At 40.4% G+C, this 144,179-nt stretch overlaps 1 protein-coding gene across 1 annotated transcript; it reads right to left on the bottom strand.

Moving 5' to 3' along the window:
• Nucleotides 1-25,924: 25,924 nt before the first annotated feature.
• Nucleotides 25,925-142,221, bottom strand: TAFA3 (TAFA chemokine like family member 3). The gene is made up of 6 exons (XM_081947488.1): nt 142,201-142,221; nt 88,759-88,847; nt 87,402-87,517; nt 44,267-44,416; nt 33,536-33,660; nt 25,925-27,839 (listed from the first exon to the last, which is right to left on the bottom strand). The coding sequence occupies exons 3-6, from the start codon at nt 87,514-87,516 to the stop codon at nt 27,828-27,830; spliced, it is 402 nt and encodes a 133-aa protein (XP_081803614.1). The 5' UTR covers nt 87,517; nt 88,759-88,847; nt 142,201-142,221; the 3' UTR covers nt 25,925-27,827.
• Between the last annotated feature and the right edge of the window lie 1,958 nt (nt 142,222-144,179).

Here is a 144,179-nt window from a genome sequence, read left to right as displayed (position 1 = left end):
AGGAAAAAATTACTACAGTTAAAGAATTGATCAATGGAATGGGTTGCCTTCAGATGTGGTCCTCCATCACTAAAGTATTTTAAAAATTAATTGGACAGTTATTTGTCTCACATGGCATGGGGTCTCCTGCTTGAGCCAGGGATTGGACTAGAAGACATCCAAGGTTTCTTCCAACTTGTTATTCTGCTAAACATGCATTGATGCAAGGAAAAACCTATATAAAACAGTTTATAAGTTCCCATAACGTGAAGCTAATAACAACAACAACAACAATAAAAACAACAACAATATGCTGTGGCAGTAATAATAACAATAAATGCAACACCAATGTACTATTGCATATTCTTTTTTAAATGCAGGAATAGACTAAGAAACTGAACTGATCATTATAACCGCATGTAAGAGGTTTTTCATGATCATCACTACTACTACTACTACTTCTACTACTACTACTACTACTACTACTACTACTACTACTATGGCTTTATTCTACTGCAACAGAGAGAGTTGGAAGTCAACATTTTTTAAAAATTCTCTTCCTCTCCTCCTCAATTGTTTTCCCCCTTTTCCTCCCCACTGTATCTTACTATTTGCTTTTGTATTTTTGTATTTTATTCTATAATCTAATAAAATGTTTAAATTGCAAAGCATTACTGATGCTACTGATAGCCCTGATGATATTAATGAAATATCAATGAAACATCTTCAAGAAAAGAACAATGTTCAGAGAACACCAAGGACCTTACAACAACAACATAATGTAAGCCACTCCATTTCAATGACTGGGTAATTCATTACAACCAAGCAAAGAAATTACAATGAAATCAATAAAAGATGGCAAACATGACTGACCAGAAGGAATGGGGCCAAATATCTTGCTCACCCTCATCAAAGATTTGAGTGAAGAACCAGAAATAGTCTTCAAATACAGTAACTTTCTATAAAGTAAACCTATGGTTCCATTGATTGAAATGAACAGAAAATATTGGAGATACAGGACTATCTATTTCTGTAACATAGCGTCTACGTCCTCTATGGTATCAGATATCTAATGGTTGCCAAGATGACCAACAAATTCAAGATTCTACTTCTGTAACAACCAAATGCTCATTTCTGTTAAATCTGCATTAGCGCAAGGCAAGTGTGGCTGTTTGTCAAATTACCAAATCAAGACATCCTGTGAGTTCTCGTCCCACCTGAGCTATGAAAGCTGGATGGGTAACTTTGGTCTCTCTCAGCCCAAGTCATCTCACAGGGTTGTGAGGAAAATAGGAGAAGGAAGGACTATTAGGCATGCTTGTCACCTTAAATTGAATATGAAAAAAGCTTGGATAAAAATCTAATAAATAAATATTTCACCTAATTTTGTCTCCTAAGGCTGAGTAGCACTCTATAATTTCCTCCTTATTTCTTGCTTAATGCTCTTTTTGATATTCATCTCATAGCTTTTTTTTACATTTGATAATTATTTATTTTTCATTTCTATTTCTAAAGAAGGCTTAAATTTAGTTAGTAGATAATGTGTGGATGAATTCAAGTGAAGTTTTATTATTCTGAAATAAAACAATATCCTCACCTTTCAATTTGCTTATGAATAATTATTCAAGGCCAAAAAGTTTTCCTCGCCATGATCTCCCACTGGAACTGTTTGAAGCAGATATAATTATAACTATGAAATGATAATACATCTTAACTATGGCAATCCTATGTCTAAAAGTGCTTTAATCCATTTATCTGTTAATGTACAACACCAAGAGCCTGACTTTCTGCACTTATACATCAAATCAGACTTATGTTATTGGTTTAGTTTAATCCAGTTTGCTGCTATTATGTTAATTCATAGCCCTTAATGAGTCACAAATAGTTTGTAAAGAGTCTGACAGAAGTCTGCTAAAGTCTTTCAGAATAAGGCTGATAAGCATCCACTTTTATCTCCCTTGAAACGCTGCCAAAACCTAATTGCCAATTAGCTTTGCAAGGCCACATGGAGCACAGAGTCAAAACAGAGCTTCAGAATTTAAATTGACCATAACGAACAAAGTTGCTTCCTACAAAGACTCACATGCCTGTGCTCCTTCTTTATGTCTTATGGGTGAGGCCAATCATCTCCAAGCCTTACTGCTGAGTCGCCCCTTTTGTTTTAACTGTTCTTGTCTTCTGGCATCTCTGCGCATGCACGCACTTGGGAACAGGCTCCCCTGTTCCTCTTCACCGCTAATGTCTGACTCCAGAGGCAACACATAACTCCCAGATGGCCCTGTCCCCCCCCTTCTGTCTCCAATGCAGAGCTCTCATCCAGGATTGTCCCATGTTCCGCCCCAACCTCCTCACTGTCTGATTCTGCTGCCAGCTCTGCAGGCCGGCAGCAGACCACAACACAGTCACTGACTAGATCCCAAAATACTTAGCATTGGCAAGTTGGTTGCATCTCATGTACCTTCAGAGTGACTTGCCTGCAATGTTATCTGTTACCTATGTGATCACAACCATTTTAAATAGCAGATGTAATTGTTACCAATCTATATGTCTCACCAATCACTATCCACTCAGCTCAGGAGCAATTTTAAACACCAACATTCAAAAATGGGACCTATTTTCTTTTTCTTTCTCTCTCTGAATCATGTAGAAACTAGTTTTCATGACATCTGCCTGTTAATTTTAAAATAAAAATCAGAAATGAGCACATCTCATTTCACAGTAATGAAATCTCAGTCACCAGGATACTACTGCCAAGTTTGCTTTCTTTTAAAATAATTACATTTTAAATATAGGACAACTAAGAATAAAAGTAATTCTAGAGAGAATGATTTGTCCCAGAAGGGCATTTCCAAATGATACATTCTCAAAAGAAAATTCATATTTGCTCCAAATATTCAAAGCTATTCCAAAAATAAAAAGTATCTGGCATTTTTCAGTAGCATTTTTTTGTGTCTCTGTGAGATGGAATGGGATACGGTAATAGGAAATAGTCATTGGCTTTCTTTTTCCTAGTTACAATAGCAGCTAATCTTTCCTTATACAGCTTTGAAATTAGTTACATTCCAGCACAAGAGCTGCTGGGTTTCAGTATTTATACCTATTACCTAGTAGCACAGTGGAGAAGATGCAAGGTCAGCACTTAGTGCTGATACAAAGGGGCCATTGTAGTGCTGAATAACTGTAGGAAGTAAAAGGGGGAAAAGCATTACTAGCTGTTATGAGAACAATAAAATGATTTTATAACATTAAAGTCCAGTCTGTTGAAGAAGTTTCCAGAATTATAAAGAGGTTAAGTTTCTTGCATGGCTAACCTGAAACAGTTTGGACAGTAAAAGAGGAAAAAAAGATGCTATGTATCGGCCTTTTCTAACTAACTAACTAACTAACTAACTAACTAACTTCTTCGTGAAGTCTTGGAATCCAATTCTAATCACCCATCACACAGTGTACCCATTGGTGAGACAGATTTAGACCACAGATGTCAAACTCACTGTGTCACATTGCTATCACATGATGTTTTGCGACATCTCCCCTCTTCACAGAGCAGGGGTGGGCGTGGCATGCACGTGACACATCTGGCCTAAAGACCACCAGTTTGACACCCCTGATAGACTCTGCCTTTGTGTCAGGTACATATGTTCTGTATTTTCTTAGTTATGTCATAATTCACATTGTTTGCTCCTCAGCAGATGCCTGTATTTGAACTTTTATATATTTCAAGTGACCTCCTGTTTCTCAAGTGAGTGAACTCCCATTACTTGTCCCAGCTTCTGCCAGCCTAGCAGTTCGAAAGCACATAAAAATGCAAGTAGAAAAATAGGAACCACCTTTGGTGGGAAGGTAACAGTGTTCCGTGCGCCTTTGGCATTTAGTCATGCCGGCCACATGATTACAGAGACATCTTCAAACAGCACTGGCTCTTTGGCTTTGAAACAGAGATGAGTACTGCCCCCTAGAATCAGGAACTAGCACATATGTGCAAGGGGAACCTTTACTTTTATATTTCAAGCACACAGGAATAAAGGGGGCTTCTCCACAGATGTTCAGATTGATATTAATAAATATGTGTAGCAATGTTCTACTGTAGCTGAAATATAACCTGGAAGACTTCAACAGAAAATAACTTCCATATTGTTCCCAAGAATATTCATGGCATGGGAACGGCATGGGACCCTCATGGCATGGGAGTGGACTATCTGAGGGACCACCTCTCCCTAATTACATCAGCTACATCAGTAGAGAGGACATGCAACAGGTACCGTCAGCTAGCGCGCTGCATTTGATGGGTCACAGAAGATGTGCCTTCTCCGCCAAGATGCCCACTTTGTGGAACATCCCTTTCCCTGAAATTAAGTTAGTTCCATCCCTCTTGATATTCCAAAAGACCCTCAAGACCTGGCTTTGTTATCAGTATTGAAGCTACCAGGGGTCAGGAGACTGCTTAGAGCAGGGGTGTCAAACTTGCATCCTGCGGGCGAGATGTGTCATGCACTGGCCACCACCCAGTTTAGCAAATGGGGGGGGGAGTCCTGTGATGCCACCATGACACCACGAGTTTGACACCCCTGGCTTAGAGGGTTCCATTGCTGAGGTTCCATTCATCATCGTCCCTTTGCCTAGGGTTGTATCTTTGTTTTTTATCATATTTATTAAACTGGATTTGTATATGTTATATTGTTTTCACATTTGTTGCTTTATCAGATTGTTGTGCACTGTCCAGATTCACTTTTGGAGAGACGAGTGGTTTGATTAATAAATACATTTATAAAATAAATATATGTGTCCATCAAGTTATCAGAAGTCAGGTTTGACTTGAGATACACTATACTTTTGGGATTAGAAAACATCATTCAGAATCACTCAAAATTACAGGCTGGAGATAAACATCTTTTTGATGCTGTGGGCACATTTGGAAGTCATCAGTCTTCTCATAAAATAATACTGCAGCTTTTGTGGTCAGTCACAAACCATCCATTTATGAGAAGTCAAACTGATGAAATTGCTCCCTGCCACCATTTCTGATCGATTATTTTTCTAAGATTGTTTCAGTTTTATTTTCCCTTCCAAAACAGGAATTGCTCAAACTGGCTTTCAGAAATAAAACAATTCAGCAAGCTGAAAACAGCACAAAAGATTAGAACTTCCATATTTTCCCTCACTTCTGATTAATCTCCAATAAGTAAGATTAAGCAGTGGGATGAGATCCTTGCTTTTTTTTAAAGTTTCTGACTGAAGACAGATTAAAAAAAAGTCTAATCTAGTGGGCATCTTTTATAATCAATTGTCAAGTCTGCTCTTGCCTTTTGAGCTGAAGTCAGTGGCACCTCACTTTTTGGATAAAGGAGTTCTATGTATAAAGTATTGCTGCCACAGAAACCCTGCTGTAACTTTTGAAGGCAGCTGTTCCCGCAGGAGTTGAGCATCTGCTGATATTCAAAGGTGAATGTGCTTGCATTTCTTATGAAGTTTCATTTTTTTTAAAAAAAAAATCTCCATTTCATGGTGTGTTGATCTCCCATAATTTTAAAAGGGCTATTGAAGTGAGACTTTAGCCATAGTGAGCTTTTCTCTTCCATGTGTTTGCCTTAGATTTCTACCAATGTATTTAAAGTGGAACTTAGATTGGTGGGAATATACATTCTCTCCTCAGGACTCTTTCTTAATGAAAACTAGTTACAACTGGCCATAGAGGCTATAGTTGATTTCAACAAGAGCTTAGAAAATGTAACAAATCTTTTCTAAATTGTATGCCATTACTTCAATTGTGTTATTTTTTTAAAATATTACATTACAAAGGTACATGTTTAATTATGATCCATAATTTCACTTTTATTTTCTTAACAGTGCTGGCCAACTGAGGTTTTGTTTATTAATCTGTCAATTTTAAAATTTTGTTTATTTAATACTGTGAAAGGCAGTATGGTGTAATGGTTATAGTCTTAAATTGGGATCACAGAGACTCACGTTTGAGACTCTATTCCACCATAGAAATTGTAGGCTGACTTGAAGGCTTTGTCTGAGGCCCACCCATCTCTCATGACTGCCATGAAAAGTTAAACAAAGTGGTAACCTAATGCGAGCCACTTCACATTATTAAGAGGAAGAAATATGCTATACTTTAGTCAAGTATAATTATTCCTTTACCCTTAAAGGAAAAGTGGTAGGATAATTAGACATTTCTCTAAAATAATCCCATTTTGGGAAAAGGTGTCCCAAGCACTCAGTGGTGGGTTGCAGGCGGTATGCCCCGGTACGGGCATACAGGAGTCTGCCCGGAGCACCAGATAATATTCCGGTACAGTGCTCCAGAGGGCCCACTTGCCCGCCCGAGCTCCTTACTGGTCTTTTAAGTCTTTGGCACTTCCGTGCACGCTCCGCTGAGCAGCTGGAGTATTACGGAGGTTCGCGGAGGTGCTAAGACACATGCACACACTGTGCACGTCCATGTGGACGCCGCCGGGCTGTTCAAACCATACCGGTTGGAAAGGGATCCGGAACCCACCACTGCAAGCACTGTACACATTCTTCCTCAAAAATAGCAAAATGCCCAATTTCTAGGAGCCTGACCTGGGTAATGGGCTAGCAGGACTACCACAAAGATCAGGAAGCTCATCTTCCATGAGCAGTGAAGTAGGGAAAAAGATTATCCGTCTTCCATTAGTTGCCTTGCATGAGTATTTAACTAGGACCACCATATCAAGGCTGCAAAATCTATTCACAGAAAATAGCTATGACTTACCTGTGTATCTTTCTTTCCATCTAATTGTTGTCTGTAGTTTTGTAACCCAGATATAGAAGCTCATATCTATTGCTTATTAGACATCAATAAAGTAGGTTAGATCTGTACATAATTCTACACACAAGGTATAAAATATAAACTAAAAAGTATTGGAATTACAGAAAGCCACTTCATTTATGGTGAAACATTTCCAAACATTAAATTCCATTTCTTCTTCTTGTAATTTTGGTTTGGAAATTTGCACAGAGTAATGAATTACAACTAATTGTATGACTGTATAAATGTGCACAAATCAATGTATCTCAGTTCTTATTCTGGAAAATCTGGTCACTCCACCCAGTGGATATTATGTGCACCAAACATTGAATATATGTTAAATATCATTCTTGGCTTGGTGTTCTTTAGCCATCTTCATTGTAACTATTCAAATCATTCTAAGAGGTTTTTTTTTTTGTTATAATAGCTTTAATGGTAAAAACCATCCTAGTTGGTTTACTTATGGGTTTATTACTGGACCTTTGCAGAGTGTACAAACAAATGTTTATTCCTGGTATTTATGCCTAGGTGCTAATTCTCTTTCTGTGGCAAAATGAAAGTTTCCCATCACTACATTTCCTCAACTGAAAGTGGAAACCGCCAAAATTTGGGGATTTTTTAATGTTTAAAATATGGAATATGAAGTGAAAAGCAGAGACTGTAGGCAAAAAATTCCCCCTTGTCCAAATGCAACAATTGAACATTCAAGCCTTTCTCTTTAGCAAAAATTGTTTATACAATTGCTATGAATGCCCATAGCATTCAGCAGGCCATGCAAGAGAGTAAGAAGGAACTCAAGCGAAGAAAAAGGCTGTAAACTGTAATAACAGCATCTTATGACCCAGCTGTCTTAGTTCACATAACCAGTAAAATGTGCTTTAGAAGCTACTAATCAGTTGATTTCCAGTGGAAAAAGGTAACCGTTCCTTCACATTCAAAGAAAAGGAACAAAAGCAGAAACTGTAGGAGTCAGAACAATGGCGCCCAGGGTAGGCAACCTTATGTGGTAAAACTATTTGATTGCTATAAAGGCATTCTAGGCCTACCCCCTGCCTAGGGCAACTCCATAGCTTCAGCATTTCCATCCCCCAAACTCTCACAAAGCAGTGGGAAACTGACTGCTGAACATCTTGAATTGTGCTGACTTCGAGATGCAGGGAACCGGCAGAAAGCTAGTCAATGCATATTGTCTTCCCTTCTGGCTGATTAACAGTAGAGGGTAAATAACATGATTCAATTAATGACTTGCCCCTTGAGTTTCAACTGGCCCTAGATTAATAAAAAATCTCTTTGCTCCTATTCCAAACCACTAGCCAAATATACACAGACAGTGGAAAAAACATGAACAAGGGAATAGGAGAGAACCACTCTTTATTTTATTTCTTTTTGTGTGTGTGGAATGCAAGTGACGAGATTGGCTGGACTGGGAGAATAAACAATGCATAGAACAAAAGACAAATTACAGGAAGAAGACACTGAACCTCAATATAGGGACAGCAGGAGTAGAGATTAATGGTTGACTTGAACCATGGAGATGGCAGCACCATCTCAAAATAGATGGCAGACCACCCAAAATATTGACAGAACCCCACTGACAGAACCCCAAAATACCAGTTTTGTTGCTATTTCAAATAAACCAGAGAAAGAAATGGATTCATCTCCTTAAACATACAACATGAGATGCAACATTTCTAGATTCAATATAAAAATGAGACAAGTAAAGATATCCCGATGCTCTAATCTTTGGGTAAATGCATTTAACAGTTAACTAACAAAAAGCCCAGATTATTTTCTCATCATCTTCATCTGCCTCCTTCAATGAAGAAGAAGAAGAAATACACCTGTCCTGTACAAGAAAGCTATTTATGGAGGATCAGCCTTGCTGCTCTGCCTTTCCCATCTGTCTTCATTCCATACTTACCACCTAATTTCAGACTCAGCACAAGGCAAGGAAATTTTTACATTTTGCCAGGGAGAGAGGTCTAAAAAGAGATAGAGCTGTTCCCTCATGTGCCTCATGGAACAATTTGTTTATTGAGGATTAACCCCCATCTGTTCCTGTTTTCATCACAGAGCACATTTGGAAAACTGACACACTTAGATGCCTCAAGGGCAGGCTGTAGAAGACAATCCCCTCAGATAGCACACTGCATCCAAGTTCTACTACTAGAAGCAGATGTCATCACCTACTTCTATATCCATAACACTTGGAGTTAATTGGGACTGGTGCATACATACCCTAAAGGTGTGTTACAGACTTACCTGATTAATTGTTAGGAAGAAGCTTCCATACTAACTTTAAATGTTTGATTTCTTCCAAAGAAGCAACAAAAGTTGGGGGGGGGAACTAATGCTGTTTAAATTAGAGCATCCTTTCCCTGAGACCAATCAATTTCTTTTCATCTTTAGATCCAGTCTTTTATTTTTCAATTCTACCGTTGTCTTTATAAACCCAAGCTCACTGCAACTGCCAAGAATTCCTGGCCCATTTACTTTTAATGTTCAAAACTATGTTCAGTGGTTAGTATAAGAGCCAATGATGAATGCTCTTGGATCAAGCCATGGGCCCATCTAGCCCAGCATTTGAGTTACACAATAGCCATTTGGGAAGCTCACAAGCCTGAGCAAGAGAGCAGTAACTTTCTTTCTATTGTGCCCCTGAATGGCTTATGCTCCAAGTAGTGACTTTGGGGAGACAAGCCAGTACTAGTAAATATCAGATCACAGAAAGTTCTAACAATCACCATTTAGACTGCACTATATTCATTTCAAGCAGAAGAGGAACACAAAATGGGTCATTTTGAGTTTTCCGTTTTCTTTTGTTTCTTTGCTTGCAGAATGACTCCTACTAGTTGGTTATAATGGATGAAAGTGGGCATGAACCTGAAGGGATGCCTTCTTTAGAGAGCTGAGGGCATCTTACCTCTTTTTACTTCTTCCTCTGTGATTGTGAGGCGTGACTGCTGCTGTAAACATCCACATAGACTTCATTTTGGAAAATCTGAGACAATCCACAAATTTAGTTACTGATGGAACTATACACTTCCCATTTTCTCCCCCCCCCCACCTACTTTTTGTACTTAAATCTGTGGGTACAGATATGCATAATTTACAGGACTCATCGAGATTATTTTCGAAGTGTTGCCCTGCTTATTCTTATCAGTTTAACAGTCCCTTTCTTATTTAAGGTTTTTGACCTGGTTCAGTGTAAGAAATTGGTGGTGACATCCTAATCCTCATTTAGAAACTGGCTGACATTTTGTTTCCCCTGATTCTCGATGTTTACTGGTCACACAAAATCTGATTCTGAGCTGAGGTGAAAGAAATCTCTTCAGAACCAGCAAAAATGTATGATGGGGAATATAATAGCTTTAAATTGGCATGAAACTATTTTCTGGGTGTAAAATTGTACAAGTTTTTTTAAGACCAACACCTGGACATTAGGAGTTTTCATTCTCCGGTTATAAAGGTATGTATATTAAGTATTAGAAAAAGTTTTTCTTCAGCTTTAACAGGGCTTTTCCCCTACTTCATTACTTTTATAAGGATTCAGAAATGCTAATATATCTAACAAGCCCAGCAGCAAAAGGTTAGTTTAGGTTAACACATAATGGTGAGAAATAAGCAGCATAGCTAGTGATTATAGACAAAAATAGACATTGGGTGTGGGCCAAAATAACTGGGAGAGTTTTCATTTTCTTTCTATTGTATTTCCCAGTGTCCATGGAAAGAATAAGGAAAATTATTCCCCATTCTCTCTAAATATTATTCTATTTTTCCAGTTCCATCGTACAGGAGAAAAAATAAAAAAGATGAATGAGTCTAGTTTATTTTCTCAATTTTTTTTTGCAAATACACACTTCACAATTGTTTCATATTTTAAAAATTAAGGCTTGTAGAGAACTAGACACCCCCACCCCAGATCTGAGGAGAGAAAAGGGACAGTTGTATTCCAATCTGTCCGTTCATCCGGGAGTCATACATCCACTTATAAATTCCTACAAATTGGAAACCTCAGGCATCAGACATTTGTCCAATCCTCATCCATCCCTTCAGCTATATTCATTTCTATGGCAACCTTTTCCTAAATTTTCCCAGAGTTTGGTTTGATAGTAATTTTAACTTTTAGCTCTTTTAGATATGAAATTATATTTTGATAAATTGATTGTGGGCAATAGCTGGTGCCTCCAAATGTGTTTCACATCAATTTCCATTATTTATAGATATGCTAGCTAGGCATCATGAAAGTTGAAGACATCCGGCAAGCTTTATGCTAGGATAGCCGAGTGTCTATATATTTTAAAAATTCTCAAATGTCGTCAAGTCTCTTCAGGGATTTTCACTTAGTACCTCCTTCATAAAGAAGCAGATTTTTCTTAAAAACGTAATTAAAAAGCTAGTTCTTGAACTGTTGTTGGTTTTTTTTCCCATCAGTTTATTGTCTTTTGTACTTTTTTTGTTCAAGGCTCATTTATTTTATGAAGAGATTATGCACAAACTGAAAACAAATTCACCAACACAAATTTTCATTAATCCAGAATGTTAAAAGCAAGCCTTCAAACTAAATGCTACAAAAAATGGGAAACTGAAAGCTCAGCTAGTCACCATATTAACAGTCAATGGTGCCAACTTAATGCTTTGGTTAATCTATTGGCTTTAAAGAAATAAATGTAAAAACATTAAACTAAACTTCAAAACATAAAAAGAGAGAGTTCCTGAAACAACCTTTACAAAATGCATTTCTCAAAACCCTTTGCCTACCAGTTCTGCTAATCCTTTTCCTCTCTCATATCAAGTGGTCTTAAATCTCCCAAATAAATTATTTACACTTACAAAAACTAATCAATGCAAAATCCGGAAAGAGAGATCATTCTTCAGGCAGGGCTACATTTGTATAGACAGTCTGGCACATAAACATGCTCATACAGATACATAATCCAAATTTCTTTTACTATGGCAGTTATCCAAGACATTTAGGGGCATTGGAAGTGTCTTATCTCTAAGAATGTAAGGCATTTCACTTCTGTTTGACAAAAGACTTTCATGTTGTGAATTTTTCTTTTCTTAACAAAGGGATTCCATGTCAACAAATAATGGCATACAGGTTTGTTTGTTTGTTTTTCAGAGAAAGATAGCTCTGTATGATGGGTGTTTCCAGTTAGGATTTATATATCTGTAAGTATCTATGGAGATTCTCAGTCATCCAGGTCATGGTTGCCCCAAGGGTGCTTTTTCAAGAGGCAACTGGCCTTATTTTGTTTTTCCTTGAAGATGTTTTGCTTCTCTTGAGATGCACTCGGAGACTACAGTTGGTTCAGAATGCGGCCGCGCGGGTGATTATGGGGAGGACTAGGTTCTCCCATGTAACACCTCTCCTGCGCGAGCTGCACTGGCTTCCTGTGGTCTATCGGGTGCGTTTCAAGGTTTTGATTACGATCTTTAAAGCGCTCCATGGCATAGGACCTAGTTATCTGTGGGATCGCATCCTGCCCCATACATCCCTACGACCAATCCGCTCACACAGAGAGGGACTTCTCCGGGTGCCGTCCGCTAAACAGTGTCGGGGGGCGACACCCAGGAGCAGGGCCTTCTCTGTGATGGGCCCAGCCCTGTGGAATGACCTCCCCCTTGACATCAGGATTACTTCCGATCTCCGCTCCTTCCGTGTAAAGCTCAAGACCCATCTCTTTCAATTATCTGGCCTGGCTCAACCGTAGTTTATCCTCCTCCTGACAGTCCTTTTTAAATTGTATTTTATCATGGGATATTTTAATGGCTAATTTTAATTTTCTATTATTATTATTAATGTGATATATGTTTTGATTACTACCTCCTCCATGTATGTATATGTATGTATATGTGTGTATCTGTATGTCTATATGTATGTATGTCTTTTTATTGTACGCCGCCCCGAGTCCCTTGCGGAGAGGGAGCAGCTAACAAATTAAAAATTTGAATTTTGAATTTCTCATCCAAGAAGCTTTTTCAGTTCTGAAGATGAAAAAGCACCTTTGGGATATAGATCGGTAAGCATAGGTTAAATGTAAAAAAAGGTTCTTTGTTTAACTGTGGTCTCTTAATTTCCAGGAATTGGGCTCACTATCATCCCTAGCCATTGTCCACATTGTCCGGTGCTGATAGAAGTTGCAATACAACAATCTAGAGGCATACATTTAAGGAAATCTGCCTTAGAGCCCTTTGTATCTTGAAGTCATGTGTCCTGTATTATGAATACTGATCTATAGTTGACTGGATCTTTGATTTTCATAGCATGGCTGGTTGGTGGAGGCTAATACAACTCATAACTGTCCCTTTTTGTCTTAGCACTAATAACTTAGCAACTGTACATCAACTGTAATCAATTGTCTTTGCTGTTGATTAAAATAATATGTTAAGTGATCCCAGCCTAAAAAATTTAACATCATTTAATCCAACCCTGGAACTCCTTGTTAAGTTTACCCAAAGGCTTTAGCACAGATTCCAGACAACATCAGATGTAAGAGTCCTATGGGAATCTATAGCAGAACTGCAAAGGGGCAAAGCAATAAGCAGTTCCATCTTTGGAAAATGATTGTTAGAAGATGAATCACAGCAATACAGTACTCCAATCTTCATTTCAGATAAGAAGAATGTGATTGTCAGTAATAATGAAAGACATTGAGAGACTAAAGAAAATCATATATATTTTTAATGTGTTACTTGTTATGTGAAGAATATTGTATTTTGATATTCTGCAATGGGATTATGGAAAGGAAAGGAAGTATTTTTATTTTTTGTTGGGATGTTACTATTTGAATGTTAACTTTGTGTCTAGGTATTCCTACTTAACTAGCATCTGACTAACACCTTAAAATATCTCCAACTTTGCTAATCTCGAGAGTGCCTTATTCTGTTCAGTACTTTCATATAGAGGATAGAGATGATGTGTATTTTAACTGCTGGAATTGGTAGGTACAGAAACAAGAATCTTAAAAAGCCAAATGGTTATCTTCTTCCTGAAATATTTAGAGACCTCCTGCTGTAACTGAAAACCACTGTGTACTATTCTGTGTCAGCTAATATCCACAATGCATTCCTTAAGGCTTTCACTCACTCCATTTAAAAATGCAGCTGGTTTATAAATTGTTGCTAATATCAACCACAATCTGCCTCCCTCTACTTTTTTTCTGACTTATTTTGGCCAAGGAAGACTTAAGAAACTTGAAAGCTTACAATTTTTTTATTTTTTTAAACCTGATCAAAATATTAACTGTGTGGAATTTTAATATCTATTTTTATGACTGGTGCAACTATCATTATTATATTATTTTCATTGATAATTATCACCCCATAAAATAAGTAAGGCCCTTCCAATTTCAAAATTAGGCCCCAATCCAGGTAGAAATGCATCTCAAAAAAAGGAGCATAGATCAGATTGACTAAATAGATCTTAGACTAAATAGAGCAGAAAGATTTAAGATTTGTCTAAAGCAAAGCAAATTTTCCTGGAACCATTCAAAGTAAATCTTTATTCTCCTGGTGGTCTGAGAGTGATTTTAAAATTCAAAAGCCATAGGAAAGGCAATATCTCCCGAAAACTTAATTGGTGGGCCCAAAATGTTCCCAGATTAAAAAGGGAGGAAAAAGAAGAGATAGCATAGCTTTGTGACCATTAAGTTGAATTTCAATCATAAAGAAACATTTCACTAGGCCTTTCCTAACATATTGCTTTGGGGAAAATACCATGTATACTGAAATATATTAACTTGCTTTCAAATTTCTTCAGTGCACCTTTATAATTCTCTTTTGGACTGTGTAGCATAGCTTTGGTGATTAGGCTTATTTTTCTTATTTTTTGTGGTAACACAGTCTTTTCTTATTCCAGATACTAGTTACTTAAATCCCCTTCTTTATTTTTTAAGGATGTTTTTGGGTTCATTCTGAAGCTTAGTTATATATTGAATATACTGCATATATGTGCCATGTTTCTTTTTCCTCACATATATCCCAAAGTTGGTTTAGTCTTATAACTTTAATTTGAATTTATGTCCATTGCAGCATCTGTATGTATCTTTTTTCTATCATCGTCATTGTTGACAATACAATGCTTCAGCTCTGAATTCTTCATGAAGAGATTTGTGCCAGCTGAAGCTAGGTGTTGGAATCACCTTGAGATTTTCTAGGAAAGTCCTGTGATAGTGGTTCCTCTCAAATTTCTCCTAGATTGAGACTTTGAAGGGCTGTAGAGCCAAACAACAGAAAGCCATCCAGCCACTTGACCTCTAATAAATAGAGAAGGAGGGAGGGCAATGCTTTGCTTGAAGCTTTGGTGAGGATTTTCACAGCCCTAACAGACAAATTGTTAGATTATCAGATCACTGCAAAAGAAAACTCCTTCAGCTGGAGCACAGCTTTAAATAGCACCCCTTTAACTCTTTTTCCTTCTGCTTATACTCAAATCTATGAACTATATTTTCTAGCAAACTATATCAAGAAAACAATGGAGCGGGGAATAGAAATATAGTTCGTCTGCTCTGCACATAATGCTAAGTACTAAGAACAAGTACTACACTTGTTCTTCTGAAATCCTATATTTGGTTACAATTTATGATCTCTATCTGTCTACCTCTATCTCTAATTGTTCCTTCTCTACAAATAAGAATGAATACTATTCAACAACACCTCTTCATCCCTCATGTGAAACCTGGGAGGCTTCACCCAATTCAAAAGGAACTATATGTGTGAGAATTAGTTATAGGGATTACCAGGCAGCATTTGTTTTGGTTTCATCCTTATTTAGAATCATCATATTTGGGTGGCCAGAAGTTATTCTCTGGGATGCAAACCATTTATTAGAAATTGAACTTATAGACCTTCATGCTTTAGATCACAGATGTCATATTGTACAATACACTGCTTTAGGTCCTATCTAGCTAACACTTACAGGAAGAGATATAAATGCTATAAAATGGTCTATATAGTTCACTTCTTCTTAAGAACATGGAGCAGGGAGATAAAGATGTTATGCCCCAGGTGCAGTTTTTTGTATATGATGCCTTAGCTATCAAATAGACAATAATCCCAGGATGAGGAATCCTTCCCATAGAAGAGATCCTTCCCATGGAAGAGATTCTTCAGTAGCAGTTCATGCAGCAGAAATATAAATTTTCCAGGTATTTTCCAGGTCCATCAAACTTTAAGAGACAAGGATTATCTGGTAATCTTGGAGAAGTATCAAATTTCAGGTCCAAAATCAAGAATAAACATGATGATTCTTCCAAACTGTATGTTTATTGTTTTACACCAATAGACAAAATTTTGCCTTCATCCTCTTTCTCCCACACATAATATCTGGGCTCAGTTGCCTCTTAGTCCTTTGGAATGCACCCTTCCCTCCTGCAAATCCACATCCTACTGCATTCTATCGCATCAAGCATGAATATGGCAAGTGAGTCTGTAATTGCCTCCCATAGCATTGTGCCAGTATCTAAATTCCAGACAGTCAAATGTTTTGCTCTGCCCAAAAGCAAAATTTTATTACTTTTACATTGTGATTTGGACTGAATCATCAGGGGAGGCTGGGATGACAGTGGAATGAGATACTTTAAAGATCATATGGCTGACGGTGGGCTGCATTATCATTCACCATCATGAAAGTGGTTCAAATCTGGATCCTATCCTTTTGAATCTTTGCTGTCACAGGAGATAAAGCACATAGTTGTTCTTGGTCTTTCATCATGCTTGGCATCAAGATCCAGCAACTGGAAGCTGATACTTGAGTACCCCATAACCATGAAAGAAAGAAAAAAACTAGCTGGGGCACCTACCTTGCTCTCCTTTTGAAAATGTGGAAGCTCTCATGAAGCCATATTGTCATATGGCAGTATTCCAGTATTTGAGGGGCTGCCACAAAGAAGAGGGGGTCAAACTTATTTTCCAGAGCACCAGAAGGCAAGACAAGAGACAATGGATGCAAATGAATCAAGGAAAGACGCAATCTGGAATTCAGGAAAAACTTCCTAACAGTGAGGACAATTAACCAGTGGAGTATCTTGTGGGTGGTTCATCATTGGAGGTTTTTAAGAAAAGATTGGACAAACACCTAACTGAAATGGTATATGGTATCCTGCTTGAGCAGTGGGTTGGACTAGAAGACGTCCTAGGTCCTTTCCAGCTCTATTCTGTTTGAGCTATGACAGCAACAATGTCGGAGGATTATGAGCAATTAAATATCAATTTAAGCTCTTCTATCCTGTGTAGAACATCACTGAGGTTTGGTAAGGTAAGTGTGCCAAGATAAGAATCTTGTGAATAGCTCTTTCAAACTCTTGTTTAGTTGCAAGCCTGGAAAGTAGCTTTCCATCCATTAATCATTTATTGCATTAAGTTATACCATCCAAAAGATCTGGTGAAACCAATCAGTTATACCAACCAACAAGAAATTGTTATATAAAATGGCTTTAAAAGTATGTATGGATAGGCTTTGGTTTTGAATCTGATGACTATAGAAGTAGATGGTATCTACACTTCTCTAATCAAATTGGTAGCCAGAAAAGGTACCTAAGTATGGCTGATATACATGGTTTGTTTTTCCAGGTCAGTCCACCTGCCCTATTTTGAACATCTTTATTGGTATCTCCACATACAGGTTTTCTGTAGTCACGTCTTGGCATTAGCTGAACATGGTAACTCTAAAATCATGCATTTCTAGACACGATAATCATTGACATACCAACAGAAGTTGATGATGCTAAAGATTACAATCAGTACTTGTAACATTTGCAAGAATGCAGCTGTTCTAAGTATACATATACAATATTTATAATAGCTACATATATTATTTAAACATATCTAAATTAAGTTGACTAATAGCCATAGCCTGGTTAGAAAGTTCTCCTGATCTTTACTTCTTGGGCTTTTTAAAAAATTCTTTTGTGCCAATGTAATAAGTTGCAGGCAGCAAATGCTGTGTGTGATTTAGTCCTGGAATTATTCAGAAGCAGCATCGTACCTATTCTCTATAGAGCTATGAATTTACATTAACCATTCCCAGCCTATAGTTAAGAGTTTGGTATTCATTAATTTTAAAACTCTAGCTTCATTTTTAAACGTTCAGATTCTTATTAAAATAAAGGTAATATTATTGTTCCAAAATGTTTGAGAATTCAAAAGGTTTTAAAAAGGAATAGAACACAATAGAACACAACATACTAGGAAATGTGTATGAAAAATCCATAATGTTAAATAAAAATTATTTAACATTTAACATTTTTAACACATGTAAGAAATTTTTAAAGATTTAAAGGTAGAAGATGTTGCATGACTATTTAAAAATAGCAACAGTGTAAATTCACAGGCAGCTGAGGATACTTAAGTAAGCAGCAAAGTTATTCAGGGCATAAGTTGGGAAGAAAAAGTGTTAGCTATTTTTCATGCAATAAAGCAAACCTGTATTCTGACTATAGAAATTTCCATAATTTATAATAAGAATGTGCTGTTCTTTTTTATTCAGGGATCTTGGAAACTATAATTTGTCATGTATTTATTTAAAAGATTTTTTATATTAACTATAAAAGAGAATTTCAAAGAAACCTTGAAATTAGAAGACAATGCAGAAACTAGTAAAATCCAAATCCAGAAAACTATTTTAAAAAATTGGATTCCAGAGTTCTACAGTAAGCTACACTAAAGATGAACAAAAGACTCAGCCTACCCAACTGCAAGCACTGGTTTTTTTTAACTCTAATGGGAGATAGGGGACTGCTAGGAGACTTCTCAGCTACACATCAAATGACAACTTTTAAGATGAGATTGGGGCAATCAAGGTATAAGCTCTCTGGTAACACACAGGATTGGATCCTACTAACACATGCTTGGTAGAGCTCTAGTTAAGTGATATTCCATTGGAGATTTTGAGGCGGCCAAGTCAGTTTTGCCTTCACTGCAAAGTGTCTCAACCACTCTGAAAAGGTTGCAGCTTTCAAAAGAACATGGAACCTGATGTTAAAATTGCCTCCAGGGGAAAGGAGGCAATGACAGACCTTCAGGAAATCAATAAAAGAATATCTTGTTTACAGAACAGTATATTCTGGACCCAACCAGATTTATCGCAGATTAAACTGAAAACTAAGGAAACACATGCACCCCTCCCTCCCTCCCTCCCTCCCTCTTATGTTGGAATTAAGAAATAAGAGACTTGAGAAGTGGTTTCATTGGATGGCAGCACCTAAATTACCTTGGCTGATCTGGAAAATATAAACAGGGTTGGAACTAGATAGTACTCAATGTAAGTCAGGCTTGGCACTTAACTGGAAGAAGAATGGAATGGAAACCAGAAGAACACATGGCTGGAGTCCCAGTGGCTGAATTTTACTTGAAGGACACTTTTATCTTTGGCACATCCAATTTCACTGAGACCAATTCCAAAGGAATATCACTCCAGAAAGGTGATATACATTTGGTGTCACTTGCTTGTATATCACATAGAGAAGAACAATATTTTCTAGAAAAATCATTAAAAAGCAGGCGTTTCATATGGCAAAAGATGATCCTTACAGGGCCATCCACAATAACACACTGGCTTCCAAGCGATCAGCATGATAGGATAATTAAAGACTTGCCCCCTTGTTAATGTGCATCACACATATTTTCTGAGAGCACTATATTACAAATTTTGCATGAAACATATAATCGATATATAAAAATTTCTATATATATATATATATATATATATATATATATATATATAGTATGTGTGTGTGTGTGTGTGTGTGTGTGTGTGTGTGTGTGTGTGTGTGTGTTATAGATCTATTTCAAGCTATTTAGCTCTCATCAGCTAGCCATACCCTTACTGGGATTTGAACCTGGGCTGTATTACATATTAGGCAGGAGTCTTAGCCACTAAGCCACAGGCTCTCTTCCTTATCAGCTGAGCCAGGGAAATAGGTATGTATTTGTGTTACAACCCCTGGTATGCCCAAATATGGGAGGGAGCTCACTACTCCCCCTTTCTGTCCTTCGGCTCATTACAGAAAACCATCCAGGCAGAAAACCATATTTTTATTTTTAATGTTGTCTTTTTATATCTGTGTTGTATTTGTGGTGATAAATAAATAGAGACTAGTATAGATCTATTTCAAGCTATTTAGCTGTCATCAGGTAGCCATACCCTTACTGGGATTTGAACCTGGGTTGTATTACATATTAGGCAGGAGAGGAGGAGGAGAGCCTGTGGCTTAGTGGCTAAGATTCCTGCCTAATATGTAATACAGCCCAGGTTCAAATCCCAGTAAGGGTATGGCTAGCTGATGACAGCTAAATAGCTTCAAATATATCTATACTAGTCTCTATTTATTTATTTATCAGCACAAATACAACACAAAAATAAAAAGGCAACATTAAAAATAAAAATATGGTTTTCTGCCTGGATGTTTTCTGTAATGAGCCAAAGGACAGAAAGGGGGAGTAGTGAGCTCCCTCCCATATTTGGGCATACCAGGGGTTGTAACACATACACACACACACACACACACACACACACACACACATTATATATATTGTGTGTATACTAGTCTCTATTTATTTATTTATCAGCACAAATACAACACAAAAATAAAAAGGCAACATTAAAAATAAAAATATGGTTTTCTGCCTGGATGTTTTCTGTAATGTGCCAAAGGACAGAAAGGGGGAGTAGTGAGCTCCCTCCCACATTTAGGCATACCAGGGGTTGTAACACAAATACATTTCCCTGGCTCAACTGATAAGGAGTCGAGCATGTGGCTTAGGTTCGAATCCCAGTAAGGGTATGGCTAGCTGATGAGAGCTAATTAGCTCGAAATAGATCTATACTAGTCTCCCTTTATTTATTTATCAGTACAAATACAACACACACACACACACACACATATATGTTATATTTGTGCTGATAAATAAATAAAGGGAGACTAGTATGGATCCATTTCAAGCTATTTAGCTCTCATCAGCTAGCCATACCCTTACTGGGATTTGAACCTGGGATGTGTTACATATTAGGCAGACTTGCTAGCCACTACACCACCGGTTCTCCTCCTTTTATCAGCTAAGCCAGGGAAATAAGTATGTGTTTAAATAGCTTGAAATGGATCCATACTAGTCTCCCTTTATTTATTTATCAGCACAAATACAACACAAATATAAAAAGGCAACATTAAAAAAAAATGGGTTTCTGCCTGCATGGTTTTCTGTGATGAGCCGAAGGACAGAAAGAGGGAGGAGTGAGCTCCCTCCCATATTTGGGCATACCAGGGGTTGTAACACACACACACACACACACACACACACACACACACACACACACACATATATATATATATATATATATATATATATATATATTCTGGGTTGGTTTTCTTTTAATAGTCTTGCATTAGTGTATTACAGTGATTAAGATTATGCATTACCTTACAGCTGAGCTTCCTTAGAGCTAGTTCAACTGACAGTTCAGCATGGTTTGTTTTGTATGCTTTTGTGTATGTATGCAGGTTGTATGTGTATATCAGTGTGCTATACCTCTTTTTCAATAGATTTGTTTATATTCTACAACTATTTTACTCAATACTGGCTTCAGTAGGAATTGGCAAGCTACATGTGCAAATGAACAACACATTCTCTTCTTTCTTCAAAATATATCTTGCAGGCCAATGTTTTTATTATTATTATAGTATTATCAGACAGAGTTCTTCCACATTCTCATTGTCTGAATTGTTTTGTTCATTACTCTCAAATGAAATTGATCAGTACTAAAGTACATTACTTAAATCCAAAAATAAAACATTACTTTAACTAGGTTTTGTGTGTACGTGCCAGCTGATTCACTAGAAATGGCAATCCCACAATTAACTCAGTTGACAACAACAAAGAAACCATTAAGTGCTGTTGTTACCTTCCGCCTTGTGGGCAGAGAAAAGATGAATAATTCTACAGAAATGAAGATTTAATACACAGCTGCTACAGATAATGCAGCATATCCATTGCTACCACATCTAATTTATGAGCTATTTAAGGAGATGCATAGTTTTAATCCGAGAATGCCTCTGCCTCCTGAAGCTCTTCTCCACTCCCACCCCCCAGCCACCTTGTTTCAGGAACAATCTATTGACCTAATTTACCTTGGAAAACTTGAAATTGCTCTGCAATAGACACTGCTTTGGTTCCGCAGTTGTGTCTGAAGCCTCCACAATGCGATAAATACGATAAATACGATAAATACTTTCAGCACAGCCACCCACAACCTTATGCAGCCTTCAACCACAGCCACCCACAACCTTATGCAGCCTTCAACCACAGCCACCCACAACCTTATGCCAATGGCCATTCTGACAGGGATGGTACAAATTCAGCTTCAATTATTGAAGCTGAATTTGTACCATCCCTGTCAGAATGGCCATTGGCAATTTGGCAGAAGGCTGCTTTTCTTTCTTGTTCCTACATCAATACTTTTGTCTGATGGTCTTAAGTGCATTCCCTCCCAATTAATCAGAATTCCCACAGCAACAATTTATTCGGCCACCAGTGACATATCTGCCCTTCACCAGAATGTAATTGATTACTTACACATGAGGAAATGCAGTTGAAGGCATAAAAAGCAGGCTCTTACCAATTGAAACACTTATCTCCTCTAGCTACATTTCAGTCTTAATTTAAAAAATACAATTTTATACATTTTAAACTTAAAATACTTTCAGTATAAAACTATGCCAAAAAAAAAGATACATGCATACCTTCGGGCTTTGCACAGCCCTGAATGTTAGCAGCTCCATTAATTTACATTAAACACTACCTTAAAGAGTAATGAAATTAACAGAAGCTTTAATACTTTAGCCAAATTCCCCAGTGGCAGTATCATCTTTTTAAAGTGTTTCAGCGAGATGGTACATTCCCAGCACAAGGAAATTGCCTCAATTTTCCACACATTGAGCACAAGCTAAAATCTAGAAACCAGAAGAACCTAGGGGTGAAGAACTAAATTAATGGGCCTCATTGCAGCTGTAAGTCAGAAATGTAATCACTGTTTACATCTTTGTAAGCGTTTGGGAAAACTCTTGGTTATCTTCGACCAAGCAAGATTTTATGGGGTATCAGCCACCTGTATATGGTGTTTTACAAAAAAGCAATTTGGATAAATTCTCAAGAAATATTCATTTTCAAACATCCCTGAATTTTTGCTAGCAATGGCCAAAGTAGTTCCCTAATTATTCTACCTCAAAAAAGGATATAGAATTTCAGACAAAGCTGAATCTTACTTCACTAGTTATTTTTCCCCGTCCACCCCTTTTGTCAACCTGCACTAAATAATTTCTGACATATAAGATGGAAAGGCATTTTTGCTCAGCCCAAGCATTTATTCACACGCAGCTGATTCTGATATTTATAGCACTAGCACTTAGACGTATATACTGCCATTATGCTTTACACTAGAGAGGTATAGCACTCTCTAAGCGGTTTACAGAGCCAGCATATTGCCCCCAATAATCTGGATTTTTAGTTATTCTTTATTTCAGATGGAAGAAGTGAGACTATAGGACTAAGCAGGGACATTTCAACTCCACCCACCCACTTATCTCTCCCCACCCATCTTTGCCATTTTCTCTGCCATGTACAATGGCATTTCTCAGTGAGAGCAGAGGGATTGCGACTAAAGTAGTTTAGCCATCTCAGCCAAGTGGTGCCACTACCAGCACTTACTTTAGCCCCAGTACTGCTGGTACCACCGAGAAATACTGTCACAAGGTCTATTTTGCCACCAGCAACCTCAGAGTTACCTTTGCTTTCCTATGTTCCACAGACCCTACTGTGTCCTGTTGAACTTCACAATCTTCTCTTATTGCTGACGAGGCATACTAAGTTTGATGCTATTCAAGGCAGCTGCTGACCTTGCCATGTCTTCTTCCCAAGGCTGCAAAAGCTGTTCTCCAAATCACATGTGCTGTTCTCCGAAGAGTGTGCCCCATTCTTATGAGGATTTAGAAAGCCTTCAAAAACTTCTGAGATTTTCCATAGCATTGTGGGAGTGGAATGTATGCCATTCTCCAAATGGAGCGTCTGCCTTCTCTTCAAATCTGGAGAATGTGGTAGGATTATGTGGCCAGCAACAGCCTCGCAAAGGACCAGGGTGGGAATGCCTTGTCAGCAGTAGGAACAGGAAGACCTGCAATGGTGGAGTGTACGGCAGCAGCAGTCTGAGTGCAGTGAAGGTGCTGGACTGGAATGGCTGGAACATCTATTTTGTGCCATGCTGTTGGGTAGCATCTTTGTACCATTTTGCTGGGGCTTTCTGGGATGGCTGGGGCTTCCCAGGGTAGCTAATTTGTACTGCCCTGCTGTACTACAGCTTAGGAGCTTCTTGCAGTTGTAGAGTTGACACACCAAGACCCCTTTTTGCACTGTGCTCCTATGTTATGCTGGGGCTGGGCTTCGTATTGCATATTCTTTCCCTGTCCTTCCTGAGCTTATACTGAACTGCTGCACCCTCCCTTCCACAACTCATGCATGCCCTGTACTAGGCCTCCCAGGGCCACCACCTCCCACCCACCCCTGCACACTTTATGTGGGATTGTCTTCACTTTCTACTTAATGACCCATGTCTCTGACGTTACGACAGTAATCAGGACTAGCCATGGTGATGTACTCATGTAACATCATGTTTTATGACTACATTGGTTAGTAATGGAAATTCTGATCCCAATTGTGGTCATATGTCAAGGACTACCTGTATTTTGAAAAACTAAAAGGGCAGAATTACAGGTTATAATTTGAAACTAGCTTTGTTTTAAGGTTTTACAGATGCTATATTTTCTGATTCTCGATATATAAGAACTTTTATGCACTTAGCCATCTACAAAGATTATCATTTTATCATAGCTCCAATAATTTTGTTTCTATTCCTTTGCTAGCAATAAAACTAAATTTAAAAGCACGGATGCACACATGCACAAACACATGGTGGTAGAAGATCTACTGTGCCATATAAAATCTTTTTATGCTTGTGGATGACGCTTACAATTAATTGGATTGAGTCTTGTCACAGAAAAGTGGAAAACTTTACTTACTCAAAATAAATGAATCAATGCAGCATCAAACCTAGAGAAACTGGTATAATCCCTAGGCTTTTTACAATTATACAATGGTATAATTAAACCAATTTACAATTATCTTTAGGCTTTTTAATACATACTATTATACCATTGTATAAAGGGCAAAACTAGTAGAAATGTTGTGTTCTGGTTTATTCATCTTAATTCTACTTACCTTTTGTTCAGGGATTCAAGGTGGTCTCTCATTTTCTCCATCCTGTGGTTGTGGTAAATTGGATTGAGAGTGACTGGCCTAACATTAGCTATTAAGCTTCACTGACTGAGGGGTGGTTTTCAACTAGGGTCTTCCCTATGCCAGTCCAACCACTTTACTACGCTATTCACCTTCCTTTTTTCTCATCTCCGTGTGCATAATGCTCACTTTTTTCACCTCACTACAGGTCTTCAAAATATACCTTTTCCTCCCACTTTGCTCAAAGGAATCTCATAATTAAAACAAGGTAAGCAAGCATATAGAGTGTAAGTCCTTGAATTCTTTACAGTCTCTTTATCAGCTTAACCCATATGGGGCATCTATGTTTTTTCTTTATGTAACCAAGTATTGTGCTTTTGTTTGTTTGCTTGTGCCTGTGCAGGCCTAATAATAGCTGATGTGGTTTCTGTATGTGTGTTTGTGTCTCATCAGGATAATGCATGCATTGTTTCTATGTGTGGGACAACAAAACAGATGAAAACAGCCTAATCGAGGTAATGCATGTAGATGTTGTCTATGTAGTGGGAAACATGAGGAAAGCTGCATATATTCTGCCTTAGGTGATATGATAGGGAAGATGGAGGTATGCTTACAATGGAGCAATTGACAATACTTAAAACTGAATGCTCAGCTATCTGTCCATTGGAATGTGCTGCGAGATATTTTCTAGATTTTTTTTCCTTCTCAGCCTTTGCCTGGTAATGCTTATTTTTCAACTTGATCTTTTTCTTGCCAGCTTGTCCCAGGCATCTTGATTCCATTCATTTTAGTTTCCTGGTGGAAATCCAAACTTGCCTTACAAAGGTTCTGTCTAATTTTCCATTGGGTTGGAAAAAAAATAAAAACCAAATGAATTGCCTTGCAGAGATTAAAACGAACTTTAATATTTCACAGTCTGGTATTTACACAGCATCTGAAGCAAGTAAAACATAGTCTGTTACAAAAACGTTGAGATAACAAAGTTGAGGGTTCATACAGTCACAGCATGGAGGCCAGGCCACTCCAAAACAGGACAGGGCAAGGCGAAGTTTGGAAGGTGCATCTGCTTGCCCACTACATTCTTCCTGGATACTCCAATTCATCTAAATTAGTTGGAATTAGATATTGACTTTGGATATTATTTTGCAATTTATATACTTACAGCCTCATTCCTATATTATATCAATAGAACGTCAGGAATCAAGGTAGCCATAATAGGATACAGATATGGAACATTTTTACAGATGCTCATAAAGTGGAAGTGGATTTCAATAGTTAACAAGAAAAATTAATAATGAGTTATGTTAAAGGAACATGTCTACACCCTCATAACTAATTTTCCATTTGCTACGAAATGTTATATGGATCTTAAATATAGTTTGCCACTGGGAAGCCAGATTATCAAAATATGACATTAATTTTGCCAGAGACAATATGTTCTATATCTTTGATTTGCCCTAGCAAAAAAAAACAACCTCCAAAACTTTGTCTTAATAAACCAAAGTCAAGTGGATGCTCCTTCAACCCCCAATACAAATAGGAGTAAAATAACTAGGGATTTCAGCATTATTTTAATAAAGAACAGATTATTAAAAACAATAATTTGCCCCTGAGAGGGATTTGTACTCATTACAGTTGTCCTTTACAAGTATTTATTTAATACTAAGTGGTAATTAAACTAACCCAAGTCTCCAAATAAAATTTAAACTCAACCAAGCACAACACAGCAAAGTGAAAGACGATACTTCCCTTGTTCTCAAGTTTTTAATAGAATTTCCCCAACAAATTATCCTTATAACTTTAAAGTTATTAAAGACTTTAAACTATAACAAGCCCGATTAAAGTAAATGCTGAACTATGTGAAAGAATAGTCAGGGAGAATATCTTTTGTAGGAATCAAATAGAAGATATTTCTTTCATCAAAGTTTTTAAAACTTCCATCTCTACTGTAGATCTTCCCATAACCTTGGCAAGGAATCTGGTCTGCTGTCTTGATAAATATTGGAACAACTGCATGATGTTTTTTGAAAGACCAGAGTTTGGTTTCTTGGACCCAAATTTTCAAAGCCTGTTATCTGTGAAACCAACCGCACTCTGGCTGAAAAATCATTTGTAAATGTCCTAATTTTCTGTTGAATCATCCATTCAAGTCTCAAATTCTTTTAGCAATCAACACAGCAAGCTTTGAGACAAAAATAAAACAGCTAAAAGGAAAGAAAGCTCCCCCCCCCCACATTTGGGGCCATTTACAGACTCTATGTAGTGAAGAATAGTTGACTGAACAGAAAAGAAATAAATGCTTTTCTCTCTCTCCTCACAGGTATATCCGTGAGATGGAATAAAAATTATGGAACAGAAGGGAGTTGTAACCTCATTCAAGACCCAGAATTGTAGAATTGATAGTTAAATACCTTTGAGGCTGCAGTTATTTAATCAGTAGCTGATGCAATATTTTATTTTCAAAAACAAGGAAAAATTTCCAAGATATCTGCCGAGACAGGGATACCAACCCTGTTTTTTAATCCTTGGTATTCTTGCAAAAGGAAACAGACTGCAGCACCATCCCCTAGGCAGATGAACTTGAGGAAGATTAATAAAGTGCCCATAAAAAGTAGTCATCCTATACCTCAAATGCATTATATCCTGTACCAAGGAAGTCCTCATATTTCCAACTCTGCAGAGCATACGAGAAGTATCTTGCACCTGAACAAAAGCCGTATTGTGCCATTTTTGGAACGCTGGCCATATCAATGAAGATGACATCTGATAACAGTGGATCTTCCAAGATCTATCGTGTGACCTGTGAAAAGAACAGAATGTATCAGAGACTTCTGCCACCTTAACATCTTGGTGTGGATTTATACTCCCATATATCAATATTATTTGCCAATTAAGGGTTACATAATACTAAGGTTCAGTTTGTTAATCTATTAGCACTTTATTAAACCAAATCTACCTCTGCCAATAATTGGACTATAAGTACCAAGTGCAGATGTATTATCCTGGGGAAAGACCCACTTTTCATATGAGTGCCTGAGTGGTCAGAAGCACATTCTGTCAAATCTAAAGAGCCATTTAGCTCCATTATGAATCAGTTCTCTGGAAGCAAAATTAAAATAAAATGACAACACATTGTTCCAGGTCAATATTAAGATGGAAAAATAGATTTTTAAGTCAACAACTGTTACTGGACTAAGACAATAGGTTGATGTGACTCAGATGAGTTGCCACATTAATTTGTTCCTTTATATAGTTTTTACATAACATACAAGTGATAATATGATTTGTTTCTGATTTAAAGTATTTTAACACCAGCCTGTACTCACTATGTGATTAGTGAGTTGCATGAGTCAGCCCCTATATATTTCTATGTGACTGTTAAGCAAGTTGGTATGTTGTGTGAACCCATCTCTATCGCCTTCCAAATGTAGACAAACACTGTAGTTTGCACAAACAGCCTAGTTTAGTGGTGACTGATGTCTTATGCACACAAGGGATGTCTTTAATTACATGCACAGTCACAAAGAGAAGCAATAAAAGACAACTCAATCTGCTTTAAAAGTGTCCATCAGAATCCCATGAATCAAAAGTCTCAACTCCCCCCAAAAAAGAAAAAGGGAACGATCTATTGCAAAAGAGCATGTTAGAGATTTATATGGGGGCAACGAAATTTATTCCAAAATGCTTAAATATTAACATTTCTTATAATTTAATGCCCTCAAGCATTTCCAGGCTTCCAATTTTAAGATTATGTTAAGTGACCTTTTTAGCTGTTAAAGTGAAAGGCATTTTTAAAAAAGTTTAAATTCCTCTAGCATAGGTACATTAACATTGTTCAGTCTGAAAAGAAAAACCAGGGCCACGCAAGCCTCTCAAAATATTTTAATAGAAATGCATATGCATTTAACAAGGGTGATTAAAGTCCCAGAAATATGTAGAAACTCTACTTGGTAGGATGTTAATGAATTAGGTGAAATTCAGCGTTTCCACCTCTGTGATTCCACATGTCCAATTATTACAATAATTAGTCCATATCAATGTTCCTTAATGTTAAGTCTGACATGGGTGGAAGCTTCAGAGAGTTATAGAGCATATGCCCTCCATAGGAAAGCTCTTCTTATTCAAGCTAGTTTTTATTCTGCGATTAGGGAAGTACCGACTCCAAGGGAAAAAATAAACTCCTAAAATGTAAGATTCCTCAGCTCCATTGGCCAATGTAAACAAACTACCTTAGTCATAACAGCTATGTTATCATGGGAGGGAGTAATGATGTCTACTATTATCCTGTTATGTCTGACTCTTTTACTCAACTGGTTGCCTGGTCTAGCTTGGCCAGCCTAGTCAACCTGTATTTGGGGGGAAAAACAAATTTTCTATCACTAAGGCAAAGTGTCTGATAAAAAAAAAACCCAGAAGCTTAGTCCTGCGACTGAGTCAGCTCCATGAGCCGCAATAGCCATTTCTATTGCTACCGAGAAACAATCACTGCCAGGACTTTCAATGTAGGGAACAACATACTGTAGGTGGCTCAAATGGGAATGTCAATAAGGAAAGAGAGTCCTCACCAGCTACAACTTCAGATGAGAGAGCAAAGTAAAAGCCAGAAATATGCAGGTATTGTGCTACCTACCTTAAATATTTCAGTGACTTTATTATTATTTAAAAATAAGCCAACTTTATTTATGTATTTGTCACTATCATTTTAAGAATCGATCCTCTCTATATCAGATAATAAAGATGAGATAAACATTTGTTCCAGTTTTTCAGAAAACACATAAGTCAATGCCAAGATGCCAGAGCAGCACTGCTGGCCAACTTTCAGGTGTTGATATTTGTGGACAGCATGAGAAGAGCCAACACATGTATCTAGAAGTCACCAGTGCAACAAAGCATATTTGGTGTGTCTAAGCCACCCTAAGTTTGTTTCAGCTGCTATGCCCCAAATCTTTACATTTGGCATTAAAAATGTCCTCATTTAACAAGTTATTGAGACTCAAATTTCCCAATTTGGGAAATGTGTCATTTAGAATGTCACGTCTAGCAGCCTCCAATTACAGTCATTAATCAAGGACCTCACATGATCATGACTTTGAACTTCCTGCCAGCTTCCCCATTGAAGTTGCTTATGGGAAGGTGATAGGGAATGTTGCAAATCACTATCACATGACCACACAATTACTGTGACGGCTGGTGCTTCGAGGACTCTGTAATTACCAGTTGTAGTTGCAAGCTTGAACAATTCCTGAATTGCTGGTTACTAAATCAGAACCACCTGTAAAGCTCAGCTGCTTCAAATTTTAACCACCTAGACAAAACATGTTTGGATACCTATCACTTAACTCCAGTCATACTCATTCCCTTTTTAACAAATTGACAAATCTACATCCATGAAGCCTAGCACTATATCAGGCTATATAATATCTGTGGATGACTGTAGAAACTTCAGATATTCCATACCTCATTTACCCATTACAAAGTCCACTCTCATTTATTTCACTGAAAGCGTGGAGATTTCTGTCAAGACAGTCATGAGAATTGTGGATACATTTAAATATTCTTATTTAAATTCTCTCCCTGGCCATATGTGCATGCCAAACAAGAGATATATTCACAAGAACAATTTAGCCAATCTACTGCAAAATAGTGAACTAAGAGCATCGCAAGAAAAAACAAAACCTTCCATGTGTACACAGTAGAAAACTATAGTTAATGTGGGATTATATGCATAGAATTTAAATGTCCAGCCAGTGCAGAGTGGCAGCTTTATCTCATATTTCAATAGACAGAACAAACAGGAGACAATTTGCTTTAACACAAAAACTGGATGATCAGAGAAAGCCAAATTATAAAATAAACATAGACATCTGAAAGCTATGAAGTCACATACTAGTGATATGAGCAAGAGAGACAGAATTTGTTTTCTAGTTAGAAGTGGTGCTCTTGAATATTGTGAGAATTCACCTGTATTTGGGAAACAAGGGTATTATTATTTCTATATTGCCCATACATCTGAGCACGAATGCAGTGACACTGTGGTTTATTTAAAAATAGGAAACAGTTCTCTGTGAACAGGTGAGGATGCTCAGAGTGTCAATTAATCCAAATGAGCAGAGGGACCGCTGTGTTTTGCATCCAAGCCTGGGTGAATTCTTATCTGCCTTCCTCGGGTTGCTCATTACTTGGCACTTCTCTCTTGCCCTAGGGGAGTATCAGGTTCTCTATTGTCCCTTCACTTCAGCAATTTCTTTGAAAGCACATGCTCCAAAGCCCAATCATCTCTGCCAGCTATGACTGGGATGCCCCAATTAATAAAGACTCAGCTACAGTCTGTTGTTTCCAGTGGTTGTAACTAATCCTGTGACCTAGAGGCAGAATGAATTTTTTGGTAGATAGGATTTCACATTCATAATTTTTAGAGAAGATGTGACCACACTGGATAAGTTGGTAATGTGAAGTGAGTGGAAGTAAAGCTAAAAGATACCTCATCTTTTTTTTTTCTTGGGGTTTTGGAGGGAATTTGGAAATATGCCGCAATTCTGTCTCTTTCCCACTTCAAAACTGAGGAAACCGCCCACCAGTTTTCAGCAGTCGTGCTGAGAGATTGCTCCAAAGGCCATTAAAAGATCCCAACTAGTTGGAAATGGAGCAGAACATTAGAAAAGTGTTAGAATGTTTAGAATAAATTAGAATGTTTCATTCAAAACACTTCAGGAAAATGCCATAAAGAAGTGCAAATTCTTTTCTGTGTAAGGAAGAAGCAAAGATGACCATAGGATAAAATTTCTATTCTCAAAACAGTACCTTCAGAACTAAAGTGAACACACATACAACACTGGCACTAAAAAAAAATGTAAAATTAAAATGGGTAACAGATAAAGCAAGGTTGATGGAGGGAAGATAGAAGTTTTAGTCATCAGGATTTCCTGAATCAATGGGATCTACTTTGATACTTAGTTTTTAGACAGCATTTCAGTGTGTGTTTGTTATCGGAAGAGAGAGCAAAAGATAAGAAAGAAAACACTCTGCCGTTTCACAGAGCAATTCTTTGGGGATGTTTGTGTGTAAAGGAGATGGATGCACAAAGCAGGCAAAGCTTGAAGAATAATTACACTCCACTATATGAACAATGATTACAAAATTATGCAACTGATTAACCATGACATACATGTAATTACTAATGAGTTTGATAAAATTTTAATTATACCTTGTTCTTCAGAGTATTCAGCAAGCCATGAAAATAATAATCATGTAGTTCTCTGTCACAGATGATTGCTCCAACAGGAGGAGCTGTGACAGGATGGAAACTGTTTGGCTGGATTGAGGGGAAAAGAATGGAAAACCTGCTCCTGGGCAAAAATCTTACAGATGCAGCATCTATTTAGGAACTTCATTGGAATACTGAGTGAACCTCATATGCTCTAGTCAGAGACGCTCCTTCTAAATAGCCATTAGAACTGCAAATCAATTTCTATCAGCTGGATGATGCTTCTTTTAACTAAACAACTGATCTTTTATTATCAGCACTACACTTGTCACTTCTGATTTTGTCACTCTTCTCAGATATAATAGGAGGACAGATGGGGAAAAAATACCTGAACTAAGTGATTTTCAATAGAGAAAAATATTTTCTATTATCAAAGAAAATAAATTTAAGCTTTCTTGAACTGACCAAATTTGGGACATGTTTAGTAAGATTTGTTGTTGAACCTTTCTTCTAATTTTGCCAACAACTTTTATTTTTTTCCCTTATTTTATTATGCAGCTTTTGATTGTCTATGCAAATAGCCACATGGTTGTACTAAAATGCACTATTCATACTACATCAAGATGTTCAACACACACTTAGGGTTAAACTCTTCATAAAATAGTTAGATGTCTAAATAGCTACAAAAATGATAGTGTTATGTTTGAGAGATGGGTGGGTTGGAAAATAGGAAGTGACTATTGTATTGTGTCCTTTCTCCATATAATCATCCTATCAGCTATGAAGTTTCATTGCTTGCCAGTCATGTGGCTTCTTACATTATTTTATATCTTTACCCCTGCCACTGCACCAACCACAACAATCCTTCATAGCTAGGCCCAATAGTAGCAACTTACCAATAAAAAAACTAAGCCAAAGAACAAGGATATTTTGGTAGTGCCCATGGGACAATTAACCCATAAAAACCTCTTATCCTTTGCTTACATTGCCTCCCCCTTGTGTTTTTTTCCTTTCCTGAACATGGTTTTGTAAACTATTTTTTAATAAGAATCATAGGATGGTTGGTTTGGACAATGGCTGAGGGGTAAAGTGGCATTTCCGAGCCGTCAGACAGCAGTAATATTTGTGGTTCTAGCCCAACTGTACTAAGCAATAAAGTGATCATTGCAATTCTCATTCAGCAGTCCATGTAGATTTTTAAACATCACATTACAAAAATGGTGTAGTTTGGCCAAAATATGTGAGTCTGATCATTCATTCACTGAGGTTACATTTATTCAATTAAGACCTACCTTAGTTGTCTTTACTTTGTTTCCAGTACTGCAACTCCATCCAGACAAATCTGGTAGTACTTTACATTCCTCTCCTTCTAGACATGGCTGCATTTGGCACCACCATTTCTGAAGCACTATTGATGCTATGAGAAAACAAGTGATGCTGTTAAAAACATTAGCAATTCATTAGATTCATGCTGCATTTTTTCTTAACTCAAATGTATGCATCCAGATCTCAAAGTAAGGTTATATTATACAATGCACTGAAAGAAGCGCTCAACACATTATCAGATGTTATCATTGCAGCTCCAGACTGGCTATAGATGGAAGTTCAAATCAATGTCTATTAAATACAAGTGAATATTATATATGGTATGTGTAAATCAGAAGTATTGAACTAATATATCCAGATTTATTTATTATTTTTGAAATAGGAACTGAGACAAAAATTCATATTATCCAAAGTCTGGAACACATGGAACACAGCTATGGAAGGAAGAAATGGTGTTAAGAATAATAATACAGTTACAAGAGAAGTCATTCTAATTTTTTGAGATATTTTCACATTTACATGAATACACGCAAACATGTTTGAACAAAACTGTCGTATGTAAAGTTCAGCCACTGATCAAACAAATCCAAGATTATTTCCTGTGGCTGCACCAATTATTCAGCAAGCAAAGGCAAGACAGCCATTTTTCAAGAATATTTCCAGCTGTCATTTTGCACAGAACCGAGGATGGGATTTGATAGCCAAAATGGTCCAGTCCAATTCTGTGAAGATGGTGGAGATCAACCTAGGACTTCCTACACTCAGAGTCTGTCTTCTTATCACTGAAAAATAACCTATTCACCTTTCTTTTAAATGAAAAGGCTACTTTTTAATAAACAGATGATAAAAGGATGAACAATGAAACAAAGGGGCTTTATAGAAACCCAAGAATGCATTTTAAAAAAACAATAATCACTAAAATTAATTATGAATTTCTATTATAAGCACATGGCAAATAATGAAAATAGTCTATATAATACATACTAGGAAAAAGTTTTATTTGATTTATGAATGTTAAAACAAAAAATTACACTGCAAAAGAATAGAACAATATCTTGGCAATTTTAATTAAAACAACAGTAACTCTGGAAGGTAAAGAAGTTGAACAGTCAAAAAACCAATATGAATCTTAAATTTTCTCAGTCAAAACCATCCGCCTTATCAATTGGCTTTTCCACCACAGGGGAAAATGTTTTTAAAGATTAAAAACCCAATGCAATTTTGCAATTGGTTTTTAAAATTCATAGATAGAAAAAGATATTTTTATCCAGGAAGTGTTAAACAGCAAAGCAATTCTTCTACTCAAATATTCAAATACCTCTTATACAGTAGTATCTTTTCTTTTTTTCGTTCCAAGTTATTTTTAAAAGGAAGTTAACTAGTTTCTCTAGAAAATCCGGTGTTTCTTCCACTTAATCTTACTTGCCATCATCTTTGCCATAAGTACTGCCATCCACAAATTCTAGTTTATTTTCTTGCTTTCTCCTTTTGCTATTTTCAGTTATGGTGTAGCACTGAACAATTCTTAATGGCAGCTAACATATGCTTATTGTTGGAGGCAAGTTGCAAGCAAGTAATATCTCATTCAGTACCTTTGAAAGTGATAGAGTCAGAATGTTGTGTTGAAACTTGGGAGATCCATTTGTAAATTGTCATTTATTCTATTTTAGATATAATTCTGCCCCCCCCCTCCTCTTTTCTTAAAAACACACCATGCTGAACTACGACTAATTGTACCTAAGTTTACATAGAACAAATATGCATTCAAAACTTAGAGCATATGTAATATAACTATGTGAATTTAACCACACATATTTAGGCAACAAAATGGAATGCACAGGTACAGTATAGATGATACCTTGCTCAGTAGTAGTAACTGTGAAAGGGATCTTGGAGTCCTAGTGGACAACCATTTAAATATGAGCCAGCAGTGTGCAGCAGCTGCCAAAAAAGCCAACATAGTTCTAGGCTGCATAAATAGAGGGATAGAATCAAGATCACATGAAGTGTTAATACCACTTTATAATGCCTTGGTAAGGCCACACTTGGAATACCGTATTCAGTTCTGGTCGCCACGATGTAAAAAAGATGTGGAAACTCTAGAAAGAGTGCAGAGAAGAGCAACAAAGATGAGTAGGGGGCTGGAGTCTAAAACATATTAAGAATGATTGCAGGAAATGGGTATGTTTAGCTTAAGAGAAAGAAGGACTAGGGGAGACATGATAGCATTGTTCCAATATCTCAGGGGTTGCCACAAAGAAGAGGGAGTCAAACTATTCTCCAAGGCACATGAGGGTAGAACAAGAAGCAATGGGTGGAAACTAATCAAGGAGAGAAGCAACTTAGAACTGAGGAGAAACTTCCTGACAGTTAGAACAATTAATCAGTGGAACAGCTTGCCTCCAGAAGTTGTGAATGCCCCAACACTGGAAGTCTTTAAGAAGATGTTGGATAGCTATTTGTCTGAAACTATATAGGGTTTCCTGCCTAGGCAGGGGGTTGGACTAGAAGACCTCCAAGGTCCCTTCCAACTCTACTATTGTATTGTATTGTATTGTATTGTATATGCACAAGGGCATACTGCTAACAAAAATAGTTAGACCCCAAGCAAACTTTTTAGAATGGGTTCCTGTGGAAAGTTAAACTACCCTGAAACAGAAAAATGTTATATGCAACTGTCAAGGGCAACATTTCTTCTTTGTGATGTCTGATTTAAATTCTTTAAAACTGAAACAATGGTGAACTTTTAAGCTGAATAGCCATGGACTAGTTCTCCTTTGTGTTCTGTGTTTCACCAACAGCTGTGGTTGGCATTTTTCAGAGGCAGAGTGAGCTGATAGTGATGTATCTCTTGGCAGCTTACAGGCAACAGAAATGGGGTGAATGGCTTCTTGTATTGGATGCTGGGAAACTGATTTTTGTTTGGTTCCTTTTTCAATTGGTCCATTTTGAAAGAACCAAGAGTACTGGTTCCTGATTGGTCTGGAACAGGCTGCACATTAGTTCTTGTGTATTGCTTTATTTTGGATAATTTCAAAATTGGTTTATTCACTAAAAATGCTGTAAATGTATTTTGCATTAGGCACGAATACCAATAAACAGCACTATACTTGCTAACTGCATGTGTGTGTGTGTGTGTGTGTGTGTTGCTTTGTTCCTATCTGTCTGCAATCTTCTATCAGTTCATCAATTCCAAGACTAAGACAGCTCAGGGATAAGCCCCTCCCTTCCACCCCCAGACAGTCACACCCACACATATCCAACATTCAAAAATTAAGTTCTTTAATTTTTACATTTCATTGCCTGGGATTGTTTCAGAGGTGGGTTCCCACCGGTTCAGCCGGAGATGCACCCGAATCAGTTCTATCCTTGGCGGCGCCATCTTGATTTTATATTCTGCACATGCGCAGAACAATCTTCATTGAAAAAACTGCAATTTTCCCCTTTTTAAATATTGTGCACATGCACAGACTTTTTTAGGTGCAAATGTGCACGCTCATGGAACACATTTTTTTCAGGCGCCGAACCGGTAGTAATGCCGGCAGGAACCCACCCCTGGATTGTTTTATCAATTCATTGTCCTAATACATACTGCTGTGACACTATGTTGGGTTGCCATCAACTTTCTATTCAGGTAGACAAAGTATGTAGAAATTAGCAACAAAAAAGATAGTATAGCAGGAGAGGGGCAAGGAAAAACAACTGAATCCCAGAAATGATATTGGGAATTCCAGCTTTTCCCCCCATGACTAAACTGAGAATGCAGAAATGGAGTATCACAAATTGTAGCATGACAAAATGCTTATTTTAAAAATGAAAAAACTATCTGTAAAACAAAGCTTATTTTCTAGTTTATGCAGATTCCTTACACAGATGGATTTAGTACTCTTTTAAAACTTGTGTTTAAGAAGCTGGCTTATTTCTCTTCCTTTGCTGCAAATGTGTATCTTGTTCAGAAGGTTGAGTTGTATTTTGCATTGATCAGTATAATTACAGGATTTTCACTGTTTTTGCATAGGAGAGGGAAGAGACAGGAAGTTCCAGCTCTTTCTGATGCATGTGCAAGCCACCTTAGAAAGCAGATCAGACCTAGATTAAGGCATGGGAGAGGGGATATGCCAAGCAGAAGCACTTAGATAACTTTTTTATACTTCACTGCACCGTCCTCAGCTTCTGTGACCCATCAGCTGGGCTATTTTTAGACTAGGTTTAATATTATTCCAAAAGAATACTGTGTTCTGAAGTCTGGTAACTGACATGTTATAGATGCATAACACCTTTCTGCCTGCCACCTATTAAATCAAGCATCTTAACCCATTATTCAAGGCCCTTACCGATATTCATCCAGCCTTGCCCCAGCACGTTACAGAAATTTGTGGTTCGCCTACTAGCAAGTGACATCTGGTGGGGGAAAATGAACTAAGGGCAGCCATCAATCACTTTCCTTAACGTGTTCCACATTAATACAATAACAACAGTACCACTCACTGATTTCATTACTAAAACAAAATAGACTTGGTCATTGTGGCAGGAATTTTTATGCCAATATTCTGCCATTCTGGATGGTATTATAACAGTTATCTGGCCAGTTCTTAATCTTTAGTAAGGAACAAATGAAGAAAATATAAGAGTGGGAAATACTTTTAAGATACCATCATAATGCCCTCACCCACAAGATACAAGGTTGGTTGGAGCAAGTATCCAGGAAGGAAACTTTAAAATATATCTTCATTAGTTGTGTTTTCTACAGAAAACTTTACATGTGGTCACTGGAACAATATGAATGCAAGGTGCATAACCAAGCCTATAATTAGCCAGAGTTTTGGGTGGGGGGAGAACCATGATCAAAATTGGAAGAGCTACCAGTCATATTCTGCAAAGTCAGGGCCAATATGTCATTCTTAAAGGAAGAATAAGGATTGATAAACATTGACAGGAAGCACACAGCAAAACAACATTAGTCAGAAAGTATGAATTCTTCCATTAGTACTTTGCTGCCTTGGGACTGCTTCAACAGTCCAAGACATGTTAATGACAACTGATCAAGAACACACTGTCATGAAAGGTTAACTACAGCTGGGATTTGGGACCTCGAGGTTCTCTGTTTTTCTCAGGGCCTTTGCCTCCACAAGCATTTAGGTCTGGTAAACTAGACACAGGCAAAAGGATCTCAGTCTGCCTTTGTTGACATGCCAGCAACACACTGATTTCACTTTGCCTGTCAGCTCCCTCCTATATCATGGTAATGCAGCTGCAGTGCAAAAGCTGAGAATACAGAAAAGTGACAAATAAGCAAGCAATGTTGCATGGTGTGCTGCCCTCCTGAGCACAAAACAGCGAGCCTCAGGCTGCTTGTTCTTCTTCTCTGCCACTGCAGTCAGTTCTACCACTTCATTCAAACTAAGCAGGATCTGTCATTAGGTCTGAAATGGAGGAAGTCTGATTAGCGTATTTGATTGTTAACAAGTCTGATTCATAAAGCATAATTTGTTTTCTCCAACATAGTTTGAGTTAACCATTGTTCTCTGTTTGGACAAGTTTAAATACAACTCTTCCTTGTTGCAATATTTAGGAGACAGAACTGCATGAGCCTAAAAAAAAAAAAGAATCATAGTTTCTAATGAAAGCAAGGTAGTGCTGCACCATTATGTGACACAATAACTAAAGAGAAGATGTCACAATAGATTTATCCACTGTAAGGGGCAGATACAGGGGAAATATGGATTAATATCTGAGTGGGAACCCAGTTATTGTATAGCTATTTCCTCACTAGTGACTTACAATCTTTTTGTCACTTTTGATTAAAGGCTGTCGTCATAAACTGGCAAAGCAATTAATGATAGTCTAAAGTCCCTTGTGAAAAATAATACCTTAAAAACATATATATTATTTAAGGTATATATATATATATATATATATATATATATATATATATATATATATATATATATATATATATATATATATATATATATATATATATTAAAAAATATTATTATGGCACCTTTGTTACATAATTGATTTTTGTCCAGAAAGAGCAGCAGAACCATTGACTTAGTAATCGGTCAGGAATGTCTCTCTACTGCTTTTCATTTTGTGCCCTTTGTCCCCACCTGTGGACCTCACAGCCTTCCAACATTTCAAACTTCCAACATAATGATGTCGACAGCCAGTCACTTTAAAACGTTTTGCAAGGTGTCACTAAAGATGAAAATATGTATTGCTGAATTATTCTCTTCTTAAGATAATAAGAAACATACCCAATTGAAACACTTTACCACTGATTTTTTTAAAATACAGAGAATTCTAATGCTTCATTTTAAAGTTCTTGCAAATAACTAACATACATCTTCACAATAATGTAATTGTTTGAAAAAGATACTAGTTTTAGAATTGTCCAAAACACATTTCAGTATTGACAGTAAGACAAGAATTTTGGATGCTGCTAAAGCATCTGGACTAGAATGTTACATTTGCTTTAACGGATACATGCTGGTTTTCCAGTTTTAGAGAATTCAGTTCCTCTTGTAATAACTTCAAGTTATTTTAAAGCATTAATAACCCCATTAGCACACAAAAAAGTCCAAATTTTTGCTAGAGATTAACCTGAAATTATCATGTCAATAAGGGTCAAATAATAAATAAATAAATAAACATACTGTCAGTATCTTCTAAAAATCTTCAGCATTTAATGCTGGAAATAAAACTGAATTTTGATTACAAAAAGTACCTAAATCCCTTTTTCAATATCTTTATTGAAGGCGTTATATAAAATTTTCATACAGAAGTCGACGTCTAAACATATGCCCACTGATAAAGCTGAAGGCAAGAATGTTTTTTAACCACATAGACTTTTCTATTCCATTCTAATTTCTTTTTTTGCTCTCCTTTTTTTTAGTAGTCAGTTCATTCATTTTTTATTCTCAGATTCCTGTTCTGTTAGTGCTTATAGATACATATTATTGTTGAAGTCACCAGGGCAACAGAATAAATAGCAAGCATTTAGCAGCCATTTAAGTTTAAGCAGAAGCCCAGCATCTATTTATCCATTCTGTCATTCTTATATTAGCATATACTGCTTATGCCTGGTACAAATGTCCTATACAGATAGTCCTCAACTTACAATAGGTCATTCAGTGACCGTTCAAAGTTACAACAGCACTGAAAAACGGACTTAAGACTGTTTTTCACAGCTATAACCTTTGAAACATCCCCATGATCATTGCTGTGGCCTGAGGTCACTGATCCCATTTCTTGACCTTCTGACCAGCAAAGCCAAATTCACTTAACAACCATGTTACTGCAGTGATTATCAACTGCAGTGATTCACTTAACAACTGTGGCAAGAAAGATCATAAAATGGGGCACAACTCACTTAACTATGAAAACTATCAATAATTTCTGTTTTCAAGTAGAATGTTTGTGAATTTTCCATAACTTTACAATAGCTCAAACAGTCATTTGAGATCTTGAAGACAATAGCTGTAGATATATTCTATTCTATTCTATTCTTTCTGACGTTTCTTTTTCCCTTTTATTTCTCTTTTTTCTTTGCACTTTAATTGCTAAGTAATGGCAAAAAGAACTATATGTTTGACTGGAAACTCTTGCCTGCATGATGATTTCAATGAAATCTCAATGGTAATTTTAGGGAAATGCTTTGTTCACATAAACTGAAGCACTTTTCAAAGCTGCTAAGAGATCTAGTCTTTCAGGGGAATAGTATCCTATGTTTTTTAAGTAGTTTCTTGGCATCACATATAAATCCATTTGCACCAACCAAGCTGCCAAGCCAATCAATAATGTACCAGCAGAGGCTTTGAGCCATTTCAAATAGATCCCAAATGACACTATTCAATAAAATATAGATGGGCTGAGTTTTTTTTTTTTAGCAGTTTCCACAGGTGATTAGATTGCATGCTTTCATTCCTATGTGTTACGCCTACTTTATAGTAACAAGTTTTCCTACTTTTTAAAGTAGATTTCAGGGAGATGGGATCTGAGATATTATACCTAAATTGACCTTCCAACAAGAGGGGAAAAAAGGAAATGTTGATTTTTAAACACATGCCTTTTTGAGTTAAAAATGAGACACAATTGCATGTAAAATATTGGCTTCTGAAGTCAAAACTGGGCAATAATTACAGTTTCAGTGGAAAAGCTCTTTATAGAAAGAAAAATCTATAGTCAATTTTCTGAGTAAGTGGGAGAGTTACTGTTTTGCTAAAACCAGTTAAATAATTAATGCACGGCTTAATATCTACAATACTATACAATTATGAAATATCACATGCATATCAAAAAGCTACCAATTGTTTTTTTCTGTAGGCCATCTCCTCCATTAAATATATCTTTGTATCCTATGTCCTAAATCTCTTAGCAAGGTAGATCCTTCTTTTCCCAGGAGAGAGGAAGAACATCACTTAAAATAGCAAATTGACTACAGTATTTACTGTACCAATTTCCTTTAAAAAATACTAAGCAGTTGATAACATACCATTGTATCTATACTATTGAGGAAGGCGATGTGACTGGCCTAGGCTTCCTGTCCTATTTTGTATATTTTTATTCCACATCAGATTTCGTTTCCAGTAGTGGCAAGGTGTTGGTGGACACACATTTCTAGGAAGAATAGGAAACTAATAAGAGTATATCTCTTCAATACAAAACTTTATTAGTTGTGAGCTACGGCATTTATTTTGGCAAGATTCAATTAATTTCACATTTTGGATATCTAAGCAATAAATATTACAGGTTACCATGGAAGGGCTCTACAATCAGCCTGAAAGATTGCAGATTATAACCAGTTAATTGGTTATAACAGAATTAAATCTGTGAAGTTTCTGTAAAAAAAGATTGAAAATACGTGCTTGAATGAAGCGTGTTTGCCATTGCAAAAGAAAGGAAACAGATGGAACCTGCTGAGAAAACTTCAGGAATTTTCCCATGGGTGGACAGTGCATGCAATCTTAGGTCACATCTCAACTGAGATCCGAAGTCACAGGGCCAGTCATATTCTGCCAGACTGTGTTCCTATTACAAAACTGTTGAGGATGAATGAGTTGGGGACGGTAACAAAACATAATACTGGATGTCTATTTTATGGGAACAGCATGCCAATTCTTACAAGATTTACTAATCCAACTTCAAACTTTGTTTCTGATTGAATATGCAATAGTATCATCATTTTCATTATAAACTAAAAAAAACAAACCCTTGAAAGCAGTAAAGCTTAAAGAAACGAATCAAACTATGCAGTAAAAAGCAGCAGATTTTGGAGTACTTGACAACCCACTTTTTCTATTCCAAAAATAGTAATTGAAGAACATTCAGAAGAGTCAGACTATTTTCCCATCTATCTTATTGTTGCTTCTCCAATCTGATGATCTTCAGATACTTTTGGTCAATCACTCCCATAAAATCTGTGTTAACCGGGATTATGATACTAAAGTAGCAGTCCATTTTACTAGCTGCAAGACTGATCCACACCAAAGAAATGCTTGGAAGGCTTTCTTAATCCTACCTGAAGATTCCAGGAATTGAACCAATGACACTGAATAAGCATTTGGTTTACCATTAAACTATAGTGTTTTCCAAATCTTGGCTTACCCAGACAGATATTATGATGCTGTACAAATTCAAAACCAGGACTGGATGTAGAAACATCAGCCTTCCTTTCCATAGAAAATTATTCAAATTGGCTAATCATGGTTGCTATTAATTTCTTTTAATGACTATCATAGAAAGCATCAGGCAAATACTCTGATCATTCAGAGGCACTCATGAAGCAGCTGCCTATTACTCTTTAGAGAAGCTAAGTCATTTCGTGGTATTGTTGAATTTGATGTAAAACATGCTTGACGGGAAGTTTAGTCTGCTCCCATGTGCTCTAAAGCATACTTTTGCCTTCAAATCAAAAGCATATACATCCCTGTTTCTTACAGAACACCGAATAACATAGCTGGAATAGCTTATATTGTTAAACTATATCTGATCATATTTGATATAAATTTCCCAGCAAGCACAGCTATTCAGACTCACAGGCTCTAGAGCAGGGGCATCAAACTCAAAGACCGGAGGCCGGATACAGCCTGTGGGGTGCTTAGATCTTGCCTGCAGGGCCGCACTGGAAACAGCGAAGGACTGGCCCGCAGTGCCTTTCCTGGCGAAAACGGAGCTTGGGAGTGCTGTGTGCGGTCCTCCGTGCTCCATTTTCGCTGGCAGAGGGTTGTAGGAGGCCATCGCAGCCGAAACGGAGCTCAAAAGACCATTTTCACTGGAAGAGCAGTTGGGCCACCACAGGCACCCCCTGACAACAATCTGGCCATGCCCACCCTCGCCACACCCATCCCATCCCCCCAAGGTCAAACAAAACCCTGATGTGGCTCTCAATGAAATCGAGTTTGACATCCCTACTCTAGAGCTATGAATCTATCTTTTGATCTTGCTATAGCAGTGGTTCTCCACCTGTGGGTCAGGACCCCTTTGGGGGTCGAATGACCCTTTCAGAGGGGTCGCCTAAGACCATCGGAAAATACATATTTTTGAAAAAATATAGAAAACATAAAATAATTTTATGGTTGGGGGTCACCACAATATGAGGAACTGTATTAAAGGGTCGCGGCATTAGGAAGGTTGAGACCCACTGTGCTATAGCCATGTCCAAGCATTCACATCGCAGATAGCTATACACTTACCATCTACACATGAAGGAGCAGCATGTGTTGTTCCAGCCACCTGACCTGGAAAGCAGGAACATTTCACTGTTTGGGAGCGCTCTTCAATCTTATTCTTATTACAGCATCTGTGGGCAGCAATGACTTCACACGTACCAGGTTCTATGTGCACTGCAAGAAAGGAAAGCATATGGTACACCTATGTTTAAGGAGTAGACAGACATAGAATACATAGAATAAAATAAATAAAGGAAAAAGTAGATCAAAAGGCTTAGCAGTTTTTTTAAAAAAACCTTTGCTAAATGCATTAAATAAGAGCTGAGAAAAAATACAATTTTTCAGCAGCCAACTATCAGCAAGAAGACATGCATCTGGAAAAAAAAATGGTACAATTCACAAATTGTGATTGCTCAGCTAAGGCTCAGCTGACTCCAAAACACCAGCTGTATCTAAAACAACAGGTTCAATTAACTGTGTTTATGGGCAAATCCAATAGTATACTCATTATAAAGTCATTAGCATTGGCTAATGTTGATTCCATAAAAAGGTTCCTCATCAAAACATTGCAAACTGAAAAATTACATTGGTGGCATGTTCTTGTCATAAACTCTGGCAAAAGTGTTTGAGTAAAATGTGGTACAAGCCACACAAGAATACTTTTAGACAGCAATATCCAGTTGAACTTGCATCAACTTTCCCCAACCTGTTGCCTTTCAGATGTGTTGAAACTGCAACTGTCAGAATTGCTATTCCCAAATAATCTAGAGAAATTTCATGATAGGAATGGCTGATATAAATTTACTCATAACTTCACTGCTTTTCAAATCTTCACTAATCCAAAACCAATCTAAATCCAAAGAGAAATTACATGTCATGACAATGGAAGTAATGGACATCAATTTGAGGTCATCTGAAGCTGATTTCTAGATCAATTTGAATTTAATAATTTTGTAGATTTCCCTTTCCTATCATTGCTTTTTTCTCCTTTTATCCTTCTATCCTCTTAAAAGATTTATAGATGAGATACAATTTAATCCAAGAATCTAAGCCATTTATATCTTTTTCTGTTAGTCCAGCAAGTAACAAACTAATAAAGCTATCTTTTATAATACTGCATTCCATTTCCCTTCTGTAACTAGGGTTGAGTCAGCTGATGTATATTTATCAAATTAATTGATTGTTTCTCCTTACTGTCATTTAATTTACATATGATCATCAGTTAAATAAAACTCAAGAATGTTTTTGAGAATTCTAGTAAAAACACTTCATATTTGTTAAGTGTCAATCATTTGATGACTCTTTCCTTTTTGCTATTAATAATGTAATATAAGAAAATTTGCTTAACTTTAATTGCATGTCACAAGAAAGGAAGCATAATGGCCACTTAGTTGGCCCAAAACAGGGGTATCTGGCACTTTACAGAGGCACTTTAAAGGAGTGTTTTGCTGGATTCTTTATAAGGTTGCAGATATGATTCTAATTGTAAAAATGTTCACAAGAATGACGGAAATAATTGAACAATTAATTTCTCTGAAATTACCTCATGTTTAAAAAGAATTACATTAACAGCCCCCTTGATATTTTCCTCAATATCTTTAAATTTGCAAATAAGGTAATAAACAAAGCCAGAGGTATTGAAATAATTTTCTTAAATCTCCTTTCTTCAATGTCCTTCAATGTCCTTCCTATGCATGTGAAAGGGATGCAAGTCTAGGGAGACTTCCTGAACCAGAGGCTCAGGACTTCTCATCAGAAATTTTACTACCATTATATGTATATATATCAGGAAGCAAATCTTGTATTTTATAAAAGTTTTTTCTAAGAAAAGATGCTGAAGATCAGTCTCTTAAAGAGATGGAGGCAGAATTAAAATTATTTGTCCTAGATAGTAAGAAAAGTCCTTGGCTCAGAGCCTACGTATATTTCTGCATTATTACCACTTCCATTTATGTATATTTATTGATATTTCATGGATGTTTTCTACTAATGAACCATCACTTTCATTTCTGCCCTTAATAATCACACAATTATCTATCCTGCAAATGTTTGGTAATAATATTCCTGACTATAAATTTGACACACTGCTTCTCTCTCCCTCTGTCTTTAAATTTGTTAGTAATTCAGTTTTAATGAAAGTTTTCAATATGCAAAAGTAACACAGAGTTTAGCAGAAGTAGATAAAACAGCCAACAAGAATATTCCGGTATATAATCTGAATAAGTAATCACCTCTTGGATTTTAATGATTATGAATACTGCAAAGGAATTTAACAGAACATATTTGACAAAAAGATACAGTTGTCAATTCATAAAGTTATTGTTTGTACATAATAGGTATCTAGCTATTGTTCAGTATATGGAAGTCAGGACACTGCAGCAGACTTAAATGCTTTTTAATAAAGCGTATGACTAGAAATATTTTTCATGAATTAGATTTCAGATATTGCCTTGAGAATATATATTGGAATTCCAGCTTTTTTTCAGTTTTACTTAAAACTCATATGTTCTCACTAAAATATAACCTCAAAAGGACAGTACTTCAAATGTTTGACCGTCCTTCAGAGATGAAGCTGTATTGATACAACTGTAGTTAGCGTGTGGATTCCTGAAGCTCCTTATAGCTCATTGAACACCCAAGATTGTTTTGTAATCTTTCAGTATCTGCTGTTGCTTGAGGTCTTTCTGGTTGCCAGAGTTAATGAATAAATGAACTGTTCTAACCAAATCTATTAATAAAAGTTATGAGAAGCTGGCAGGACTTGAAAGTAACAGGCAGCAGGTAGTAAGTTTGAGGTCTGAGGTAAAGGTGAGCCATGGTTTGCTGAATAGAGAGTCACCAATCCATTCCTGATCTTTATCCGTTCATCGTTATATCACATATTACATATCAATTTAAGGATTGCTGGTCAAGGATTTTTTAGCCAAGCAAACACTTCCCCAAATTTATTCATTTCTTCAGATAATTCTAGAAGGTCATTATGGATTATAATAATGTCATTTATGTTAAGTGTTAATTATAAACAAAATTATATTTAATACCTGTATAAAATTCATATCTTGCAACTCAGTAGGGTACCTCAATATTATTGTCCCAGATCAGTTATATTGAGGCTGAAAAGAGTGCTTGAAATGTTGCGGTCTACGTGACATTTAAACCAGGACTTTTTTTACAGTTCTGACAAGAGAATAAATGGAGTACTCATAAATCAAGCAAATTTTCTATTGTGCTCAATCATAAAGCTGTAAATTAGTCTTCGGGCTCTCAGAATTGCAGTGGGTGAAACAATAGCATTGTTCAAGCCAGATCAGGCATTAAGCTTCCAGCAAACAACCCACACTTGGTTTTAGGCTACAAGAGAAAAGATGGTAGAAATTATTAGGTCCACGATCATGGAATTCATGTAAGCAGGCATGAGCCACGTGGCTTTAAAGAAAGGCTTAAATCTAAGATCTAAAAAGCCCCCACAATGTGTTGAATGATTAAGATGAAGAAGTCAGAAAAGGCAATTATAGAGCTCAGATCAAGGAGCACCAAGTAGAAATACCAGGAAACATGCATTTTAGTAGTCTGGCTTGTTTGTTTCTGTCTTTCAGTAGTGGGATCTTCCTGGGCTTCTCTCATGGAAGCCACTTTCTGTCAGCCAGTGATGGATGGGATGACTTGCTATTATTGCAACTTGATCTTGTGGGGAGTCAGCCAAGATCTATTTTAATATAGTCCTTAGTTCTTTCTCCACTATTTGAACTATTCCCCTATTCAATCTGGGATCAATTTTTGTCCTCCATCCACATCCAGGAGGGTTCACTTCAGTCCCATGGACCTTAAATCCATTAATAGTAATAACAATCATGCTCACACATATAGTATATGAAGCTCTTTAGAGATGTTTTGTAGCCTTTACATTTACCACACTTGGGTATTACTTTCTTCCTTTCCTTTCTGCTTTTCTTTTTCTTTTCTTTTTTTAACCTAAGTTCACTATACCGCACATAATGACACAAAAAGCCTGAACAAGTACTTTTCTCAATTTAAAAGGGATGAGTGACTAATTATGAGATTGGAGATGCCTGTGATAATTAAAGTAAATAGCCTGATTGAGAGATCGCTAAAATCCAAGAATGCCTTTTAACTTTTAAAGGGTACCAATACTTATGTCTATGCCATTTTCAATTGTTTTGTTGTTTACAAGAATATGCTAAGTCATACATCAAAAGCAGAGTATCTGCTCTATATACTTTACAATAAAGAATAATGGAATTTAATTGTGTCAGCTTCAGTTTATTTTACTGCAACTTGGGGTACCAATACTTTTGGCTGCTTTCTCAAGTTTGCTTTGATATTTGCATTTATCAATAGTTTTCTGGGATCCGGTCCCTTTAATCTGATCAGTAGAGGAAAACATTATGGAAAAGTTCTGAAATCTGTGTAATTCTCTGGAGGAATTATTCACATCCATATGAATTTTCAGTCTTTTGACTCTGCTTTTTGTGATTAAAATGATTAGTAATACAAAATACAATACAAAAATACAAAATACAAAATGATTAGTAATACAAAATACAATACAATACAAAAGAGGACTCCCTCAAAAAACGTCCCTAGTTAGAATTTTCTACAAAGGAATGAAAAATGGCAGGTAAGTACACCATGAATGCTTTTCTGGAAGGAAACTGTTTGGCAACTGTCAGGTATAAGGATTTCACCATGTCCAACTATCGTAGGTTATGTAGTAGTGCATGCATTTCCATACCTGAAAAAGATGCCGCTGCATTAGAGAAGTGCTGCACTTCCAAATGCTCCAGCAAACCTCTTGTTTTTAAAGTATGCACAACCAGATTAACAGATCAACTTGTTTTAAAATTAGTGCAGAAACCTAACAAGATGGATTTGAACATAAAAGAGATATTGGAGGTGGGGGAGGCTAAATAAATTGAAGGGAGCAGTTGCTGACAAGAAGTGTCTCAGGACTTTTTCCTATTATTTTGCATAATGAATATTTCTACTTTTTCATGTAAGTTTATATAGGTTTTGTCCTAAATGTGAAAGTGATACTTTTACATATTCTAATGCTTATGATGAAGAGGAATCTGGGGACCACTGCTGTAAATGCCAGGGCAGTTTCAAATATTACTTGCAATTTATTAGTATGACATATTGCCTTTGTTTAACTGAGAATCTCGTTTCAGATAATTAAAATTATTTAGATGCATATTCCTAGTAAGTACATTCTTCACAACAAACAAAATTCAACACCCACAATGCTACCCCCATTTTCTCATACTGTTATCTGTGAAAAATGGCTTGGGATATTTATAAGTTTTGGGAAGTTGGGCATAGTTTTATAGAAAGTCTGAAGCTATTACACTTTATATTAAACTTATAAATTATATATAATGTATAAACTTATAAATTATATATAATTTATGTTTAATATTCTGTGCAAAAAAGTAAATGCATAATGCTTGTAAAAATATGTTTAGTTGATAAATTAAATACATTTTTAATCTTTAGGCTACATGTAGCTGGATAACCTTTCTGCAACTGCTGAAACACCCCAGACTAGATACAGTCAAAATGTTAAGCCTTATTTTTAAATAGAAGAAAAGTTTGGGAAATTTAGACATGCAAAATAAATGTCCTAAATATTGTCTTAGCTTAAGGAACATATTGCTCTTTATTAAATGTTATCTCTATCTTCCCAGAACAAAACAACTGAGTTGATTTTTCCCATTTTCAAAGTAGTTTTGGGACACATGGCCTCTAATGAGCTGTAGCTATGCCCAGATCATTTTATTTAACAAGCACAGTATTAGCATTTTTCCTAAAACTAATAGAAATTCTGAGAATATAGAGCTAAAGTGTTTCATCAGCAAAATAAATCTTAAATAACAAAGGAAATTTTAAAGAACATTATTAAATGATTACAAAAGCATGTTGCAGTTCACCTAGGACTGAACAATTTACTCTCCCAATTAAAGACTGGCTTTCAAATGCTTCTTGATGTGAATCAGAAATTATCTGAACTTGGAAAAATAATTATGGTAGATAAGATTTTATCTGTGATATGCTTAGATGTGTAGAGGTTAATCTTCACATATTAGTTTTTCTACATATAGCCCTAAATAGTCTGAGACTTGGGATCTAAAAATTTTGCATTTGTTTTAATTTTTCATTAATATTTTAATTTTTAAATATAATACAATAATTTTTCTGAAGCCAGAGGTGCGTTCCTACCAGTTTGACCCAGTTCGGCCGAACTGGTAGTGGAATGCTGGCATGGGTCGCAGAACCGGCAGCAACCCAGGCTGGCCACTCCCCCAAACCGGTTCCCTGGTTGCCACTGCCACCATCTTTTTTTTTAGTTTGCGCATGCACAGAATAATTTCCATTGAACTATGCATGTGCATGCAGCACACATCCAGTATGCTTGCAGCATGCATCCAGTGAACACATGCACAAGAAGTGCATGCAGGAGCAAACCGGCAGTAACCCTGGCTGAAACCCACCCCTGCCTGAAGCCCACTGTCTCTTCCTGTCAATAGTTAGATACATGTTGAATAAATATACTGGTATAAGTGTATTACTTTTGACTTGAGGTTACAGATCACACACAAAGTATACATAGATGACCTCGTAGGAGAAGGCTGCAAAAGTCACATATTGAGGGACAGACTGTGGGTAAGATAACTTTCAAGGATGATAATTCTGGAAAGAACAGCCAGTGACTCAAAAATAGAGGGAATTTTGAGAAAAGGGACAGAGCTTGTCAGCCAGATTTATGTATCATCTGAACAATTGTCCCCAATATTCCAAAGGAATCTCTGAGGCTTTTTTCAATGTCTTCTTTCTAGCGAAGGGAGGGAGGGAGGGAGGGAGGGAGGGAGGGAGGAAGGAAGGAAGGAAGGAAGGAAGGAAGGAAGGAAGGAAGGAAGGAAGGAAGGAAGGAAGGAAGATTTTTGCCAGCTTCCCAGAAGGAAACTCACTGAGGAAGCCAGCAGAAAGATCACAGTCACTTCTACTCCTACTGCCTTTTTTTGCCCACTCTTGGTTATTTAGTGAAATACTTCTCAGCTATTAAGTGAATTATATAAATAATCAGCTGAGAAGGCGAACATTAGAAAACCCATATTGGAGCAGATCATAACTTACCTAGTCCAGCATTCTGTTTCTACAATGTAACACAAAATATTCAATGGCAACCTATCACAAGTAGCCACTGATACCCTCCACAATTTCAATTCCCCTGAAAATGTCCATCTTGGTGAATATTTGCTAAGTCTTATAATTGTGAATGACAAACAATTCTGCAGTCTTTCCTGTCCAATGTAACTGCAGGAGTAGGGTTGGGTTATTAAAAAAAGTCAGGATTACAGGTATCATTGTGCAATCAAAGACTTGGCCATTTTAAAATATTTGTGATGTGCATTAAAAAAGGTTTTGTGCCACTCATCTTGAGTTATTTTTAAATTCCCCTGGTGCATGTCTTTGCTGGTTGCCTTGGTGTAGTTAGTAATCCAGTACATAGTGAGATGGGAGGCCATATAAATTTGTTAATAAACAAGCAGACAAACCCAGGTGCTTCTCTCCAATTTGCCAAGATCCCATGTTATTAGCTTTTATTAGCTCTTAGTTAATTATTAAAATTAGTGTGGGAATTTAGAACTCTTAAATTTGGAGAACCTGGTATAACATTTGCTAGCCTCCAATTTAATTGTGCTCTATGTTTAATAACTCCCTCAATTTGACTCAAAACTCCTATAATTTAGCTTTGTTGAATTATCTGTTTGATGGATGGATAAATGGATGGATATATTGTATTTGGTTTTGCTCATAGGCCACAACACAGAGAACCAGACCATAAACCAACCAACAGACATAAAATACAAAATATAAGTTTGCGTAACATAAGCCTTCAGGTAGGAAGGTTGCAAATGGCAATCACATGACTCTAGAATGCTGGAATTTTCCCATCTCCTTCACACAGTAACTCTGGGCAGTATACAAATAAAATCTTAATGAGAAAAGATGTTGAAATTATGTATAAAAAACATGGAGTCAAATACAATATGTAATAAAGAATTGAAAAGAGGCAGATAAATCAAAAATTATGTAAAACATTTTATAAGGTATTCAAAGTTATTTACCAATTAATAAAATGTAATATGAAACTTTTGAAAAGACATTTGACTACAGTACATATTTCTTGTTCTAAAAATACAGTACATATTTCTTGTTCCACTTCTTGATCACATCATCATTTATATTTTGACCAGACTTAAAATATACTTGACTTAAAAAAAAAGAATGAGTTACATTGTCATAGAACACTATATGCACAAGTTTTTTGCACTGATGTAAATGGTTATGATTTGAAATATATAAAAAGTCTACTACAGGAAACACTGTTTTTTATGCTGAATTCTAAGGGAAGACACAGCAGTGTTTGTAGATATGTTAACTAACTGGGTTGAGATGCATGGCACTTAAAGCTCTGTTTTTTTTGTTAAAGCTAGCTGTGGAACAGTAATTATTCCCTCATAGGACATTCTTTTGAAATTGCTAGTATTTCCAATGATCAATACTAAGAGCCTACATATTCTATGGAAGTAGTTCATAAGCTAAACAAGAGAGAAAAATAAAAATGAAGAGATGAAAAAAAATTCTAGCACCAAAGAGTCTCATAAGTATAGCAGAGAACTGGAATCTAGACCCTTGGGCCTGCTTTGGGATTTCTTCTCAGAGATTATGAATTCTGAAACCAGCTAGGTGACCTTGGGACTATCACTTCCTCTCAGACCTAGAAGGGAGACAATGGCAAACCTTGCCCCCAAAAATTGCAGGAACCTTTCTTGGCAGTCTCAAGAATCAGACACAACTTGAATGGAATAAAAAAAATAATTGAAATGTAATATACTGTAGGCAATTAGTACCATAAGCCGTTTCATTCTACCTCAGTTGACCAACAATACAAAACCTGCCATTCACTCATTGCCTTGTGCTACCCTGCCAAAGTCCCTGGAATGGCAAAGATTTCCTTATTCTGTCTAAAGGAAGGAGGAATAGTGCCTCTCTCCAACCTTTTCAGCATATAGTGACCACCTCCTTTATTATTTCAAATCAGCAGGTTCCCAATAAATAAAGTGGGCTAATAAGTTATGTTTCATAAGCAACCTGCTCATGTTCAAGGCACGTATTAACTAGTCCGCAGATTTAAATGACTGCCTCAGGAGTTGCTGGGAGCAGCCACATGCTATTTTCTTTGAAGGAGGAAAGTCTTAGAGTAGTAAGTATCAACTGATCCTCAAGAGAAAAAAAGGAGTAGGAAGTTCTGTCTGTTTGAAATAATTATTTTAGTTCACACTCATTTCTGTCTGTGTGACTGTTTTAAGCCTTGTTAATGAAAGGGGCTTGCAGAAATAGTAGGAAAGAAAATAATTTGGGTGGCATCTAATATTCAATTTTAAAAAGGTGATTGCAATCATTGTAATTGACACCACCCCAAAATTAAGATATTCAAAAATAGCATAGTAAATAGCATCCAAACTTTCAATCCTATTTCTTGAAAGAGCATAAGTATGCACAAGGCTGAAACATCTAAACAACTATATTATGGGATAAAGTAACATTAATATATTTCTTTGAAATTAATAGGTGTTAATGAGACGAACCTGTCTTAATTTCATGAAGAACTAAAATCCCAAAATCATTTCTAAAGCTATGCCTTAATCTTATTCTTTACTACAGCTTTTGTAATTTTTCATCCCTCAAAAATACAATTTTATTTCACCAAGCTAAAAGGATGGGGCATAGCTTCAAAGTAAAATCTTGCTTTAGTATAGGAAAAAAATATTTTAACCACCTGATTAAAAAGATCTCAGCAGCAGGAAAAAATAATCCTATAATGAAATGTGTCATTATATTCAAAACAGATCAACTTCTTTGTCTCTAATTTATAGTTCTGCTATGACAAATCTCGTAAATTCACTGTTTTCTTTTGATTGTGTTTTTATATAAATATAAATTATCATATTTTTCTTTCCTCATAAAGACAATGTCTTTCAATGCTGATACTAATTATAGGTTTATGACAGCCGTTACCTTTTTCTCCTGTAATGATTTTGAGAAGAATAATGCTTTATGTATTCCCAAGAGACTACATGAATATGCTTTCTTAATATTCCAATACCTATTCTGTAATTACAAGAATTAGAGTTGCTCCAATTCAGAGGACTGCATTAATTCCAACTGAATTTGGAGTGATTTGTTCATTTGTTGAAATGCCTTTTACAACAAGGGACAGGACAGTTTGTATATATTTAGATTTCATTTATGTAAACATAATGGAATGGAAAACCGGGGAGGGGAAGCCACCCTTATTTTGTTTCTCTCATCTCTGGAGAAACTCCTAGATTTTAATTGCCTGTAAAACATTGATTTTTATCTGTTTAAATGTTAATATTCTTTCCTGCATTGTTGTCTTTATTCCGTTAGTTTTGTTTTTCCACTGCTTTTTATTTTTTTATGCATGCTACTTTTTTAAAAAATCATCTTGTTATCTACCCAGAGATCTCTCATTGTTTGACAGATTGAAAAATGATAGTTGAGATTTTCTCAAGCTGGCAGAGAGACACAAAGACTATGCTTGTTTTTTCTCCCACTAGGAGTTACTTTATTATTCAAAATTAAAATGTCTTATTCCTTACTTTTAACCTTAATGCTAAGTTTATATTTATGTCCATTTCTTATTTATTTTCTTGCTTATCAAACAAGCTAACAATAAACAGCCCAATCTAATAACTACCAAGACAACTCCCAGTAACACCGACAAGGCAAGCCACCAGAATATACAATGAGAAGAAACTCTACTAGCACTGATGGATGTTACTTAGGTTGGGCAATGAAAGGTCTGCACAAAAACAACCAAGTTAAGAGAGCACCAAGGACCCCTCAGAAATAAAAGCCCATGTTTGCTATAGATTACAGCAGAAGGGACTAACTAACAATTTTCTCAAAACCGTTTCTAAAGGTTTCTCTAAATCTCAGAAATCTGAATGTCTGGAAACTGCAGGTAATAGGGGGGGGGGGGGAGATGCCATAACTGACATTTAATGTTGAGATTAGCAGGATTTGTTTACCTCCTCACTTGACAGAGTTGAAGCCAAAGAGTATTCAATTCATGACACTTTACTGTCTGAATCTGAGATTACTCTTTAAAAGTTTCTGCTGCACTTCAGCAGGAGGGAGATTTAATTTGGGGTGAAAAAAAAACCCAAAAAGATTCTATCCATTTCACTGCAGCCTTCTTATTTGCCCAAGGTAAGGGTTCTTAATGCCTTCCGCACATGGCCAGGAGAATAAAATAATGGGGCAATAAAGATTAGGCTGTAAGAGAAGCATTATAATTAATGAGCAAGAATTATTATCAATGGAATAATTGTCAATTCAGGATAGATACACATTTTAAAACTATGAGAACAGTTGCACACAAAAGGATAAAAAACTGGCACCATGGGTTTTTATTTACACGAAGAGGCCAAGGGTATATTTCTTGTGTTATGTTACAGTTGTGGCATTTTAAAGACTGACAGATTTATTGCACTCATAAGCTTTTTTGTAGACTAGAGTTCCCTTCATGCATATAAATCAATTACAAGATATGTTAACTTCTCTAGATAATCTCTTTCATACTTGAGCACTGACAAAAGTAGAGAAATATTATGAACTATTTGGCAAAAATGCCATGAAATGTTACCTTGAAAGCTTTCTGAACATTTTAGCCTCGTAGGACTCCTATGAGGCAGTTTTAAAATGCAGTACAGAGTAATGCTCAAGGCTTCCTAGAGTGTCACTGATGAACACAGATTTCAATTTCTCATATCTGTATCCAGCATTCTAGCTACCCCACAGGTATTACTTAATACACAGAGAGAAAACTCTAGGAAGCTTAAAACTAAAATAAGCTGTTTTCCATTCTGATTTATTCTATTTTGATGTTGTAGGGTATAGCCTTATTAATCAAAAAGTTACACTGTCTCTTGAAATAGGTGCACCACTATGACTACATGAGAAAGAAAGCAATGTGCATTAATTTCCTTTTTAAACAACAAATAAAAAAAACCCTGGTCGGTTAGTCAACCCGGCTATAAAGCAACTATGAATCACAACAGAGCTCACCTCTAGGTGAGATATTTGTCTTCATAAATATGTATTTCTTTACGTTTACTTGTGTCTCACTTAAGCTTGAAATATTGGAAGGATTTTCTGAGGAAGAGAAAATGTTTAGAAATTGTGTTTAGAATTCTTCATCACTGCAAGCGTTCCAATATCTGTTCCAATAGCAAACTGAACTTAGCTCAGGGAACCTTCTCAGCAAGACACTCAAACCACATGTTTCATTTGCAGCTGCAATAACACCTGAATAATATAATCATCATTAGCGATGGAACATCCAAACCTTCAAGAGGCAAGCTGTTCCAATGATTAATTGTTTTCACTGTCAGGAACTTAATATGGTGCACAAACTACAGAATCAACCGATAGCACAAAATTATAATGCAGAGAAGAGATCCATAAAATAGATACAAATATGTTTTGACCTCAGATATGTAGTGGGTGCTAAAATCCATACAAGATAAGCATTTTTTTAAAAAAAATGTGTTAGGCTTCTTTTTTTTATTTTGCTAAGTGCTATTTTGTATAGGCACCAGGCTAGAAAACAAGACACCAAGTCCTGTCTTAGCCCTGAAAGCCAGCTGGATAACCCTGGACCAGTCACTCCCTCATAGCACGAACTGCCTCATAGGGTTGTTGTGTGGGAAGGAGATAGAGGAAGGAGGATGTGTCAGATATGTTCACCACCTTGAGTTATTTGTAAAAATAATAAAGGCAGGATACAGATAAATAAAATGTTCGCTTTACTATACAAAAAAGAAAAAAGAAAAAACACATATTGTGTGGATGAATTCATTCAGCTAAGTTTTTAAATAAGCCATTAAATCTTTACCAGATAAAATTATATTCATTGGTCTTTCCATTATACAGATGACAGACAAGCCATCACAAAAACAGCTCATATTTATAATCCAAAAGCTAAACCTAGAGTGGTTCTACCTTTCCAACATGGAATAATAATCATTTTTGTCAGTGGTGGGGCCGGCAGCTGCTACCAGTTTGCTCAGGAATGCACTGCGCGTGCATTTGCAATGCAACAAAAATTGCTCTGCGCATGCTCAGAAGCAAAAAACAAGATGGTGGCACCTATGGCGCTGCTCGGAGAACCAGTTCATCAGTGTGGCATGCCTGGATCGCTCCCGGTTCCAATGACCTACGTCGCCAAGCTACTACCAGTTCGGCTGAACCAGGCCGAACCGGTAGGAACCCACCACATATTTTTGTGCTACTTTTCACAACCAATACTTCTAAATTCCTGAAATGTACACATACACAAATGCACACAGATATTTTGCATTCCCAGTTTTAAACTGTATCTATTGTATCAATAAAACAATGGATATCAGTTCAAAATAGGGCACTAGAAAAAGCTCTTATTTTTCATTTTGGCCCTAATGAAATTAATTACTAGACCCGATTAAACAAACTTTATAAGTGAGAAAGAATACTTTGCTGAATTAATCTCATTTTAAGATCATATGAAACATATTGTGCTTTAAGATATTATCAGATAAAGATATATTTGTTAAAATGATATTTCAATTCTTTATTCCACAGATCTTAAAAATAAGTGGTATCAACCCTAATAATACAGTTTCATAGTAGTTATAAAAAATACCAGATTCAGAATCATCTAAAGCACATTGCAATAGAAAGAGTAACTCAGGAATTGTCGATGCTGCTGAACATCTTGATTAATTTGCATTTTAGTTGAATATAGAGTAATTTTGCAGTTTACAAATTTAGTTTTATTATAACCTGAATAATTTAAAACATTTTTCACAAACATCTAATCTAAAATATTAATAGCTCTGACAACAACAATTTAAAAAGATTATCCCAATGTATAAATTTGCCATATGTCTTGCATTCTGTAATATACAAAATGCAAACACAAAATGCAAAATTACTATGGCTAAAAATACAGCCAAGCATTTTTCATAATGTTAAAGAAGTTGTATAACACCTTTTGAATTTTGTCATATATGTTTTTATGTTATAAGAGACATTAAAATCTAATAACCAAAAAATCCCTATTGTTTTATATCAATATATTTATTTAGGGAATAAAACCCCTGATAAATTTACTTTGTTATATTGCTTCCAACTTGAATATGAGTTATCTTAAGTAGTAAATTCAATTAAGTAAAATACACACTTGGAATGGAAATGGAAATAGATTCGGTGTGCTTAGTCTGGATAGACTGACAAACATCAGCATCCAGAAATCAGTGACATGACATGCATCCCGACAGCACCTATATTTGATGCAAACTATGTTATTCAAGTCATAATTGTGATGCTATTACACACAAAATGCCATCCTGGTTTATAACATTTGTCCAGGCCAACCACTTCCAGAATATATTCAATTAATTGTACTTGGCATACATTTTCTTTAAATATATGGGATTCCATCTCAACCATCCCCAGTTTCAGGTTAGGGGAGATTGGGCTTAGCAGTTCCTCTCAAGGCTTTTTATTGAACATTTAAAGGCTTAGAGTAGGGATGTCAAACTCAAGGCCCGAGGGCCGGATCTGGCCCATGAGGTGCATAGATTTTGCCCTTGGGCTGCCCTGGAAACTGGCCCGTAGTGCCTCAGCCAGAAAAACCAGAGCTCAGAAGGGCCAGGTGTGGCTCTCCCAAGCTCCATTTTTGCTTGCAGAGGGTTGCAAGAGGCTGTTGCAGCTGAAAACAGAGCTCAGCAGCCAATTTTCACTGGCAGAGCACTTGGGTCACCACAGGCGCCCCCGACACGGGTGACATCGACCTGGCCATGCCCACCCTGGCCATACACACACCAGCCCCCTGAGGTCAAACACAACCTTGATGCAGCCCTCAACGAAATAGAGTTTGACACCCCTGTCTTAGAGTAAATGGACTAATGGACCTTTGACATAGGAGCAGGAACTCTGCAGACAAATAGATCTACTTACTGATCAATCTCTATTGTTACGTGAGTAGACATCCATCATGCCACAGAATTCCCTTCACTTTCTTCCTGCCCATAATTCATCCTACACATGTCCCTAATGAACAAGTAATTTGGGCTTAAAATGTTATTCTTCGTGCAGCATTTAAAAACACTATTTTCACCTTTTAAATATTATTCAATAATTCAAAATGATTCAGTAAGTCAGGGCTTGTCATGATATGAAAATGCATACAAAATGAATTTACATCGACCTCTAAACACATTAAAAACAAAAATACCATGTTTCCCCAAAAATATGACATGTCCTGATAATAAGGCCATTTTTCTGGTGGGCAAAAATATAAGCCCTCCCCCACAAATAAGCCTCCTGGACAAGCCCCCCACCTCCGGCCAGGCAGACCGCTGCTCACCAACCTAGCGGTATCCCGAAGGTGCCAAGCCGCGGGAACAGGGGGGGAGGCAAAGGTGATTGTGTTGCTTGGCACCTTCGGGCTACCGCTGGGTTGGTGAGCAGCGCTGTGCCCATCTGAAGAGGGGGGTTGCCCAGAGGGCTCCCAAAGATCCAGGGCACAGTCTCATGGGTGAATGGCTGTGTTGCGCTGTCGCAGGAACGCAATACAACAGCCATGAAGCGACCACACTCATGAGTAGCCACCCGGCAAATCCCCTTTCCACCCGGGCACAGAGCCATTCACTGACCTAGGGGTACTGCCAAGCCGTGTGAGCGCCTGTGGGCCAGCTGCCAGCAGAGCGTACAACCATAGAGCTTACACCCAGAGCGGCCACTGCTGGAAGACTCGGTTTGGAAGCTGCCGTAAAAGCCATGCTGGGATGGCGGTGGCAGCGGAGGTGCCCTGGCTCTGCAGGGAGAGGTGGGCCAAGACATTGTGAGGCTGGAAGGCACATGAGCGAGAGCGGAACAACCGCTCACACAATCCCCCCGCTCCAGCCGTGCAGAGCGCCATTCACTGGCATTTCGAAGGCGCCAAGCCATGGAAGCCGGGCAATGGCGAACAGGTGCTCATGTGGCTTGGCGATACCCCTAGGTCAGTGAATGGTGCTGTGCCCGGCTGGAAAGGGGGTTTGCCGGATGGCTGCTCGTGAGCGTGGTTGCTTCATGGCTGTCGTGTTACGCTGCTGTGACAGCACAACACAGCCATTCGCCCATGAGGCTGTGCCCGGCTGTTTGGGAGCCCACAACCCCAAAACAATAAACCCTCCCCTCACAATAAGGCCCAAGCCATATTTCGTGGGTAAAAAGAAAATAAGACCCTATCTTTTTTGGGGGGGAAACACGGTAGGATTTTACATGCACAAAATATCAACACAGAGAGTCTTGCTATGGCTGAATAAATTCATGGTTATGGTTTGGGAGAATGTATGATAATGGCAATATACAGATTTACAGCTATCCCCATCATGTCAGCTAATGCCAGCTGACAAAGCTCCAAGGATCTGCTTAGGGCTTTTATTTCATATCAAGTATCTGTGGAAAGAAAGAAAAAAACCTGCTCTACAGTGGATGCATAATGAGAATGATAGGAGTTTCTCCCTCAAACCTCCCCTCTTTTTTTTTCTTGCTGAGCTGGAAGAAAATGTTTATCAGTTCTGTCTGAGAAGGCAAATCAAGTGCTTAATGCTGAACAGCGGGAAACCGTGGGAGAGCTGGGGACAATTTCCTGCCCTGTGTGCCATGCTTTTCACTCCAGTTTAGCTGTCATTTTCCCTCCTGATTTCCCCTATCTTTTTTTTAAGGAAAACTTATCTTGCAGAAGCATATATACATTGTAAAAGAAGAGAGTACATGAATCCTGGATATACAAATAAAATTAAAGCTTTGTCCTAATCCAGATGACCTGTAAAAAGGAGCAGTCAAGCACATTTTATGCCCTCATCTAGACGACATTAGCTGCCTCTCTCCAAAAATATAAATGGCTTCTCCAATCACCCAGTGATCAAAAAATATATAGGCGACAAAGCCCTTAAGAAATGAAAACAAAAATCCATTTCATGATAAACATTTTCCTGTGTGACTAAAATGACCTCTGATGATCCAAAAGAGAAGGAGAGGAGTAGACTAGTATAAAATATAATGCCAATATGTGCATTTAGCGTATATGTAAGTAGTCAAGAAACTTCTCAGGCATTTGGTGTCACTCTACAATTTTATAAAATGTCAGACACAAAAAAATAAAAATGAAGTATTTGTATTTGTGTGTAAGACAAAGAGAGAGAGATTTTAAAAAATAATTCAATCTTGCTTTCTTTAGGTTCGATAATAACATTGTATCAACACAAGTATGTAAAATGTTTGGTTTTGTGAGTTCTACTTATTATTTTAAATACTTGGGACTTTATATTTTATTTATATTTTATATTTTTAAAAATATTTCTAAATATGTGAAAATAAACATGTCAAAACATTTAAAAATATTGATTTGAATGTTAATAGACAGATTAAAATTCCATTAAATTTGTGGGGCAAAATTTATGCTGTGAAAATTAATATAATTCCCTGCTTCATTAGTCTTCAGAAGGATCCCAGTGTTAATCCAAAATAAATAATTTTGTCAGATCAAAAAATTATTTATGAAATTATTTTGAAATAGCACCCTTTACGGGCCTTGGTGAAAAATTATTAATTTCCATCAGAGTCAACCTGCTTGGATAAACATACAGTAGAAAAGCTGTTTTATTGCATGTTGCAAGAAATTTTAGGCACTACTGGGGCATAGACTAGATTTTGATATTGAGAGTCATGAGTATTTAACTTTTTGGTAGAACTCAAAAATAAGAATAGATGGTAAAATACTTTATTAGAAAGTCCAAGCAGGAATGGAGTAGTGATTTCAAATCAATTATTATGTAATTAAAAAATGAAGTATCAAAGCGCACCCAAAGTCAGGCTTTTGTATTGTGTATCAACTGTGGCTTCTGAGTAGTCTTCAAAGGCAGTCTTACAAACAGCACATTGTAGTAGTCTGTCCTGAAAGTAATGAGTCAGGTTGATAAAGTAGTTAAGGCTTCAAACTAGAATCTAGGTGGTCATGTTTTCCAGTTCTACCTTGGACACACAGCCGACCAGGTGATCTTGGGTCATCCACTTTCTCTCAGCCCTAGGAAGGAGGCAATGGCAAGCCACTTTTGAAAAACTTGTGAAGAAAACTACAGGGATTTGTCCCGGCAGTCTCCAAGAATCAGACACAACTGCTTGAGCTTTGTGCTTCAGGTAGAGGTGCAATTGAGGCACCAGTCAAACTGGGCAAAGTTTTCCCATCCATGACCCACACTTGCCTAGTTGGGAAGACTGCCCCAAGTTGGTGCTGCCCTTTCATGAGGTGTGCTGCCTTGCCTGAAGTAATAATCAGAGACAAACAATAGCCAAATGGTTTCTGAACAACCAGCACTTCTTGTCCTGCCAGGACGTTGTTTGCAGATACCGAAAATAAAATCTAGTCCTATAACTAAGCGGCAATAATGCCAGTTTTAAGCTGTTTCTTTCTCAAGCTATTTCATAGATGACATCTGAAATTCAAGAATCAAGTGATAGAACTGATCTTTATCCCCTCTGTGAGATAGAATCATCTTTAATCTACTTGTTATCTGACTTTAATCTTCATGAATAATGTACATCTATACATTTTATTAACATATTAAATTACTAAATTAAACTAAATTGTTAGCAAAATTCAAATAATCTCTCTCACCATTAGAGGTGGGCAACACAAGTAGTTCTTCCCTATTATAGCAACCCATGGAAATAAATTTTGCTGACAATGAAATAACACAATTTCTAAATCTCCCACTGAGCTTAAAATTCTCATATAACTTTTTCAGATATTTCAAAGGGTTTGTTTGGTTGCCCTGGACTCACAGGTCCTGCTGAATGGGCAGGGGAAAGCTGTGGTCAGCTTGCTGCTACTTGGAGGGCAAGAATCCCACAATGATATCTTACGCTCTTTTTATTAAAGGTAAAGGTTCCCCTCGCACATATGTGCTAGTTGTTCCCGGCTCTAGGGGGTGGTGCTCATCTCCGTTTCAAAGCTGAAGAGCCAGCGCTGTCCAAAGACATCTCCATGGTCATGTGGCCGGCATGTTACCTTTTCACTAAAGCTAGTTCCTATTTTTCTACTTGCAATTTTTATGTGCTTTTGAACTGCTGGGTTGGCAGAAGCTGGGACAGTAATGGGAACTCACCCCGTTACACAGCACTAGGGATTCAAACCGCTGAACTGCCAACTTTTCTGATCGACAAGCTCAGCGTCTTAGCCACTGAGCCATCACGTCCCTATAATTTATCACACTTTTTATTACACAGCTCAATTGCAGCAATAGACTCTACATGAGCTCTCTTCGAAGAATACCTGAAAACCAATGTTGGTGCAAAAGTGCAGCTGGCCATATACTAGCTTGTGTTTACCACCAGGAACATATTAAAAAGTAGCTTAAGGTCTTCAACTAGTTATCAATCTTGTTTCTCCATAATGGCTGAAACACTGAGGAACAGGCTCTTGTCTCAAATACATAGGATCATTCTGGGTGTTTTATTGTTCACATGGACACTTTATTGTTATATGCCATGCACATTTTAAGTTTTAGTAGATGTTTCGAATATGATTATCAAGAATACAGGTAGTCCTCGACTTACAACAGTTCATTTAATGAATATTTGAAGTTACAATGATATTGAAAAGTGTGATTTATGACCATTTTTCACACTTACGACCCCAGCAGCATCCCCATGGTCACATTATCAAAATTTGACAACTGACTCGTATTTGTGATGGTTGCAGGGTCCTGGGGTCACCTTTTGTGACCTTCTGACAAGAAGAGTCAATAGAGATGCAGATTCACTTAACAACCAAGCTACTAGATTAGCCACTGCAGTGATTCACTCAACAACTGTGGCAAGGAAGGCTGTAAAATGGGGCAAACTCACTTTATTTAGCAAATGTCTCAGCACTAGAAATTTTGAGCTCAATTGTTGTAAATCGAGGGACTACCTGTATTTAAATCAGTCATCCCTCCGGACATTTTAACTTTAGTTTTTGTGGCTGCTCTATTGTGCTTATTAATAAAGGAAAACATTTGTAGCTCAGGGTTGAAATGAGGGATCCTCCTGAGCTCAGTTGTTTTCTTGCAAACGTTTCATTACCCAATGATGTTACCTAGTTTGGGTAATGAAATGACTGCAATAAAACAATCAAGCTCTGAGACCACCAATGACCCCTTATTGTGCTTATTGTGTAAGCCAGGAGTGTCCAAACTTGGGAACTTTAAGACTTGTGGACTTCAATTCCCAGAATTCCCCAGCCAGCATAGCTGGCTGGGGAATTCTGGGAGTTGAAGTCCACAAGTCTTAAAGTTCCCAAGTTTGGACACCCCTGGTGTAAGCAATCATACATTTGAGTGGCTTGGTGGCACATGAATCCAGCAAATAGACAGACAGTCCATGATAGCACTTTAGCATCGCTTCCTCATCCACTACAGGTGGTCCTCGACTTACAACAGTTCATTTAGTGACCATTCAAAATTTCAACAGGACTGAAAAAAAAATTGCTTTATGATCAGAGTTATGACCTTTGCCGCATCCCCATCATCATGTGATCAAAATTCAGATGCTTGGCAACTGTTTCATACTTATGACCATTGCAGTGTCCTGGGATCATATGATCCTTTTTTGCGACCTTCTGACAAGCTAAGTGAATGGAGAAACCAGGTTCATTTAACAACAGTGTTACTAATTTAACAACCCAATGATTCACTTAACAACTGTGGTTAAAAAAAGTCATAAAGTAGGAAATAAACTCAATTTCTCACTTAGCAACATAAATTTTGGGCTCAATTGTGGTCATAAGTCGAGAATTACCTGTAAGGCACTTAAAGCATTACATATACTGTGTATATGAAATATATCAGTGTAGATGCTAGGAGTCGACACCAACTTGATGGAATATAATCAATGTGTACACATACACCCACACACAAAAACCAGGATGTCACAATAGTTAAGATGCTGAACTAGGAGCTGACAAACCCAAGTTCTAGTGCTCTCATAGGCAATAAAGTTCTCTGTGTAACTTTAGCCCAATTATTACAGTATCTCCCATCCCTAGGTTGGAAGCATGAAGAACATTTAAGTACTAACCTACAGCATGTTAGATTATTATCCATAACTTTCAATGAAGCAGCTTTTAGCCTGTAGTCAACTAGTTTGGGCTGACCACACATTTCACACACACATTTACACTTATATTCACAGTGCATCTTCTGATCACAAAAAAAGGCTGCCTACACCTATTCTATATAGCCCAGGTCAAACAGAACTACAGGCCAAACAGGAAAGATTCCAAGGTTGTTTTACCTTGGCAGACAAACCAATTAACCAAAGCTGAAGCCCAGAATAAAACTTGGGTTTTTTTTTTATTAATCAGTGGTTTTATGATTGAAAGGCACAATAGTATATCAGGTCTACTATATACACAGCTGCTTCTTCCTCCTTCTAATATATTTCATATCAGAAACCTTGAGATGGCCTTGCCAGCCAACCTGCATTTGAAGCTAACAAATATGTTGCTTTTCAGAATGAAAATATTACCTCTGCCCAGGAAGAGTACGGATGTGAACAAATGATGTGGGAAGCAAGCAGCTGAACTCAAAGTCAGTGAGTTTTTTTCAATAGTGAGGCCATTCAGATTTGTTTTTTTTTAATTCTAGAGTTAAACTTCTAAATGGAAATACTGCATCTCTAAACTCCAGATTTCCATTAAATTGTAAATTATCGGAGAACCTCCTCTCTATATCCAGGCACTCAAAAACACCCACTGTTGGTCCTGATAATGTAAATTAATTATGAATGATTAATGAAGTAACAGAACCCTAATAAACAAAAATATTTTAATCAGTTGAAAATTCTGTGAAGCTGCTTTCAATTAAGAAATGTCCTAAATTCCCTCAGGGATGGGAGTATGTACATGTTCATTTTTGCAATGAGAAGCATACTGTGTTCTTCTCTCCTTTGTGTCACCTCTGAAATCAATCAAAGTTTCAGCTCAGTTTTGCATACAGACAGCTGCACAGTCAAATCCCTGGTGGGTGAGGTTTTTCCTTTAAATGAAGATTTATGACTTTTAACATTTAACAGGAACCATTTGATCAAGATATCTTTCTTGAAATAAAAAATAGCTCTATACCTACACAAAGATCTTAAAATCCATTACTATATTCCTTTTATCCATTATTATATTTACCCAAAAGGAATATTAGTTTCCTATTTCTGCCAAGTAATTTATCTATAAAATAGTGAAGTCAGCAGATTCACTAAAAATATTGTAACAAAGAGGGGTGCTGTTTTCTACCTGATCTTCCTTAAATTCAGAATCATTTTCCTTTTAGATAAATATGTATATAAACAATTGTCATGCTCTATCATATCACACTTTCAAATGTGATAGCTTTTTTGAGACTGAAATTGGACTGCCACTGAAAGAAAAACAAGATTTGCTTTTGAATGGGAGACCACCTGGAACTTCAAAGATTATTTGTTAGAATCAAAAGGGATGTTCAGAATGTTCAAGAAGAAGGCAACGGAAAACTCTTTCTATTCCATAATCAAGGAAGGTGCATACTGTCAACAGGAATCAAACCTGACTTGAAATTATGTATACCTTATCATTACTCATTCATTCATTTGTTCGTTCATTCATTCATAGTATATTGTGCATAAGAAGTTTTATTTCCTAGAACCCCAAAAATCACCAACTAGAACCTGGTACAAAAGTGGAAAACTTCTGAACACAGGATCTTTCTCAGAAAATCTCTGCCAAATGTAGATTCCAATCCATTCATAAAAAATCAATTCCTAATTCTCCCAAGCTTTCCTTAAATCAATAGTACAAATCCACAAAGAAATAGCAGTGACAAACTCAGACTCAGAAATACTTGTAAAGTATGCAAATATATGGCAAATCACGCAGTGAGCTGAAGGAACTTGCTGTGACTTCAAATGAATAGAACATGCTTCCCTGGAATCATTTAGTAGCATATCCCATATTTAGCATGTTGCATAAATGTTTAAAAATAAAGTAGTTGAATGATTCTATATTACCCAATTCCAGTCATGTACAAACTGACAAATTAATTTTTATCCTATTGTCTTATGGTAGAAGGGATAAAAGGAGAGAACAGCAATAAAAGAGGGAGCTGATCCATCTACAACAAACTCAATTTCGTTGAGGGGCTGCATCAGGTTTGTGTTTAGGGTGGGCATAGCCAGGGTGGGCACGGCCAGAGTGAGCATGGCCAGCTTGACGTCAACATACTGTATGTCAGAAGCACCTGTAGTGGCCTGAGAGCTCTACTCCTTAGCTCCGTTTCTGGCTGTAATGGCCTCCTGCAATCCTCTGTGAGTGAAAACAGAGCTTGTGAGGGCTGTGCGTGGCCATTTTTGCTGGCAGAGGCATCGCAAGCTGGTCCTTTGCTGTTTCCAGGGCAGCCCCACAGGCCAGATCTAAGCATCCCATGGGCCAGATCCGGCCTGTGGGGCTTGAGTTTTACACCTCTGATCTACAATATCTGGAATTGAGACAAACGTCAAACCAAACAAGGAATTACCGTATTTTTCAGAGTTTAAGATGCTTTGAAGTATAAGATGAACCTAGCTTTTGGGGAGGAAAACAAGGGAAAACAAATCTGCCTCTGCCTCTCAGCAATTTTCCTCCTTGCAGCAAACAGCAAACAGTACAGACGGTATACACTGTGGTGTTACATTTCAGACTATACTTGTACAGGTGCTGTTAAAATTGATGTGGCTTTTTGTAAGTATACGTTATTCTCTGTTTTTTAAAAGAAGATAGAATAGCACTGAGCCTCTTCAGATCAAGCATTTATTTTAAAAAGTTTGTTCATTTTGTTAAGTTGTCTAGAACAATAATAAAGCAGTCTTTAAAAATAAGTCTAATATTTTGAACATTCTATAGGCATTTATAGTGATTGACTTACCTCCTTGGAGCAAACAACAAACAGCCTGTTTCAGTTTAGCCTGATTAGAATGAAAAAAATCTGCCTCTGCCTCCCAGCAATTTGTCTCCTTGTAGTAAACAGCCTGTTTCACTTTCAGATTCAGTTTCCGCTATGTCAGGCTGCAGGGATTGTCATAGCCTATTGCCACCTCTGCAAGCCCCATTTTCCCGTTTGCTGCAAGGAGGTAAATTGCTAAGAGGCAGCGGTGAAGGCCAGTGGGTGGGTGGGGCTACATTCAGTGTGTAAGACACACCCAAATTTTTACCCTCTTTTAAATACAGTAAAAAGAGAACAGTATAATGAGGAGGGGGGTTGCAGCAGACAAAAAACCAAAACAAAATGATGAATTGGGGAAAACAAACTATTATAAATATATAATAGCCTTACAATTTACAACATTGGGCATTGTACAACGTAACCATCACATATAATTTTCCAATCCCTGTATCAGGCCTGCAGCCGGTTCCTTTTAGGATCTTTGGCCTGCCACACTCTCTATTATTTTACTATGCTTTTTCATTAGTGGGGAATTGGGAGGGGAAAGAGTAAGGAGTAGAATGTGTTGTTGTCAAAATAAAAAATTCCTTTCTAGAAAGCCAAGTGTGTCTGCACCTCTGAGCCCGACCGGAACTGGATGGGTGGAACTGCCAGCGTGGCAGTGGAAGATTGGACCATGTGATGGACTTGTGGGTATAGGGGCAAGATCACCCCATCAACTGGGTGGGAAAACCCAGGAAGCTCAGATTTGGGTTTCCAAAGATATACCAACATATCTCTCATAATAAATTGGAACTTTGCCTTGGACTCTTGATTTAATTTTGGATGATATTCGGAACACTGACATTGACCTGAATCTCACTTTAAATTTTTCACCAGCAACCCCGACACAGGTGCTGGGAGGGGTGCTGACTCCCAACACTGACCTGACCCGGTCAGCGTAAAATATCAGCAAAGATGAAAATAGAGCCTTTGAGAAAAAAAAGCCGATGACGAGTCGCTTCTTTGCAAATCTTCCAAAGTGCAAAGGAATTTGTGGACAAGTAAAATTGAAGATTTATACCGTCTGGGAAGATGTGGTCACAGCCGGAGGGGGTTGGAAAGGCTAATTCAACACACGGCTGGAGAAGGCAAGAACAATCACCCAGTAGCTGACCAGATGATTGGAGCCTCCCAAAATAACTGGTGCAGCCAAACGTGAGTGAATATCCCCCCCTCCTTCCCTAGCAAAGGCTGCAATGGACTGGAGTGGAGATGTTTACTCCTTCCACACAGCAACAAGTGAATTGACCCATTACCCTGAGCTGAGTTGCAGACAGACATGGGGAATTCAACCCAGCCAGCAGGAAGTTGTTTGGCCAACATCTCTCACTAGTCGGCCACCAATGTTTGGTCTTCAGCCTGTGAATCCAAGTACCACCGGAATTAGCTTCCTTCCCAGATCATGGAGGGGAGAGATGCCAGTGGCTGTCTGCTTGGCCACCAACATGGGAAAATCAACCCAGCTAGCAGAAAGGGGCTTAGGCCATATCTCCCCCTAGCCAGCAACTGATGTTTGGGCTGCAAGCTGTGAATCAAGCAACCTCGGAATGGGCTATCTTCCCAGGTCATGGATGGGAGAGATGCCAGTGGGCACCTGCTGTCCCTCAGCAGATGGCACCATGTCAGATAACTGGGCAGTGGCCAACCAAGGATTGACCCCTCTCCCACCAAGTCCAGTCTCACCTGCAATGCCCCAAGAGGTTCTTACCCCACCTTCCGACAGAGAAATGTTCTCAATAATGGAAGAAAGGATGAATGAGGGGAAAACTGCAGAATGATAGCGGAACAATGTGATGCCGTGATTCCTAAGTTTAGAGATGCAACTGGGTTCCGTCCCTTGGGGGAGGCAATAAAATGCCACCATTGCTGTCAACTTGGCCAGAGAGCACCAGAGTGCCTTGCTCCAGCCCCAGATGCCACCAGAAAAGGGTCATCTGGGCCAACAAACTCAGAAAGCTGATCCCCAACCTAAGGTGATGAAAAGTCCAACCAATGGGGAGACCTTGGATGAAGAGAATAGTGTAGATGACACAATGGTGAGTGCACCCGTCCGTCCCTTTGCCTTCTAAGCCGAGCTCCAAGTACCCGAAACGGGGGTGGAAGGGGAAGTTGAAGCCGTCGTGGACACCGGCTGCACTCAATGCTTAATCAGCATGTCGATTGTAAAGCAACTAGGCATACGCACAAGACCTCTAGCCCACCCCTTTTGGGTTGATCAGATAGCTGGAATGCTAATTGGAGGGGGGCTGACCATGCTAATGATTAAACTGGTAAAGTTACAAGTAGGCCGCCACTATGAGCTTCTCAGATTCATTGTGTTTCCAAAGATGCCGGAATTAATTACCTTGGAGCTTGCATGGTTTGACAAGTGGACGCCTACGATAAAGTGGGAGGATGGCGGTAAAAAATTGGTGATCGCATTTGGGCCACTACCACCGGTGGAGCCAAAGGGCCACTCAGGGACGATTGAACCCAAGAGCCCAGAACCTGCAGCACCTGCAGCAGAGACAAAACCCCTAGGTATCCAACAAGTACCCAAAAACTTGTTGGCGGATGTTTTGTCGAGAAGTATGATAGAGCAGTATGATAGTAAGAAATAAGAAGTTGTTCACCCTATCATTTCTTCCTCCCACCAAAAGGTGGCCCAGGTCACCACCGGAAGCCAGGATAAGCTGACAACAGTGCTGAAATTGGCAATCCCGGCAGACCCGTAGTTCAACAATAACAAGGACATTCTAACGATGAACGGTGGCTTAGCCTGGAAGGGGTCCAAACTGTACATCCCTGTGGGGTTGAGGCTGGAAGTTCTACAGCAAAGCCATGATGCGAAACTAGGAGGCCACTTTGGATTCCTAAAAATGCTCCACCTCGCCAGGTGTCAATTTTAGTGGCTAAAGATGAAATTGGAGGTGGAAGATTACGTAAAAAGCTGTGCTACTTGCGCAATGATGAAGACACGGCCGGGGAAGCCCTCTGGACTACTACAACGAGTGGCCAGCCCTAGCCGACCATGGGAGGAGATCGCAATGGAGTTCATCGTCGAGCTCCCAGACAGCAGCGGAAATAGAGTAATCTGGACAGTTATTGATTTGTTTTCTAAGCAGGTGCATTTCATAACTTGCTCAGGGTTGCCGTCCACAAAGAAATTAGCGAAAATGTTTGTGAAATACATTTATCGCCTGCACTGAGTGCCCAGGAGGATCATTTCAGTTGAGTTCACCGCCAAGTTCTGAGGTCCATTGAGTCCACACAAGGACTCAGCTCAACGTTTCATCCCAGCACGAATGGCGCAGCGCAGAGGGACAATGCGATGGTGGAACAATACATCCGGTGTTACGTGGACTATCAGCAAGACAACTGGTCAGACTTGCTACCCTTCTCCAAAGTGGCGTACAACAATGCGGTCCACAGCAGCACTGGATTAACTCCTTTCCATATTACCAGTGGTATGGAATTTGTTCCCATGCCTGAGCTGCCTAGAGAACCTCCCTCCTCCATGTCTTGAATGAATGGATGGACACACTAAAGAAAGGATGGGAAAATATGAAGAAAGCTCTAGCAGATGTGGCAGAAGCCTGCAAGAAGCAAGCTGATAAACACCGCTCGCTCCAACCCCCCTTTCATGTGGGGGACAAAGTTTTCATATCTACCAAATACATAAGATTAAGAATGCCTAGCAAGAAATTTGGTCCAAAATTTCTAGGTCCATTCCCAATAGTGAAGATAATTACCCCAGTTACAGTTCAACTCAGTCTACCCAGAATTCTAGGGAAAATTTACCCAAATTTCATTGTAGCTTATTGAAACCAGTAATTGGGTCCAGCATAAGACTGTCCACCCAAGCTCTGCCTCCTCCTGTAGTGATAGAAGGGGAGAGACATTATGAGATGAAAAGAATCTTAGACTCCAGGCTGTATAGAGGTCGCTTACAGTAGTTAGTGCACTGGAAGGGGTACCTTTTGTCTGAAGGTACTTTTTTCTTTTTTCAGGAAACGTTTTTCTCCTGAGAAGAGGCCGCCTGTCAGGCCTACAGCCAGTTCCTTTTAGGATCTTTGGCCTGCCACACTCTCTATTATTTTACTATGCTTTTTTATTAGTGGGGAATAGTAAGGAGAAAAATGTGTTGTTGTCAAAATAAAAAACTCCTTTCTAGAAAGCCAAGGTCATTCTTTGTCTCTGCACCTCTGTGCTTGACTGGAACTGGATGGGTGGAACTGCCAGCGTGGCAGTGGAAGATTGGACCATGTGATGGACTTGTGGGTGTGGGGACAAGATCATGAACGTTCAACTGGGTGGGGAAAACCCAAGAAGCTCAGATTCGGGTTTCCACAGATGTGCCAACGTGTCTCTCTTAATAAATTGGAACTTTGAGTATTACTTTGCCTTGGACTCTGATTTAATTTTGAATGATACTTGGAACGCTGACATTCTGTTTTGTAGCCCCACAGAACATGCATTACTATTAAAGTATTAAAATTAAATGAACAACTTTGAGCAATGTACGTTTTGCAAAGTAAGAGTGACCATAGTAAGATCTGTGAAGCAAAATATGTCAACTTGAAACCTTAAAATCTATTCCTTTTCCTAATCCACAAAAACTCCACAAACTACCAGGTGCTCCTACCCAGTTATATGACTGCATTTTTGGACATAACCCCTGCATACCCACCAAATGCAAATATCAAGGTAATGTGTGGTTGCTAAATCTTAGTTGAATTTATAGGCTAAATAGAATAAATGTCTCTATTTCTAGTGGAAAGAGCTGTGATACCTTAGTGATGACTAACCTTTTTCTCCTCACATGCTGAAATCATGTGTGTGGGCACTCTCACACGCACGTGGCCACACCCACAATGCAATGCGCCCCACTCCCTCGCTCATGTGCGAACGAACCCTGCATATGTACGTGTGAACCCTGTGCATGCAAACACACATACCGGCATGGCCTACTTGGCCTCCTGCACCACAGCGGGAGGGGAGGCATTTTCACTCTTCCCAGGTTCTTGAGGTTTTTTTCGAGCCTCCGGGAGGGCAAAAACGGCTTTCCCCAGGCTCCGGAGGCCCTCCGGAGGCCGGAAACAGGCTCAATCCTGGACATCCGGAACTTACGAGAGGCCTGTGTTTTGCCCTCCCCAGGCTCTGGAGGCTTTTCCTGAGCCTCTGGGAGGGCAAAAACATCCCCCCGAGCTTCGGAGGCATGCACGGCAGAGACCTGAAAATCAGCTGGCTGGTGGGAGGCGCGCACATGCATGCGCAGTGAAAGTTAGCTAGACAATGGCTCACATGCCCACAGAGAGGGCTCCATGTGCTACCTGTAGCCTGCGTGCCAAAGGCTCACCATCACGGCCTTAAGATCTTTAAAACTAGAGCTGTTCTTGTTTTTGACCAGAGAAAACACAGGATAGCTCCTAGTTTATTCACCACTTGAATTGCCCAATTACTGAATTGCAGGAGAAGTTTCATGTCTTCCTTGGTGCAAGGCAGTGCAGAAGCACTGTTAAATGCGCTAGAGCATACTAGCATGTCTTTTCCATATACAGGTCAAATGAACCTGCAGAGATGGAGTGCAGTGGCTCACAAGGTTAGAACTCTAGAATGACAATAAGCTAGCCTGTGTTCGAGACCCGAATTCTGCTTTGTGATGAGATGAGCTCCCATCATTCATTCCAGCTCCTGGCCACCTAACAGCTTGAAAGCAAGTAATCTCAAGTAGATATATAGATACCATTTCGGTGGGCAATTAACATGAAAGGAGCCCCCAACCAGGCATTTCTGTGCAATGGTGATGTCACCATCTAATCCTTTCAATCCAAAGTGCCTCAGCACTTCCGATGCGAAAGCAGGAGCAACCTGCAGAAAAGCACTGAATGCCAGCAAAATAGAGACAAGGCAAAGGCCACTCCCACAGGCCAAATGAGATGACCTGACAGATTCTCCATTTCTTTACAGCTAGGGTCTTCCAAATGTGTTAGACTGAATGGAATTTATCACAACTGTAACACATTATTTCAACCAGCTGGCTAGAGTATACGTATGTTATAGCCTAACATGTCAGAGGGTACAAAATTGGGGAAGACTGCTTTCCAATATATAATTGTAAACTTTCTCGCTATTACATTTCTTTCTCTTTCTTAGTTCAACCACGACATTGGTAATCAATCTAATCCTCTCAATATTAAGATTTGATATTTGGCAGAATTCAGTTTTTTAATTACCTGATAATCAATGCTAAAATCAGAGATTGCTAAGTTTCTCCAAAGCTGATTGTCAAGTAAAAAGTCTGTGTTCCACACTTGGCTCTTATATCTTGCTACTTCCAATATTAAATGAATAATTAAAGTTTTAAACTCATTTATGCCTGAACATATTCAATGATTATCAGAGGAACAAGTAACGTTTTATTGCTTGCACTTACTACGCCTTAACTAAGTATAAAGAAAAGAAGAGGATTATCAACTTTTCATATCAGCTTTGCAGAGCATATTACAAATCCTTTATAAAATGGTAATTTTACTCATCTCTTTCACCACAGTTTATATGAGTTTATAACTCAGTGAATGTTTGTCATGCTGGTAAGATGCTATTACATGGCCATAAATAAAGCCATTCAGATCTGTATACGCAGAGACACAATTGTGTGTAAAAATATGCCCATTCTATTTTATTCTACAAGTGGAAATTCACTTCAAATCAAGGTTTTATTACTAGTTCTGCTGCTGAATTCATATGGCCATTGAACAACATACTTTTGGACACAAAAGATAAAGAATAGCATGAAAAAAATAAGTATGTAATATAATAAAGGCAAAGTATAGTACATACATAAATATACCTGCGTAAGAGACGAAATATTATACTTCAATCATCAATAATTTCTGTTCAAGAGAGAAATAAATTTTCAACAGAATTTTCTTCCAAGCTTCCAAATTCTAATCTAAATAGTCTTTATACATTATACATTGGTATCTTTATATTAAAAACTATTTCATGCCTTCACCAGAAAATACTGAAAATAGCTGATAACTTCACATATATTTTCTACTTGGTAAGCCACAGGAAAAATGTAAGTATGGAAAGGATGAGAGTTATGAAACTTCCTGGAATAAATGGAATTGATGAAAGCTGCCACACATTATAATATGGAGGCAAAAAGAACCCCACCTTAGAGTAAAACTAGTTGATACCCCTGCAGTGAAGAAGGGGGATGCAACAGAGCAAAGTATGCCCCATTACCATTTATATATATTCTGACAAAGTGAACTAATAAAAACAAAAATCCTGGAAAGGTATATGCATTAGTGCTTGTCACCATGGGGAATAGTTGGTATTCTGAAAAATGGCCCATGATTATGCCTTCACATAGCACATTAGCATCCAATATTTTAAACACAGAACTTAAGGGCTACTTATATTCCCCTTGAAAATAGAAATAAAAAATAGAAATAGAAAAGTATGGACAACTGCAACCCCCCCCCCCCCATGTTAAGAAGTGCATTTTAGCACCTGGACTCAGTGATGATGCTTACTTTATAACATCCTTCTCTAAAATTAACATCAACGCTTGAAAATATTTTATTTCATGTTTTCCTTAAAGGATACATTTATCCAGTTAGGGTTTTACCAAAAATGCTGAAGTTCTTGGAAAAGAAAAGGAAGGACAGCCAATGTTTTCATACTTTTTTTCTCCAGTACATTGTTTATGCAGCAGGGAACATCTCCATTGTATGTTATGAGTTGTCTTTCACCAAGAATCCTGCAATTCTCAGCTTGAGTTCCAAGGTCATACTAGCTTGGTAAATAATCCCCCCCCTCCCGAATATTTTGACTTTCAATTGTTTTATAAATCAATTTGTGAAAGTGGAAGCAGGAGGAAATTAGGGGACAGGATGACTTCTTTAGGCATCATCTTTCCATTAAAACATTTTTGTTGAAAAAATGTGTATGTGTGTGCACCATATAATTCTTGTTGTGTGTACTTGCAGACATCTCATTATCCAAAATATGGAAATCTACATATATTCTCTTCTATTGGATTTTTTTTTCTAAATCTGTTTTCTGAATTTAGATCTGTTAGGCAAAACTGAAGGAGTTCAAAGAGAAAGCCTGACACTACAGCTTCTTTCATCAAACAATTGCATTTAAATAAGCACATCAAGAAACTTAAACCTTAAAACTCATTAAGGCAACCAATTATTAATTTTAAAGTCGAGAATGTCCAAATAAATTCTGCTAGTGATCATTGCCTTCATCACAGGATTTTTTTTTTATTTAAAATTGTTTAACAATGGCTTTGTAAAGGTAGTTGCCCTTTTTTGCTGCTTTGATCTCTAGGAAAATGTTTATTACATATTCAGAGGCACACATGCATAGACACATATGCACACATATCCCTATTTCACTCTTAGAACATTCAGCAGACACTGCAGCTGAACAAAAAACAAAATCATAAGATACAAATGAATCTTTATATACACAGAAATTAGTGCGTAAGAGAAATCCACATATTTAGGAGCTAGTTGTGATTTACTATTAAAATCCAACATAAACTTAACCTTTATATTATATAAATAAACTGTCTCACTCATCCTGAGAAACACAGAGTGTGTCTGTATGTGTATATTCCATATGATGGAATAAAAATTGTTGGATTATCATATTGTTTTGACATTACAATTCTGTTCTGTCTTAAAATATATTGGCGTCATGCATCACATTCCCCCAAATCAAATTGTTGCCTCTTATTCCAAGAAATTTCTTGACAAATTTCATGAAGAGAATAATTTAGTGAAAATGTATGTCATAAACAAATTATAATCCCTCTAAAATAATTCCAGACATTATTAGAGAAATGTATCTTCATATGCACCTAGCAATAAATTAGGAAGTGAAGAAAAAAAATAGATTCTCAGTGATTATTTGAAATGGGACTATGTGTTTAGGTAAAAGATTAGAATTGATTTATCTATAGAAGGGCATGAATGGTAGAAATAGAATATGGAATAAAGTACATGGAATCATTTCATCTTTGTCTTCTCCCATATATTAGGGAGAATATTCTTTAAGGGAGGGAGGGAGGGAGACAGAAAGAGAGAAACACAGATTTCCTTTCTATTTGCAGGGGGGGATTGTCACACCCCCAACCATTAAATCCTGATCCCCTTGCACATAAATTTCCTACATATAATGTAGGCACCACTACTGAAAACTGGGATCTTCAGAACACCATTCTATTATCATCTTGGAAAGCCATAGCTACAGGAGTAAATATACTCATTTGAGGATGCATTGAAGCATTGCATGCCTGAGCAACACTTTTAATTTTATTTCGTTCCATTTATCCTTGGAAATAGTTAGGAAGACTGATATGAATTTCCAGGCAAGACTTCCTTCCACATACTTATGAAGCTGAATTTTTTTTTTAAAAAAAAACATTTTACAGTGCAACATCAGTGGTGCCTCCAGCTTCTCTTGCAACTATTTCCAAGTACTCCCATTAGTAATTGCAGCATATGCTAATACATCTCAAAGAAAATATAGAGCTATTGCACAACTCCTGAAACGTCTTTTCAACACTGTTGTGTCTTTCACAGCACACAAGAAGTAGAACCGGCCTTCTGACATAAGGTCATTAAATACAAAAGCAGTTTGGAAGAATGCCTCATGTATGGAAGCCAAACCGGAGTTCATAGGTTCTGCTATTGTTAAAAAGCTCTGTTGCATCAAAAGCTGTTATGGTCAGAAAAGAAGCAGTGAAGCAGAATTACTTTAGAAGTATCACTTTTATGCAGATACAAGTATGCAACAGACATGAGCGGAATTCAAATTTGAATTTCTTAGCCGAATTTCCATCAGCTCTTTCTCATCAAGCGAGAGACTTTGCTTTCAAATGAGAATTAGAAAATAGCTTGTATATGAAAAATGACAGAACTATATTTACAACTCAAAAGACTACAATGCAGTTATGTCTGTGAGACTCAAGCAGCATTTGCTTTTTCTCTCTTTCCTCAGACAGGTACTTATTATGCCTTTCCTGATCAATCTCTTCCTCCCTCCGCCTTTTCCCTCTCCCTTTACATCCCTCTCCCCCTATGCCCACTTTTTATGTACTCCTACCACATTCCAGGATATACTCTAGATAGCAGCAATGGGACTTATGCACTTGCAAGCAAACCAAAAAGGCTCCCCTGTCCTTACGGACAAAACTATCTTCCTAAATACTCAAGGTGATTATTCACTTTTAATTGCTTTCAATCGCAGGAAGCCACACAGGAAAGCAAGGTTCAGACAGTTCTCTGCAGTTATTAATCCCTGAACTTCCTCTCCTTGCAGGTCACAGTAGAGAATTCAGGGATGGCAGAATATATTTTTAGCATGAAAGATAAATTAATACTATTATGTTAATTATGTAAAAATGTATTCACTTTTGAATAATTAAAATTCCCCCATACAGCTTTTATTCTACAAACACCTGAAGTTCAGCCCATCATCAGTTAAAGGTAAAGGTTCCCTTCACACATATGTGCTAGTCGTTCCAGACTCTAGGGGGCAATGCTCATCTCCGTTTCAAAGCCGAAGACGTCTCCGTGGTCATGTGACTAGCATGATTAAACGCCGAAGGCACATGGAATGCTGTTACCATCCCACCAAAGGTGGTTCCTATTTTTCTACTTGTATTTTTAGATGCATTCGAACTGCTAGGTTGGCAGAAGCTGGAACAAGTAACGGGAGCTCACTCCATTATGCAGCGCTAGGGATTTGAACCGCCAAACTGCCAACATTTCTGATCGACAAGCCCAGTGTCTTAGCCACCGAGCCACCACGTCCCTATAACACTTCAGTAAAAACTAAAAATTTATACCACTGCTTTTTAATTTTTTTATCTATTTGGTTTTTGGTTTTGTTTTGTTTTCCTAATTTGCAAATATTAACTAATGGCTAATTGATATTACTTGGTTTCATTACAAAGGGGCTCTCAACATCTTCCCTTAATTACCAGCATCAGAAGGAATATCCTGACTATCCTTCTATGCTGAAAGAAGGAAAAAGTTCAGATGAAATGGACTTGAATGAAAGAAAAGAACATTGATGGTCAATTTTCAAAGCCCAGCTCATATTGAGAGCATATGGTATGGGAAAGCACTTTGACAGAAATAGTCCTTAGGCAGCATACATTTGTAAACCAGATGAAACATGAAAGAGGAACTCAGCTGGAAACTAGATTTCCCCCATCAATGTTTATTCAGTTGGTTGCCTGAATAAATCCTGAACCAGGAGTACACAACTTTCAGAAAGAGACGGGTGAAATAATATTAGTTCCTTTGGAACAGCCTCAGCCCTTATATCCAAGAGAACCCTACCCTTTAGCTTTCCAGAGGGCTGTGAAGAGGGGAGAAGCTGGATCTTCCCTAAGCATTGGGCGAGGATGGACGTTGCGCTGTGAGGACACTTTGTCTGACACCTGGGGAGAAGGATATTTGTTTTTAACCATGCCTTCATAGAGCCCCATAATCATTATATGGCAGTGATGGCGAACCTATGGCACGTGTGCCACAAGTGGCACGCGGAGCCATTTGTCAGGGCACGCGAGGTGCTGCCTCAGCGCGCTGGCCAGCTGAGTTAATAATAATAAATTAATAAATTTGGATTTATTAGCCGCTCCCTTTCCGGGCAGGACTCGGGGCGGCGTACACCAAGACATATATAAACATACATATATACAAAAGACATACATGCACGGAGGAGGTAATAGATTAAAACATTAAGACAAATTAAAACCATTAACAAATAAAAAATCCAATATACAATAAAAATTTTAAAATTTAAAAAAGACAGTCAGGAGGAATATGAGAAGATTACGGTTGAGCCAGGCCGGATGATTGAAAGAGGTGGGTCTTCAACTGTACACGGAAGGAGCGGAGATCGGAAATAATCCTGATGTCACGGGGGAGGTCATTCCACAGGGCTGGGCCCATCACAGAGAAGGCTCTGCTCCTGGATGTCGCCCCCCGACACTGTTTGGCGGACGGCACCCGGAGAAGTCCCTCTCTGTGTGAGCGAATTGGTCGTAGGGATGTGTGGGGCAGGATGCGATCCTGCATGTAACTAGGTCCTCTGCCATGAAGCGCTTTAAAGATCATAATCAAAACCTTGAAACGCACTCGGTAGACCACAGGAAGCCAGTGCAGCTCACGCAGGAGAGGTGTTACAGGGGAGTATCTAGACCTCCCCATAATCACCCGCGCGGCCGCGTTCTGGACCAACTGTAGTCTCCGAGTGCATCTCAAGGGAAGCCCCATGTAGAGAGCATTGCAGTAGTCCAGGCGAGACGTCACTAGCGCATGGGTGTCTGTGCGTAGGGCATCCCGGTCCAATAAGGGGCGCAATTGGCGCATCAGGCGGACCTGATGGAACGCCCCCCTAGCCACGGCTGTTACATGGTCATCCATGGACAGCCGGGCATCTAGGAGGACGCCCAAATTGCGCACCTGTTCCATGGGGGCTAGTTGCACGCCCCCAATGGCCAGAGATGGAAGCACCTGGTTGAACCGGGAGGCCGGAAGCCACAGCCACTCCGTCTTGGAAGGGTTGAGTTTTAGTCGGTTGCCATCCATCCAGACCCGTACGGCCTCCAAACACCGGGACATCATTTCGACGGCCTCATTGGGGTGGTTCGGGGTGGAAATGTATAGCTGAGTATCATCAGCATACAGATGATATCCCACCCCAAAGCCACGGATGATCTCGCCCAGCGGTTTCATGTATGTGTTGAACAGGAGAGGCGAGAGCACCGATCCCTGTGGCACTCCACATGTGAGTGACCTCCGGGTCGAACTCTGCTCCCCTGCCAACACACGTTGCGTCCGGTCAGAGAGGTAGGAGCCAAACCACCCTAAAACGGTGCCCCTGACTCCCAGCCCCTCTAGCCGGTGCAACAGGATACCATGGTCGATGGTATCGAACGCCGCCGAGAGATCTAATAGGACCAGGATAGAGGAGCAACCCCTATCTCTGGCCCTCCAGAGATCATCAACCAATGCGACCAAGGCCGTCTCCGTGCTGTGCCCGGGTCGGAAGCCGGACTGGCGCGGGTCTAGATAATCATTTTCCTCCAGGTGACGTGGGAACTGCTGTACCACCACATTCTCTACAACCTTCGCTAAGAAAGGAAGGTTGGAGACAGGACGATAATTGGCTAGGTCCGTTGGGTCCAGGGAAGGCTTCTTGAGCAGGGGCCTCACCACCGCCTCTTTCAAGGCGGCCGGTAAAGATCCCTCACCCAGCGAGGCGTTCACTAGGCCCAGGAGCCAGTCGCGCGTAACCTCCCAGGATGCCAGTACAAGCCAGGAGGGACACGGGTCCAATAAACATGTGGTGGGTCGCAGACGTCCACGCAACCTGTCCAAATCCTCGATGGCAACCGAGTCAAACTCCTCCCAAAGCGGTCCCTCAAGACTCGCCACGGGCGTCTCTACTGGACCACTGAAAGGGGCCCATCCCATCCGGATTTGAGCGACTTTGTCCTGTAGATATTTCCCAAACTCCTCTGCTCTGCCCTGTAAAGGGGCTTCCCGCGGTCTCTCAAACAAGAGGGAGCGGGTCACCCGAAACAGGGCGGCAGGGCGGTTATCTGCAGACGCAATAAGAGCGGCACAATATTGACGTTTGGCCGCTCTTAGTGCCACAAGGTACGTCCTCAAATAGGCTCGTGCCTGTGCTCGGTCAAATTCGGAACGGGAGGATCTCCAACGACTCTCTAGGCGTCTCTTGTGGCGTTTCATCACCCTTAGCTCCTCAGTAAACCAAGGGGCCAGGGTGGTTCGTCGCCGCAGGAGAGGCCGCAAAGGCGCCACCCGGTCTAGGGCCCCGGCAGTCGCACTGTTCCATGCGTCTACCAGGTCCTCTACTCGAGGGCGGGTCAGATCCACAGGAGGTGGCCCAAGCTCCGTCTGGAACCTATCTGGTTCCATCATGCGCTTGGGGCGGAACCATCTAATGCCTTCCGGTTCCGCCTCCTCGCGGTGGGGGGTAGCACCAGGGAAGTCAAGCCGGAGAAGTGAGTGATCCGACCATGACAGGGGAATAATAGCTAGATCCCCTATTCCCAGATCACTCGTCCATTGGCCAGAGACAAAGACAAGGTCCAGCGTGTGGCCTCCCTCGTGAGTAGGGCCCTGAATTAACTGGGTCAGGTCCATGGCTGTCATGGAAGCCATGAACTCCCGAACCCCCTCAGACGCTTCTCCCATCGACGGCAGATTAAAATCCCCCATCACTAACAGTTTGGGGGTCTCAACCGCCACCGATGAGATCAGCTCGAGGAGTTCAGGCAGGGCCGCTGACGTATAGCGAGGAGCCAGGTATACTATCAGCAGGCCCAACTGCCTCCCTGGGCCCCATCTCACGACAAGGGACTCACACCCGGATGTCTGTGGCACAGTGAACTCTCTCGGCTCTAAGTCTTCCCGGATAATCACTGCTACCCCACCGCCCCTTCCCTGGGCCCGAGGCTGGTGAAATGCTCGATAACCTGGCGGGCACATTTCCACGAGGGGTAAACCACCCTCGTGGCCCAACCAGGTCTCGGTTATTCCTGCGAGGTCCGGCACCCCCTCCAAAATTAGATCGTGGATGAGGGGGGCCTTATTGACAACGGACCTCGCGTTGCATAACATCAGTCTCAGGCCTTGGGTCTGTAGAACCTGACCACCTAGTCTGCAGGGGTTGGTACGAACGACCGGGAATGACCAAAAACCCCGGTCTCCCGACCGACTACGTGCTCTTGATCTGTCCTCGCACCTGCCCCTCCCCACGACCGTTGGTATCAAGGAGCCCTGCACAGGAATGCTATCTTCCCTCTCCTCCCCCACTCCGCTCCCTCCCCCCTCGACCACACCTAGGTGCCTGGCTCTCCCATCCCTCCTGACTTCCCCCCCCCACCCCTGGAACCCCTTACAACTTTTAAAAAACAATTAATTAAAAAACCCCTCAGTGTGCGCTTCCTCCACCTCTCTGGGTTAATAAACCCGTCCTCGAGGTGGGCCCTTGAGAGGGCAGGAGGCCATAGCTGCGAGAGGGGGGACTCCCGCATCAAAATAAGGTCAGACCTCGTATACATAATAAATGGTAAATAATAGATACATAAATACATCGGGCTAAAGATGGTTACTGGGTGCTAAAGGTGTTAAATAACTCTGCCCGTTAAAAATCATAACAGAACGGCAACCAAGATTACAAGATGAAAGAGATGAGAGAGATGGGTAGAGAAATAGGTAGAAGTGGTTAAAAAATAAGTGGGGCCTATAATCTACAGTTCTTAATAGTAGGGGGTTAGGCAGATCTTAAAAACCGTAAGAGAGTGAGCAGATAGTCCATAGCAGGCGGGGGGGGCTCAGCAGCTCCCCATAGTCCTTTCATGCCCCAGATGGTAAGGGGTTAAGTCGTCCTCAAAGTTTGTACAGAGACAGGCTAATCATCCATACTGGGAGGGAGGTGGTGTCGGCGGCTCCCCGTGAGCCTTTCAAGCCCCAGCGTCGCCTAAGCGCCCTTTCAGGCGACCTCAGTTATTCAATCCACATTTCAGGCGGCCTCTGTTATTCAATCCACATTTCAGGTGGCTATAGTTATTCAATCCACACCTTCTGCCGGCCTCCGGCGCCTTCCAGCAACTCAGGCGACTCAGATGTTACAATGTTTCCATGTTTCAGTGTTACAATGTTCACCTTTTTAAAAGCCATTTTTCGCCTTCCCCAGGCTCCAGAAACTTTATAGGAGGGCGAAAAGAGCCTTCCCCCCCCCCCCGGAGGCTTCAGGGACCGTCCGGAGGCTTCCATGAAGCCTTCGGAACACTTAAAACCACCCTCCGAGCAAACCGGAAGTGACTTCCGGGTTGCTCAGAGGGTCGCTTTAAGCGTTCCGAAGGCTTCAGGGACCGTCCAGAGGCTTCCCTGACGCCTTTGGAGCGCTTAAAATCACCTTCTGAGCAAACCGAAAGTGACTTCCGGGTTGCTCGGAGGGTCGTTTTAAGCGTTCGGAAGGCTTCAGGGACTGGAACGCTTAAAACGACCCTCCGAGCAACCCGGAAGTCACTTCCGGGTTGCTCGGAGGGTGGTTTTAAGCATTCCGAAGGCTTCAGGAAAGCCTCCGGACGGTCCCTGAAGCCTCCGGAGGGCCTCTGGAGCCTGGGGAGCGTGAAAAAAGCATGTAAAATGGGGGGCACCGTGCATTGTGCACGCATGCACACTGGGGGATCGTGCATTACATTACAGGTGCGGCATGCCCACACACGACCCCCCTGCGCTCCCCCCACTTGTGGCACGCGAGCCAAAAAAGGTTCACCATCGCTGTTATATAGGATAGTGTTGTGGCCTATTGGCCTCTAGTGCTTTAGGCAGCCAAATCAGATGAAGAGACAGCGAGCAAGTAAGGGCCAGCATCAAGGCATGAGAGCTCCGAGTGGAAAGAGGGAATGGAGCTATCAGAGATAGAGACAGAGCCTGGGCCTTCCATCAGCCTTCAGATGGAGAGTCAACAGCTCCCAGGTCTGGAGTTGGCTGATGAGGAAGAGGAGGAACAGCTGGGTTCAGTGTTTGATGTGCAGATGTTCAGAAGGCAGAAAAGAGGAGAGGAGTGAAATCTATGGGCTGGTCCTTGGGACAGAAGAGTCCCTGCTGCTAGCGAAGCCCACCCTAGCTCTGGGGATAAAAGGCAGGGGGAGGATATGAATAGGTGTAGCAGACAACTATTCATCTCCCTGACAGTCAGCCACTGATAGCCTGAACTTCCAAATCCTGTCTGGAAATTATCAGAATTCTTCTTGGAATCTGCAGTGCCGTGTGTGTGTGTGTGTCTGTTTCTCCTCTCGTCATGTTATCATATTCCATTTTGTCATAGATAGAATTAGAGTTGATAACAACATTTGGAGGTTCCTGAGAATTTTACTTACCTTATTTTTTGGAGTATAAGACGCACCTTTTTCCCTCAAAAAAGAGGCTGAATATCTGGGTGCGTCTTATACACTGAATACATCATTTTTGCCTCCCAAAGCCTCGCCCCTTCACCATACTGGCCGTGCATACCCTTATGGAGGCTTTCAGACAGCTCCTGGGAGCTGGGGAGGGCAGAAATGAGCAAAAAACATGGAGTTTTTTGCCCACCCCCAGCAGCACTCTAAAAGCCTCCATAAAGCTATGTATGCAATTTTCTTTTGACAAAAACGGGCGTGTTTTTGCAAAAAACAGGCAATTTTTGCTCAATTTTGCACTCTGCAAGTCCCTCCCCCCAAGGTTATTCATACTTTTTTTTAAAAAAATGTGCCCGTTTTCGCAAAAACCAGGCCGTTTTTGGAGAGGTTTGCAGACTGCAAAAACTTTTTTTTCCTTTTGTAAAGCTCTTTAACTGATTGATGAGGATTACATTGATCAAGTGCTGTGCCAGCAGAAACAAAGTCTTAGGTGCTGCAGATTGTCAGCGATTTCTTTCTCCAGCACATGGATAAATACACCTGGAAACATCTACCTACCTACCTACTCTCTCTCCCTCCCTACCTATCTACTATATTTCTCTCTCTCACTCTATTTCTCTCTCTCTATCCCTCTACCTACCAACCTACCTACTCTCTCTCTCTCCCTACCTATCTACTATATTTCTCTCTCTCTCTTTCTATTTCTCTCTCTATCCCTCTATCTACCTACATTCTCTCCCCCACCTACCTACTGTATTTCTCCATCTCTCTCTGTCTATCCCTCTATCTACCTGCCTACGTACCCACTCTCTTTCCCCCTACCTATCTACTGTATTTCTCTCTCCCCCCTCTATATACCTATGTACCTACCTACTCTCTCTCCCTATCTACTGTATTTCTCTCTATATATATTGCTTTCTATTTCTATCTCTCTATTCCTCTCTCTCCCTTTATCTACCTAACTCACTCTCTCTCTCTCTCCCTACCTACCTACTGTATTTCTCTCTCTCTCTCTCTCTCTCCCCCCTCTCTCCCAGTATCTACCTGCCTACTTTTTTTTAAATTTGCCTCTTCAAAACCTTGGTGCGTCTTATACTCCAGTGCGTCTTATACTCCGAAAAATATGGGTAAGTCTATGGGGACACATTTGGTCCTGGCATGTCAGGTTATACCTCTCTGCCTAACTATATATGGTGATGTTTTTAATGATATCCTTGTTTACAAGTGGACCCCCCCAAATCTTATGTGGAAACCCAGTTAATTACCCTATATGAAATAAGTACCTAATTCATCTAAGTACTATTCGTTAAGAGGTTTCTGCAGGAATTCTGACTAGTATCTTTCCAATCAATGGAAGAGCCCCAAGACTGAGCCTGAAATCTTCTGCTTAAAAAGCAAATGTTTTAACATCAAGGAGAAAAGCAGGCTGTTCCCTTTCTCTGTGACTATCAAAAGCCTGCACCATTTGAAGATTTGTAAGAAAAGATTAGATGTAGATCATCATGGGGAATATCTATGTGGTTGCTACAAATGGAAAACATAATCAGTCAATGAATAAAAAAACTATACATACCTTTTTCATTCTGAGAGAATGAACTGTGAGTAAGAAATGGTATAATAGTGGGTGTATTCTATATATGTATGTTTCTCACAGCAGAGTATATTTTTCATGAGCTATGCATTTGTACATTTCAACATTATGTTTTCATCTTTTGGGAAAATTCAACCAGGAGTCTATCATGGCTCTATACACAGAATCTACATACAGCCAGATTAATAGAATATCACACAGATACAGCTAGTCAAAAGCTAAGTACTGACAAACTCAGTAGCTAACCCCATCTGTAGCTATTGCACAGCTATTGTAATTTCAATTTTTGTCAGCCCACTTGATTATTAACAAAGAAAATTAACACTTCTGACAACTGTAGTTGCAATATCTCTGGAAGGCAGCAGAACGAGAAAAAAATGAAGTACAGTGTTCAATTAAACACTGCAGATTTACAAGAAAAGAAATAATTTGACTTACCCGAATGGCTTCTGTGATATGATGAGGCCAGTGTCAGCCTTCCCCAAAGCATTATAAGGCAGAGAGAGAGCACCAATACTCCTTTGCTCAAACTTTGGACGTTCCTTTCACTCATTCTGCCATGACAAAAAATAAATTAGAATGAAATAAATTAAAATGCCTTACATTAGGGATAGAGAACTTTGGGTCATAAAGTAGGGAAAGAAGATGATGCGCAGTTATAAGATTAGATTGTTCTTTCTACAAACAGTGAAATTATATTTCAGCATTTCTGTATTACAATCTTCCCTAATGATAAATTACAAATATGTCATCCTAACATAACCTTTTCCCTGTGAATCAGCAAGAAATCCCACTAGCAGGATTCAGATTTTTAGAACACCAAGTCCTTCAATGAGCTGTATAAAAAACTGTTTCCATTCTTCTGCTGGTGAAAAATAAAACAGTTCTCTAAGCAGAATTTTAACAATACAAACATGAGGAATATCCAAGCTCACATTTTTCTAAGAAAAGTTTTATTCCCGTTATATGGCTGCATACACACATTCAAACGTAGATATGGAAGAGCTCAATGGTTTGGCAATTTACAGGCATGGTGCAACTTCATTAGCAGCAACTTCTCTTGCTGCTAATCAATCAATTAGATTGATTAAAGCCAAATTGAATGACAGCCATCTCTGGGAAAATATAGATAGTTGTTTCACTATATGCAGCAAAAAAAATGTCACTATATCATTCTCACAAAGGAAGGTATAATTTAAAAGTCAGAAATCCATTTATTAATGTGAAAGCAGCCATGCCATTATAAAAATGCTTAAAATAAATAAGAAAAGACAAAAGAGGAAACCATAAACCATTAAGTAACAGGAATGTATGAACCTGACAGAAAAAAAGCTGTTCCATACTGAACACAGATTATAATGTTGATCTTCTCTAATCTTGTCTAACCCTTACACCATATTGACCATTGGCCAAATTGACTTCTTGATGGAAGTACTTTCCATCAGGAAAAGCAAAATTCATTTGACCAATGTGAAACAGCTGGATGCAATAAGCATGGCTTGGGAAAAAGGAACATATTTATTCTGATTAATAGTAGGGTCCTTAGTATTCCAATTCCAAATAGCCAGTTTATCAGAACTTTTGTCTTTTCTCCAACTCAAGAGACAGTCTCACTCTCAGTGGCATTCCAGATAAATGACTGACCAATTTCTTCTTTAAAACCTCCAGTGATGGAACATCCACAACTAATTTCTTTCTCTGATCAAGATTCATTCAACTCTCCCATAAAAATATTTTGTCAAGCATTCCCCATCAAATCCCATAACCAAACCATTTAAGCACTTGCTCTACTTACCTCCTATTGGGACTTTACAGCTACTGTCTGTGCATTGGCCAATCTCAGGTAGACTTGGTGTTTGAAAAGAAGGGGAAACATCAGGGCATCTAAAAATGAAAAAAGCACCAGTTTAAAAAAAAATTCATTGAAGAACTGAAAAGTAACTTGCAAGTATTGAAAGCCTCACAGTATCTTGTAAAAATGCTGAACTTTTTCATAAAAGATTGCAGGCCAGATTTCTATATGTGTATCAATTTTTACTTATTTTTACATTCCTTCTTATCTTTCCCCATCCCAATACTCCATCCATCACCTATTCTTTTATTCAGCCATCCAATATCAAATTCATAGCAAACAAATCCATGCTTATTTTATGTATATGTTGGAGAAGGTTCATGAATGATATTATTTTGCATAAAATGTCTCTGTTTTATACTTCCACCAAGAGGAAACATTGGTATTTCAGTTTGCATGTGGAAATACATGTATTTTAAACAACTGCTTTCCAATGAAGTTAACTCTATTGGTAGAAAAATCAATTCAGTTGTTCCCAAATATACTAGGGAGAAACTGACTAGAAAGTTAGGTGAGGTCAGATACTTTTTATAGGTATGATTATAGAACTATTTACCTCTAAAACCAGATCAAAAGAACTCTCAATGACATAACCAAGAAAGGTCAGATGACGCACACACAAAAAGAACAGTGGTAAATGAAAAACAGCTGAAATCCTTTCCTAATAAGTGAAAACCTGAAAACAACAGTTATGGCACAATATATGAAGATTAGCTGCACCCACTCTTAAGAACTGTGTGCAATTATAGGCAAGAGAATGGACTGATTCAGTGAGTGGGAAATAGAATAGTTAGTGAAATTAAAATATACGGACATTTTGATATAGTATGATGAAAAAAGCCTGACGTTTTGCCATTATTTTTAGAAAACTTTGTAGAGAATTGAAATATATACATTAACTTGTATTAAAATATACAGAAATAAATAAATGATACAGCTGTTCCATTCTTGTGAAAGGCAGGAATGGATCATTAACCTCTAGATCAAGAGGAAAAAGAATTTCACAAACAAGGAATAAGTCCTTCTCTTATTAAAATAAATGTAATTTCACCTGCAGAAAGAAATCATTCTTTCAGTTGAGTTTGTCCTATGTATAGAGGAATTACAATGTTCAATACCATACATAAAAATCCATGAATTATAGAATATTCAGAACTCGGTTTGGGGAATAACGGATATACGACAACTGTCTATCTGGGCTGGGATGTCTGGAGTATTTAAAAGATTTTATTTCAAAATCCTTTTAAAATGATTTGGATATATTTGAAAAAGGCATTGGGGAGAAAATTCCCAATTTTATTGCCACATTTTAATATCTCTAGGTTGGCAAAACAGAGCTACTGCCTAGAACACTAAAGCCTATGGCAACTGAGAAACAAGTCACACACAAGCCTTTATTTCTGTTTTTCAAATTTTTACCTTTAACTAAGAAATGCTCATTGACCAAGAAATGCAAAGAACAGCAAGCAGAGAAACAATCCTGTCCAATGCAAACACAATTTACCAGGGATGGGGGAAATGACAGCTTCATAACCTTGCATATTACCTGCTGGGATTTAGCAGAGTCTGAAGAACTACAGAAGCTATAAAATTTTAATGCCCAATTTGAAATTATTAACACTGAGACAGAAAGCAAGTGCATGTTGCTTGTAGTTATATAGATTCCCAACTGGACACAGAGCCAACTCACAGCCGTTTCTGATCAAAACCTGAACTGGGTTTCTCTAATGATTTATTTTTAATATATGTATACTGTGTGTGTGTGTGTGTGTGTGTGTGTGTGTGTGTGTGTGTGTGTGTGTGTTATGAACCTATTACTCTATCTTGTTGGTTTCAGGGAGCTTCTTCGTGTCACAAGAAACTGCCTGAAAGGTTTCTGGATGCCAGTGCAATTGTTTTAGATGCACAGAATGACAACAAATGAGAAAGGCGGCTAGGTTTGTGGGTCAACACTCTTATTATACACTCCTGTTTTCTCATTAATTCCTGCTTAAAGGAGATGAATATAGTTATCTCAAGATACAAATGAAAGATTTATTTTGAAAAGTATCTTTTGCATCATTATTTATCTCCCAAATATAAACTAATAATCCATGAATTACAGGCTCTGACTCAGCATTTTAAGAAGACACTAAACAAGGGTGACATAGTAATTGTTATAATTGTAGTTAAAACATACAATATCTCTGTACAATTAAGGGGGAACATTGTGAAGCTAATAAGATCTAAGTCCTTTAGTGAATTATACCAATATGAAGCACAGTTGGGGAGCCCAACATTTTGGCATCACAATTTTTCCTTTCCCATCTTAAAATTTCTTTCACAGTAGGAATTCTTCTAGCAATAGGAAATTCATTAACAAAATAAATCTTTTAAAACATATTTGTGAAAGGGAGGGTGTGTGTGCATGTGTATGTGTGTGTGAAACCAGGACTAATGATCATATATAGTCTGACTTATGACTGGTATTCAAACTTATGATCATCGCAACATATTTGCAGTCACATGATCGCAAACTGGGCACTTGATACCAGCATGCCTTTATAAGGGTTGCAGTGTCTCACATGACTACCATTTGTGACCTTCCACCTGGCTTCCAACAAGCAGAGTCAATGCAAAAGACATACCTGCTTCATAATTAAAGCCAAAAAAGTCGTAAAATCAAGCACAATCACATGATGACCCACTTAATGACCATATCACATCAGACATTCTGGTCCCAATTAGGGTTGTAAGTTGAGGACTACCTGCATCTTTTTAAATTGATAATACAAAAATATATAACTATTCTACTTCTAAATAGGTTCTGTGGCTTACCTATAGTGGTCATAAGAGGTTTCAACTATCTCTTATCTGTGTAGAATATTATCAGTTAAAACAAAAGGTCTAATATATTTCTGATCTCTTTTTGTTGAGTTTTGTTATAAAATTGTCACCAGAAGAGAATTATTGGGTGGGAAACAGTTCTGAAGAAACAAAAAAATATTATATACTTTTCTAACAACCTGTAAGTGAATTCTATTTATTTAGTTTATTTATCAATTGTTTTATGCTGCCAATCTCACCTGTGTGACTCTGGATTATTTATGAATAAAGCCACAGAATCATATAAAAGCCAGAATTAAAAACAAAATTTTAAAAAGAACCTAAATTAAGTTTAAAAAACAGTTGAAAAGTTAAAAAGGCAAAGGGGGGATTGCCTTGAACCTACCAATCACTCCCAGAATTGCATGCCACTCTTAAACCTCCATGCCAACTGGCAGAATCTTGACACTCTTCCAGCAGGCTAGGAGAGAAGGGGCTCATCTTGCCTTTGAGGGCAAGATATTCCATAGGGCAGGGGTAATGGCAGAGAAGGATCTCTTCCTGGCTCCCACCTGTTGAAATTCTTTAACCAATGGGGTGGTCCACAACATACCCTTTCTGCCTGACCAGGTGGGCTGGGCCAATGAAATAGAGATGAGGCAGTTCCTCGGGTAGCCTGGTTCCAGGCTACAAAGGGCTTTAAAGGTGATAGCCAACACCTTGAATTGCACCTGAAAGCAAGCTGGCACCCAATGCAAGGATCATAAGTTGAGGACTACCTGTATCACTTTAAGTTGGTAACACAAAAAGGTTAATGTGATTTTGAACAAAAGAAAGCTAGAAGGTGGAACAAGAAAATGTAAAATTAATATCCCTGACATAGTACTGAAATCTGGAGAATCCTTGAATGCATGAGGGTGAGATAGGTTCCATAAAGGAAGGCTATCTGTACAACATAGGCATTGATATTTAGCATTTGTAATCAACACATGTCTCTTATACTATCCCATAAAAAAGCACATCCAGGGAAACAAGCTGGTTAACAAATAGCTTTGGAAATCTCTGTGGTGATTTTCTAGGCTTAAAGAGAGAACTTTTGGCCTCATACATTTCATTTATGTATGTTTATTTTGCCAGCTACTTAATGATCAACTTTATTCTACCCTTGTATTGGTGCTGGTACAATTTTACTGTTTCTATTGCTATTGTAACTTCTGTTTATCTGAATTATATTGTTAACTTTTAATATTTTATTGCTATTTTAATTGAATTTTGGACAGCTGCTCCGACAATATTAATAAGGTGGTAAAAATATTATTGTTTTGAACTTTGCTGCTCTACACCACTATTGTAGCTGCTTTCCCTAATGAAGTGTCTTAAGATATATAAAACTCCAACTCCCACTGTGCTGAATTATTGTAACTGAAATCCAAGGAACCTGAAGTGCACCACACTGGGAAAGACTGTCAGAGTTTTAAGATCTTTTTTCCTTCTTTTATTTAGCCTACATTACCCAATGTCACTTCTGATTGTTCACTTCAAAAATACCTGCTGAAACCACAACAGACAAGCATATATGCACTGAAGCACTTAGATCTCTGTTAAAAATGCATTAATACTATAGCGCCTGTGGAGTGCCATCTGGTGACCTTCTTTAAAAACCTGGACCATTTTAGCGAAAGATGTATCAAAAATCATTTGGAGGGCTGCTGTAAAATGTTAGTGGAGCAACTCATGGATAAAAATCACCCAGATCCGCTTGGAATTGGTTTCAAAATTTAATAAAGTTATAGAGAGAAAAAGAAGCTGTCTGTACAGAATTGATGAGGTGGTTGAGCAACACCTTATGTTGTCATCTGGGAAGAATTTGAGACTCTTACGCCTGAGGAAATGGCAGAGCTCTGAGCTCTATCACCTGCAGACTAGGCCTTCTCCCCTCTGGTCTGTACACCTGTTAAGAATTATGGGTGAGGCATAGTGAACTGGAGACATCTCTGTGATGTCTCTAACCCTAGTTTTGATATAGATGCCTCAATCTAATTGGAGTGCCAGCAATGTATAATCTTCTGCTGCAGTTCTAGCATTGAAGCTGAGGTGAATCTTTTCTTTTCTTTCTTTCTTTCTTTTTTTAATAAAAGTAAAAAAGCTTCTTTTTTGTCAATGTCTTAAAGCCTGTGCTGGAATTTTCACGGAAGGTATTGAAGCAAAATATTGAGCTGCGCAATTTTTCCACTGCAATTCACCCCGAAATATTGAAATATTTTGAAGCCCATTTTTCTTCTTCTTGTTGTTCAATTTCTTCCAAATTTGTATATAATTATTAGTAAAAAAAACTCTATTAATATTTTAGTAATAATGATACCTAAATATTTTAAAGATGTATGTTCTACGCAATCCACAAATCTGTAGAGATTTCCTATTATGTTTTGGAAGGCATATGAAAACACATCACATCTGATTTGTGAAAATTAATTGATAGTGCTGACACTTCCACAAATTCCTCTAACTCTTAATATAGTTATCTGAATAGGAAGTATTTGAGAAAATCTGAACTATATCATCTGTAAAAGGATTTAAAAGATACATCTCATCACCCAATTTTACCCGGTGAATCTGACTGTTGGATCATTTTACTATAGCCAGCTCTTCTATAGCTTAGTTGAATAATAAAGGTTATTTTTACCCTAAAAATAAATTATTGTTACTGAGTTTTATTGTTTAAATGTTTCTTTTATATGTTTTTATCCCTGAGTGTTTAATTTTTAAACATTGTATATTGCCTTAATAGCTTTTAGCCAAAAAAGAGAGGGGATATAAAATATTAACAATTTTGTTCTGATAAAAAGCAAAATTAATTACTAAATAAATAAAAAGGCAAAAGATGTACTAGCTAATGCAGGTTAATTGATCCTCTGGGAAAGAAAAGATCCCAGCATACAGATGATATCTTGATTACACAAAGTCTGCTTTGAACTATCTATTGAAAGAGCCACACAGCAACTATCAGTATCAATTATACTCCTTTACACAGGCAAGACAAATGAAATGAAATCTGGTTGACACAGACTTTCAAAAAAGTAAAGATGAACTGCAGGAATCCTATTTAGCCTGTAAATTTTGAACAGGACACTGGCCAGCACCCCTAGGCACTCTCACCAATGGAAGATTATTAGCACATGCAGCACTGCCCTAAAGCACCCTAGGTTAATAAATGATTCAAGGAAAACTAAGTGATGGTGTCAGCAATTTGCAGAGGTCATGTAAGGAGCACTGCAAACCACTGTGACTTATCATGTGTCGTATTCTTCCTAGATATTTATTACTATTTGACTCAGACCGGTATATTTTTGATTGAGAGACACATTAAGTTCTTACATAAAGGTAATGAGAGAAGGGAAGAGACACAGGCTTTGGATCTTCAGAAGTCCTCCAAAAGTTACATTTTTTTTCTCAGAGCATTACTTATGTTAGATCATCCTAAAAATTTATCTGCCTCGAGGTGATCTTAAATGAAATTATCCCAAGATTTACAAAAGGAGATTGAAGATAAATCAAAAAGCAGTTATATTGAAACATAGCTCTCAAAGTTACTTCCTGTAGATTGGCAGGAGATTCCTGTAGATTTCAACTACTTGAAGGCATTCATTATTCAAAGTACTATTAATTACAGTAATAATGTAATAAATTATTTTCATATACTAAATGTTTGTTGATGAACAATTTGAAATTTCATAAAGGGGGTCAATGAGCTGAACAGTTTGAGAACCCATGCTTTAGTTTGGTTCAGCAAGGTGGTGGTGGTGGTTGTATGGCATTTTTGCAGTAGCCAGGAGATCACAATGCTACTGCAAAGTACTAGTTTGGTTTGCCAAGGTACCACTTCTGTTTTGGGGCACGCTTGCACACTTCACGAAGTGCGCCACAAGAGGGCAAGCTGGGTTCACACCAGTAGCTCTCCTGGCAGCATCACTCAAGGTTCTGAATCTCTTCCTGGAGATTCAGAGCCATCAGGAATCTGACTCCCTGCACAAAGCACCAGCTTGTCTCACCCCTAAAGTGGAACCTATCTATCTACATGCATAGAACATGCTTTAGAACTGTTAGCTGGACAGAAGGTGAGGCAAGTAACAGAAGCTCACCCTGTCATGCAATGCTGGAGCTTGACCCACTGGAGCTGAGACCATCTCCAACGTCATTAAGCACTGAGCCACCGATCCTCAGCAGGGCTGTTCTGACAAAATTTTGATTCTAAAGAGAATCTTAATTTTAAGGCAAAGTTTCTTATACTAGTAAACTTATTCTATATGTTTATTAGATTTCTATTCCACACTGCATTCATCTATTTAAGAGGGTTTATATAAGGTTCTCCATTCTATCCCCACAACAATCCTTTGAGGTGTGCTAGGCTGAGAGAGTGTAATTGCTTCAAGTCACCTCCTGTTCTTTTATGGTTATGTGTAGAATTTGGTCTCCACGGACTAATTCTTCAGTATCGTTGTGCACAGATTATTTTACTGCCATACACAAATTCACGAAAGTAATCTGGTTGATGTTCTTGAAATATAACTATGAAACTCTCTGATTCTTTTGCTGCGTGAATGATCATGAGAAAATGCTGAAGAAAAATATTCTACTCATTATTACTATATCACAAGCATTGGCATTGTGCTTCTTCCTATCATGCTTTTACCACAAAACAAGGATACTGTAGATCCTTCTGGACTAATTCTAGCAATTGTTTCTTAAGACTGACAGCTAAAATCAATTCCTCAAATGTACCATCATAAGCTCAAAACTCAAAAGACCTTGGTCCAATTGAATGGGCAATAATATATCTCATGAGTTAACTAATTTGGTACAATCAGAGCCATCTGTCTAAATAAACAGCTTAAAATATGTACTCTTGTAATTTGTGATGGCCTATAAAAGAAATTTGAAGAAGACATTTATCATAATCTTAGCTTTAAGTTGGATATGAAGCAAAGGAATAATGCAAGCAAATACCCTGTAAAATTCAAATGTAATGGCACTCAGCACTATTACATACCACATCACCACATCTAGATTTCAGAATACAGCCTTTGGTTGAAATAATCAAAGGAAATTGGTTTCAGCTAATTCTGTCTTCAGCATATTATTATTGCATATGACCTAACATGCCTGGTCTATATAGGTAACTTCTCTAAGTGCTAAGTTGTTGCTCAGGAAAATTAGCATGCATAAAGCTAAATACACTTGCTCAGAATTTCAAGTAATAATTAATATATCATCAGAATTTGTACAATCCTTTGAAGTTTTTGCATATCAGTGATATGGCTCTAAGAAGAAAGTAGATATAAACAAACCAGCACCAGAAATAATTCTGAAATGTATGATATATAAATGGATGCATGCAACACTTGGAGCTATTTGAAATGAATTAAACATTCATAACATTATGCTATTTATACTACTGATAACCAAGCAGACAAAATTATTTTGAATTTGTTCTTGAAAGAGATAATGACAACTACAGGTTTTCAAAATGTGGATTTGCAAATTCATGTATAGTAGCAATTCAATGACTTATAAGAACTTCCATAGCAGAATCAAGTTCATTCAGTTTCATACCTCTCTTTTATTTCACACAAAACACATATTCACAATAAAATGCTAATTTGTCTCATTATTTTGCTACTGTGTTCACATTTAAGCATTATGTGGTATTGGTTGCTTTTTATTGATAACTTGGTTTTCTCCCAGGAATTACTTATTAATCTTATTCAGGGTAGATTTCTGAAATCAATTGCCTTACTTTTAAATTTTACTTTATGTCATAAATGTGATAAAAGTTAAAAATGATAAGCCTCCAGATATAGATAATGTAATTGCAGAAATGTCTGCAAGATGTCAGGTTAATAAGGTATAAGAGGTACAATGAACAAATTTTGAGAAGTGCAGTATACTTTTATGCTGAACAGCGAATGATAAAACAAGATTTTTATTCTACAGCCAGTTAGTGACAAATGTATTATGCACATGGGGAAAAAAACTTATTGTAAGATAAATACATTTGAATTATGGAACATTTTCTTCAAATATGAAATTGATAGTTGGGTGTTAAATATGCAAAGAAGAATATAAAACGAAAAGTGCTAATATGCGAAAATATATTGAATGCTTAGTATATGAGTCAATATTGATCAGGGAATCAGACAAGGATGTGTCCTTAGTTTTTAATGTATTTATAGATACATGTATAAATAATTTTGTGGAGGTATCAGAAGTAAGTTCATAAGATATAATTGTATGCAAAACTTTAGGTCCTTCAAATGAACAGAAGCTGATTCAGTTTGCATATGATACAAAATTAAACATTATGTATTGCACATTATTTTTTTTTATTAAATTTATATGCCACCCATCTCATTCTAGAAAGAATCTCAGGAAAGCTTACAATTAAAAGCATAAATATGAAAGTATTAAAATATTAATAATAATAGTAAATACAAGATGATGATGATGATGATGATGATGATGATGATGATGATGATGATAATAATAATAATAATAATAATAATAATAATAATAATAATAATAATAATAATACAAGCTAAAAAAATGAAGGCAAGGAGAGAACAGAGACAGCTTCCCTATTAGTCTACCAGCCATCTCCAAAAAAACCCATCCTGGGCCCAACATTTGGGAAGCCAGGCTGTGCCTGTCACAAGCCAGGACAAAGGGTGAGTGATGGAGGAGTAACACCTCCTTAAAAAACTTTAGTCCAGCTGGCCCGGCTGCTAGCACCTTGTAAGGGCCCTTTCCAGGGTTACAGGAGGAGACAGTCAACAGTTTTGAAGGCGGAAGGCAGCTCTATGCCCCAACGGCAAATAAAGCAATAGAATCATATTCTAGGAGAAGGGAAACTCTGATTACAAACCTCCACTGCCTTGTGGCTATATCCACTACTGGAAAAGGTTTCAGGAGTCAACTTCAAGGCAAAATCCAGAGCTGGAATCCCGGAAGCAGTTCGTGACTGTGTACAACGACGTTCTGGTAACTCCTGTGACGCAGCTGGAACCAATTGTTTCAGCTCTGCCATTCCATTGGACTATTTCAGGGACATGGAGGGGGGGGGATTTGCTGCTTGGGTAACAGTATATCCTCCATATTAATCTACCCAGGCCTCGTCTTCTGCAGAGGACACTCCAGCTTTGCATACAGCCAGAGCACAATATCATAGTCTTCTGATACTGAAGGATGCCAATGAATCTCCAATACAGAGCATCGCATCAAGACCCAAGCCATCCAGCATATTCACACAACCAACACTCTTCTGGAAAGCTAAAAAAAGTGGGAACAGACCTCACTTCAGGTGGCAAGGTGGGCAAGCCACAGCAGAAAAGGTTCTCCTTCTAGACCTGACTGGCTGAAACTCTTTGACTGATGGGGGTCCTCAACTGGAGTCCTCCCAGACTGAGTGAGGTAGGCCAATCCCACTGGGGCAATTTGAGACATAGTTATAATTTAAATGCTACTGTTTAAAGAAAACCCCAGTAAATGTAACTAAATGGAAAAATTTACAATCCTTCTAGTCTATACTATGTATCACAAATAGCAGCTTTGAAATGTTTCCTATATCCACTAAAGAATTTTCTATTTATAGATTCCCCCCCCCCCGCTTTTCCTAGAAAAAAATTGCTGATTTTGAACTATTTCCAGATCTCCTTGCACGCATTAGATATTTGTGATTCCCCCATAATTTTTCAAAAATATTGAAGTCTATTTCAGACTATGAAGGCTATTGCAAAATCTTTATCTTTTTTTTTCTTCTAAGTACTTCGTAATCAATTTGAAGGTATATTTTAGCTCTCTATCTTGCTGAAATAATGAAACACTTTTCAGTTTTAATTTCTTCTTCAGACAGTTGCTTCTAATTAGAAAATGGTATGAACAATTACCAGTTATATGGCAAAAAAAGACCTAGTTCAAGTAAATGAAAGTTTGTACCTTGACAAAATGTTTACAGAACAGGTAAAAATAGATGAATACATTTTAAGATGTGCAAATGCTGTATAAAAGGTTGTATAAGGAATATTTGTAGAAAGAATAATGCTGTACATAAAAGTGGTTTTCTGCTCATATTGTGATATGGCAATAAATCTGGAATAGCAAGGAAAATGTAAATGTAAACTGAATGAAGTGGGAATGGGTAATTTAAGAAGTGTGTGTGTGTGTGTGTGTGTGTGAAAACAACAAGAGAAGGATTAAATGTGAATGTGGAATGAATACAAAAGTGAGAAGCAAGAATTCAAGAAGCATACTGATGTGATTTGGGAGGTGAAAAATGGACCCATTTTTCACAAAAACAGGACCGTTTTTGCTCTGCCCAGCCCTCAGCAGCACTCTGCAGGCCTCCCAAACCCTCTGCGTACCCCATTTAAAAAAAAAAAAAACCAGGCCATTTCTTGGCCTCCCCAACCCCCCAGGAGTGCCGTTTTTGCTCTACCCAGGAACACTCTGCAGGCCTTCCAAACCCTTTGTGCATGCCAGTTTTGCGAAAAACAGGCCCGTTTTTCACCTTCCAACACCCCCCCCAAAGCATCACATTTCTGCCCTGCCCAGCCCCCAGGAGCACTCTGCAAAAATGGGGCATGCAGAGGGTTTGGGGCGCCTGCAGAGAACTCCTTGAGGCTGGGGAGGGAAAAACCTTTTTTTTTTCTTGTTTACCTCTTCGAAATCATGGTGCTTTTTCTACTCTGGTGCATCATATAGCCTGAAAAATACGGGGTGTGTGTGTGTGCGTGTGTGTGTGTGTGTAAACATACGTAGGTATGTACATACATACCAGGGGTTGTAACACAAATACATACCTATTTCCCTGGCTCAGCTGATAAAAGGAGGAGAGCCTGTGGCTTAGTGGCTAAGTCTCCTGCCTAATATGTAATACAGCCCAGGTTCGAATCCCAGTAAGGGTATGGCTAGCTGATGAGAGCTAAATAGCTTGAAATGGATCTATACTAGTCTCCCTTTATTTATTTATAAGCACAAATACAACACAAATATAAAAAGGCAACATTAAAAATAAAAATATAGTTTTCTGCCTGGATGGTTTTCTGTGATGAGCCGAAGGACAGAAAGAGGGAGTGGTGAGCTTCCTCCCATATTTGGGCATACCAGGGGTTGTAACACAAATACATACCTATTTCCCTGGCTCAGCTGATAAAAGGAGGAGAGCCTGTGGCTTAGTGGCTAAGTCTCCTGCCTAATATAATGTATAATGTATAATGTAATACAGCCCAGGTTCGAATCCCAGTAAGGGTATGGCTAGCTGATGAGAGCTAAATAGCTTGAAATGGATCTATACTGGCCTGTTAATATTAATGTTAATTTTAATTTATTTTAAATGTACTGTTTCTTTTTTTAAAAAAAAATCGGTTTGGTCTTTTTGGAATTGGGTTTAATCTTTTTTTAACTTTTGTGATATGTGTTTTTAATGTTGTACGCCGCCCTGAGTCCTTTGGAGAAGGGCAGCATATAAATCCAAATAAACCTAAACCTAAACCTATACTAGTCTCCCTTTATTTATTTATCAGCACAAATACAACATACCTACGTATGTATCTATAAGTAATTATACGCACCAGCGGTGGGTTACGGATCTCATTCCAACCGGTATGGTTGGAACGGGCCCGGCATCACCCAAATGGACACATGTGGCACGCGGATGCGTTGTACCTGCCTGCGATCCCTCTACAAGCCTCCACGATGCTCCAGTTTCTCGGCAGAGCGTCATGCAGCGCCATACATGTGCGCAGAAGCGCCAAAGGCTTAAAGGACAGGTAAGGAGCTTGGGTGGGCAGGTGGGCCCTCCGGAGCACCATACCGGAACAGTACCCTGTGCTCCAGGCAGGCTCCGGTATGCCCGTACCGGGGCATACAGCCTGCAACCCACCACTGATACACACATACATATTCCCATAAATTAAAAATGAATTGGCTGAAAGGAAAAGGAATGCTGAAAAAGTTATGATTGGATAGAGATAGAACGTTGGTCTTACCTGAACGTTTCTTTTAAGGAAAGTGGTGGAAGGGGTCACGTGAGGGTTATAACACAGCCTGATTGGTCCATTAGACTGAGAGAAAACTTCTTAACCTTCAGCTTCTCCTGTTGGTTCCCAGTTTCCGCGATGTCAAGGTCTTCTGCAAGATACAAGAAAAACACAAGGGCAAGCCCACCCGGGCTTCCCGGGCCTCCCCCCACCGACCCTGTCTAACTAACTAGGGCGGGATCGTGACCCCTTCCTCCACTTTCCTTAAAAGAAACATTCAGGTAAGACCAACGTTCTTTTTCCAGTAAAGTGGAGGAAGGGGTCACGTGAGGGACATGCCAAAGTTACGTCCCAGGGAGGGTAGACTGGGTCCCAGGGAGGGTAGACTGGGTCCCAGGGGGAGGATCGGCCGCCACCCGCTGGAGAACCCTCCTACCGAAGGACGCCTCAGCCGAGGCGTACACATCCAGCCTATAGTGTTTAATGAAAGGGGTAGGAGATGCCCAGGTAGCCGCCCGGCAGATATCCTCGAGAGGAGCCCTGGTAGCCCATGCTGCAGTAGTGGCAGCACTCCGAGTCGAATGAGCGGTGATGCCCTGGGGAGGGATCTGTCCCGAAGCCCCATAAGCCTCAGTTATGGCCTGCCTAATCCACCGCCCAATAGTGGAGGAGGAAACCTTTGCTCCTAACGACCCCGGCTTAAAAGAGACAAAAAGCGCCTCCGTCTTTCGTATGCTCTCTGTCCGTTTCAGGTAGATGCGAACAGAGCGCCGGACGTCCAGCCTGTGCCACGCCTGCTCCCTCTCCCTAGATGGGTTAGGGCAAAAGTTGGGCAGGACAATTTCTTGAGCCCTGTGAAAAGGGGTATTCACCTTCGGAACAAAGGAAGGGTCCAATCGAAGGACGACCCTGTCCTGGTGGATTAGACACAGATCACTGCGTGCTGAGAGAGCTCCTAACTCCGATATGTGCCTGGCCGAAGTGATGGCCACTAGAAAAACCACCTTAAGGGTGAGTAGGCGCATATGGACAGTCCTAAGGGGTTCGAAGGGAGACCCCGTCAAAGCCCTTAGAACCAAGGGAAGGTCCCAGGTGGGGAACCTGTGAACTGTGGGCGGCCGGAGATTAGCTGCCCCTTTCAGAAAGTGTTTAACCAACGGGGAGTGGGAAAGAGAAAAGGACCCTTCCCCTTTTAGGATGGTGGCCAAGGCCGCTACCTGACGTTTAAGGGTATTGTGAGACAGGCTGTCCTCCAGTCCCTTTTGTAGGAACTCAAGGATGTCCGGGACCGTGGCCCTAGAGGGGTCAAGCCCAAGGGAGGCGCACCACCTGGCAAAGGCCGCCCAGGTGGCGTTGTAAATTCTGGTAGTGGAAGGCCTCCTGGAGGCCTCCAATGTCGCAATGACCCCCGAGGATAGCTGCCTCCCCCTTAGGAGACCCCGCTCAAGAGCCAGGCGGCTAGCTTGAGCCACTACGGGTCTGGATGAACTAGGACGCCCTGGCGTAGAACTAACTCCCCTAGGGGTATCCTCCACGGTTCGGACACCGACAGCTGGATCAGGTCCGCGAACCAGGACCTCCGGGGCCAATAAGGGGCCAACATTATGACCCTCGCCCTCTCTGCTACTAACTTCCGAATCGTCCCAGGGATGAGGGGTAGGGGCGGGAAGGCGTAGAGAAGGCCTGGAGGCCACGGGCACCTGAGTGCATCAGTGCCCTCAGCCAAGGGAGACTGGAACCGGGAGAAGAACCTCGGCAGCTGGGCGTTCTCGGGATTGGCGAACAAGTCCACCAGTGGCGTGCCGAATCTCTGGCAAATTCTCTGGAACAAGTCTGGAGCCAGCTGCCACTCGCCATTGTCCAGTGTCGCCCGGCTCAGCCAGTCCGCTTGGTGGTTGGACACTCCGGAGATGTGCTCCGCCACAATCGAAGCCAGGTGTCTCTCCGCCCACAATCCCAGGGTCTGTACTTCCCGCCAGAGGGTGCGGGAGTGAGTCCCCCCTTGGCGGTTTACGTGCGCTTTCGTTGCCACGTTGTCGGTGAGCAGTAGGACGTGGCGCCCCTGCAGGTGTCGGTGGAAGTTTTGGAGAGCCAGTCTCGCTGCCTTTAATTCCAGCCAATTGATATTGTGGCTGAGATCTGAGGCAGTCCAACGTCCTTGGGCCATGTTGGTGCCCATTACGGCCCCCCAGCCAAAGAGGCTTGCATCCGTCGTGACGGTCACTCTCTCCGGTTCCCAAAAGGGGTCCCCCTGTCGGACCGCTGGGGACAACCACCACTTTTGGGACAACCTCACATCCGTCGGTACGGGAACCAGTCGCGGGGAGTTGCTCAACATCTTCTTTTGAGCCGGGATTAAGGCCCATTGAAGAGGTCGAAGATGGAGTCTGGCCCAGGGCACTATCCCTATACAGGACACCATCTTGCCCAGGAGTTGGGATAAGGTCAGGATGGAAACAGACCTTTTTCTTTGAACGGAAGAAACTAACTGTCTTAAGCTGACTAGTCGGTCTGGAGACAGGCGAACCCTCCCTGATACCGAATTTATCACCGTCCCCAAATGGAGGATCTGTCTCGACGGGGTCAGATGGCTTTTCGAGAAGTTCACCGAGAAGGTTTAGGTTTATTAGGTTTTATTAAATTTATAGACTGCTCCCTCTCCCCGTAGGGACTCGGGGAACCCCAGGGACTGAAGCCAGCGGATGGTTAAGCGGAGGTCCAAAACTGCCCCCGAGAAGGACCCTGCCTGGACTAGTACATCGTCCAGATAGCACTGGAGTCTCACCGGGATAGTTCGTAGGTGAGCCGCCAGTGCTGCCAGAACTTTGGTGAAGGTGCGGGGTGCTGAGGCCAAACCGAATGGGAGGGCTCAGTATTGGTAATGCTCCCTTTTGTGGGAGAACCGGAGATAGCGGCGGTGACCCTGGAGAATGGGATGTGGAGATAGGCCTCTGTGAGATCTACTGAGGCCATGTAATCCCCCCGTCTTATGCCCTGTAGGATCGATTTCAGAGAAGACATTTTGAACCGCCTGTAGACCAAGTAGCGGTTCAGGCGCTTGAAGTCCAGAATTGCCCTCCAACCCCCCGAGGCCTTTGGAACTACAAACAGATTTGAGTAGTAGCCTTGCCCCCGCTCCGGGAACAGAACGACCTCCACCGCTCGGATTTCCAATAGATGAGCAACTGCGAGGTCCATAAGTTGACGACATTCCGGACTCCTGGCGGGGGGAAACTCCCTGAAGACTCTTGGGGGTTTGGAGAGAAATTCTAGCCTCAGCCCATGGCGCACCGTGGCCCGAACCCAACCATCCGTGGTGACCCTGTCCCATTGGTCCGCGTATAGAGCGAGACGTCCGCCTAAGGGATGACTCGGGTTCGAGTCGTTTCCCTCTGCGGAAGGGACGGCCGCCTCCCCCGCGAAAGGGCAGCTTGGATTGCGGTTGGTATCGCGAGCGGTCTTGGTAATTTGGTCTGGGGAACTGCCTGTCCTGTCTGTAAAAATGGGAGCGCTGTTCCTGATCCCTGTCAGTGGGTCTGAAGGAGGGTCTGCGATACGGATGGCCACGAGACTCTGACTTTTTTGAGGTGGTAGGCATGACCTTTTTCTTGTCTTTGTTTTCCACCAAGATGGGATCCAGGGCTGCTCCAAACAGGTTAGGCCCGGCATAGGGAGCAGCAACCAGATCCCACTTCGCCTTGTTGTCAATTTGCCAGTTCCTAAGCCAGAGGAGCCGGCAAGAGGCGACCGATGTGGCCAGGGCGCTGGAACTGAACCTCACAGCATCCAGGGTCGCATCAGCGGAATACTGGCATGCGGCCATAATCTTAGTCAGGTCTTGGTGAATGCGGTCATCTAAGATGGGAATCCTATTCTGCAGTTGGCGCAGCCACATTACCGTCGTACGGTTGAAGTACGAGGCTGCTGCCGCCGCTGTTTTGACCGCCCACGCGGAAGCGTTGAAATTCTTCTGCAGGGTCAGCTCTGCCCTCTTGTCCTCCGGCTTGAGTTTATCAGCCGCATCCCCGGAGACAACCGGGGACGAGGAAACCAGGGCAGCGATGGGCTGATCTATCGTAGGTAGCTGCAGGGCCTGTACAAATGCCTTCTCCATGTTGTAGGCGCGACGGTCGTTGCTGCCTGGAGCGGAGAAATTAGAAGGACGAGCCCACTGATTAGTCACCACTTCCAGGAATAAAGGAGGAGCTGGGATCTCCTCCTTATTAGTGGCCGTGGCAGAAAACATGACCATGTCTGGGTCCTGTGGAGGTGGCACCGTGGGATCCCCCGTCCCTATCTTAGTGGTCTTCCTGGCCTTACGGAGCAAAGGCTTGAATGTGGCTGGGATGAACAGGTGGGAGGAAGGAGGAGTGTCAGGCGCCGCCTCCTCGTCCTCAGAAAACCCCAGGTCATCCTGACGAAGCCCCTCCCCCCTGGAAGAAACCTCACTCATAAGTGAAGGGGAGGACGCCCTGGATCTAGACCTACTGAGGGGAAGGGCCCTGCCTAGCTGGGCCGCCCTATCCCTTTGGGCAATACCCCTAGAGATAGCTGCTGAAATTAGGCAAGGGGGGGCGTTCCACCAGGTTTGCTTGGTGCGCCAATTGCGCCCCCTATTGGACCGGGATGCCCTTTGCACAGTCACTCATGCGCTGGTGACATCCTGTCTGGACTACTGCAATGCTCTCTACATGGGGCTCCCCTTGAGATGCACCCGGGGACTGCAGCTGGTCCAGAACGCGGCCGCGCGGGCAATTATGGGGAGAACGAGGTACTCCCATGTAACACCTCTCCTGCGCGAGCTGCACTGGCTCCCTGTAGTCTACCGGGTGCGTTTCAAGGTGTTGATTACCATCTTTAAAGCGCTCCATGGCACAGGACCTAGTTACCTGCGGGATCGCATCCTGCCCCATACATCCCTGCGACCAATTCGCTCTCACAGAGAGGGACTCCTCCGGGTGCCATCCACTAAGCAGTGCCAGAGGGCGGCGCCCAGGAGTAGGGCCTTCTCTGTGATGGGCCCAGCCCTCTGGAATGACCTCCCCCCCGACATTAGGACAACTACCGATCTCCGCTCCTTCCGTAAGAAAATCAAGACCCACCTGTTCCGACTAGCCGGCCTGGCTTAAATTAGAACTATATTCTCTAATCCCCCTGGCAATTTTAAATGATAGATTTCAAATTTTAGGGTATTTTAATTGTTTTAATTTTATTGTTACTGTTTTTAACTTTATCGTGATTTTATTTATGAATTGTAAAAATGTTTTATGTATATTCCTCCTCCGTGTCATATGCTTGTATATTTAATTGTACGCCGCCCCGAGTCCCTTCGTGGAGAGGGAGCGACTTATAAATCAAATAAATAATATAATAAAGTTTCAAGCTTTCTGGGATGTTTTCCAAATCATCCTCCTCATAACCTGGATCATGGCCCCATGGATCCAAGGATCTGCTAGGCCTTCTGGCTCTGCTCCTCCCAGCAGAAGGGCCCTCCAAGGGATCAACCATAGAAGCTTGCTCAGCTGCAGGTGAACTGGATGGTGAGGGGGAATTCTCCCGTCCCCCACTACTTCCCGACCCAGATGGGGATACCGAAGGCGAGGAGGGACTAAAACCCCTGGTGACTGAAGGAGAGGGACAGGAAGCTCCTGTCAAGGGAGATCTGGATCTGGGCCTGGTGGTTTGGGCTCTCTTCTCGGCTCTGGCAAAAGTCCTTTCCAAGGCCTTAGAGCGCCTTAATTCATCCCTTTCTCTGGCTCTGGAAGGCCTGGCAGCTGACGAAACCCCAGGAGCCCGGGGCCTAGGTTGCTCAGTGGGGCCTTCCCTTGTCTCTGGGGCCTGGGTAGGAGCGGCCTGTGCTGACTCAGCCCTCGCCACCATCGCCCCACTCACGTGCTCTTCAGGGCAAAAGTCCAGTCAATCCACCAGGTCCAGGCCTTGCCAGCAAGCCGAGCCAGCTGGTAGTGGGCCTTGTGCTTTCCTCGCGCCGATCAGGGATGCAGCAGGCCTTCTGAAAGGATTGTAGGCCGCGGCGCACATGGCGGCTCCAAAATGGCCGCCGTAACTTCGCCCGAGTCTCCTCACTCTTCAGGCGGCCGCCGTTTCGCGATCCGCCTCTAGCCTCCCTTCCCTGGCTCTCAAAAAAAACCACTCGTAGATTTTAAGGGGCCGATTACAAAAAGCGTGCCTCAATTTGACTCGGAGAGGCAACGCGGCAGCAAACCTGCAATCCGGGCCGATCTTCGCGCCGTTTGTCGCGCTGCGGCTTGTTTGCTGCTTGCCGGCTGGATGATGTCGATGCGGGCTGCAGAAGGAGGCTTGGGAAAGCTGCTGGGACGCCCGGCACACCCGAAGCCCAGGAACCAGTCCGGAGCGTCCGGCCCGCAGCTAAGGGAGGGAAAGCTGCCCCACGGGGGGCCCCCTGCCTGCTAAGGACAGTAACAGGCTGTCCTAAAGGGCGCAGCAATTAATTTAGTAGATTTAGAATATCCAATTAGTCAAATTGCTTTTCAAAAATTCAGAATAAAAAACAAATCTCACTAGGAACCAAGCACAGTGCTTTGGACCAGACTGAGAGGAAATTGGGAACCAACAGGAGAAGCTGAAGGTTAAGAAGTTTTCTCTCAGTCTAATGGACCAATCAGGCTGTGTTATAACCCTCACGTGACCCCTTCCTCCACTTTACTGGAAAAGGATAGATTTTCAAAAGGAAAGAGGAAAGATTTTTTTTAAAAAATGCAGGCAATGTATTAAGTAATATATTGGTGTAAAGAAGTGAAGGATGTTTGCAATAATAGTAGAACAGTAAAAGCACTGGTTTAAACTAGATTTAGTTGGGTTTCCTTTTATTATCTTATTCATTTTTTTACTTTTTATTTCTTATTCCATTTCTGCATTTTGTATAACACTCTTACCCCAAAATGGAATAGTATGATGAATACAGAGCTATATATACACTGATGCAACCAAATACACAAGAAAACTAATAAATAAATGGTTCTAAATGTTGTCTTCGTCCATTTAAATATATATAAGATTCACTGACTGACTTTTTATCTTGATTTTTATTCCACGAACTCAAAGGTATAGAAACAATTCCCATAATCTACACTGATTATGTTTAAGCTTGCTTGACATAGTAAATCTTTGAATCAAGTGGATTTAATTTGAATGTAAATATAAATTTGAATATAAAAATTCAAATAAAATACTTCTTTCAATGAATTAAAAATCTCTATTTGAAATGTCACCAAAATAAAATATCAAACTTACTGTCCTTAAATCTGAGAGATGTATTTAGTTGATGACTAAACTACTCAGCACAAAATACCTCATGTTTCTCTTATTCTATAAATCTCTTCTTCCCTCTACAAACAATTGTTAGCTAATATGATATTGTAGAGATGCAAATAACCGAATCAAAGCCCAAACAACCAAATCGCTATATGAATTTCATTTCAAAAACTTCCCCATGCCAATAAATATTTCCTTGGAAAATATCTGAAATATTGCAGCAACAGCAGCCTCATCTGAAGATGCATCTCACTGACAAGGGGAAAAAAGGCAAGCTAATTCAGGGGTTTTACTCACATTAAATGTGGACGTGTATTTTATTTATTGCACCATGAATAAAAAAACATCACAAGTGTTTCTTTTAGAGGCTTGGTATGAACTATAGAGGGGAGACTCCTGGGCGGAAGCAGCAGGCAAATGCCACATCTCAGGAAGTGCTCATTACATTTTAAAGATAACCCTACATTGCTCTCCACACTGGCAGCTGTAATTAATGGTCTGAGTACCAGAGAACAGTAAAGTGAAGCCAGACTGGGGAAAAGCTACCATTACTTTTCCTTTTCAAGCATAGGACCTGTCAAGCATAGGACCTGTTCCTGTGCACTGCAGCTAAGCCTAAGCATCACTGGGACATCTGATAGAGAGGTGATCTTCTGGGTGTCCCAGAGATTCTCAAACCCAGTAAAAAAAAAATGGAAAATGGAACAATGGTTGAATCAGATTGTTAAAATAGGTCGTTTTAGAACAGTAGTTTCATTAAACTGCTACAGAGGGGGAAAAACAGAAAAGCTTTTCCCAAAAAAGACTAAACTAATGTACACTAATGCCATACGAATCATGCCAAACATCTATGATTTTGCAGTACTTTTAGGCTCTGCCAATCTTAATTTCTGAAACAGAAACAAAGCCAAGACAGCTGCATCCAACACAGATTTAGACCCCATGAAGCTTTTCTTCCAGGACTGATTTGAGTTAGAGCATGCCAGGTTTTAAAGCCATGCTTACTTCCCATTGCACGTGAAATGGAATAATAATACAGTTGCATTATGTATTGCCCTTAAAAGAATTAAGGGTTAAATTAGCTGCTGATAGAACCTTTTCCAGCATATCATTTATGTCTTATGTGTACAACTTTCCTTTATGGAAGGAAGTGAGGTTGAAAATAACCCAAGGTCTGATGAAACGCCTTACAGTTTGAGGAAACAGATAGAAGGAAACAAAGCCATTACAGAAGAGAATCTGGCCTTCTAGAAGAGGGAAGTAATAGGAGAAAGAGATTCAGAGTAATTTTGTCTTAATTACACTAGGTATAAATAGTAATGGGAAATTGCTATGGTAAATTTTTAAGATTCTGTTAATAATGAAGACTTTTCCAAACATCAATTTTTTTCCCCTAAGTTTACTTGTCTCACAGGATTTCACATGAGGTTAATTTTACAGCAAATCATTATTTGAATTCAGGTCAGGTCCAATGCTCTAATCCAGATGCCCTTCAAATATTTTGCATTCCATCTCTTATGCGCTAACTGATTCTGTAATCAAAAACATGTGGAGGGCACCAGGCACCTTCCTCCATCTAATCACTGTTGCAATAATCATTGGGAAGAATTACTCCAATAGCAATATTCATACAACATGTTAATCAGGTCGGATAAAGATGTCATGCTTGGTTAATCTTGACTATTTTTAGCTATTTTTCTGCCTTAGCGTGTATATATGAGCCTAACTTATTCTTAATTTATAGTTCAATTTAGTGCAAATAAAGAACATGAGCTAATGCAGTAACCACATTAAGTGGATTGTGTCAACATAGCCATTAAGAAGCCCTAAATCTTATTTGATAGGTCAAATTACTTAGTTTCAGAAAAGATTCACACTTTGCCCAGAGGTAAGTAATGAAAGAATTAGAAGGCCCTTCATTCCATGTCATCAAAACAGCATAATTGAAAGCTCTCAAGCTATATCTAAGTTAAATTAATGTTATCAGTATATATTTCAAAGCTCAGAATACACAATGCATTATGTCTGTGAGAGACTGATTCAGAACATGAAGAGCTAATAGAATTATGTAATGCATGTTGACTCCTATTCTGTTTCATGACCTAATGCTGACTATGGAATCTGATACTAACTGGTCTTTCCATTACTAAAGAACACATTCACCACATTAGTTCTGTCCTTGGTGACAAGTAGAGAGGTTTAATACAAAATTCAAAACAAGCAACATTTAAATTCCTCCCCATTTTGCCCCCTAACAACTGTTATAATACCAGCCATAAAAGGATATTTCCCTATATTTTTATCTGCTTTTCTTTCAGGAACTGATTACAGAAACTAACTCTTCTAAGTTATCCTAGGCTATTGAATAACAACTATTCTATATCTAAATAGGTTCTTTGGCTTACTAGAACTTTTAATATTTACCTATAGTGGTCATAAGAGGTTTCAACCACTTCTTCAGTGGTGGGATATGACCGGTACGCCTTGGTACGGGCATACAGGTGCCTGTAGGTCCCGTTCCAGTATGGTGCTCTGGAGGGCCCTCCCTCCCCTGTATTTGAGCCCATCGGGGCATTCGCGCACGCACACGGAGCATATGGCACCTGTGCAACACTCCGCCGAGCAGCTGGAGCATTGCGGGTGATGAGTACTCATGCAAGTGCTGTGCGCGTGTTGCGCGCATGCACCTGGTGGACGCCTGGCCCCGTTGCAGCATACCGGTTGCAATGGGATCCAGAACCCACCCCTGAACTACTTCTTATCTGTGGTAGAACATTATCATTTAAAACAAAAGGTCTAATATATTTCTGATCTTTTTTTGGTTGAATTTTGTTATAAAATTGTCACCAGAAGAGAATTATTGGGGAAAAAACAGTTCTGAAGAAACCAAAATTCATTATATCCTTTTCTAACAATCTGTAAGTGAATTCTATTTATTTAGTTTATTTATCAATTTTTATGCTGCCAATCTCACCTGTGTGACTCTGGATTATTTATGAATAAAGCCACAGAATCATATAGAAGCCAGAGTTAAAAACAAAAATTTAAAAATAACCTAAATTAAGTTTAAAAACCTAAATTAAGTTTAAAAAACAGTTGAAAAGTTAAAAAGGCAAAGGGGGGATTGCCTTGAACCTACCAATCACTCCCAGAATTGCATGCCACTCTTAAACCTCCATGCCAACTGGCAGAATCTTGACACTCTTCCAGCAGGCTAGGAGAGAAGGGGCTCATCTTGCCTTTGAGGGCAAGATATTCCATAGGGCAGGGGTAATGGCAGAGAAGGATCTCTTCCTGGCTCCCACCTGTTGAAATCCTTTAACCAATGGGGTAGTCCACAACATACCCTTCCTTCCTGACCAGGTGGGATAGGTCAGTGAAATAGAAATGAGGTGGTTCCTCAGGTGACCTGGTTCCAGGCCACAAAGGGCTTTACAGGTGATAGCCAACACCTTGAATTGCACCTGGAAGCAAGTTGGCACCCAATGCAGTTCACGTAGCAGATATATGTGCAACTCGTAGGGTGCCCAAACTGCTCACCATGCCACATTTAAATTCAGCTGCAGCTTATGGATACTTCTAAAGGGTAGCCCTATGTAGAGTGCATTGCAGTAGTCAATACAGGAGATGTCATAAGTGGCTGAAAGAAATGGTAAAGAATCATTTATTTTTCCATTAGCCACAGAAGCAAACAGGACAGATGAACTATGAATGTATTTAAGCCTGCCCATAAGTACCTCTGCACCTAGTGGATAAGGAACTCATTCTGAATTCTGTGATTGCAAGAAAGTACAGTTATATCACAGAAGCAAGTTGGGGTAGGTAGACTACTATCTTGGTTATTTTTCTTTTTTCAGGCAACACCTCTTGACCTCTGCAGGTGATTTTATCTACTGAGACAGGTGCACCAAGTGTTTCAATAATTTCTTTTTCTCTCCTTGGCACTATTTCTGCAAGATTAAACACCTTGTCAGCTGCAAGTGTCAATCTGCCATCAGATGTCTATCTCTGTCAAGGTCATAGACAGTTCAGTATTATAGAAGGAAACTTGGAGGTGACTTATTACCTTCCCATCAAAAGTCCAGTATGCCTGCAAGGCCACTGGAAATTCTACAACTGTTATATTATTTGTTTCTACCCAATTCTTCTTGCAACAAAATTTGCAGAAAAATAATTGGAAATGATAAAGATCATCATATCCTATGAAACAAGAGGTTATGGCACATTCTTCACCAAGAGAAATCTTTAAGCAGATGAAGCAAGAACAAGGTGAGGTTGATGGATGGAGCAGAAAAAAGTAAGTAGAACATATCTCTCTCTCTCTCTCTCTCTCTCTCTCTCTCTCTCTCTCTCTCTCTCTCTCTCTCTCTCTCTCTCTTCACACACACACACACACACACGCACAGCATAGCACAGCACAGTATAGTATTCAACTGTATTTTGGTGACCAATGATAACTTTCCATATAGAAAAAGATTATCAATATCTACCTGTTCAGAAGGCTTTCTCTTATATTCTATATTCAAAGCAATATGCCTTTCACTTGCTACTTGTTGCAGTACTCCTGTTCAGATCAGGAACTTCTTATAGACATTTTGTTGGAAGAGGTAACTCTACAAGGTGATTCATCATATCTGAATAACTGGTATCTCATAACAATAGCTATCCACTAGATCATTCTTGTTTTATATCACACACACACACACACACACACACACAAAGATTATTTACATTTTCACATTTTCATTATAGTCAAAACCTGTACCAAAGATAAGAACTGAAGAAGCTGTTCTTACACACTGACACGCTGTATATATTATTTGTGTTTGTGTGTATGTATGTACAGTGTATATATACATATATATACACACACGCAGTATATATATTACAAACACATGAATACATGCACTGCACTACTCCTTTATTTTAAAAAATGCTTCTTTGCAAAAAGGAATTTCAATTTCCATTTCTTTTGTAATGTATCTAAACCACTGGACAGTAGCAATAAGACACATTTTCCATATGCCTCATCAATAAGGAACACTGTTGAAAGCCCATGAACCAAAACTGTAAAGACAATGAAAAATTCTTCCCCCACCCTCGACCTTTCCCTTTTGGGTGCTTCATCCATCTGATGAAGGTCAGTCAATACAGCCAGATGTTCTCATATCCTCTATGCATTTGAAATGTGAGACTCCGTCCTTGAGCAAGTCAGAGAAATGCTTATCACATGAATGAATAATGTGGGCATTATCATCTGCATATAGAGTAGCCAATTCACAGCTCTCATGGGGACATCCAGGCTGCAAAAATACAGGTTCCAAGGCAACACACTACTTGCTATCCTTCCATTCATATGGGTCTTGCCAAATCGTATCAATGACATTACAGCCACTGGCCCTAGTTCCACTCTCTCTTCTTCAATGTATTTGAAAATATGAAAACCTCTCCATAAACCTAGTTCTCCATTTTAAAGGAACGTTATCTCTCATTGCCGCACATGGGAATAATAGTCAGAAATTCAGAACAGCTTAGCCTAAACATAAAGGAGGAAAGAGCTATAATACAGTTAAACACATGGCAACACTATGAAGAGAATGTTGAAGAGAATTCAGAGTCTACAACTGGTACAAAACACAGTGGCATGGACAGTTATGGGGGCCCTTCAGGTGGCATATGTGTCACTGCTGTCATGTGTGCTGCATTGGCTGCCTGTTTGATTCTGGATCCAATTCAAGATGTTGGTCAACACCTTAAAGAGCTTTTATGGCATGGGTTTGGGATATATGAAGAGCCACCTTACACTAATGGACTAACTCATCCCACTTGTTCCAGTGGAAATAGATTACTTCACATAGTGTTGGCCAAATTCTTTGGCTGAATTTCAGCTGGTGGGGTCCAGGAGAAGAGCCTTTTCTGCTGTGGCCCTCACCCTCTGGAATATTCTCCCATCAGAGGTAAGATATGTCCCCCACACTCTTGGTCTTCTAGAAGAGCCTAAAAAGTTGCCTCTGCCACTTGGTCTGGGGCACTAACAGGGGCCTGCTACATTGAGGTAGCTGTTGGGTGCAGAAGATTCTCACCCCCAGGATGCCCACCTCTTAACTTTTAATATGTTATTCCAATTTTAATTGTTTTAGGGCATTTTATTTTTTTAATATATTGTAAACCTCCCAGAGTCACTGTATTATGCTGAGATGGGGAGCATAGAAATGTAATAAATGAATAAATAAACACTCTGAAGAGAGTCCATTTCTATTTTGTAATGTAAGGGGCAAGGATTATATAGCAACCTAACTGCAGTTGTTTGTGCCTCTCACTTACAACAGTCTATGCTCAACAGTGTTCAATACATTTAAAGTCAGGTATTTTTGGCTTTTGTTCCCTAAGATTCTGACTGAGCAAGATACAGCGGAAAATCTGTAGATTAACTTCCAGTAGAAACTATTTTACCCTAGTTCCCCTTCCCTGGCCTTCAAGAGCATTCATCTGTGTCTTGTGGCATCTCCATCTGCCCCAAACTGTTTTGGGTCATTGGCTGTATTTGAATGTTCTGTCATGAATTCAGTGACTGGGCTCACACATGAAGCTACTGCATAAGATACAATGGGTCACTGAACAAGCTGCAATAGATACAGTCAAGCATCATACTAAGCTATAAATAATGGTCTGAGTAACTACATTATATATTCGGAAGATCATACATGCCTTTACTTCTGTAGATATACAGTATATGGCCTAGACTTTCCTGCTCTGTAGGCATCTGGGTTTCTAGAATTAAATCACTATTCAACTTTGAAGTCTCACCTACAGTATTTTTCATATACAAAACAGAGGCTTTGCACAATGTCTTTATTAAATCTTTTGTTATCTCACACTTCAAACATATAATGCAATTGTTTATGTTTTGCTTAACTATCCAGAATAATTTAGAGTCGGGCAACATATCAATTTCATCACCACCACCATCAACATCATCATCACATCATCAACATCTGTGATCAACCATAAAAAATCTGCCTATCCCAGGTCCCTGGGAAGGACTCAACAGGTGGATGAAAATGCCAAATCAAATCTAAACATCTGTCTGATTGTATGACCATCATAATAATCTAACTACAAAGTGATGTCTTGGCTCATAACACACCACACTTAAATGTAGTTGGAAAACAAAAACTGTGGATAATTGATGTAGCACCAGAGATCATTAGAATAGAAGACAAAGAATTACAGAAGATAATAGAAGTATCTGAAAATTGTAGCTGGGAGTTTTTGGCATAAACCAGCCATGGTGGTCCCAGGGATTATCAGCACACTGGGCACCGTGCTAAAAAAAATATTGAATGGCACTTAGAAAATCTGTATTGGAAAATTTTCCATTTGTTAATTTAAAAAGGCCACACTGCTTGGATCTGCACATATTCTTCACTGATGTGTTTGAAGGCTACATCAAAGCAGCTGTGATTCCATATTATTGTGCAGTTAATAATAATATTATAATATTATTATAATATAATAATAATCTAACCATCATTATAACTTGGTTAGAAAGAGAAAAAATCCACTTAGTAGTACATGTGAATGCTTTTATCTATACATGCATTAATCTATACATGCATTATATATGTGACTAGACCACTTACTTAAGCTGAGTGCTCTATGCTGATTTTAGCTTTTGTTTGAGTCTTGGCAGTGATATAGTTGATTGATCAGTTATGAATAGGTCTAGTTAATGGACAGTCATTTCCTGAAGAAATATGCAACAGCTGTATATTTTATGTTAAGATTGCTTTCTACATCTTTGGCTTCTCCAAACTCTATCCTCAAATCCAGCATTTGATAACTGTCTCCATCCAATGAATACCAAGATGCTGGTATTCAAGTAAAAAAAATGCTCTTCTAGAAAATATATCCATATGGTAAAGGTCCATATTTTAGCCTGATTACCCATTTTTATTTTAGGTTTAGGTTTTTAGGTTTTATTAAATTTATAGACCGCCCCCTCTCCCCATAGGGACTCGGGGCGGTGTACAGACCATTCGTGTATAAAACAACAAAACATAACACAAAACATCAGACAAAACAACGTACACATACCATCTGTATATACAACCCAAACTAATTAAATAATTAAAAACAATTCTAAAACCAGTTAAAACCCCAAAATTTAAAATTTAGAAAGCCATCCAGGAAGGTCAGTAGTAGGTGTTCCCTGTAAGTATGATTACAATTACAATTAGGCCAGGCCGGCTAGTCGGAACAGGTGGGTCTTGAGTTTCTTGCGGAAGGAGCGGAGATCCAAGGTGGTTCTAATATTGGGGGGGAGGTCGTTCCAGAGGGTTGGGCCCATCTCAGAGAATGACCATTGTCTTACCTGAAGGGTCCTTTTCAGGGCGCTGCAAGGGAGAGTCCAATGAAGGGTTAAACACAACCAATCTGCCCAGAACTGAATTGAAAACTTTAAGCGACGCCTCTGGTGCTGACTATCCTCAGATTTATTCAATGAAGACGTGGAACAGTTGCGCGCTGAAACTTCAACTGGAAGTCTAATATGGAACAAGTCAAAAATAGTCCAAACAACAATAACAGAAAAAACAAACAACACTGTGACTTCACAAACGCCAGCGGAGAAAAGACCCCAGGGCGGGGTGGACTCTCCCTTGCAGTGCTCTGAAAAGGACCCTTCAGGTAAGACAATGGTCATTTTCCAGGGCGCTGCTCTGGAGAGTCCAATGAAGGGACATGCCCAAGCTAACTGTCACTAGGGCGGGAAGGCTCAGCCATCAGGGTCGCTCCGCTGGTATGGATGCCCTGAAGAACACGCCTCCCAAAGGCCCCCTCCGCCGATGCAAAACTGTCCAGTTTGTAATTTCGGACAAATGGAGACAGAGAAGTCCAGGTGGCCACCTTGCAGATCTCTTCAATCGGTGCCTGTGTAGACCAGGCAGCTGTGGTGGCGGCGCTTCTAGTCGAATGTGCTGTGATATTGTGAGGCACAGGAACGGACTGTAAAACGTGGGCAAGCGCAATGCAGGCGCGCAGCCATCCGCCGATGGTAGATGAAGAGACCTTCTTGCCTTGAGAAGCTGGTTGAAAAGAGACGAATAGAGATTCGGATTTCCGAAAACTGGCCGTGCGCTTGATGTATCTGCGAATAGTCCTGCGCACATCCAGCATGTGCCAGCGTTTTTCCCTCGGGTGCCGAGGATGCGGGCAAAAATCCGGAAGGACCACCTCCTGCGCCCAATGGAACCAGGGATTGACCTTCGGAATAAAGGAAGGATCCAGCCTCAGGATTACTCTGTCGTTACGAATGAGACACAAGTCCTCTCTGACTGACAAGGCAGCCAGTTCCGATATGCGTCGAGCAGACGTGATAGCAACCAGAAAGACCGTCTTGAATGTGAGGTGTCTGAGACTGGCCGTCTTAAGTGGCTCAAACGGGGAACCGATGAGGGACCGCAACACTACATTGAGATCCCAAGACGGGTATCTGTGGACCACTGGGGGTCTCAGATTGGTCGCTCCCCTGAGAAAACTGCGGATGGTCGGATTCCGGCCAAGAGATGCGTAGCCCTCAACTGAGAGGATGGTTGACAGGGCTGCCGCCTGGCGCCTCAGAGTGTTAGGTGCCAGGCCCTTGTCCAAACCTTCCTGCAGGAAGTCCAGGATGACAGGAACCGAAGCAAAGGGCGCAGACGTACCATGAGCAGTGCACCAACTGGCGAAGGATTTCCAAGTGGCGTCGTAGATGCGCGTCGTGGACTGCCGTCGTGATGCTTGGATGGTGCCAATCACCTTGTCTGACAACTTGCCTCTGCTCAGGAGATCCGTCTCAAGTGCCAGACGGCCAGCTGAAGCCACTGGGGCTCTGGATGTTAAAGGGCCCCCTGGCTGAGAGAGATGTCCTGTGGAGGAATCCGCCACGGTGGTGTGATCGAGAGACTCACCAAGTCTGCAAACCAGGTTCTCCAGGGCCAGTACGGTGCTACCAGCAGCACCTCCGCCTCCTCTGATAGGATCTTCCTGATGACTCTGGGAAGAAGAGGTAGCGGGGGGAAGGCGTAAAGCAGACCTTTCGGCCACGGGCCGTGCAGCGCGTTGACTCCTTCCGCCCTCAGGTCGTGGAACCTTGTGAAGAACCGCGGAAGATGCGTGTTGGCCGCGTTGGCGAACAGGTCCACCAGCGGATGTAGATGCCACTCCGAGTGGTCGACTGTGGATCTGCTCAGCCAGTCCGCCTGGGTGTTGCTCGTGCCCGAGATGTGCTCCGCCTGAAGAGAAAGAAGATACCTCTCCGCCCATCGACCCAAGAGCTCCGCCTCCTTCATCAGGGATCTGGAGCGCGTTCCCCCGTCGATTGATGTGCGCCTTGGTGGTGACATTGTCTGTCATGATGCGCATGTGGTGGCCCTGAACGGTGCTCTGGAAGCGCTTGAGCGCAAGCCTGACTGCCCTCAGCTCCAGCCAGTTGATGCTGTGAGCGGCTTCGGAAGGGGACCACCTGCCCTGTGCGAGCTGGTTGTGGCAGTGGGCCCCCCAACTGAACAGGCTGGCATCCGTTGTGATGGTGAGCCTGACTGGCTCCTTGAATGGTGACCCCTTTAACAGGGCCGGAGACAACCACCACTGTAGAGAGCGACGTACCTCTGCCGGAACTGGAATCAGTCCTGTTGAGCTGCTTTCGTTTGTTCTTTGATACGGAAGCAGGAACCACTGAAGGGAACGGGAGTGAAGTCTCGCCCAAGGCATGATTGACAGGCACGAGATCATCTTGCCGAGGAGCTGTGAGAGCTGAACCACCTTGACTAGTCGTGACTGCTGCACCTGAACGACCATCTCCCGAAGGCTGGCCACCCTTTCCGGCGACAGGGATACCGTGCACGAGGTGGTGTCGATGACGGCCCCTAGATGTTGCAGTCTGGTCGTGGGAACGAGATGACTTTTTTCCAGGTTGATGGTGAACCCGTGGTCCCGGAGCGCCTGAATGGTGTGTTCTAGGTCGCTGACAGCTTGTTGATGCGATGATGACAGAATGAGAACATCGTCCAGGTAACAGTGGAGTCTGACCGGACGTAACCGTAGAAAGGCCACCACGGCTGCGAGAACCTTTGTGAATGTCCTGGGCACCGATGACAGGCTGAATGGCAAGGCCCGGTACTGGTAATGAAGGCCCGCGTAAGAGAACCTCAGGAACTTGCGGTGGGCTTTGCGGTTAGGGACGTGGAGGTAGGCCTCTTTGAGATCTATGGACGTTAGTATATCGCCTGGTCTGATGCACCCCAAGATGGACTGGAGGGACTGCATCTTGAACCTGCGATATGTCACGTGGTAATTGAACCTCTTTAGATCTAATATCCCCCTCCACCCTCCTGAGTTTTTGGGGACCAGAAACAGGATGGAGTAAAACCCTCTTCCCTCCTGGCCTGCTGGGACAGGCTCTATGGCCCTGATCTCCTTGAGGTGCCTTATCTCCTGTTCCATGAGGGATCTTTTGACTAAGCCTGAGGGAACTGGACACCGGATGAAGTGGCGGGGAGGGGGGACCAGAATTCCAGAGTGAGACCCATGCGGACCGTTTGAAGAACCCACTGGTCCGACGTGGTCTGCTCCCATTTGGCGTGAAACAACTGCAGCCGCCCTCCTATGGGAGCTGACCTGTGATGGTCATTTATACCTCCTAAAGGGTCGGGAGCCGGAGCCCCCCCGAAATGGCCGCTTGGAGAAGGGCTGCTGGCGACCTCTGTCTCGAAAGGGCTGACGGTCCTGGGACCGCTCACCCTGCTGGGGATACGCCCAATGATAGGGGGCAGAGCTGGTGGAGGGCTCATTGCTCCGAAAGGCCTGCCTCCTGTAAGAGCCAGGACCCTTACGATCAGGCTTCTTGGCGACTGATGGCATCACTTTCTTTTTGTCCTTGTTTTCCACAAGGACTGGATCAAGGACCTCACCAAACAGCTTGTCCCCTTTAAAGGGGGCAGTAACAAGCTTCCATTTGGAGCGCATATCCACATTCCAGTGCCTAAGCCACAGGAGGCGTCTGGAAGTAACATTAGACGCCAGGGCATGCGAGGCAAACTTAGCAGCATTCAGAGTGGCATCAGCAGTGCACTCTGTGGCTGCCATGATCTTATTGATATCCTGCCTCACTTTAACGTCCTTGGCAGGTATCTTCCTCAACAACTGCCTCAGCCACAGGAGAGCAGCCCTGGAGAAAAAGGAGGCAGAAGCGGAGGACTTAATAGCCCATGCAGCTGCCTGATGGGTCTTGTGACAAGCAGTTTTGGTTCTCTTGTCCTCAGCCTTGAATGAATGAATGAATGAATGAATATTTATTTCTTAGCCGCACCCTCTCCCGAAGGACTCGGGGCGGCGTACAATAAAACATATAAAATACATATCTGGACAGGACATACATATAACAAAGACGTGTATAAGGCGTATACAAGGAGGAGGTAGGCTGATAGATAAAAACAATTAAAATCACAATATTTAAAAACCCCAATAAATAAATTCAATTAAATTACACTAATAAAAACCCGTCAGGAGCGATATAGTTAGATCATGGTTGAGCCAGGCCAGCTACTTGGAATAGGTGGGTCTTGAGCTTAACTCGGAAGGAGCGGAGGTCAGATGTAGTCCTAATATCCGGAGGGAGGTCATTCCACAGGGCTGGGCCCGCCACAGAGAAGGCTCTACTCCTAGGCGCCGCCCCTCGACACTGTCTGGTGGACGGCACCTGGAGGAGTCCCTCTCTGTGCGAGCGAATTGGTCGCAGGGATGTATGGGGCAGAATACGATCCCGCAAGTAACTAGGTCCTGAGCCATGGAGCCCTTTAAAGATAGTTATCAAAACCTTGAAACGCACCCGATAGATCACAGGAAGCCAGTGCAGCTCGCGCAGGAAAGGTGTCACATGGGAGTACCTAGTACTCCCCATAATTACCCGCGCGGCTGCGTTCTGGACCAACTGTAGCCTCCGGGTGCATTTCAAGGGAAGCCCCATGTAGAGAGCGTTACAGTAGTCCAGGCGAGACGTCACCAGCGCATGAGTGACTGTGCGTAAGGCGTCCCGGTCCAGTAGGGGGCGCAATTGGCGCACCAGGCGAACCTGGTGGAACGCCCCCCTTGCCACGGCTGTCACATGGTCATCCATGGACAGCCGGGCATCCAGGAGGACGCCCAAATTGTGCGCCCGCTCCTCGGGGGCAAGTTGAACGCCCCCGATGGCCAAGGATGGAATTAATTGGCTGAACCGGGGAGCCAGTACCCACAGCCACTCCGTCTTGGAGGGGTTGAGTTTGAGTCGGTTGCCATCCATCCAGACCCGTACGGCTTCCACACACCGGGACATCACTTCGACGGCCTCGTTGGGGTGGTTCGGGGTGGAAATGTACAGCTGAGTATCATCAGCGTACAGATGATATCCCACCCCAAAACCACGGATGATCTCACCCAACGGCTTCATATATGTGTTGAACAGGAGTGGCGAGAGGACCGACCCCTGTGGCACCCCACACGTAAGGGGGCTTAGGGTCGACCTCTGCTCTCCTGCCAACACATGTTGTGTCCGACCGGAAAGGTCGGAGCCGAACCACCACAAAACAGTGCCCCGGACCCCCAACCCTTCCAGTCGGCGCAACAGGATACCATGGTCGATGGTATCAAAAGCCGCCGAGAGGTCTAATAGGACCAGGATAGAGGAACAACCCCTATCTCTGGCCCTCCAGAGATCATCTACCAACGCGACCAAGGCCATCTCCGTGCTGTGCCCGGGACGGAAGCCGGACTGGCGCGGATCTAGATAATCACCACTAGCGCGGATCTAGATAATCACCACCACCAGCCCCTCCAACAGGTCAGGAGGGAGCACAAAAGAGGAGGTAAGAGCCGCTACAGGGGGATCGATAGGAGGGAGCTTGAGCAGATCCTCCAGGCTCGCATCCACCGTGTATAGCCTCTTGTCATGGCTGCTGGGGGTAGCCATGGTAGCTGGCTGCGCCCACTGTCTTTGAACTAAATTTAGGAACATCTTGGGCACGGGAACTATTTCCTGGACCGAAATGGGTTCCTCAAAGAGATCCCCAGATAGATCATCAGGGTCTACAGCCTCTTGAGCTGGGGGAGTGGACCCCATGCGAGTTGAGATCTTAGCCTTATCTAAAATGGTTTTGAAGTTATCCAATTTAAATAAGCCTGAAAAGGCCGGCTTTTTGGCGGGGCTTGCCTCATCCCCCGAGAATTCAGCTTCCTGCCTAGGAAGAATATCCTCTTGCTCCTCCCAGTCTGACTCATCAGAGGCCACTGAAGAATGCAGGGACGGGGGTGGAAGGCTAGGAGTCATCTCTCTGGAATCCTCCTGGGGCTGCAAATGGTGGGTCTTGCGAGTGCGCTTGCCACCCTTTCGCATGCCTGCCTCAATGCCCTGGGAAATGGCCCTGTTAATTACTTCCTGCATTTCAGTGGATAAGTTAGGCCCTTGGTCCTCAATGGGGCGAACCCTTTGAGTGGGCCCGGAGATCGGCTGTTGAGGGGCTAAGGGCCCCATTGGAGCTGGTCCCTCCTCCATATCAGAGGGACAGGCAAAGAGATCAGCTTGATCAGCCATGGAATGGCCTGGAGAAGTTGCAATGGCCAAGGAGTCCCCTTCCTCTTCACTATCAGAAATGGGGCCTCCCTGGGCTGGAGGAATTTCCCTGGAGGGCTCCCCAGGAGACACCGAAAGGGAAGATTGGGCCTGCTGTTAGGCTTTGGAAAACTGTTTTTCTAAGGCCTTCTGGCGCCTTAATGCATCTTTGTCTAGGCCTGAGCCCTGCTTGGGACCATGCCTGGAGTAAGGCTTACTCCCTCTAATGGCCTCCCTGGCAGCTTTCCCGGCCTGTCTTACAGGGGCTCTGGAAGAGACACCCTCAGAAGTCTCAGGGGCCTGATCTGCCATGGTAACAATCACTGGATAGGACAGTAGGGGGATGGGAAGACCACCACTCACCACCTCCAGAAAGCCCACCGCAGTACGATGCTCCTGAGGAGACAGAAAAACTGCAAGGCCTGAAGTAACTTTGGAAATTTTGGCGCGAGCAGAATTTGCTCCCAGCGCCTGCAGGAGAGTAAGGGAGGCGACCCAGCAGGCCACGATCCCATGCCGCTATCACTTGCTTGGATTGGGGCCCAGGTCGCCGGTCACACCGGCCAAGTCTGACTCCACGCGGCTCCTGCAAAGAGTCAGGCACCAGGCAGCTGCGGCAAAACTTTTAAACGAAGAAACGGAAGGTTGCGCAATCCAAAATGGCGGCCGGAACTCACCGCTGCTTTGCGCGCCAAATTTGAAGAGGGAACAAGCCAAAATGGCTGCCCTGGAAGCCCGCGCCGCAATTTGACTTGCTAGAAGCACAAACTGCAACAGCGGGCTTCCAGCGGGAATTGGCCCCCAGTAGGGGTGCCCAACAGCGCTGGCGTCGGCACTCCGACCCACGCGCTTCCCCCAACAGCTGCCTGCGGCTTCGAGGAGCCAGAGCAAAGCCCCGGACTCCAGGAGAGCCGAAAAGGTGAGAAATACCAATTAAAAAGGGAAAAAAACAAACTTAATTTAAAACTCACCAGCCTGCTCTAAAATATCCTTAATTACTATGTGTTAAAAAATATTCTTCCTCTGGAGAGTCCAAGGAATCAATCTTAGAACTGGAGAAAATTTTAAGCGCGTCCACTGGGCTAGCTGAATTGAAAAAATCTGAGGATAGTCAGCACCAGAGGCGTGGCTTAAAGTTTTCAATTCAGTTCTGGGCAGATTGGCTGTGTTTAACCCTTCATTGGACTCTCCAGAGCAGCGCCCTGGAAAAGGCCCTATTCCTAGGCACCGCCCGCCCGCACTGCTTAGCGGAAGGTACCCGGAGGAGTCCCTCTCTGTGAGAGCGGATTGGTCGCAGGGATGTGTGGAGTAGAATGCGATCCCGCAGGTAACTAGGTCCCGAACCATGGAGCGCTTTGAAGATGACAATCAGCACCTTGAAACGCACCCGAAAGGCCACAGGCAGCCAGTGCAGCTCACGCAGGAAAGGTGATACATGGGAGTACCTAGTACTCCCCATAATAACCCGCGCGGCTGCATTCTGAACCAGCTGGAGCCTTCGGGTGCATCTCAAGGGGAGCCCCATGTAGAGAGCATTGCAGTAATCAAGACGGGAAGTCACCAAGGCATGAGTGACTGTGCGAAGGGCATCCCGCTCTAGTAGGGGGCGCAATTGGCGCACCAGGCGAACCTGGTGGAACGCCCCCCTAGCCACGGCCGTCACATGATCATCTAGCGACAGTCGGGAATCTAGGAGGATGCCCAAATTGCGTGCCCTATCCGCCGGGGGCAGTTGTTCCCCCCCCGATGGCCAGAGATGGAACACATTGGCTAAAGCAGGGCGCCGGTAGCCACAGCCACTCCGTCTTGGAAGGGTTGAGCTTGAGTCTGTTGTCGCCCATCCAGACCCGCACGGCTTCGAGACACCGGGACATCACCTCGACGGCTTCGTTGGGGTGGTTCGGGGTAGAGATGTATAGCTGAGTGTCATCTGCATACAGATGGCACTCAACCCCGAATCCTCGAATGATCTCGCCCAGCGGTTACATGTATGTGTTGAACAGGAGAGGTGAGAGGACTGACCCCTGTGGCACTCCGCACGTGAGCGGCCTCAGGGTCGACCTCTGCTCCCCCGCCAACACACATTGCGTCCGACCGGAGAGGAAGGAGGAGAACCACTGCAAAACGGTGCCCCTCACCCCCATCCCCTCCAGCCGACGCAATAGGATACCATGGTCGATGGTATCGAAGGCCGCTGAGAGATCTAACAGGACTAGGATGGAGGAACAACCCCCATCCTTCGCCCTCCAGAGATCATCCACCAACGCGACCAAAGCCGTCTCAGTGCTGTGGCTGGGTCGAAAACCGGACTGGCGCGGGTCTAGATAAGTAGTTTCCTCCAGGTGTCGAGGGAACTGTTGTGCCACCACACTCTCAACAACCTTCGCTAAAAAGGGAAGGTTGGAGACAGGACGATAATTGGCTAACTCTACTGGGTCCAGGGAAGGCCTCTAAGTAGGGGCTTCACCACCGCCTCTTTCAAGGCGGCTGGTAGGAACCCCTCCCTCAGCAAGGCATTCACCAGCCCCAGGAGCCAGTCTCGTGTAGCCTCCCGGGTTGCCAGTACAAGCCAGGAGGGACACGGGTCCAATAAACATGTGGTGGCCCGCAGTCGCCCGCATAGCCTGTCCATATCCTCGGCGGCAACAGAGTCAAACTCCTCCCAGAGTGGTACCTCAAGACTCGCCTCCGGTGTCTCCCCAAGATCACTGAGGGGGACCCATTCGCTCCGGATCTGAGCGATTTTGTCCTTCAGATATTCCCCAAATTCCTCTGCCCTACCCTGCAAAGGGGCTTCCCGCGGCCTCTGTGAAAGGAGGGAGCGGGTCACCCAAAACAGGGCGGCAGGGCGGTTTTCTGCGGACGCAATAAGGGTGGCGTAATATCGACGTTTAGCCACCCTTAGTGCCACAAGGTAGGTCCGTAAATGGGCTCTTACCTGTGTTCGGTCAGATGGTAACTTTGGTAACTTTGTACAAGTACAGTTACAACAACATTCATTTACCAGGATAAAGGACCTAACTTACTAAGTTCATCTATCAATAAACACATTAAAATGAGAACTTATGGTCTCAAACACTAAGGTTTCTGAGGTCTGGTTCAAATATTTTGCTAAATCAAAAAAAAGGTAGTTCTGGTTTGTCATATTGTATGAATATAGTCATCATACTTTATTAAACATGGATTATGATTTATTTATTATGTTGTATAAATCCAATAAACCAAAATGAAAGAATCCATGGCTTAGTAAATACATACATCTGGTAAAAAGGAAAAAGGGATTAGTCTGTCTAGCCTTGGATCACTCAATAATATTAAAACTACAACCTTGGTTTCTGTCCTTCATTCCCCTTCAAAGAAATGGGAACAAAACACATGCTGTAGGACTCAGCAACTGAAATCAAAATATGCAGGGAGCCATTCACATTACCGTTGTCTGCAACTCTTTTAAACAGACATGAAGCTGCCCTCCACAACTGCCATGCAATTCTGGAAAAGGATGTATTTGGTTTAAGGAGTATCACACAGGTAATACGTTTGCAACCTAGAACAATCAAAAACACCTTTTCCCCTTTCAAATTCAGAGCATTGCTTAACTTTATGTTGATGAGCTCCTCTGGATCCCTTCTAGAGGAACCTTATATTTTCTCTATGTCTTCCCCCACAGTAAAAACACAATCAGACAAAACATGATAGAACCCCTTCCTTGGAGTACAATGATAGCAAGAGCTCTATTGAAATGTAGTCAACAATAAGGTCAGCAACTCATGGAGTCATGCCTGCAAACAAAACAAGTGTGGTCCTTGACAGTGCCAGTTAAGGGACTAAAGAGGTTCTGGTGGAATGCTAAAGAAGCCAAAGCTTTCAGTGCACTTTCTACTGCAATTATTGTTTCCTTAACTTCTTGTGGTTTTCTGCTACTACATCTACCAGTGAATCCACTCACTTCTACTAAATTCCTGCAGCAAGGAATTACAACTTTATAACTGAAACAATTTCAGTGTTTCTGCCTCAACAATTCAGCAAGAGCACCGCTAGTACTACTATCAGGCACTGATAGGTTGCATTATCAAAATAAAAGAAGCTACATTCTAGGGCCGTGATGGCGAACCTATGACATGCGTGTCCAAAGTAGCATGCGGAGCCATGTCACCTGGCATGCAGGGTATTGCCCATTCTTCTTCCGGGTTTCTGGCACACATGCGCGTGCGATGATCAGCTGGTCTTTGAGCGTACAGCAGTGCCGGTAACTGGAAGAGCTGGTCTTCTGTTTTCTGGCATGAGCATGCATGCCGGCCAGCTGATCATTGCAGTAACTAGAAGACTAGTTTGCCAGTGCACATGCGCGCGCTGGAAACCGGAAGTTCATTTTCTGGTGCATGCATGCCCCCTGGGCAGCTCCTCTTTCAGGATTTGTGCACCCACTCCATTTTTGGCACTCGGTGCCATTTTCGGCACTCCGTGCCATCACTGCACTGGGATCAGGGTAACAAAGACTAACCGTTATAAAAGCAATGAACTAATTTAAGCCAGTTTGCACACACGCAACTGCATCTTTGGTTCACTCAACTCCTATTCTGTATTGTCATTAAACGATTTGTTTTTATTTTTCACAACATTTTTTCTTTCTTCAAGCGTCATGGCAGTGAACTGCATGAACCAGATTTCCTTAATTTAGTAGAAGTAAATTGAAGAAATTAAGGAAATAATAATTCTAGTAGAAATGTTTCATTTAAAAAAAAACATGGTCTAAAATAAAGTGGCTTTTTATTTTATTCCTACTCCTGTCTCTACCCCACAAGCACTTGTAAAAAGTAATCCTTTACTTACTGCCAGGCCTTTAAACAACTCTACTTAGTGGGAAAAATGCTAATGAAGACCTTTCTATCATCCTAAATTTTACAGCATTATTCATGCCTCTCTAGATTACAACAATAAACAGTATTTGGGTCTGTCCTTCAAAATTACTCAGAAGTTATAGCTGGTACAGTATGCAGGAGATCCAACCCTTTAAGAGTGTTTCAAAATTTGCCCAAGTACAACCACTACTGCAAAAGCCTCAGTGGTGGTCAATAAATTTCTGGCCATAATTCAAGCTATTGTTGTCTCTTCTAATTCTAAAGTCCTACAGCACTTTAGCTTCTTCATTTCCTATTACTTTGTCTAGCTTGTAATAACACAATTCTTGCTTGTCAGAAAACAGTGTTTCTTTCAGATATTTCAATGTATCATTTTTGTCATGAAGTTGTTTCTAATCAGTCTGTGCAATCTAATTAATTGGTCAGCTTCTTTGCAAAGAGATCATTTGCAGTTGGTTGCAGTCTTCTCAGTACTGATTTTATATGCATTTGTAGTTAGTATTTAGTCTTGTGCAGCAAGAATTTGGCCCTCTTGTCTCTTTCTTCAACTTTTCTTCTTTTAGCCATTGCCAGATCCTGTCATTATCTACTTTGCCTGCTAGTTCTTTATGTACTGACTATATAATATTTTTACTTGCGATGTCTCATTCTAGTCTTTATTTGTACTTTTTTATAGACCAGTTTGATCTCTTTGATATTTAGAAAGTTTTCATGGTATGCTAGCATCTTCCATTCTGTTCTATAGATGACTTCTTTTTCTTCTTTAACTGCCTGATGTACTTGCAATATTCTAGGCTAAACTATGCTCTTTGGTAAATAGAATCTACCTGGATAAAACCTGGATGAAAGGCCATGATTCATTGTCATTATTTTTCTGACATTCCTATCCCAGGCTCTTAGTTCTGCTTGAATCCAGTCCACTTTTCCAAATACATATCTAATAATTAGAATTGCCCGGGTATTAATTTTCTTGATAGTATTTTCTCCACTGAGTTTAGACTTCAAGAACTTCTTCACCCTTCTGATATATTCATTACTAGCCTTCTTCTCAACTTTAGTGTGCTTGATGTTGCCAATCTGAAGGATGCCCAGGTGTTTGTAATGATTTTCATCCAGATTCTTGATGTTATTACCATAGTCATCTTGGTTCCTTTAATTTTCATTATTTTTCCCCTGTTGATGGTAAAAGTGGCACATTTGTCCTGTCCAAACCCCATTTCAGTATCATTGTTACTACCATTCAGCTGATGCTTATATTTAATAGTACAGCATTGGCATCTTTTAATACTTGTGTTAGCTGGTTTTAGGGCAGGGGTGTCCAAACTTGGGAACTTTAAGACTTGTGGACTTCAACTCCCAGAATTCCCCAGCCAGCTGGCTGGGGAATTCTGGGAGTTGAAGTCCACAAGTCTTAAAGTTCCCAAGGTTGGACACCCCTGTTTTAGGGGGTGTAACAAATCTCAATGCCGACAAACCTATTCTGTTGTTTTGTGATGTTAAATAAAATCAGTTATTATTTGTTTCCATTCTTCTTGTTGTCTAGTTGGAGGTCTCTGTTCTTTCCGAAGAGAAAGCAGGGGACAAGGATCCTGGTTTGGGAACGAAAACAGTTCAATAGAAATGCTGGCTTCCTCTGCTACCAATCCCCCCTGCTTTGCCTTTACTGCCTGAACTATTTCTAGCAAAGAATCAATTTCTATGCTCTAGGAAGATCTTTGCAGTTCTTCCAATTTTCTATCTGTGAATACTTCATTTCATATTATAAATCAACACAGATCTGTTCTGTTGTTCTGTTATTTCTGATTCTGGGTGTTGTTCCTTCCAGAACTGGTGCATTCTTTTTAGATATCCTCTTCTCTTGGCTTTGTAATAGCAAATAATCACTTTTTTGTTAATATAATGATTGGTAATCCGGTTTCTGTTAGAATGTTTTGTTTTCATTCTATTTTGGCTCTATCTACAGGCTGTATGTGGAGTGTTTTGGTAACTGAACTGCATATAAACTGCAATAAATAAAATTAACTTCTGATGCAGCTCAAAAATATGATGACAAAACTCCATTGACAAGAGAGAGCGAAATCAGCTTAGCCCGGACCAAGAAAATTGAGCAGCCATAGAATACTGAATTTTAGAAGGCAAAAGTTAATGGTGAAGAAATGAAATAGGACATCAGGGAGGAGGTTATGTCTGAATAATTGGTTGAGACTACTAAACAAAAACATCTTAGCTGCTAAAAGTTCGTACTGTGAGGAAGTTGATGATTAAAGCGGAATGAAGAAAAAGCCTTTTCATATAAATTAACAACACACCATGTGATAGTAAGTTTTCCTATGCAAGGAAATTCCACTGAGAATGCCTGTACAGGGGCATACCTGGATCCTTATAGAGGTCCTATCAATAACCTGTGCCTCGTGTGTATTCACTCATTCAGGTCACATGAATTGGTCACTTTCACTTCAGAGCATTTTCACAATCTGATCCATTACATAACTGACTGAAACTGAATCCTCTGGAAATTCTGAAATAAACTAGTAAGTAAATAGGTTTATATATTACATTACCTATTTGATAGGTTTGGGTTCAGTATGTTGTAGAAGCAAGGCACTGTGGCTTGTAAACTAAAATAAATTGTATGTGCTCTCTCTCCTTGAACTCAGTTATGAGGCTTTCAGGAAAGTTTTAAAAATAAATCAGATTCTCCATGATTTTGGCCATCACAGCACTTGAATATTTTGCATGATTTAATTTGCAACTAAATGTAATCCAGATTTTTTTTTCTTCCAGGTTAACATTAAAGTTTGCAACAGAAATTACTGAACTTATCTTCAGTTTCATGGTTTACCCACTCTTAAGTTCTCTCCCCAATATTTCTGGGTTTCTAATGCAGCAATAAAGAACATTTGGCAGAAATGGATTTAAGATGAACAACTGGAATATCATTTACATAAATGGATTAAGAGCATATAACTGTGAAGAAGAGATTTAACACTACTACATACACGGCATGAGATCAGCATTAGATTTATTATACTTAGAAAAATCTCCCTAATGGAACTTTAAAAATTAATCACTTCCTGTGATTTTTAAGAAATGCCCTTCCTAGCAAATGCAGTAAATTTGTTTTTATAATTGTTTGGTCAAAAGCAAAGAATCTAATTCTCTGTCAGGCCTTCAATGAGATGTCATATTTTCCTATATTTGTATTTCCATTGATACTGTAGTTTTCAACCATTAATTTCAATCAACTGATGAAAAAAAGATATTAATAATGAAAGTAAATAAAATAACGATCTCACTTAGCAGTTTACAGAGTCAGCATATTGCCCCCAACAATCTGAATCCTCAATTTACTGACTTTGGAAGGATGGAAGTTTGAGTCAACCATGATCTCGTGAGACTCAAACTGCCGTACTGAGAGCAGCCAGCAATCAGCAGAAGTAGCCTGCAGTACTGCATTTTAACCACTGCACCACCATGGCTCATACTACGTCCTTCTGTATGACACCTGGCTTTATGAAGCACATCATACATTTCCTTGTATTTTGTCTTCTATGAAAAGACAGCAACTTCAATAAGTTACAAAACAAGTGCAATCAGACATATGATTACAAATTGAAAATGAGTGCTAAAAACAAATCCTGGATTTTTATCTCAAATGTTCTATCTTATTTAAGTCTATTTTAAAAAGCTTAAAAAGTGTTTCTTCTTTACAACCAAATGGTCCAGAAGAGTTTAATTTAAAGGAAATGTAGATGCTGACTCCCTACAAGAGAGAGAGGGAGAGAAATTCAGTTGATGTAAGAGTGCTAGTTTAAATTGGAAAAGGTAGTATAAATATGGTATAAAATTCTTCCAAACAGGTAGATTTATTGGATGTTAAAATAAACAAAAAAATGTCAGATAACTGGTGATTTAATTTCAGTCACAGCAATTCTGCTCATTTCTCAAAATGTATAAAATGAAATGCTGCAGTTTTGAAGTGTTAATTTATAGTTGTTAATTCTAGTTAAAAGACATATTTTTCTAGTAAAAGGCCTAAATAAAAATATTTACCTAAAAATGAATATACAATTAAGAAGTAACCAAAAAACCTTCAATTAAATCCAGTCAGGAAAAATCCGCCATTAAAATAACAAGCCTGATCATCCTCTAAAATAATTTACTTGGACTTCAGTAAGAAATTAGACAAAGTAGACCACTTACTACTTGATAAAATAGAAAAATGTGGGTTAGACAGCATCACCACCAGATGGATTCATAACTGGCTGACCAACCACACTCAATTTGTAGTCCTCAATAGAACTACATCTACATGGAGAGAGGTATGCAGTGGGGTACCCCAGGGCTCTGTTTTAATAACTTAAATATGAGCCAGCAGTGTGCAGCAGCTGCCAAAAAAGCCAACACAGTTCTAGACTGTATAAACAGAGGGATAGAATCAAGATCATGTGAAGTGTTAATACCACTTTATAATGTCTTGGTAAGGCCACACTTGGAATATTGCATCCAATTTTGGTTGCCACCATGTAAAAAAGCTGTTGAGACTCTAGAAAGCGTGCCGAGAAGAGCAAAAAAGATGATTAGGGGACTCGAGGATAAAACATATAAAAAACGGTTGCTGGAACTGGTTATGTCTAGTCTTATGAAAAGAAGGACTATGGGTTACATGATAGCACTGTTCCAATATCTCAGGGGTTGCCACAAAGAAGAGGGAGTCAAGCCATTCTCCAAAGCACCTGAGGACAGGACAAGAAGCAATGGGTGGAAACTAATCAAGGAGAGAAGCAACTTAGAACTAAGGAGAAATTTCCTGACGGTTAGAACAATTAATCAGTGGAACAACTTGCCTCCAGAAGTTGTGAATGCTACAACACTGGAAGTTTTTAAGAGATTAGATAACCATTTGTCTGAATAGGTGTAGGGTTTCCTGCCTAAGCAAGGGGTTGAACTAGAACAGTGATGGCGAACCTATGGCACGCGTGCCACAGGTGGCACGCGGAGCCATTTGTCAGGGCACGCGCTGGCCAGCTGAGTTCACCCTTTTTAAAAGCCATTTTTCGCCCTCCCCAGGCTCCAGAGGCTTTATAGGAGCCTCAGCTTCCCTGAAGCCTCCGGAGCACAAAAAACCGGCCTTACGGGCAAACCGGAAGTTTGGGAACAAACTTCCTGTTTGCTCGGAGGGTCGTTTTGACTGCTCCGGAGTCTTCAGGGAACCTTCTTAAAGGTCCCTGAAGCCTTCGGAGCGCTTAAAACGACCCTCTGAGCAAACCGGAAGTGACTTCCGGTTTGCTCGGAGGGTTGTTTTGAGTGCTTCGAAGGCTTCAGGGAAGCCTCCTGAAGGTCCCTGAAGCCTCGGGAGGGCTTCCGGGGGGGCGGGGGAGGCTGTTCTCGCCCTCCCCAGGCTCCTATAAAGACTGGAGCCTGGGGAGGGCGAAAAAAGCATGCAAAAATGGGGGGGTCGCGCCTGTAGTGCGTGCATGCACTCGGGGGGGGGGTCGTGCATTGCATTATGGGTGCGGCACGCCTGCACACGACCCCCCCGCGCTCCCCCCACTTATGGCACGCGAGCCAAAAAAGGTTCGCCATCGCTGAACTAGAAGATCTCCAAGGTCCCTTTCAACTCTGTCATTCTATTCTATTCTATTTCTATTCTATTCTGTTTATAGAATTTTTTAAAAAAACTCTGAAAACTGTAAAATGTTTTTTGTTTTTTTTATTATTTATTTTAACCAAAGTATAATGAAATCAAATCTTAGCATGTTTTCCCTAGTAATTAGGTTACTGGGTGGAAAACAAGCTTTATTTGGAGCATGTCTCAGTTATTGTTCCTTCCCTTCCCTCCCAAAAATCCAGTTAGTTAATAATAATTAGTTAATTTAGTTAATAATAAATCTGTTTGAAAAGTTTAAAAAAAATATGAAACTGATATTTCTGAATGTACCTAAAACAAATTACCAGAGAAAATGGCAACTGGAAAACAATATCTAACGTAATTGGTTGAAGAAGGAGAATCACTCTCAAATGTCAATGCAATGAATCAAATAAAATAAAATCTTCCTTTTAAATGCAAAACCTTCCTGAGATACAAGAATTCCCTAAAGTTCAAATTTAGATATTTGCCAAGAAGGTTGATTTTTTTAGGATTATTTAACCCTATACACAGGACATAACCATATAAGAAAAGACAAAACGGGAAAGTATAACTGTCTGTTAGGAATATTAGAATCCTCCTTTGTCCAGCGTTTCCTTTTCCATGATGGACAACCAAATGGAAATGGAAAGCAATAAGACATGCATGACAGAATAGGATAAATCTTGCTTCGTTCCCCATCAGCCAGTACTCAGAGAGCCATGCTGCTTCCAATACTGTAGGTAATATACAACCACTAAGACTGCATATTAATAACTTTTCCCCTTCAGGAATTTGTGAAGTAGTTGTGTACTAGTTAAAATGATAAATGGGAATTACCTTATGAAGGGGTGGATGCTGCTCAGTGAATGATCAGATAAGAAAAGACATAGTCTATAAGGAAACTCAGAAAGGAACTTCTCTTAACTTCTTGGGTTGAAAAAGAGACATGGGAGATTTGTGGTATCAAACTTGCAAGATTCAATCAATGCAGCTTTACAATAAAGTAGAATGAGGTCATCTGGTCGTGTGCCCTGTATGATCCACCTGGGAAGGCTGACATCAGTTGATAGCAAACCCTTTTTAAAGTCAGCCTATGTCCATCACTTTTCCGTGTAGTAACAAATCACACAATTTAACTATGACTACTTCCTTTCATTTGTCCTGAAACACACTATTCAGCTTCACTGGACCATTCTAGTTACTATACCAGGAGAGATGGGAAAATATGCCTTATCCATGTTCTCAGTAGGAATATTACCTGCACCTTTGTCATGTTCCCACTTCAATCTTTTTTAAAAAAAAATAACTGTTAAAAACCATGCTAAACATCCTAATTTTGCCACCCAGGGAAGTTTACTTAAAACAATTTTATGTATCTTATTCTGGACAACATAAATATTGCATTGCTGTACATAATGAAGATCATTATATTCTACTTAAAATGCAGTTTCTACACTTATCATCTATCATATGATATTGATATTATTCAGTGGCAGCAAGCAGACATGGCTGTCCCATATCTCAAAGTCCTCTACTTGCATAAACTCAGTGGTATTCCCACATTTTCTCTGCATATGAAAAGGTAAAGATGTCCTTGAATCAAACTTGATTCCTGATGATTCCATGGACCCACATTTTCTCTGCATATGAAAAGGTAAAGATGTCCTTGAATCAAACTTGATTCCTGATGATTCCATGGACACAAGCATGAATTTATCTTGACAACTATGCAGAAGTGGTTTTCCCCTGCCTTATTCCATGATGTGATTTTGATTTTTTAATCTAGCATAACTTCTCGGTATCCTTTGGCAGTCTTTCAAATGCTAACCAGAGCCCAGACAAGTTCAGCTAGGTTCTGCCATCTACTGAAAGTTGCATCAAAATTACTCAATTGCTAAGAAGATGCAGGAGACATCTTTGTCAACATTTAAATTAGCTTTCTGTTAAGAAAGGAGCAATAATAATAAATAATAAATTTGATGCCACTTAATAAGGGCACGTTTAAAAATAAGATAAGACTCTTCCAATCCCAAGTTAGGCCAGTGAATCAAAGAATGCTTAAAAGGAAAAACAAAAGTAGTTCTGTAGGTTAAAAAGAGCAACAGGCTCAATTAGGGTGCTGAAAAGAAATCCCCGAATTTAATGTGAATTCAGGAGTGTTTTATTCTTTAACCCTAAGAGCACAGCTTAACTCTAAACAACTATTCTTTATTGGAATCCAGCTGTTAAATCACGGGGTCTGAGGGAGGGAGGGAGGAAGGGAGGGAGGGAGGGAGGGAGATCATCTCCTCTATTAAGGAACTTATCTGTGTGGAGAAAATAGAGGAAATGGGAAGAAAGATACAAGCCCTTCAGTATTATAAGAACCCATTTCTTAATTTCAGATTTCCACTGTATAATACAAAAATCATTCAGCTTCCTATTCTTCACATTGCCTCCTAAAAATATTAATCATTAGATTAGAGAAATTATCAATCTATTAGTGATGATAATAAGAGGTGGCTCTTGGAAATATAAAATAAAAGTGAATGATGATAGCAAGAAATTATCATCGTTCACTTTTACTTTATACTTCCACAGGGTACCTTTGTTATACAGCAAGGAGCTTAAGGGTTTTATATCACAGTGGCCAGCACTGAAGCATTTCCTTTGAAACCTGGCAAATGAAGTTGCATTCATCTGATTTAATAATGCATCCATTTTTGGCAATTGCTTATACAAATTAAAGCAGATTCCTGATATTCAGATTTTCTCTAACAAAAAGTGCTGAACATTCCTTGATGTTCTCCATTTGCTAAAAAGAAAAGAAAAGTTGGTAATAAAGTCCAGCATATTACATGCTATTTACCCTGTAAATTGGAAATATTGATGCAAAATTTCAAATCACAATCAACAATCCTTTGTACCTTGCCCATTATCCTTTCAGCACAAAATTCCAATATTATTCTGTGCTTACCTTACCAATCTAGCTGCCTTTGTTAATTCTGAATAATACCAATTTCAGACAAGCTCTTATATGCCTTATATGAGTCAATTTGCTAGCTCAGGGATTCTCTCAGACATTGACCCAATTAGATAGAGAGAAAGAGTGGGAACAGCCCTTGCTGTTTTAAGAATAGAGTAAAATTCTGCAAGATATTAATTGTATTGCCAGCATTCTCATGGAGACAGCAGAAGAGCTCATCTGCCCACTGTCATTTGGGGGGGGGGGGATTTACCGCAAGAGCATCTATTTCCTCACAGACAGAAGGGCTACTGTAGTAAAAAGAAATGAAAAAAAATGCTTTCATCAGACGATCCAATGCAATTATGTCCAGTAGCGAACCTTCCACTAAAAGCTATAGCGTGTGACAAAAAATCTTGTCACTTTTTAAAGTCTAACACATGTAAACAATCATGATGTTAGAATGCAGATTTGGACTTGGATCCCTTTTATGTATCAATCAATGTCTTCATGTGTGTAGTTTACTTGCAACCTTTGGAAAGTTTAAAATTGTTTCCAAAGGGTCTCCCAAGGAAACTGTTAATGGTCCTTGATGTTGCTGGATCGACTCTTTCCAGAACAATAAATTACAGAACAATGTAACAATGAAGTACGAGGTATAATTTACAAAAGTCACGTGGTTTACTTCAGACCCAATGAAACAATGACTTTATCCAACAAGAAACTGGATCTCCACATCTTAATTGCAGAAGTGTACTAGGCTATGCCTTTACCCTGGAAAGAAACAGCTATCAATACAAATGGCAGGCCTCATCGAGGGGAACACTTCATGCCACAATGCTGCAGCCACCATTCCAAAAACAATTGCCTGCTTCCTTAAAGCTGTGACCATAGTATCTGCTACAGTGCCTGTGATTCCACTGTAACGAGATTCCACTGCAAGAGCAACATTGCTAATTCAAAGCATATATAAACACTCATGGTGCCAAGAGTCCGAGGGATGAATATTTCTGCCATTGGTCCCCAACACGCAGTATTGTATTTTCAAGAGATATCCATCCTTAATCCAACTGACGGCGTCACTCAGGTATCGAAGCGATGATACAACACTTGTCTTTATTATAATACTTCATTACAGCGCAGGCTGTATGATATCCTAAGGGCATTTCTCCACTAACAACCTTAAAGCGTCTTCGCAGCATCTTCCAGGCATCACTAGAATGGTATATAGCCTGCTATTGTGCTACAACAATGGTTGGATGACTCTAGAAGGTACTGCAAGTCACAAGTATGGGAATGAATGAAGTAGTATCAGGACTGGAACTGAAATCCATCATGCTAGGGAGGCTCTTTTGTCCTTCCTACTCCTTCCTACTCCACCCCTTAGGAAGAATCCCCGCAAGTATTTCAAGGCTGACAGTCAGCCACACCTCACAGCGTTGCTGCCAGACTTCAAGGGAGCTGCCAGCAACCCTGTCTTCTGCACTTGAGACAGGAATGTTCTGCTGTGCTTTTCCTAAGGAGCCAAGAGACCCAAAAGGCTGCAAAGAGCATCCTGCTTCCCTCACCTCCACCTCTTTTTTTTTACCTGTATCTCTGCCCTCTGAGTCTTCGCATCCTTCCCTTTATCTCCAGGGAGAAAATCAGAGCTGAGGGAAAAGACCACCCTAAACTATCACTATGTGGATGGTGTTGGGGGGAGCGAGGGGTCAGGTGAGATTTACTTTAACGGGAGAGTTTGTTTTGACTTTGCACCTCCGCCATTTTTACCGAGCTCTCCCTCCCCCCCCCCCAAAAAAAAAACCTCGGACCCCAACGAACACCCGTTGTCGCAGCCAAAATGGAGTTTGCCTGTCACTCCCTCGCAGACCTGACCGCTGCCCTGCCCTGCCGAACGCGGCACCAGAACTCTAACGGGAGCGCCAGGATAAAGGGAGGCTCATTGTCCCCCGCGCTTTAGCAAACGGAGAAAACGCTCGGCTTCTTAAAACGGACGCCGGCGCCGAATCCCGAGGCGGGCAACTAGTTCGCTCTGCCTCGGGCGACCCCGCTTCAAGTCCCAAAGCGACAAAGTAACCCGGTCGCTCCGCCGGGCTTTCTGAAAGCCGAATTACGAAGAGAGGGCAGGCTGGGCAAGCCGGCTTCGATTCCCAAGTCCAGGGGAGCGGCTGGAGGTCTGCCAGGAGACCCCCACGCTCACCGGGGGACCAAGGGCAAACTTTAACTAGCTCCGATTCGCCGCTTCTGCCCCTCGCAGCGCTTTCAGTGCCCCCGACTACAGCCCCGTTGCCGTCCTAGCCCCTTACCTTGGCGCGCCTTCACAGCCGCTCCGCCGGCGCGTCCTTGCGGCGGGGCACGCCGCTCCCCATTTTCATCTCCCCAGCGCGCTGCGTGCCGGGCGGTCGGTCCGTCCGGATTCGTCCGCCGTGGCTGAGACTCAGCAGCGCAGGCACGTGCCCGGGCCCTTTCGGCTCTGGCGCCAGGAAACGGCTAGCATCGCCTCGCTTCGTCCCTCTGGCGGGGCTGCCCGGCTCTGCCACTCCGCCACGCGCGCAGCTTTTGGAGGAGGCGCCGCGCGGCGCGGCAGCAGGCTGCCCGTGCGCTGCACGCCGCCAAGCTGAGCTTCAGGCTCCTCGGGGGGGCTGCCGGAGAAGGAGAAGAGAGCTCAAGGAAGGGCTGCAGCGACCCCCAGAGCCCGAGGAAAGGATTGCATTTCATCCCCCCCTCCCCCCGCTTGTTCGCGTTACTTATTGTCGACCTTTTTTTTTTTTTTTTGCTGTCGAGAGATCAAAACGCAACTTAGAACGAGATCTTCCTCCGGGAACTCTGATCATCCGCTGCTTCTCTATCTGAAACTAGAGGTATTTCCGTGGGATTCTTAATCTATCTTTGTCGGCAGATAGTATTCGTGGGCTTTCCGTTTGCAAAGGTACGCGACGGACAGAAATTCAACTGAAGACCGCGTGCAGCAGTCAGGGGTAGCTTCCCCCTGATTGAATTTATGTGCGCTCAACGACTCAAGCCCGAAAGAGATTTGTAGCGAGAGGCGTGCAATATCATTCCGTCCCATGAATACAAGGAAAGGGACTTATTTCTTCCTTAACTCATCCGTAATGTAAGGCACAGCTAATCGGAAAAAATCACATTTGAGTTCCCAGCGTATCTTAATGCCAATGTTTAGTGTTAAATGTATTACCGGCATTAATAACAGAATTATGTGCCAATTCTTATCAATAAGTGGGAGAAAGATTGAATTTCAAAGGAGTAGAATTGAAGGAAAATTTAAATTTCCTGCATCTCTCCCCTTCCTCTTCCTTCCCCTAAGGCCAAAAGCTACGTTCCCCCATGTTCAATTTTCCTAGGGATATTATGCCACAGTGGCTTAAGACCAAAATCCAAAGTAAATTATGCCCAAAGTAAAATGTGGGCATAATAAATGCCATATATGCATATGAATTTTATTCACACAAACTTCTAAGCCAAAAAATTTTAAATGCATCTTTTGCTGAGCAAGCTACAATGAGCTGCAATGCAGGCATTACTAGAGCTAAAAAGCATACAGAAAAGTGTCTTGGAAAGTACACTGCTGTGAGCAGAACATCCTTATCAAAGTGTTGAGGCCATCCTAACAACCAGAAGGCTTCGCTGTTTAACAGACTTTCACATGTTTGTCCTGTGTGCTTTTCCACCAAGATTTCCACCAGGACTGCTAGTACCGGTAGTTATTCCTACAAGTGGAAACTTTCTGGGAAGGCCCTTGAAAAAACGTAATTGGCCTTTTGGAGAATGTAAACGTAAGGAGGACCACTTTGCCAAAGGCAGGCGGACCTTCCCATGTTTCGCACAGCCCTGCTCTAAAACTTAATGAGTTCAGATTCATGCTAAATCAGAACTCTATTAATGCGTACATTCATTAAGAGACATATCCGTACAACCATGCCCTTCACACATCCCATTCATAAATACAACTCTTCAAAAATCCACACATTCATGACACAAGATCAGGTCATTTTACTTTCGCCTTTAATCTCATATTTCTTCTCATCTTTCTTTTTTTAATTGTTTCTGTATCCTTGCACCTAAGCACCAATGCACTTACAAGCATAGACGGAGTCAGCCCTATCAGATTCATTTTGGACCTTGGGAACCTCCAGGGAGTCCAGGTTCCATTCAAAATGGATTGCCCTCTCTGATCATGTCAGTTTTTTTCTGTGGGCAAGATTAGCAGTTTACCTGATTATATAATATATTTAGGAGACATAGGAAAACTCCAAGACAGAGGGGAGTTTGGCTATGTCTTGAGAATTATTGCTGAACAGCTAGGATTCTGTATGTGTGTGTATATCTATCTATCTATCTATCTATCTATCTATCTATCTATCTATATATATATATATATATATATATATGCTGGTTTTGTTGTATTCGGGTCTTTAGCCGTGTAGGATTGAGATTGTCTTGGCAACGTTTCGGCAAGATCTCACTTGCCATCTTCAGGCTTGGGCTTAAAATGGGAACGGAGCTGCCGTCTTTCTTAAATCTTGGTGGGAGGGGATGGGGTGCTGGCTTTGTTTCAGTAAGTGGAATGATTGGTTGTGTGGTTGTATCATGATTGGTAGATTGGTGCTGATTGGTGCTGGCTGTGTGTGCATTGTTGTTTTGTATTGTAACTGCCTGGGTGGTGGGTGGTGTTCGTTTGTTGGCTAGGGCTGGTTTCCAGATGTTTGGTAGGCGGCAGGTATCATCCCCACAACATGAATAAACGTGATGATACCTCCCGCTTTATATATAACAATACACTTTATTGGGGTTACTACAGGTCTAGTATAGAGCTTCATTTATAATAGTTTAAGAAAGCGTCAAGATTGAGAATATGAATTTAGAATTCTGTTTCTGTACCAACCTCTTTCTATTTTTTGGGTTTTTTTAAACACCTAGGGCTTCCAATTTACAAAAAGCATCATTGCCATTTTCAACAGATAGGTAGTATTTGCAAATTTTGCTTTGGAATGCTTTCTTACATTTAAGTTTGAACACCATCTCTCTAATGCAGCCTGCAACGTATGTGATTAAGTCTTCACCATCAGGTGTTTTGGGGGGAAATGCTATTTTCTCTGATAAAATTAGCTATCTGGAGAGCCTTAAAAAGCACTGCCCCCTAGAGTCAGAAACAACTGGAGAGAGAAAAACTTTACCTTTAAAAGATCTGGAATCATCTTCAAATAATTTTCCTTTTCTACAGAATAGGTTTTTTTTCTGTTAGATGTCTTTGAATAAATTTGTTTCCTTGAATCTACAGTTTCCCAATCCTTCACTTTATTCTCATCCTCCACAGAATCCCATTGCCATGCTGATCATGGGCAAAACAGGCAGTGACTCTTATTTCTTCCATCTAACCTCACCTTTTTCAAAAGCCAGCTTAAAATAACAAGCCAGGTTTCAAAGATTGCACATTCTCATCCCTCTTTCTAGTCAGGCAAGTCCTTCTGCTTACAAAACTTGTGGTTTTTTATAACAGGTGAACAGATGGACTGTGGGAATATAGGGGAGGGAGGAATCCACTAACTGTTGTTCTATTTCTGCGGAGGAGGTTTGACTGTGCAGACACATATATTATCCTCGTTCACTTCTCTGAAGCCTTTTTCAAAGGGTTTTCTTTCCCCCAAAGGCTATCTGAAGAGGCAAACTATCCAAGTTACTCAGATACAGGGGTGAAATCAACTTACCTTCGCTACTGGTTCACAAATATACGTGCACACGCCACCTCTGTGCATGCGCAGGATCTTCTGCACATGGGCATAGCGTCAAAAACGGGACATGATGATGTCTGGGCGGGTGGGCTGAGACTCCCACCGCCAGTGCTACAGGTTCGCCTGAACCAGATAGAACCAGCTGAATTTCACCACTGCTCAGATAGCAAGGAAGCAACATGCAGAAGGAAAGCAAGGAATTTTATTTTGAGACAAATGAAGATTAAACTTCACTGGGATATATCCACTATATATATGGATCATTCAAACAAACAGGACAAAACCTAGCTTTAAAAGTTAGGAGTCATTGATAGAAGTAATTTTCAAATTCAAATGTTCATTGGATGATGGAACTTCAGGTTGTAATTGGAAACATTTGTGTGGACAAGTTCCATATCATTATGACAGATATTAATCTTGTACCGTTTGCCATTCTTTCTCTTTAAAAAGAAAAAAGAAATGCTACTCTTTCACTCAGAATATAGTCATCTTCTATGCCTTTTGTTCATTCCTTCTCTTAGTGCAATGCTAGTAATTCTTCTGCACGCTTTTTTACAACTCTTCAATTTTATGGAGAAAAATTGTTTTCGTGTTGTGAAGCAAGTGTAAAATGCTCAAGGAAATAATGCGGGATGCTCATAGCTAAATTTATTCTTTCATACCTAAATTTAATCTTTCCTTCCAGGAAGCATCTCACCTGCAGCCTCTCGTGAGAAATTGGTGTTTTGGAATAACTCTTATTTTAGAATAAGTTTCTTCTTTTAGAAGAAGGGTTATCTCTTCCCCATTTTAACAGAAAATGAAAAAAAAACTCTTAACTAGTTGATTATGTAAAAAGAATACGATTTACCAAAAAAGAAAAAGAAATTTGGAATAGAGAATTGAAGTACCTACATTATAAAATCAACAGTCTCATGTTTATTTTTTTTTAAAAAAAATAATATATTTCTTCCTTAAGGCTTCACTTAATAAAATTTGTCAACTGTCAACCTTTGAACTGGCTATTTATCAACCTAAAGGAAAGACTGCACAGTATAATTCTTATGGTCAGAATTCAATTTGAAAATTGAGCTGTTTGGATTTGAGTAAGGATCATGGGGATTTTGCAAATGTTGTAAGGGTGAAAAAGGGTCATAAATCATTTTTTTTCAGTGCCGTTGTCACTTTGAATGGTCACTAAACAAACTGTTGTAAGTCAAGGACTACTTGCATTGCCACCATCTGCTTATTGTCTTCCTGTGTCAACGCTGCCAGTTTGTATATTTCTCCTCCTTCCACCCAATTTGTTGCAACTGTCCTTTTATGAATTCCAGATGTGTATCTACAGGAGTGAGGGGGGGGGAGGAAGCAGAGAATGAGAAAGTTAAGTGCCAGCCTTTCAAGGTAGACCAGACAGGGAAAATGGCCAGATGAGCCCACACACA

The sequence above is a fragment of the Natrix helvetica genome, assembly GCF_964273705.1.
Source record: "Natrix helvetica genome assembly, chromosome: 3".
NCBI lineage: Eukaryota > Metazoa > Chordata > Lepidosauria > Squamata > Natricidae > Natrix > Natrix helvetica.
This window is presented reverse-complemented; position numbering and strand designations above follow the sequence as displayed.

Excerpts from the sequence above, each read along its gene's own strand:
- TAFA3 (XM_081947488.1), bottom strand. The coding sequence starts at position 87,516 with ATGAGTGAAAGGAACGTCCAAAGTTTGAGCAAAGGAGTATTGGTGCTC. Across the intron at positions 44,417-87,401 it reads ATATCACAGAAGCCATTCGG|TGCACATAGAACCTGGTACG; the intron begins GTAAGTCAAATT and ends CCTTTCTTGCAG. Across the intron at positions 33,661-44,266 it reads TGCTCCTTCATGTGTAGATG|CATCAATAGTGCTTCAGAAA; the intron begins GTAAGTGTATAG and ends GTTTTCTCATAG.